Here is a 144,179-nt window from a genome sequence, read left to right as displayed (position 1 = left end):
GCATGATTATTCTCCTATGGTTCTGTCTCTTTGTTATTCAAATAGCTTTTCAAGCCTACAGCATTAAGCCTCACTCCATTCTTTAAAAAGTGAGGACTTTTTTTCTTCCATTTTGCAATGAAGGAGATAAAATGCAAAACGATTTTGACCTGAAGATCATCTGGACTCTGAAGCATAGCTAGTGCTCAAACACGGGCTCTCACTGCAGTGCTTTCCGTATGTAACTAAGGCCTCCCACAGATTAGACCAGCAAAGCAAGTTTGCAATCCTTTCATGTTAAGCTTCCCAAGGCACTTTCACTTTGGTAACCCAACAAAATTTGTCTGGGGCTTGATTTCATTAATCACAAGCAGCATGCAGTTCTGTTGTACCTTGTAAACAGTTATGACTCTCTTCCGCAGCTGTTTCAGGGGAGACAGGGTTGTGTACCAGAACGGCTTTGGTTTTCATTTTGTCAGTCTTGTTGGATAAAAGCTATGTTTTGCATCTCAGTACTACAGTTTTATGTAGGCAATGTGTACAACAATGTAATTTTACCTGGTACAGGAATTGCATACTTAAATTTTGGGTTATATTATGAAGAGGATTTAATGCTCGTTTTCATGAAGGACTAATTTTAAAGAGACTTTTTTCTAAGCAGTTCATAGATTTTGGCTTTATCTTTTTGATGTGTTCTGTACAAGAAAGGATCTGTTGATATAGTTAATTTCTTTCAACTGTAGCTAGACATTCACATATATCTTCTAAACAATATGAAGTAAAACCCAGTCAACCATGAAGAAAGGATATCTGTTTACAGTTTAAAATCTGTGCTATTACATATTTCAAACCCTCATTATTGGATTTATGGATAGTTTATCTTATTATTTAAATGTTTTATTTGTTTCTTTAATTCAAATCAATTAGTTTCTAATTTTCAGGGAAAGTTCAAACTTATTATATTTAAACTGAATGGGTTCATGAGGCTATTTCAGCCTCAAATATTTTGAACTATTTTAAATTCATTTATAGTTTTAGTGAAAAAACTAGGGAAATTTTTTAAATTTTTCTTTAAAGTAAGTTTTTTACGATTAAGTAACTTACTTTCAAATGAAAATGTACTTGTAAATTACATGTGCTGTAATATTACATCTCTTCTGAATATGATATATCCATCTGTACAGTTATCCCTGACTCACCAGAGCTGAATGGCAATTGAACACTGTTAATACCACGCAGTGAGTCACTAGCACCATTTCTTGCAACCCATACCTGTTTCTTCAGTAGGTCTGTATCTACCTACTGCTCTTCATGATCTGAAAGGACTGCATACAGAGGTGTTGCAGCAGATGCATGTTTTAGGTAGATGTGTTGAGAGTATATGCCTCCTTTCTTTCCAGTTTCCCTCTGGAGTTGTTTTGTCAATACTACTTCATACAAGATTAATTCCCGTCCATCTTATTTTTACTGTCCTAATGCTTTCCAATAGAATGCTTTGGGATAAATAGTACCCAGGTGAGCCTACAGACTCCATCTGCTTTCTTTGATAGTGAGTTTATGAGGAGAAGTTTATTCTGCCCTACCCTCCTCCCTTGCTCTTCGTCTTCAGACCCTGGTGTCAGCACCAGTGACACAGCCTCAATGTAGAACAGCAGAACTGGGAACCACAGTCTGCATAGAGCAGTGCATCCCTTTCTTAGAGAAACCCAATCTACATAATCTAACACACTCTGAAGTTTTATAAACTTTCACCTTCCTTCACAGTTTTCAAGATAAAATAAACTGTTTGAGTGCTTAATTGCAGCTGGATTGTACATCTTGTAACAGTCATCTGTCTTCTACAGCTTGCACACACTGGGGCAGCAAGCACAATCACAGAGCCTCAGCAAAACAAGGTATGTTTGTTGCAGATTCTAAATGTGGTACAATTTTTGTGCTGTATTATTTTGATTTTGTGCTATTATCTTTTCAATTAAGATATTGGTTTCTTTTGTTCATGGAGACAAAAGGAAAGAGAGCAAACACATAACAGGCAGTCCTTGGTTTGCAGTATTGAAATAAATGAAATACATTTCACTATCTTGACTGTATCAGTGCACTCAAGCTGGAAAAATGAACTGAAGAGGCCTCTGACCCAAAGTAATGGTATATAAAATGCCTCCTTCAATTATATTGAATATGAACCAACTGTATTTTTAAGAGGTTGTATTTCCTATGTCTGTATTCAGTCCTGTTTCTTCCCCCACATCTCTGTGCTGCCTTTCCTTGTTAATTCATTTAAACAGGGTTTCTTTCTGCTCAATTTGCATTCAAATGGCTGTCAGGGGAATTTATGGAAATAATATAAGTGCTTTTATCATTGTGTATTTAGTCACATGTGCTAATTTTCAAAAGATGAACTTGTCTAGCATCTTAGCAAAAGAAAGTGTAAGAGTCAAGCACCAGTTTTATGGCTACAAAGCCAACACCAGCGTACCAATTAATGATTTTTTTTTGCTCAGTTGATATATCTTTGTCTGTTGTGGCCCATCTTATCCATTGTCTGGCAGATATTTTCTGCTTCTTCCTCCCCTTGCAAAGGAGGTAGCAAAAAGCCCCTCTCTAGGTCCAGCACACAGTGGAATTTGTTTCTTCTTTGTCTTTAGCAGTGATACACAGATTTATTGAGTTTTGAAAATTTCACTTTGTGTGCTGTTTCTTTTCCTTAACTGGTGTTAGAGCGATAGTGGGGCACACCTCTTTCTCACAATTAGCAGGAACTCCACGGAGGCCACCATGAAACACCAGTAGTTACCTGAGTGTATTGATTCTCTGAAAGATGAATCTGCCCCTTCTTCTTCTCAGAGTTGCAATTAGCAGATTCCCCAACCCCCAGTGTATTTGGTAACATCTTCAGCAAATTCACAGCCAAGAAAAACTTAATTTTGACCAAATTGGCTTCTTTAAGACCCAAATAACTTTTCTTTTTGGCACTTGATGACAAATACTTCCTCCTCTGTTTTCCTGAAAATTGCAGTAATTACTGCAGAAAGAAACTTTCATAAAGCATGTAAGTTGTTCATGGAAACAGTTCGTAGCAGGAATGTGTTGGTTTTTCAGAAAAAATCAAGACTTTTTTTTTTAAGATTTTTTTTTAGATCTACTGTTAAGCTGTCTCAGTGGCAAATTATCCATTATATTTTCACATATTTTCTAAAAGAAAGGGAGAAATTGTGCTGAAATTTTTTTGTGTAAATGTGAAAATGTTACATTTCAAGGTTTTAAATCTAGTGAGTTTTAGATGATTTGTGTTGCTCTGCCCTTCTTATTTGGAAAGTATATAGCTATTACATAACACCAGAAAAAGGCCCAATTCATTATGTAAGTCCGAGGTTCTTATTTAAATATGAAATTCCTGAAATGGAGGAGGGTCAAAGGAGGAGTCACAGAATTTTTCAGCTCTTCAGCTCAAGAAAAGTAATGTCATGTCCAAGTATATTTAGTAAATGGTAATGTAAACCACAGACAAATAAAGAGAAGAGGAGAAACTAAATTCTCTGGCTTGAGCTGGGAATGTATTGAATGCTTAGAGCCAGAGAAAGAATAATTTAGATGGGAGTATTTCCCTGGATTCTGTACTACTAATAAATCATTGCTGGTCATGCAATTTTTAGTGGTCTCAGTAATGATTACATTTTGCATATGCTGGTCACACTTCAAACTTACATGTCCTTTGTTCTGCTCTCAATATTACTAATGCTTTGAATGCTCTCAGGTGCTGAGGAATTATATTTTTTGTATACAAAGAAAGATGTCTTTATCTACACACACTTATATATATATTCATACTCCACACCTCCGCTCCTAGGAAAATATTATTTATCATATAAGTTTATTCAGAATTGCCATCAGGAAATATTAACAGATTTTGTAAAATAGGTAGGAAAGTTAAAATTTAAATTAAATTCTATTTCTGAGCTTATTTTCCTTGTAGAGAAGAAAAGAAACAAAAAAACCATGCCTATCTACCTCAGATAGTGCGAAAATATGTTGCTTTGTGGTCATAAATGTTCATAAATGACTTAAAATTCTTTGGATAAAGGCAGCTATTAAAGATATTGCTATGTACAATATCTTTATCTTAAGGAATTGTGATTCTTTGGGATGTGAATGAGGGTAGAGAATATGCAAACCAGGGAAACAGCCTCTAGAGGTTGGTGCTGAGCCATAAGAGCACAAAAGTGACGGAAGAAGAAATGAGAATAGCTAATCTTTTTTTTTTTTTTTTTTTTTGAGGGAAGGAGTATTTATGCATCTTACAAGCCATTGCAAGAGCGTTCACTAATGCATGTATGAAAGTTTGTAAGGATTGTTGGGTCTGAAAAACTTTCTTACCAAAAAGGACAAAAATTGAAAATACTCAATACCTATCAGGTCAAGAATAAAAAAAGATAACCAACGTTCATTGGTGGGAAGTTTACAAAAGATCTTTGAACATCTGTGAAGGACACAGTACTTTCTGGAAGTCAGAGTTTTTCCTCCATTCCTGTGGAGCTCATGGAAGCTCATGCAAGGACAGCCCAGATCTGCAGATGAAAACCTTGGCACCAAAGAGTAAGAGCCTGCTGAGAGGAACAGTGAACCAGCAGTCAAACCCCAGCAGTGATGAAGAAAACTTTCTGCAGACTACAGGAGACTCTGCCAGGTGTGCTGCTACTAGGGAAGCCACTGGGTTGACTGGACCAAAGCCTGGAAGCAAGATTTGATTTGTTTGAAAATCCAACAAAATAAAATATCAAGGCAAATCTATTGCAAAGCTGTGGCTGACCTAGGTGTTGTCGAAGTACTGAGGAGCTATTACTTGATTTAAGCATTAGCAAAGCAAATCACAAATCAAAGCTGGGGGCAGGAGGAGTTGAGTTTGTCTTTTAAGCAACTCACTAATATGAGCTGGCAGAGTGACCTAGAGCTTCTTCAAGGTTGAAGATACGTAACAACAGAAAGAGCAACAGAGCTATTGACAATGGAAAATAGAAGATGGGTATTGTAAAAGTGCAGAATATTGTCTGTTTTCAAGCTGAATTGACTAGGTGCAAATCTATAAAGAACTGGAAGGTGGACAGGAAGTGACCTCTTAAGTTAAAAATGTGTGAGTATAGAGAAATTTCAATGCCTTTCATTGAAATGTCCAGTCTCTGGATTTCTACATTACAGATAAAACTGGACTGAAGATTACACCAGCCCACAATTATGCTGTTTGCACTGCTCCCCTGGTCATGTGGAGCAGCACTTAGGTCCTACACTAGGATTCAATTTTTTTACAAGTGTCATCCTGAAGTGTCAAGTTAAAATAAACTGAAAATAGTTGCTTGGATGAAGCTCAAAATGCTTCTCTTTATAGAAGAAAACCTCAGCTAGATCAAGTAATAAAGACAAGTGAAAGATATAACCTATTTGGGCCTCTCAGTGTTAACTTTCTACCATGACAACACCCTTTTCAGAAATACTGAACTATTTAGTGTCTCTGAAACATCTGGACTTTCTACTTGTTTCATAAGTCTCTAACAAAAAATATCTGCACATCATCCATCAATCCACAGCCACATTCTTTTTTCACCCTATCATGATTAGATTCTTTAGGAGGTTTTAGTTTGTTGTGGCGTTTTTTTTCCCTGATGCTTTTCTCCATGTTTTTCTTGGAAATCCTTGTATTATTAATGGGCTAAATATATGCTCACTTTGAACCATTAGAATTTAAAGTAATGGGCTTTAGTAGTTGTTATACAAACTAGGCAAATAGGGACTTCTGGGGACCTGGCCTCTTTCCTTAGCCACAACAGGCCCATTCTGGCAAAACTGAGACAGATCTCAATCACTGTTTGAAGAAAGTCCATCTCCTAGTGAGCAGTGTTTTGTCCAATTTTTTTGGTAGGAACATCCAGGTCAGTAGCACTATTGCTAGGGCTGTCCTAATATAAGTGAATTGAAATGCCTAAATATCCCCTCTCTAAATAAATAGATAGGTGTTTTCTATAGACCGAGATCTACACTGAACAGTTACTTCACGGAAAAAGAGCTGTGTGACCTCTGTGGGGAGTCCTTCTCAAAGAACTGCCCCTGTAGTGTAAGCAGTGTTTACCTGAGCTACATCTATTATGAAATTAAAGACTTATTACATACTCTATTGTGGAGGTGCAATTTTCCTTCCACTTTAAAAGTCAGTAAATGGATGGGGAATTCTGCCCCATCCACATGGGCTGGCACTGGGTTTCTTGTAGGAGGGCAGGCAGCCACCAGGTGACTTTAAGTGAAGGCTGAGCCCCTCTGGCCAGCACATATTCCTCCTGTTTACATTGATGAGTACTTTGCTTTTCTCCTCCACCTTTGCGCCAGTGTCCTTTTTCCACATTGCTTTTCAGCCAGATGAGTTCCCTGACCCAACCCAGTGTGCAACTGCATGTGTACAATCAGTGCAAGACACTCGTAAAATTAGTTATCTGTAAAACTGCTGAACTGAGACCAGGAGGGAAGTCAGGAACAGAGGAAGCTGGGCCGGGACCATTTGGGGCTGCCACGGCAAAGTTTCTGTTACGCTGAGCAGCCTCTCAGAGATGGATGGTTTGCTGCCAGGTAGTGCAAGGAGCCGGCTGATAGCAGAGCCTTGTGTGGGGATTGTTTCTTCTGTCAGGCTGCCAGTGGATACACAACAATTGCAATCTCCACCACTCCTCCCTGCCGCAAAGACTGTGGGAGTCAGTCATGTGGAGCTCAGCTATGAGACTGTTAGGAGGGATGATAACAATGCACAAACATCAGACTGTTGTAAATATTGAGGAGAAAAGGGATGGTTCAAGGATGTGTGTAATTAAGAATAATGGGTTGAAGAAAAATATCTTTTTATATATTGTGAGTATTTTTATATGACCTCTGCCTAGAACTCGGCAAACAAAACTAAGGAGGAATCACAGTCTCCTCAAACAATATTACAAAGTGAGACCTTGATCCTAAAAATAAATCAGTGTGTCAGACTTAAATTCATTAATTTCATTTGTCTGAATACCAGGCAAATCAGGAAAAAACAGTCTGAAGAGCAGACCCTGATTTCTGATCAGCCTGTGAAATAGTCCTGTAGTGGGAAATCGAGACATGTTTTGTGGAATCAAAAACCCTAGAAACCCTGCTGTGATCATCAGACATTTCATCTATTATCAGTAATAATCTTGATAATAAAAGTGGTCTGAAATACTGAGTAAGCCTAACAAAAGGAGTGAAGAATGTATGTAAAATTATTTTCTCTTCTGATCACCTTTTCTTCTAGGCAGGAAAAAAGATCAGAAAAAAGATCTGAACAAAACAGCTTTTTATCAAACAATTAATCTAAGGTGCCCTCTAAAAGCCCAGACCATGGGAGGAGAAGCAGGTAGCTCTCTCTGTCCACAAACTGGAATGTAAGAACCTGCCCTCTCCATGTGACATAGGTAGTAAGGAGGGGAGGTATAGTGAACCGGGGAGGGTAGAGGTGTCCTGGGTGCTGCTGACAAGCCCCAGTCAAACATCCAGCAGTTCTTAACCCATCATGTAGCACTCACCAGTCCAAAGCCAGTCCAGCATTTTAACCAGACATTTGCTTTGGCACCACATGCTTGGCATGAGGGACTGCACATGAAATCAGTGTATTTGCTGCTCCCCACATATGGTAACTCTGGGAGATGTGGGCAGAAGATGTAGAGGATGCAGGTGGGGGTAGAGGGTGTAGAAAAGAGCAGATGAGAATGGTGAGGAGGAGGGGGAAAAAGACAGCAGAGGAAAGATAAGAGCAGAGGAAGTATATCAGTGAGAAAACAGGAGGCAAGTGGACAGACTCGGCCTCTATTTTATCACAGTGCCTCTGCCTCTATTTTATCATCAATTCTTTCTGTGCCATGCTGCTGCTCCTGCGTGCCTTTGCCCAGAAAATTGCTGAACAGCCAGCTGAGTAGGCACTGTGCTTGAAATACAACAAGGCAGAGGCAGCTGCCCTTCCAGGCTCTGCTGGAAACTTGGAAAAAGGGAAAAGAAAAGAAATTGTGTTTTGCAAGACTTGACATTATTCCAAGTACTTGAGACAGAAAATAGGTAAATGTAATGGGGCTTTAATATCTTGCCCTTACCAATTAAAGTTATGCATTTGCCAGCAAAGCCATTACAGACCACCTTTCCAGGCACTTAGAACTTGGCTGTAGTCATATGTTCTGGGAGTATCAAATTTTCTCTAGTTAGGAAACAAAAAGTCATTGTGGGGCTGCTGAAACAGTGGAAGCTGGGATGGACAAAACATAAGCATCAGAGGGCAAAGATGGAAAGGTATGAGAACAAGAACAGTGTCTTCTCACAACACCTTTATGATATTGTATAGTAAGGATAAGAGACAAACATAGGACTCTAACAGGCAACTACCTTAAAATAATAAACTCTAGACGTTGCTGCAAGATTTAATTAAAGGTTGATATAAACAACCATGATTTTCACTGTCTTCTGAAGCTGGATAAGCACAGGCTTTGGCAGATTACCAGAAGAAACAGTCTCATCAGTGGGGATCCCAGAACTGCCTTACTTCTGCTCCTGGAAGATAAAACACCATGAACCATGAAGAAAAGTGAATAAAGCTGATTGTGAAAACTGTGCAGTGAGATAAAGCAGAAGAGGCACTTCATCACGTAGATAGATTTTAGATTACTCAGGGATTGCGAAAAGAATAATCAATACCTTTCATTACATTACAGAACTACTAGCAAAGTGTTGAGCAATGGGCTTCCTCCTGCCTTACTTAGATTAAGGATTTTTTGACCAAGGTTTATAAGTGAAATCGGGGAACTGATCCTTCCAGATGTGTTGAATATCAGATATTAGGCATAAGACCCATACACTTTATGCTGCCCTTCTTCTCCCTTCAGGTAGGGCTGCAGTTCACATGCTTTCACAGTACTGAAAAAAAAACTTCATTATAAAACCTGATGTTGAAGTCCAGCCTCTGACATGACACTGACTCCTACTCTGGGAAAGGTACTCTTGAGCAGTGGAAAGCTCTTTTCCCACTGGATAAGACAGAGTTTTCACAGAACATCTTAGAACCCTGAGATTGCAGCAGTTTGTCTTAGTTATCTCTGAAGTAAGAACGGGATCATCCCCAACTCATTCATATAATTTGATGTGCATCAGAACATTTCTGTCACACTGCTCGCACCACAAAATTTGAAATTTGTGCTGGTTCCACACTGCAGAAGGGATTATACTTCATGGAGCACAAAGCCTGTGTAATGTTATAGCATTAACGTGACAACACTCCAGAAAACTGGACCCAGCACTGTGAGTTTTCACTGTGTCAGCTCTGCAGTGTGTGTGATTTTTGAACCAGAAAGAGAAACATTGCAGCTGGCTCTGGCCGAACCATGTACTGATCTATCAGTAATATTAATCTAATGTGAAAAAGATACATGGGTCTAGTAAATATATATATGTTATATATATAAAATATAGATGCGGAATTAGAGTGGGGAGGAAAAGGAAGTTAATAAGCTAAGGATTTATAATTAAACAAAATATGATTCACTGTCAGTTTCAGTAAAATGGCCAGACTAATTAAATGTGTTACACTGTATCATCAATAATCCATTAGAAGACTGGCAATAGTTTATGTGCAGCAACGATTTGTTAAAATAGCTTCGTGTATTTCATAGTAATGGGATTTAAAATTTTGTTCAGAGGGGAAAACAAACAAACAACCCCTTTAGTTTTGAAGAACTTAAAAACATATGGTATAATCCATTGCACTGTCATGTGTTTGACTCCAATAAGAATCTGAAACAATGCCTCTAACTTGTGTTAATTGATCCAATTTGTCTTAATCCTGTTCCCCCAGGCTCAGGGCCCCTGTGCTCAGCAAGGCAATGGCTACATAATTTGGCATTTCATCAGGGTGCCACCAAATTCAGCATTCCCTCGTGGAATTCCCTATTTTGCTGCAGGCAGTTGCTCAACCTTTTGTTTTCTGTCCTCTGACTTGCCTCTTGCCTCCTCTCCTTTCCCCACAGGGAGGAGGTAATTGAATTACAAGGCATGCTCCCTCTTCTCCTCTGTGGAGTCAGGCAGCAGGGGGTTGGAAAGCAACCATCTGAGTGCTGCCTGCAACCAGGGAGCAGAGACCAAGCATATTGGATCACATGCTGGGCCTCGAAAGGAGCAGAGAAGCTATGGGACCTGGGCAAGGGCTCCTGAAACTGGCTGCAAGAGCCCTGCTTCACTCATGAGAAAGGAAGTTTAAGTTAGGTTTCCAAGACAACACTATGGGAGACCTGGAGTATAGGCTGGGGCGCTTTGAAAGCATGATAGAAAAAATCCCATCTTTGGGAGTTACCAGATGGTTTTGTGAAAAATCAAGTGTTGCCAAGTCCTGGTCATTTTACCTCTTTGCTCAAATCTTGACACAAAATATTGTATCTTAGGACAAATATATTTGGTGTCTTTATTTTTTTAAAATATCTACATAGATGTTTGCATGTAGAAACCTGGTAATTGTGTCAGAGCTCTCTTGTATGTATGGAAACAAGTGATATTTTGGCTTGTGTTGCAAAAACTTCAGGGCTGCTTGATGATGCACAACCTTTCTGCTTGAGCCTCCTCCTGACCCTTCCCAAGTTTTCACTCTTTTCTCTGACAGGCTCACACTTGCCCATCCTCCATCTTAGCAATTACACCAATGGGCCACAGCAAGCGTTTCCCCCCAGACCTTCAGTGGGACTGCCACACTCCAGCAAGCTGCTGGATCTCCTGCAAGATCTGTCAATCCCTTGCTCGGAAGACATGAGGTGTCACATTAGTGTCACCTTCTCTCCTGCTGAACAAGGGTCAAATGTGCCAAAAACTTTCCTTTTGTCCCTGGTTCCCTTACAGTGTTTGCCTTCTCTTACACAGGAAACATGAGTTCTAGAGGACACCACTTGGGATTTCCTCAGCTTCGGGTCCTATCTGAGACTCTGCTGTCCACCTGCATCTATATGATGCCATGTGTTGGCTTCAGTATGCATCCTTAGCTGTAGGTGTATCATTCTTTCTAGACTTCTAATGCTACCTTTCTTTTTTTTTTTTTTTTTTAATATATATATTAGGTAACAACACTTTGCTTTGTAACATTTTAAAACAGCTAACACGTTTTAAACTATTTAGTTGAAATAAATGTTGGAAAGTTTTATGAGGATGGAGCACAAGGAAAGAGAATACTTTGGGGCCATGAAAAATGTTGAGAGAATAGTAAAATGGTAAAATTTGCAAAGGGAAGGTTTTTCTTGTGGAATTTTTGCGCTGAAGCAATTTTGAGAAAAATTGTTATTGACAACATTGTCTTATCTTTGTGAGGCACCATGCTATGAGTAGGCCCATTGTCTTCATAACTACATAGTCCTATTAGGAAAAAAAATAGTTCTTGCACCACAATCACTTTGTCTCCTTCTAATCTTGCTATGACATAAGAAAATTGGAATTGGAAGGACAGGAGTGAATCGCGAAAGTCATCTCAGTTCTGCAGTTTCAAGCTCGGAATAATAGCAGAAGGTGTTTACAACAGTACAAATTTTACCTTTAGATTCATCAACCTTTAGGATTTTGAAATCAACTTTTAACAGATGCATTACAGTATAGAACTGTGGGGTGGAAAAAAATTAGGTTTGGGCGCTTTTTACAGTAAATAAGTAAACATCTATTGTCAGCATATTATGCATCTTCTGGGCAGTGGACTGAGGCTGTACAGGGGCTGTGAAGTGCATGTGGAGGCTCCTTTCCATTTGACAATACAATTCCAGACAATTCTGTTGCCCTTGGCGGTGTCACTGTGAAGTCTAACTCAGCCTTGGAAGTCTCTTGTTTTTCTGTAGCAGCATAAAAGTCTAAACAGATGTTTAGACTATGTTTTGTCTGCTCTTAAAACTTACCACCAGTGTTGTTCATCTAAGCATTCTTGGTTTGTGATGGCATTGTGATGTGAAACAGCAGAAGGAAAAAAACTTTCTCTTGTTTTGCACATGTGTTTCTGTGTCTATTTGCACACATCAGTGGCTATTCCCTGGATATTAACTCTCCTTATTAGATACTGTGTCTGGATCATGGTAGGAAGTAGGCTCAAACACTGCACCTCAATAACAGGAAAGGGGACTCCCAGGGAATGCAGTGGTGTATTGTGTTAGTGACCCATGATTTCAAGTACTTTGAACTAGGTTGCAAATCAAAGCATAGTTGCAATAAGTTGCACTAAGAATCTCTAGATAAGAAATTCCGTTTTGTGGCCAAATGTGACAACAAACTGTAGAGCTATTTTGTATAAATTGCCTAAGGTTTGGCTGCATCTGCTACTGTTACTTTGATAAAACTTTGGTATGATGTTAACAAATGATAAATTTTACAGAGAAAAGATATGCACATAATTGTCTAGTCCTAACCCTTAAAAAGAATAGAAACTCTTGCTTATTTTAGACTTTTACTTGTAAGATCTGTGTTCCATAAGCAGTTCTGCACACACTCACCTTCATTTCTGTCACATCTCATGAACTTAACTGTTGAAGTTATATGTGTGCGTAGAAACTGACTGATGCTCTTAAAAATATCAAGTTTAGCAAACAAAGCCAAATATAGTAAGATTTATTCTGACAAATAGGATATAAATCTGGCTGGCCTACATTAGCAGAAAGAATTTTGTTTAGGTGCCTTCAATAAAATTTAGCAAATGTCTTTAAAGTCCTGTGTATTTTTTTAACAATGCAAATGTCATCCCTCTTGGGGAGGGGGACGGAAAATGATGTGAATACCTTTTAGTTTCTAGGATGTCACGCTGCTTGTTTTTCACAATATTGGTGAAAGGTTCTAATAGCTTCTTTTTCATTACTGTTTCTTTGTTCATTCTTGAATCCATTTAAACTGAACATATACTTCATAAGGGATCCATTTTCTATAAATTATAACTATATTTTGTTGCTCTTTTTACCTTTCTATGAAGTTTGTTAGAAGTTTAATGCTGAGACATGTACGAAACAAACCTAAACTGGAGAATTAATCTGAACTTTAGGGTATCAATATAAGGAAACACATACTGATATGTTTTTTAAATATAAACATGTAATAATGCTTCATTTATGAAAACATAATCATTAGCTGAACAGAAAAAAATTAACAGTTGGAATTTATGAAGTTTTTAGTACTTCAGTTTTTTTCAAACAACTCTTAAAATTTTTAAAAATGGTTTAACTTATTTTGTAAAACATTGGCAGAAACTATACACTCACAGTGAGATAAGGATGTTAGCACTCCTATGCAGGTGAAACAGAAGCAATCAGAAAATAACAGTTGCTCATTTTAAAACAGTAAGGTGTCTGAGGATTCCCCTAATAAGGGAATGGTAGTAATAAATATAATAGCAGACTATAGTGATGGTTTCACTTTAGTGATTATCAGTCAGTTTATATTTTCTGTCTTCCTATGAAGGGCATAGAAATTAGTTGCATGAAAAAAAAAAAAAAAAAGTGAAATGGCTGCTGTTCCCCAAGCTTGGTATAAGTATTTGTGTAAAATTACATTTTCTTACTCTAAAGGGCCACTTAGATCTGAGGAAATATGTCATAAAAAACCCTGCATAGAACGGAGGTTTTTTTCCCCCCTGCAACTGAACAGACCTACATAATCGTTGAAGACACAGTCATCTCCTACTACCTGTATTTTAGGTGCCAGCTGAAATACAATGATTATGCTGATGTTTAATCTGGCATAGTACTCCTTACTTAAAAGGTGGTGTGACAAAGAGAACTTTTCAGACTTAACTGAGATTATTTTGTTTGAAAAGAAAAAAAGTAGAATTTTATACTAGGTACAGACTCTGTTAAATTGGCTCAGTGCAGCTATTTCAGACAACTGTCTGTTAAAAGGGAGAAGCTAATTTGTGTGGTAACAAAAGACACCTAAATTTTCAGATGCTTAAAAATTTCAAATGTTAAATTTCAGTTCACATACTGTCAGAGTTTTGCTTATGCTACTGACTGTAGACTTAAACAGCTATGTCAGCTTTGTGCTGTACCACTAATATAGCTCCAAATTAAGTTTCGCTAACAAAAAGGGAGAAACTCAGGTTTATAGCATAAGAATTAGTTTGGAACATGAAGTAAATTTTACAAACTATTGGAGGCTGCTTTTTTAATTTGCTACTATTTCTAGGTTGCTGTAAATGGTATGACATGGGTGAAAAACATAAAAACTTTACTTGAAATTCCAGAATTAGAAGAATCAAATGTCTTTTGCAGGACAGTCACCATCTAATGTCACTGCAGATGGAGCAAAAAAAAAACCTCTTTGGGTTTTAGTCTCCAATGCCCTCCTTTATATACTACAAGGGAGAATGCATCGTGTTCACTGAGTGGGAGATGTATTACACTTTTAAAGAGTACTTAAGGGTTTTTTTTCTGCTCCGCAGGGAAAGTATATAATGCATAAATTGTTAACTCTGCAGCAAATCTTCAACTTGCAAACAGAAATAATCACTCAGAAGAAAAAAATCAATGCAAGCATCCCACAGACAGTGAGGTGATATTAAATGACAATATTAGCTACAGATGTTTTCATTTGAGTATAAACATGTCCTAGGTTGATGGTAGCTCTAGGAAGCAGCTGAAAGAAAGTAAGGAATACTTTTCTCCTCACTTTTGGTGTTTAACGAGCACCCTGATCACATTGGGTTTCATTGGATGAGGCTACTAATTATTTTGTAGTCAGAAAGTTCTCTATAAAAGGCATAAGAGAGTAATTCAATGCAGTTTCCTTTTATCTGCCTTGCCAATTGATGTCTATACAGAGCAAGCAGGGCTCCCCAAACACATCAGTCTGTTTCAGATACACAAGATTAAGTAGCAAGTGACATTCAAGAGCAATCGGCCCACCCAGGAGGAGTGAAACCAGCGGAAAAGCTGTCAGATTCCGCCTTTTCTCCATTAATCTTGAAGCTTTTCAATGCTGCCAGGTCGCATCTCCATCAAACAAGCGGGGAAGAGTGTCAGGCTATTTTCTTTCGTCTTACCCTCCCCTCCCCATCGCCCCATTAACCCCTGCCATGCCAGGTATTTCTGGTTTGGGAGTAGCTCTTATGTTAACCCCCGTAAATGGGGCAGCACACAGAGCTGGATGGAGCCCAGTGTGGTCCTTGTTTTAGGTGCAGGCTGACATTTAGGTGGTTGGAGAAGGATATGGTAGGGGTTTCTTCCATGATGGAATTGTTCAGAATGCTTATTTGAGAAGGCAGAAAATAGCAGGTCTGCTTGTCTTCTATATAATGAAGTACTCTCTCACAGATTGGTCAGGTTTGGAGGTGAGCTGTATTTTCCGTAATGTAAATTAGAACGGGGAGGCATTTACTCTTTCCTTCATTTAAAGGTAAATTTTTGCCAATTGCAGTTGAGTTGGCTGCTTTACGCAAGATCCAAGATTTGACCATGGCACAGATATATATCTTATTCTTCCCTGAGTAGTTCCTATAGTGTGCTGGACACATTGTGTAGCTGTCACAGAGGAGACCTTCAGACTGGTGGCAACCTTCAGATTCTGAATCATGGAAGCAGAGGGTGGCTGAGTGACCTGAAAGTGGCACAGGTTGTGAAATGTTCATGTCAGGGATAAGTGACAATATATGTTGCAACATGAGCCAAGGGACTGTGTTCTTCTGATATGAGGGAATGGATCTGACTGGAAGGAAAAAGGCCTTTTTACTTGAGTTCCTAGCGATTGCATCCTAAGGATAATATTGGGGAACCCATGTTTTGAGAGGGAGATAATTATGGTGGAGGCAAAATCCTGATCTGAGAAACTAAATCTATGAGTGTAAATAATAGATGCAGCATGTAAAGGCAATGATCCATCTAGACTGTGTCTGACAGCAAATGTCTTGGGAAGGTTACATGAAACACATAGGCATCATATAATGATAGCTCCTTGCATTGTCTTCTAGTTTGCTGTAGCTTGTAGATAAGGAATTTCCCTATATTGAGGTGGTACCTCTCTCCCTCCACTTTCCGCTTTTTGTTATAATAATACAGTTGTAGAGTTCACTTTTCCATATTCTTCTCACTCAATAAGTCTCTTACATTTCTTTTCTAGAAGTGATACTTGAACACCTGACAATCACAGACATAGGGACAGTGGATTTATTTCTACTCTAAATCAGAGAGTGAGCATTATGGAGGAAGCGTGCCCTGACATAAATCACATACTAGTATTCCTTTTCTCATTTTCAAGCAGAATCAAAACCAAGCAGAAATGGTCAGGGGCTGCAAAATAAAATGATTTCAAGTTTGCAACACATCAGGTGAATGTCCCCAGGATGAGAGAGTCCCAGGAGGAGGCGGCAGCAATGGTCAATCTCCAAGGAATCGGAGAATTTTCTTGTATCCTAACCTGGTAGATGTGCCCTGAATATGTCTACCAGATCTCATTTTGAATGTTTGAGGGGAGACATAGTTCTTAGTAACTCACCTGTAAGCTATCTACCTCCCAAATGCTATCTACCTCCCAAACACTTTTTGTAATTCTCTGTGTTACGCCAGCAAAACGGAAAGAAAAGTGATAAGGTTTAGTTTACAAGGTTTTTCTTTTACAGTAATCTTAGAAAATTTTTTTTACTAATGCAATCTAGGTCACTCCATGCTTCTCCCTATTCTCTACTGTTATACCAGATGTATTTTATTTAAACATGCAAAAGCTGCATTATAAAATACATTCTTCAGTTTCTGTTTAATGCTACTGGTGAACCTGTTTCAATATATGTGGTTTCTTAGGCTATGTTTGTAGACAACAGGCCTTCATAATTTTTACAGAATTCTGTCTTTAATGGCTGGCTGTTTGTAGTTCATTCTGCTCCTGCTCTTAATCAGTCTCCTGCCTGAGTAGGCCAGTTGTTTCAACTGGTCATTCTTCCCATAAAGTCCAATACTGCCTGTGTGCTAGCCTCTATAAACTCAATTTTGTATTGAGACAATGCAATCTGCAGCAAATGGGCTATTCACATATCTAATGGTTATGACAAAAGAGTCAGGTTATTGGAAAAGTGGTTGTGTCATTATGAAATATGCATGCAGAAGGAAAAATAGTGTGTGATATAAAGAATAGTGAGTATGGGGAAACACCCAAAGGTGAGAAGGGCCTAAAAATGGTACTTGGAAAGTAACAGCTGTAATAGCACAGGCATAATGGGAGAAACACCATCACTATGATTTTGTTCAGATGGCACTGCATAAAGGAAAAACATGCTTCACAAAGCAATAAAACACTTCTGTGCTGGCTGCAAGAGCCAAATGCCCCCGTTCAGTATGACAGCAAAAGTGAGACCTGTCATTCCAGTGAAAGAAACAGACATGAAGAGCTCTGTCAGTCCAAGAGCACTGACAGGATTAAAGACTGAAGAAGGCGATTATCTGGCAAGTAAGATTTCACCTATTAAAATAATTAGTTTTAGGTAATGAAAATGTTGTATCTCGGAAGAGATAAAGACTTTAATACCTAACCAGTGTTAATCTATGAATGACTGGTTGGGACTGGACAGCATGTTGTACATTGCAGTGTGCTGTTGTTAGCGGGTGTGATCACACAGGCCTTTATGAACGATCATCACATCAAATGTGAGTCATTTCCCCTCTGTCATTGTGTTGAACATGCAGCACAACATATGGAGGTGCTGAGATAGTCACTAATGTACTTAGTGTTTACTATTCTTTGGTTTGTACTTAGCAGACAGAGCAGGGAAAAAAAGAGCTGAATAGACCACTTGAATAAGACACTCTTTCCTAATGCTCACGACTCACCCACATACCTGGCATTCACCAAGCCCACACAGCCAGTATGTCCCACTCCTAATTTTACACAATAGCTAGACATGAAGTTTTTCCATTATGTTCATCTACAATTCAATGACATTTATCTTTACTTACAACTACAACTACAGTAGCTGTCTGTTCTCCACAATGGATTACTGCCAATATACATAAATGAATGACCTTAAAATGTCTCCCTAAATATCTCTCTACAGTTTCTATTCCCATGCACAGTCTCTGCCATACTCCCCACCTTTCAAACTGCCTCCCCACACCAGACTGAAAAATAAACTGGTATCAGTTTCCTCACTCTAAACCAAAATTGTTCTCCCACCTTTCTTTTTCTTTCCATTTTCTACCTTCATTGCCTGTGTCCTTTTCTCACTCTTTTTTCCCCTGCCTGTTGCAGTATCTATTTATTTTTTGTTTTCCTGTCTGGTTCTGTGTTCCCAGTTAAGGGTAACAGATCTGTTTATAGTCCTTATGGTGTCTATACTCACATTATGTCACACCTTTCTATAGTCATAACTACTTTTGTACTGCTAATTGCTCTAGTCTTCTCTAATCTACATTTCGGTTCAGGCCTTACATCATATACCAAGAGGTTCAAGCTCCAATGCTTTTCTTTTCAGTCATTTGGGTTGTATTTCTCCACATCTTAATCTTTTTTCATAGGAGTAAATGAAACACAAAGTTTGGAACATTTTGTTTGTGCTTGCTAGGCTACGGTAATTAAGGCTACAAGACCTTCCTGACTAGCACCATTAAGTGGTGCTTCTGCATAATCCTATGGGATAGCAGTATATAACTAATTTTGGAATCAAGATTCTTTCTAAATTTCCATGCAATATCCTGCCTTAAAAAAGGCGGGGACACATACACACACCTTTGACATCATCTTCACATAACTGTTAAGAGTCCCACTGTTAACGTGCACGACCAAGTTCACCACTAAAACATGTCTTCAAGCGCTACATCTACACATCTTTTAAGTACCTCCAGAGATGGTGACTCTGCCACTACCCTGAGCAATGTGGCCCACTGCTTGAAAATCATTTCCAAGATGAAATTTTTACTAAATTTCCATCTAAACCTTCCCTGTCACAGCTTCAGGTCATTTCCTCTTGACCCATCACCTATTAATTGGGAGAAGAGACTGACCCCCACCTGGCTACAATGCTCTTTCAAATAGCTGTAGGGAGCAATAAGGTCTGCCCTGAGCCTCTTTTGCTCCAGGCAAAACATACCAGCTCCAGACCCTTCACCTGCTTAGTTGTCCTTCTCTGGACATGCTCCAGCACTTCAATGTCTTCTGGAGTGAAGGGCCCAAAACTGGACACAGCGTTCAAAGTGCGGCCTCACCAATGCAGAGGAGAGAGTGACGATCACTTCCCTGGTCCTGCTGGCCACACTAAAGCTGATGCAGACCAGGATACCACTGGTCTTCTTGGCCACCTGGCACTCTGCTGGCTTACGTTCAACTTCTGTTGACCAGCACCCCCAGGTCCTTTTCTACTAGGCAGCTTTACAGCCACTCTTCTCCCCAGTCTGTAGCACTGCCTGGGGCTGTTGAGACCCTTATGTTCCTCTATCCAGGAAGCTTATCTTCCTTGATAGAGTTCAGTGTTTCATAATGAAAACCAACTAGAAAAATTCCAAAGATAGTGAACAATAGTTCATTACATTACTGCCTCCATTTTACTTTCTTCAATTCCTCCCATTTCAATTCCTTCTTATTTAATCTTTCCATATATGCAGAGTTCAGACAGACATCTTAAAAAAAAAGTATTCAATCTAAAGCTACAATCTGTGATTAAGAAGACATTGTTTTAACCAAAACTATCTGTTGAAACCTGCACTATTTTTTCAGAAGCACAAAAAAGCTTGGAACGAGCTACATTACCACTTTATTCTCTGTCTTCCACTGTTTCCTAAAAGAAATTCCAATTATCAGCCTTCACTGGTCAACAGATTCAGAAATGTGTTTTCCTGATAAAGTGAAGTTATTATCTAATGTGTATGACTAAAATAATTGATGTTCTAAATAACTGCCAGCAATCAGTCCTTGGATCAGACCAACTTACAGATAAATAAGTGAAAATGATAGTAAGTTTAACATCTAATCTAGGTATTTATTAAATTCAACAATGTTTTCCTTGTAATTATCAGGAAAACTTAAGCAAACTTTTGGCAGAAGAAAATATTTAGAAATAAGCCAAGACCATTAATACTTATTTCTATTGGGGATCATTATGTTCTTGCAATGATTCTTAAGGCAACATGTTCCAAGAACATTTAATTTCTTGTTGAAAGCTCAAAGGAAGTTTGATTCCTGATTTTCACATGCACACAATATAAAGAAAGGGGATCTGAATTTTCTCTACAAACTGAAACAGAAAAATTAAAGTTATGAGTCTGCCTAGAAAAGGAATAAATTATACAGGTGCAGTGTGTTTCTCTGAAAGGCTTGCCTGTAATGCTTAAAGTTTGAAAAAACTTAGGATACTTTTTCATCTATGTGGCATGATGTTCCATAATGAATAACTCCTCCAGAGGAACTCTTACCTCTGCTTGGGCAGAAAATAACTCTGGGAAAGTGAGCGTATTTTTGCTGGAAAAATCTAGATCGACATCCAAACAGGTTCAGATTTTGAAGGCTAATATTAGACTATTTTGATCTACAGTGAAGTTTTTTGGGGAGTGGGGAATAGAGTGGTAGAGTTTCTTTTATCTTTATGAATCTTATGACCTTGTTACATGCATATATAAAAGTCAAATAAGACTGTTGTTTCAAAGACAAAGAAAGCTTTCTTTTTCAAAGACAGAAAAACACTTAAAAGACATCAGAAGATGCAATACTATGTCTAAAGACTTCTAAATTTCTCCAGTATATACTCAGTTAGACTTTAACATTCTTGTACCATTAGATTAAAAAAAAAAAAAAAAAAAGTGATTTTTTTTCATAAACTGTTTTACTCTGTGGGCTGGTAACACCTTTTTTCTTTCTTTTTTTTTTTTTTTAATTATATTTTACATATCTTAAAATTGTCTTAGACAATATAAAAAGGGTTGTATTTTCTGTTGTTCTACTGTAAAAGTGATGCAAACAGGACCTGCGGACCACAGAATGGACAAAGAGCAGCAGAGTTTGGCAGCTATCTAACACTGGGAGTCAAAACTGAAGTCTGGACTTGAAAATGGAGGTTTCTGTACAGGTATCCTTAACCACTTCATTTTATGTTTACATTTCTAACCCCTCCTCTTCTCCCAGTTTCAAAAGAGAGCTCGTGCAAAGTAATAAAATAAAGACAACTCACAGCTACAACCACTGGGGTTTCAGAGCAACTGCTATATATATTGCATTACAGGAGCCAGGAGCTACCGTAAAACTTCAATTTTCACACTGGATGTATTTTCTAATAGAAGAGTAAATTGACATTATTCTCTTGGTAAAATGGAATTCTCTGTGTCACTTTGTAGTGAAGACACAAGACATGTTCAAGAATCCATACAGGATTCTTATTCTACACACACAGTGAAAGACTTACTCAGAAATCATAACAGTTACATTACAGCAGTAATACAGTAGTAGAGTAGCTAATATGATAGACCCGAATTATATATCACATTTTTTTCAGAGTATGTCAAAGAAATATGCCTTTCTTTACCCATAAGTTTTTTGTTTTCTGAGCATTGTCCCTTCTCCTAAGTAACCATGCCTACTTTAATTGTTATTCACATATTGTGAGTCCAAAGACTAAGAGAATTTGTTGAGAATTTTTAACCACAGTTTGATTTATTTCTGAGAAACTGGATTTTAATACCAGAAAATTTTGCAGTATACTTGCAAGTCTGCATGTGTGTGTGTGTATCTATTTAAGGCAATGTAGGTTTTAAAAAAAACATATTGTGCAAAATAAGAATAACACAGATTATTCATTATACAGATAATATCACCAGGATGAGAATAATATGCTGCTATACACTGGGATGTGGAAAAATGTCCATTACCTTGTAACTTACTCTTTCTTATGCAAAGTGCTTATCTCTGCAAGCTCTGGGACAGCCACTGAGATGGCTATTGCACAGGTACACCAATCCACAGCAACTGGCTAAACAATTTATGCCTTAAAAAAACCCAAGTCTATGGAAATATGTTACAGGTTGCCTCAGTTCTTGCAGATCTCCATCAGGTTACAGCCTCCAACAATAAAGACTGAGTAAGGTTTATAAAACTTTGGTAGGAACAGTCTCTTAGGTAAGAGGTACCCTCTGTTCTGAGTTGCTACAGGAATTTTGCTCAGCCTATAGCCATTGATGAATTCATCCTCTTTGTGGGAATCCTCTTTTTTTGACACAGAACTTTTCGTAATCTTGTGCCAGGTACCTTACAACAATAAGGCTGACTGGTATGTAGATTCTTTCACTTAAAGAAGTAACTACATTCAGATTTGATCCTTGCCTGGTTAGTTTAAGATCAATCCACCTTTCCATGAGCTTCTGCCATGCCTCACGAGAAAGGCACAAGATACACCCTACAATGCAAAACACCAAGCGTAAAAGGACACAAGCAACAGGCAGTGCTCAGCTGAGTTAAACATCGCTCTTTTTATTTAGTGGCTCAGCATGATGGATTGAAAAGATGTGCCTTGCTCCTTGCCATGGAGAAGGCACTCATAGGGTCTGCTTCTTATTACAGTATTGTTCTATTTTTTCTGGTTTGGGCCTTCCTGAGAATTTATCATGGCTCACAATACCAACAATTAACTTTTTAATCACACATGACATGCATAAAGCTGGTACACTGTTTTGAAAGGCAGTGCTGTTTTGAGGGCTTAGACCAGATGCTTTCTGGGCAGATGATGTAAGAGCAATAGGATACACTGTGATGAATATGTTCCTTCTAGTCTACCAGTTCTAAATGCTCTTCAAGATATGTACAAAAACACAGCAGCAACTTCATCATTCAACAGTGAACAGGCAGTCATGGCCTATTCTGGTGATTTCATCTGTACAACTTTGTCTCACTTCTGGAACCCTTCAGTTTGCTCTTAATGACAACGGTAACTTTGGCAGTGCATTAAGGTTTGGTTAGCTAACACAGTATTTTTTATTCTTATCATCTTCTTATTTCCATTGTTTGTATGCTGCTATTTCATATGATAGACAAGGGTTGTTATTTCTGACAATTTAGATTATTAATCTCTCCAACAGCTCTTCCTGTGCTAGGAGCAGTAATTTCCTCTTCACTGGAACACCCTAAACAACAGCATTTTCTGGCAAAAAATAGCTACCACTTAAAAAAACCACCATCATATTTCTGTGTGTACTTACTTCATAATGCATTTATTTCTCATTGTTTTTCAAAGTGGTCAGTGTCAGTACCATGAAACTTTGAAACATGACTTTACTACCTTACATCTGCAATAAGCAACCATTTAATTTCTTGACACAATTTTGAAAACATGGACATACAGACTAAAAATGTTGCTAAAACCTCCCGATTGATAGGTAGTTTCCAAAATCACTTAAATACCAGAACAGAATGGATCATTTTGTGGCCACAGCCAAGTCTCAGCTCTTCACAGAATAGTTCAGATTGGAAAAGACCTTTAAGACTACTGAGTCCAAATGTTCACACACTTCCCTCTCCCCTTCTATAAGCTAGAAAATATATCTATGTGTATCTCATCTGGCATCTCCCTTCGTAAACAGCTATTTCAAGTCATTACATGGCAATGTATTTAAAGGACTTGTTCCTCAAAGCTGTAAAGTAAAGCAACTGTTTAACTAAAATGGCTATATGTACCACATCGTAACTTATCCTTTGAACTAACAAGTTCAAAGAATAAATTTTGTCACAGAACTTTGGAATTTCAAGCTAAAACTCATTCTGTTTGGCAATCTGACAAAACCTGAACTTTGCTTGAATTTGGATGAAAAATTTGACGAAAATTTACTTTGTTCATATACTTGTCTTCTTTTAGAAGCAACTGTTGTTTTTTCCTGTTGTGGAGGAAGCTGAAGTCCTCATCTGTTGAAAACCAGCAGTTTGATGATTTTACTGAGTTGTTAATAATAATTTCATTAAATCCTACAAATTCAATTATGGTGTTCTTCTTAGGTCAAAGGTTAAGTTGTAGTTTGTTTAGCTGAATGATTAAGGAAATATGCTTTCAAAGAAGGTTTACACTTTTTACAATTAACATATCTTTCTTCAGTCCTTAAATAAGGAACAGAACAGTAAACCTATCAAAGGAATATTTTAACACATTGCCTTTCCTAAACAATTTGAGCTTAGCAAATCAGCATTTGTTTCAACAGTTGCAATCCTGATACACATTGGCCACTGTCATATTGCAGTTTGCAGTCTTGATGAATAATTTCCTTTTCTCCTTCATCTATCTTATTTGTGACTACACACACATAATAATCAGATTGGCAAACTGGGCTGCAAATGGAAGGTAAATACTAGTAGGCCAGTCACCACCATGGGCACCATTGTTCTAATAAGAAAACAACTCCCGTTTATTATTTATTGACTACATTCAGTTGACATTCTCCTTGTTGTTTTGAAGCTTACAGAGAGTTTGTAGAGAGAGGTGACAACATTTTTAAGCCAACCGATGATAAAATTTTCTTTGAAAAAAAGGTAAAATCAATACAGAAAGAGAAAAAAGAGATTTACCCTCTGTGCTTTCAATGCTCTAAATGGTTTTCTGTTTTAAGGTCTATTTATGTATGTATTTACTTATTCTAGCTTAGATCCATGGATATGACTCACATATGGAAATAAAAATGCTAAATCCGAAAAATTTGAGGGCCATCAGAAAGCACTTAAAAACTAGTCAGTCAATTCCATGTTTGATTGCAACTTGTTAATGAGTTACAAATTATTTCCTTGAAAACAACAATAAAAATCAGAACAGTAGTTTATTTTTCCCAGGGTCTATCTGAAATTTTCAGTGTCTTCATTTGATAGACCGCACCAGTATTCTGGACTCCCCACTTCAGAATCTGACTTGCAAGTCACTGCCAAATTTACAACATTTTCTACATCTGGGAGAATTCTTAGGCTAAGATCTTTCATACTTATATTATCAAATGATGGTTGGGGTTAATTGCACTTTGTTGCAAACACATTTCTTCCATTTCCAGGGCATCATCAGCTCTAATGACAACAAACCAATTTCTATTCCCATTTTGAATAATATTTTGGCTTTGCATTTGATATGATTTATAGATGAAAGGAATTAAAGCAATGGCTACCAAAATGTTTTGGCAAATGACAAGCCACTGGCTTGAGAGGAGATTAAAGAAAGAGTTTGTGTGTTTACTTTGTAATCAAAGGCTAAAAAGCAATCTGATTAGGTATTTGAATTCAGAAAGCCAGTACCATGAGGGAATATTGGTTAATTCACAGAAGTGGAAAGGCATATGAATTGGTTATAAATAAAATCAGTCTGGAAATAAGAATGGAATTTCAGAAATGAACCATTCTGGAATGGTGTTTGAAATAAGGACCACAAGGAATAAAATGTTTCATGCTAATAACTCACAAGTGTTTAAGTGGGATTTGATGACAGGATAGAAATGATATCACTGTTGAAAGTTAAAACTGGTGATTTTTATCTTTGGGTGGTTAACTTCTTGTATCTGTAACAGAGGCTTGAAAGGAGGCTGCATTTCCATGTAGCTTTTTTGCACCATATTTTAAATACTTTAATCTTGCCAGCTGTTTACCTGCAGGGCTCAGATTTACATTTGCCCTCAGTGTATAATTTGGCTTTTGGGGAATGAAGGTAGACAGGGTTACTTTCCTTTGAAGCATCAGAAAATGGCCACAGAAAGTGATGGGATATTGGGGCAGAAAATACTAGTATTTTCATGATACTGCAAAAAACCTTACCTACTTCTCTTAAATTGTTGTAAGAGGACCTTGATTGTCAGATTTGTAGTCACAGAGATTCCTGTCCCCAAATTCAGTGTCTATTTTCATAACAGAGTTAACAGTCTTTTCTGGTTTCTGCCTTTGTACATGGGTTTAGGCAGTGTTTACTTTCTAGGAATCACTGGGTTGTTACTTTTCACAAATGTCCTATTGCTAAGGACATGGTTGGGACAATGATAGCATGTTTAATTTTTCCTATTTTATTCTCACATAGTACCCTCCATTACAAAGGGGTTTGTTTTTTGGTGCTTTTTGTCTTTATATTGAATCTGCAGTCAAAACAGGTATTTTTGTAGACAGTAGTGGAATATGTGATTTATTCCAGATCCCTCAAAGACCTATGTTTCTTAGTACTTAAGTTCACCAGTTGTTGAACTTCTGTGACTAACTGGAAAATGTTTGATGCCCTGAGGAACATTAAACACAGGGAACTGCTCCATATGTTCTTTACCTGAACATGTTGAGAATGTGCAGTTTGCAGTGGAGATGTGATTTTTTTTTTTTAAATGTAGGTAATCTATGCTCTTGTACTAAAATCTCCTAGACTCTTCTTCACTAGTTTGTCAGCTAGAAGAGTAAGTTCTAGCTTCCAGGGGTGCAGGAATGTAATAGTCACTTCATCTAGGTTTCCATTCTAACTCCATCATGCAGGCATGTTGGCAGCATAGCAAGATTTGTTCTTTGCAGAATGATGCTGAAGACATGCTGTTAGAGTCATGGCCTTCTATGCCAGATGCCATAAAAACCATCTCTACAACTCACCTATCATTACTTTTTGGTACCATTCTGAAAGCAGTGTAAGAGTTTGGACAACCTGCAATAGGGACCTTGCTCAGCTTTGTAAGATGTCAGTAACCACCTTCTATCCTTAGTCTTCACACTTGGGAGGCTACAGACCACTTCTTTTATTGCTTCCAGATGTATGAAGTCTACCTCTAGTTCTACGTTAGATTTCTGATGAGTAAGCCATTTTTTTGAGGAAGACCAGTAACTTCTACTAACGCAGCTCATTCTGTGTGTTTATCTGCACCTTGATGCTATCACGCACAAAGCAATGGGAAACTCTGTCTTCCCTTGAGCATAGGGAATTCCAGAGCTAAAAATACTTTGCAATATATTATGAAATTTCTGTTAAAGATACTGACTGACCAAAACAGATCTGTTATTCAAGAAAGGATCTGTCTTGAAAAACTCCCAGCTGTAGCTAACATGATACCCATTAACTGAGCAGAACTGAGCAGATATCCCTGAAAAGAAGAATCTATGTATCCTTATTTGTTACTGAGTGAGTAGTATATACTTGGAATTACAGCTCAGCTGTGGATGGAATGTGATGGGATGTAGAGAGAATACTCAGGGCTGGTTAACAGCATGCAGACATCGAACTAGTGGGATGCCCTCAGGGAAACATCTGAACATAAGCTTATTAGATTAAAGCCGCATTTCGATCTTTATTTAGCTGGATGGTAAGCATCTCTTCCTATCACAGGATTAGCATTTGTCAGGTACCAACAGTAAAATATATAAACACTCACTCAAAGCAGACCACGGTGTTTCTTCTCCTGTGACTGCTTTTTTATAACACCTATTTGAACAGTAAATCTTCACCTGTTGCACGTACGCCATAAATTCAGAGTCAGAATACTTAATCCCAAGAAATTAGATGGCCTTCATTGGAGTCCCAGATACTTCCTTCGCATATAAATTTGTTAAAAAACTTTATAATTGCAGAGTACTGTATATATGTATACAATACAATGAACAGTTAATTAGTGGAAATTGAAACAAGAGAGAAAAGGTATAATGTATTTTACTTTTGGACATAGCTTCATTGGCAGGAGTTAGTGTCTGAAGATTAAAGTACCCCTTTATCAAAATAAGCATACAACCCAGACTTGTCCCGCAGGGAGCAGCATTTCATAAATACATAAACAGGTGGAATAGTGAATACTCCAAAGATGGGAATATTTCCAAAAGAAGTTGCAGAAGCTTTTATGAAGTAAATCTTTATCAGACTAGGGAGAAGGTTCTCATATTGCTATCTGTTAATGTAAAGTATTTGAGTTAGCAATCCATATGGACACATTTTTGGGATAAATCTGCAGCACTGCTTGCAACATGGCTTGTTCTTTCACTCTTTCAACAAAGCCAGTCACCTCAATCAGGTTGGCAATGTCTTAGGAAGATGTAAGTCACTGTAAGTGACTTACTGGTCACTGGTTTGGGTTGGAAGGGACCTTAAAGATCATCTAGTTTCAACCCTGCTACTACATCTTTCATTAGACCAGGATGCTCAAAGTCCCATTCAGAACACCTCTAGGGATGGCTCACCTACTACCTCTCTAGGCAACCTGTTCCAGTGCCTCATTACCCTTACAGTAACTTCTGTAACTAACCTACCCCACCAGATTTAAGCCATTCCTCCTTGTCCTATCACTATATGCCCTTGTGAAAAGTCCCTCACCACCTCTCCTTTGGACTCTCTTTAGGTTCTGAAAGGCTGCTCTATGGTCTCCCCAAAGCCTTCTCTTCTCCAGACTGAACAGTCCCAACTCTCTCAGCCTGTCTTCATAGGAGAGACCAGGATTAAGATAAAGTGGACTTCTATCGGTTTTCAAGAAGAATAATTAAAAATCTCATAAAGTACTCTATATTCACACAAAAATAGTTTAAGAAACAAAATGAGTCAAAACCCAGTCCTTGTTCATCTCACCTATGATGCTAGAAACGAAGGCCTCAGTAATTGCACAGTACACGCACAGTAGTTTTTTGGAGTCTGTAAGAACCAGGCCGAATTGCTGCTAAGTACAAAGAAAACATGATACTTGCTCAGACTACCCAGGTCTCAGGGAAACAGCAGGAGAGGTTATTTGGATGAACATTAGATTGCAAATGTTTTTTTATCACCATCACTGCATGTGAAGGTTGTGAGAACAGCCTTACATACACTGCCACAGGATCGCTCCACCAGATATGCTAGAATGTTTTAGTTTCTGAACCAGGATGCCAGTCCAGAAATTCTTGCACATAACAAAGGTAAAATCTGGCTTCAAGAGAAATGGATGCACCCAATGTCACATGACTAAGTATTCTCAGACTCAGGGTTATTATTGCCCAGGGACTCTCTAAAATTGAAGCAAGTTTTACTGATTCCTGTTGATGCTCTGAAAGCCAGTTTTCAAATACTGTTCAGCAAGATGGTATTAGAAATTGGATTTCTTTTTCATTCTAAACCAAAATTTGGCAGAGAATTGTGAGGCAGCACATTCTGTTTGTGATTTGGCAAAGAAGATACTCTAAATTAATTAGAAATGGGTGGGGAAATATTATCCCTGAAGACCTGGAAATGAAACCTGGAACTTTGAAGTTCCTTGTAAAGAAAAACAGAAAAAGAGCAAGAGAAATAAACTAGAGCAAGTAACAGTCACATCAGCTACCTAGGAGAAATAAGATTCAGACTGGCTCCAAATCAGACACTTGGGCCTGGGCCATTCCTATGAGATGAGTATCCTATCATATCCAGAATCCTTGCTTCAGTCACTTCTTTGGAGCAGTCCTATTTTGTGCAGATAACTGCGTATTAGTTGGGTCAGCAAAAAAAGAGAGGAATTCCTTAGCCTAACAATCAGGGAATTCACCTAGGATATAGCAGCAGTACAGGGCACACCCTTATCCGCACTTTCTCACACCTTGTACTTTCCCTGCTACTGTCTACTTCCATGTAAGTTCCATGGTTTTGTCCTGAAATCATACTCAGGCTGCAAAATATTTCAAAACTAATGTTTACTTCAGCCAGAATTTTCCCACAAATCACAATGATTTCAGCAACTCAACATTTCTCAATACTACTTAATTTTTTTCTGAATATTTCCAAGCTGCCAAGATTCAGAGAACTTTTTAAGTTGCTGACAACTCCAGCAGCAGGGCTGTAATAGGTAAAAAAAAAAAAAAAAAATCCAAAGCCTAAAAATAAAACCTTTTTGAGTTAGCCTGCTACTAGATTAGTGATATGCCACAGATAAAAAGAGTTAAGCACCTAGACATGACTAGCAATTCTAATCACAGATAAGACAGTTGGCTACACGCTGCCATTTTATGCCCTCAGGAGATGGTAAAGGTCATTTAAGTGCACAGATGTGGGATGCTGAGCCTACTGGCCAAAAAAGAAATTCCAAACTCCAGAAAACGTAGCACCAGGATGGAGCACACATAACCACATCACTCAAAGACTGACTGTGAATCTTTAATGCAATGTCTATGGAAAAGAATAAAAGGCCCAACAGGCGCCAGTAAGAAATGGATTTCTGTTTCTGTGACACCATTTGTTTTATATTATGGATATTTGCATCTTAGGTTAACATTCCTCTGAGATAAGACCTCCTACCTGGTAACATTCATCCCCAGGCCAGGCCATGGATCTATGTCCCTGGCACCATACAACTGTTTCTGTCTGGAATCCAAAATACTTCCAAAAACCACATCACTTTGTGTTTAAGTTGTTTTTTTGTGTAAGAAAACTGGTCAGAAAAATTGTCCAGCAAGAGAAAAATTAATCATGAACCTGGAAAGAGACCCTGAGCACGTATGAAAGACCATATGGTAATGATCAAAGTTGAGGAAAAATAAAAAGCTGCTTTCCACCTGCAAAACAGAATTGTCTGAAGATAGTGAAATGGGAATGCTTTGAAGATAAGCCATCATGTAGTGTGGGAAAAGGAGGCAAGAAGTGAAACCTGGTATTGAGACAATTTCCTAAGGTGCACCCTGTGATTGGTGGGTGGCGGAGCCAGGTGCTTATTATTTTCTACCCTGTTCTAACATGTAAAAATCAGCAAAAGAAGTGGTAATTGTACTTGTTTCCTGCTTTTCCTCATAACCCACTTTCCCCTGTATAGAAAGCAGGCAGGCGGGAATCTAAAAATGATCTCAGCTCTTTCTTTCAAAATATTTCAGGTAGTAAAGTAAGTCATCTGTCCTTCCCAAAATGAAATTCCTGTATTATCTTCCATGGTCTTCTGTATCTCTTCAGGAAAATAAAGGTTTAATTTCAAACATACAGTCTGCAATTTCTCTCTCCTGTGCTTCTTAATGCAAAGATAGGCACTGATGTGAAGTGAGGATGCTATTTTTGAGGTCACATCAAGAGAACTGAGTATACCTAACTCCCTCCACTCCTCTGTTGCACTCATTGGTAGCATCTATGCCTCCTTCAGAATGCATATGGAATCTTGAAACATAGGCAGGACTTTGATACTGAACAAAACTATTAGTATGGAGGGGGAAAAAAAGGTTAAAAATAATTTCTTAGCAATTCTTTGTAACAGCAGTGGATGCTTTCGGCCATCATTTCCAAAGCAGGCAGGATAAAAACCTGAAGGAACTCGAGATAATACAGCAAAATAAAAATATGTATGTAATTCAATCTTAAGCTCTGCAAAGGAGTTTCAGATACAGAGATATAAACCCAAGAGTTTCATCATCACTCAGATGATATTTAATTCATCAGAAATTAATTACCTCTCAGACATGAAAAGTGGTATTGATGATTGAACTTCAGGTGTTTACAGTGATACCAGTTGTTTAACTCGTCTCTGTTTACAGGCATGAAAGAGGTTGTAAGAACATAAGGTGGTTATGGCAGCTGTGTCTAGTCCAGGTCCTGTTTCTGAAGGGGAGCAAATGCAGACAGCCGTCTACTTTTGTAGGGATGCCTGCTGAGTCGTGTTCCTTTGCTTATTCTGACAGCCTTCAGACATTTGTGCTTTAGGGAATTCTATGCTGAAGGTGACTGCTATGTAATAACCCTCAGAATATTTTTTCCTCCAATAACTTGTTTAGGTTCTGAGATATGCACTTTTAGCATTCATTCACATCACACCCATGGCAATAGACAAGGTATTTCTAAAGTTCCATGCATCTCACCTCTTCAGATTTCTACACCAGCTAAATTAATCAAAATCTACCAGCTACTAAAGGAACCCAGTGTAAGTGTGGATATCCCTATTGTGGACAGATGGGTAATTCTCACATCACCTCATTTTAAAACAGATAGTGTAAGATGCTGCCATTTGCACTTTTACTTCAAGTTACAGTGATGGGCTGCAGGAAAGTTGTTTCAGATGTACCATTATTTTTAAAATTTTGATTATATTCACAATGGCAGGTTTTGCTTTTTTATAGCCTAGTTTTTTAAAGTAATTTTGTTTAAATAATTTTAATTACATAGTTGCTACACCTTCACAAGTGTAGCCTGTGGAATCTACTGCGCATTCTCACTGCTGTGGTTCTGTACTCTCTGTTGAGGCAAACGTACCTTTTGCCCCAAAGTTCTGTTTTATGCATAACTGTAAAGAGCAGTTGCAAACTAAGAATCATGAAAGTGGAAATTAAAAATAACTTACTTAGTAGTTTATTTCACAATGTCTCTGTGAAGCTCCTTTGTTTGTTATGAGATTTTATGTCTGTTCCAGTAATTGGATACTTTATATATCTGATGGTTATACATTAGGGTGTTGACTGGTAATTTGCTATCAGTACCATAACAATAAATTGAAAATCTGTCTTGCCAGAAAGAGAAAAAATGCACCATCAGAAAGCTAAAACCTGAATGACCCGTGCAAGAGAGTAATGAATAAGATAGTGTGCAGTGTAAATGACACTGTAACTGCAGCATTTTCCCAGTTGTGTGTTACTCAGAAGTATTTTCTCAAGCATTGTGCAGACATTCCATGTGAACCAATAAGAGTGGTCAGGTGGGGGAAAGGGTAAGAAAGCAAAAAATAGATTTCATTTATAAGCAGCTTGTAATTTTGACAAAACACCTATCTGGCAACAACAGTGGACTGCATGTAAACAAAAGCAGTGAAGAATCCAAGAAAGTGACCAAAAAAGTGCTGTAATAAGCAGGGAATTTATTAGGGGCTGTTTGCAATAAGCAGTGTGTCCTGGTTTTAAATTTACAGTACTTCTCAGTTTGATGTTTTACTTCCCTTAGCTGGTTAAGGAAGAAAGCAACAATGACAAGCTTCCACTCAGTTAAAGTAATCATCTCAGTAGACTGACTACAACTTTGCATACATATTCCTGTAACAGACAACCAAGGCATGCCAAAAGACAACTGCTTTACTTGATAGACATGATAAGAATTTTCTCATCATCTCTACCTAACAACAGAGAAATTAAAATATCTTCCAGTATTTATAGGCACAATACCAGAATAAACAATTTTCTTCACTTCTTCTTAGTAACTTATTAAGAAAAATTTTAGTTATTTATCTAGTCAAGCCATTGTTTTACCACACATTTTAGGAGGTTAACTGTACACTTACCTTCATTAAAATATTTCTGAAGTCTTTAATAATAATTTTGAATCTGTGGAATTTAGTCACGAGTAGGAATCTGAGTATGATAACCTGTTTTATAAAAACTGATGATCACTGAAGATAATGATGGTCAGCAATAAATCTGCTTCAGCTTCAAGGTGGAAACTGTTTGTCATCATTTCTTCAATATAAATGATGTATTTAATTTTCAGAAAACATTAACAAAAAACAATGGCATGCAAGGTTGGAATGCCATACTGGCATATAGTACAAAGAGCAGCCATTCTGTGCCAGATCAGGATATCCACCTGAACAAACCCAGCTTTGGCAGTGGCTGAGAGTGACTGACAAAGAAAGAACATAAAATCAGGGATACTCCAAGGATACCCTTTCCCAGCTGTAAGCAGCCTTTAGCTCAGGGATTTTTCTAAAACAATACTATTTTATATTTAATGCAAACTTTAATTGTATGCATTTCTTGTGTTGAATTCGAGCTACTGCAAGTTAGTTTGGACAGTCAAAAAGTTGCCAATGAATTTCAAAATCTGCTGTGTGAAAATATACTGATTTGTTTTTAAGCTGCATTCTCACGAGTTTGCTGATCTGCCCTATTAAAAACAACTGAACAATTCCACACTATTCTCTGGATTGCTTATAATTTTAGAGACCACCCATACTAATCCTCAATTCTCTCTCCTCCACACTACAGATTTGTTGCTCAGTCTAAAGACACCTATGTCTTTAGGTGTGCTGTTGCCTTTCTATGTAACTTCATGAAGACACCTTTATCAAAACCCTCTGTAAATCCAAATGGACTACCTGAATATCTTCCTGTCCCCATAATCACCGACTTCTATAAAGAATGTGAAAATAAGTACCCTCTAAAATAGCCAAATTGATACACTGTTTTTATATCTTACCCATTCACAGTACTATTTATAGAGATCTTGGAGATGTGCAGAGGAACGACAGAAAACCCACTAAACCAAAAAATGAAAATCTGTCACCTCTTATTCAGATGAGAGGGTTTTAAGCAAAATGCTTATATCACAAATAAGTTATACAATTTCAAATTTTAATTCCTTCAGGACTCTCATAAGACTACTCTCTGACTTTTGTATTTATTCTAATCAACTTGTCCAAAAAGGTGTTAATTCACATTTTCTGTGCAGGAACAGGGACCCTTCTAAAATACGTAAATGCGTATTCTAAAATACGTAAAATACTGATTCTTCATATCCATGTTCATTGTGAAGAAAGGTCTTACATTTAACATACATTTAACAGAACAGAATTCTTTGCAAGGAACTTGGAGAAAAAGTATCAAGAAGCTGGAAGTGCAAATGTTGAGTAAACTGCAGTTTATTAGTAAGTTAAAATTTCACCAAAATGTTCTTGGTTTTACACAGAAATTATAATACGGGGAGTGGCCAACCTTTCAAAACTCAGGTATGAAAATTTTAAGTGGACAAGAGACACTACAAGAAAAAAACAGCATATGCCACATACCTTTTAGAGTTAATGGGAGTAAAAGTAGTACATATAGGAGGAAAAATATTATGGTGTTGCTTCTTTCTTAAAAGGAACTTGCACAAAGCCTTGACAGATATAATTCAAAACTCATTATACATGTAGCTGGCTGAGACAGCAACAACAGATAATAAGCCTTCTCAAAAAACTGGCGATTCTGTGATATTCTTCTGACTAATTTGCTAGAACTGGGAAGGGATTGTGACTAGCAGTGGACTTCTGCCTCCAGTACTTCACACAGTATACCTACAGAAGTTCAAGCATAAACTACTTCGCATCAGCCCATTTTTGCACAGGGCTTTCCATAGCAACTGAAACTACAAAATTTTAAAGAAAACATCTCAATTCTACGCAGCTCAATGCAGGAATGTAAATGTAACATCTATGGTACACTATTCTGCAATGCTGGTATGCAACTTTAATACTCTTTTGGTTGTTATTGCAATCTCAGGTGGAAAGACACCTGAGGTACAAGCAAATCCCACTGGGTAAAGAACATGTTGTGTTTATTTGGGAGCTTTACACTTTTTCTTTACCCAGTAATGATTTTGGTACAGATTTCAAATATTACGTCCATGAAAAGCCTGGATTAGTTGCAAACAGCACAACTACATCTACTACCAAGACGAATTTCTAACCTCACTCATCATAAATGACCAATTATGGCAGTTTACCTCTTGTGCCTTTTGTTTTGACACATTCGAGATTCAGGAGCAATTTTACCTGTCACAACACATTGCAGAGTAGATAGAAGCTGGAGTTCACCTAGAAAACATTCACTACTGAAGGTAATTAACTAAAGATGGTTAGATCATCTTTAAAATTTCAGTTCCCACCTACAGTTGTAATAATCTCGTAAACTACTGGAAGTGTAAAGAAGTTTAGGTTTTTAGATTTTTTTTTTAATCTCTAAAATATACTCCTGCTGCCACTGATTCTCTCCAAGCTCTTGCCCTCAATATCACTTCTAGGGTCTGAAGACTGTAGTGACAATAATTAACTCTTCCACTGTCACCACGGTCATCCTTAAGAAACAGTCCAACAGGATCGAAAAAAATCAAGTCCTAGGGAAATGATCAAAGGAAAAGAAGGTCTGGGCTCAAACACAACTTAAAGACTTCAAGGTGGCATGCATAATACAGAATCATAATGAACTTACACATTTAAAAAAACCCACATACATTAAAAAATTTCTTACTTAGAAAGCAATTTCATGTGTTAGGTGTCCAAAGATAATGTTAGGTATCTAACACTTCTCACTCATTTCCCTGGACTACATAATTTCAAAAACCAAGCTGTGTCTCTGCTGCATTAGATGTCTCTGGACTTCTCATTTTGACAATCTGATAAAGTTTGAAGACCATTAAATTACAATCTTGCTGCTCTTTACTTAGAAAAGACAGAAGACAAAAAAAAAAAAAGAATGGTTTTTCTTATTACTGTCTCCCTAGTACGATCAGTTTATTAAACTTAACTGGAATACATAAAGATGCAGTAGATTCTGGTCTGTTAAGATTCCAGTTTAGAATGCACTTGGGCCTTCCTGGAGAACTTCAGGCTCCACTGCACAACGCAACATTCAAAATTCAACAGAAGTTGAATTGGAGTAATAGTTCTTGTCTGTGATAGGAAAATAGCGACTTCATTCAATTGGTGGATTACACTGAAACTGGGTCAAAACCAATGGTTTAAATGAATATTAGCCAGCTTATAAGGTAGCTGGTTAAAAATAAAACAAGAATGTTATATATAATATAATAAAATCTGGGCAGCACAACAGAATTTTTTGCCTTCTTTTCATCAAAATTCAGTGCACAGCACCTTCACTGTTATTTAGGCCTATGTGGAAAGACATGTCTCAACTGTATCTTTGGTGACAGTAGCAATAAAACTCTCAGTTGCATAAGGAAAAAGGTGTTCCCTCCCCCAGTTTGTAACATATTTCACTGATCATGGGTCAATAGCAGTAATTTGTTAAGTGAATAAAGCAACAGCCACAGATATGTAACCAAGAATTCCCAATGTAACACTGTACTTTTAAAAAATTAATCATTTAATGTCATGTAAGACAAGCTGAGCTTAGAATATATACTTGATGTTAAGGCTCAGATGCTATCACCACATCTTCTGTTAAGCAACAGGAAACCTCAGTGCAGATAAACATGTAACTAGCAGTAAAAAAACCAGAACTATAATTATGTAATTAGTATATGCTGATACTGTGTGAGGCACCCTACACTATTCTGACTTCATTTGTGAATGTTTAACTGGCTTAGTTTCACTTTTCAAGAACATCACAGAGAAACAACTACAATCTCAATCTTTCGGACTAAACCTCCCCCCTATTGAAACAAAAATCCTGTGTTTTCTATTCCAGCCATGAATGATTCTGCAATGTTGACAGCATTAGTTTAAGCAGAAAGGAGATTATATTATATACATTTATACAGAATTATCCATCTTCTATACCCAACTTTTGTTCTTCAACTGACAAAATTGTTATGTACAGAGAGAAAAAACCCTCACTTCTCTTGAAAAAACTTGTAATATGTAAAGCTTATTAAACTTATTAAACTTCAAAAGTTTAAACAGGATAGTGGATATAGAATTACCATCAAAGATCAACCATAATCTCTAAAGTTGCAGCTGATTTCACACATTTCTTTTGACAGATTCCTAGTACAGCAATTTTTTAGAAGTATGAACACTCCAAATCTCCTCTATTTATAGGGAAGTTTGTAACAGGTTCAATTGGAGACATCAAAAACATTTTAAATAGACATCACAAGATGCATCTGTAGTTTAAAGGTCAAATTTATTAGGAGATTAAGAGATGTATTATACATGGACTATAAATATAGCACAGCTGACTTTATTCAGAGTCACACAGCCAATGCCAACCTATTTTGTAGACACTCTTGTTCTTTTGTTCCAAGAAAAGTTTGCACCATAAGACTTGGATTTAGGTTTTGGAACCTTCTTCTCTTCAACATCGTAACTCCAGCCTGGATGTTACAGGGGGAATGGCAGGAGGAGATAAGAAACAATGAGAATTAAAAATATTCTCAGCATATAATACAGAGCAAATGCGACTTAAAGCTTTTAACTTTAATATTTTTTTTCTCCACATAGACATCCACTAATCTATTCCTTTCTCCTTGGCAGCAGAGAATACTGAAATGCCATAAATGTGGCAAATGCCCACTCTCTCAGTTGATAAGACTTCACCATACTACAGTGAAATGCAAAAAACTTGACAGTCATCAGTGAAAAGCTCAACAGGGAACACAGACTGTCCTGCAAGTTCATGGTTCCACAACTCTATAGCATCACAGAAGCAATAAGGCTCTGTGTATGCTGGCACAGGAAATAAAAAAGATAAGAAAATGGACAACAAATAATATGCAGAAGATCAACCCCAAAGGCTCAGAGAGAATGGAGATCTTGGAAAGGTAGAAAAAAAAGAAGGGTGGGAAGACAAAAAAAACCCTGAAGAGTGAAGAAAAAACTTCAGCATTAGAAAGGAGTTTAATACTTAACATTTTTGTAAGAACATTAAAAAATTACGAATAAAAGAAAAAATGAAGTGATAGAAGACAAGTAAATTATGTGATAGTTAAGCAAGAGAAATGCTTAAAAATGTCAGAAAAGAGGAGGTGGAGACATTAGTGTTTATGTAAATCAAAATGCAAATTGGTTGCAGCCTCCAGGTGCCTGGAAAGTTGCCAGGGCAGCACTCAGTATTCCAAAGTTTGGTCTCTTTAGCTGCAATATTTCACTCAAAGCAGAGATACTTCAGTTGATGATAGAAGTGGTTAAATATGCAGTTTTAAGTGACACTCATAATATAGTACTTTTCTTCCTTCATTTTCAACTTTAAGTCCTAAAATGTTTATATATATCTGAATTCTTCTATGTAAGGTGATCACAGAAAACACTCAAGATACACCTAAACATCAAAATGTTCTGTAAGATACACAAGTTGTCATGTCACTGCCTCAATTTTGTATATTCACAAATGTTACACAAACATTTTCTTCCTGTTTATTAGTCTCAATCAGTGTTAATTTTCAGCTTAACTATTCTCCATAAGAAATACTGAAGACAGAATTTAAAAACATATTCTTTCCATCTGTGAGAACACTGGCTTTTGTCTCCTGTTCTCATTAAAAATATAAGCTTGAGTAAACAGCCAGAACTAGATCCAGAGACAGACTTCAGTATTGCAACATTCAGCATTATAACACCTACCACTGAGGCACTTGGCTGCTGGAATGGAATCTACAGCCCCAAGGTATTGCTTCATCTTTTTATATACTAGATGGAGAGGGGCCAAGTGCCTCTAGAAGAGATTCACAACTGCCAGCACAACAACTTGGACTGACACAGTTATCCAAAATGCATAAGAGTAGTTACATATAACTAATGATTCCAAGAGGCCACCATATGTGAGTAGGTTTCACACTCTGGAACAGACTCCTTCAGTCAGGCACCTTGAGTTGCTTGTGACCGAGTGCAGAGGTCACTTTTATAAAAATACCACAATGGTGGGGGAAGCTGTTCTTGCCCAGAACCCTGCCACACAAGCAGATTTCATCGTCTCTGGAAGAACACCCTCACCACTTGACTAAAGGTTATTGCGGAGTAGAAAAACTCTTAATCCTTGTTACTTAAGTTGTATGTTTTTAAACCACTGCCTCAGTGATGTCAGGACAAAAAAGAATTTAGGTCAACAGGCAGAACTTTTAATTTCATCCAGTTAAAAGTGTTACCTCCTTGCCTTGACCTTAGACCATCCTCAGCTGTAATTTTTGGACAGTGATCTCTGTTACTGTAACCAGTGCTGTTATTTCAACATCAGAAAATGTGACAGATGGGGCAGGCAGAAAGATAGCTTGCCTTATGCTCCTGAAGTTCTTAGGTGAGAAGGAACTTTTAAGTTTACCAATGTATCAAAAGAACATGCAATATCTTGAATTTGCAGAAATTAAACTTAGGGTTCTTACGGAAGTATCTTAAGCCAGTATCTACAGAGAAGTCCATTTCAATGATGGTAAAATTAGGAGTGCAAAATAAGTGAATATTGAACTACTAATATTAAAACCAAGTCACAACCTTGGTAGAGTTGGTAGAATTTTTTTATAGATTTCATACAAAATGGAGTAATTTCTAACTCAGTGAAGGCATAAACTTTCTATACTGAAAAAATGTATTTTACAATCTGAATTTAGAAAGGACAAAATATATCTACAAAGAGATGGCATAAGCAGCTCACTATATTATTTTTTCTCTTACAGGCTGAATTGCTCAAGAAGTAACATGAACAATATAGAAGGATAAATGAAGCAATACCAAATTCTCCCAAAATTCTTATTTGTTAATAAAAAATACAAAATACTAATAAAATTGCACTGTAATTTGTATATCCAATGCAAATATGATAATCCTATTAATTTCTTGGTGAATACAATTTATGTTTCAATAAAATTAAGACTATTAAGTCCCCACACCCCAAAATCCATTCAAAGAGGAACTGACAGATTAAATACTAGCCTTACTAGTGGATACTGCCTGTGGTACTATCATTCTGTGAGAAAATACAAGCCTAAATACCTAAAAAAGTTTACAAATACATTCGTTCTGATACATCATTAGCTTAAAAAATATTAAGCAACAGTGCTGGCTTTTCTACTCTCTTTTTCTCAAATATGAACAATCATCAAGTGCAAGTGTTTAGACTGTAGTGCTGGGAAGAGTTAGACGAAACATCTTCAACCTACAACTTCCACATGGGGAGCAGCAGAGGGGGTGTGCTAATCTTTCCTTGGTGACCAGCAACAGGACATGAAGAATAGAATGAAGCTGCATCTGGGGAAACTCAGACTCAACATCAGCAAAAGGTTATTCACTGAAACGGTGGTTGGTCACTGGAACAGGCTCCCCAGGAAAGTGACCAGGACACTAAGCCTGTCAGAGTTCAAGGCGCATCTGGACAATCCTCTTAGTCATATGGTTTACCTTTACATAGTCCTACGAGGAGCAGCATAATCCTGACGTGTTCCTTCTACAATAAGTCTACGCTACAACTCAGCCAAAACTGAAGCCCAACATGCTTAATTGGTAGTAATTTAATTTTAGTTTTTCTGATTATCAAACATTCACAAGGGTTCTGACAGTTTCCCTAAGAGGCTGGAACACCTTTCCAGAAAGTGGAATGCCTTCAGTACCCTTGGAAATATGCCCCCATTCCCGTTTCCCTCTTCCTCATGCAGAATACTAGTAGTCCACAAATCCTGTGGAATAGAAGACTAAGGTACTTTATCCTGTACTTTTTCTATTGCCAATACTTGGAGATCAAGACTGCCTACCGAAGGATGAATCCTTCATACCCACACATACAATACGTACCATTTTTTTCAGCAAAGGCAATGGCATCTTCTTTAGTAGCAAAAGTAAGAACCATGTTGGATAAAGGATCAGCTCTGTAAGAAATCAGGTAACAAATTTTAGGCATATTTGAAATAGAAAACGATTGTATCTGTACCTCAGATGTCAGTCAAATGCTGTATTGCACAACTCTCTGTAGTACACCACCTCACAAATCATTCAAAATACCTTTATTTTTAATTATTTTCAGCATCAACACTTACTTTCTGCAGAGTATCACTGCAGGAGTTTCACTCCTTTAGTCCGTTAAACTTCCCTTACAACTACTTCCAAAATTCATCAGGTTTTTTGTTAGACAAACATATCTAATGACTTTCTGTGGTTATAATAAGTGCTCTGACACAATATTTTTAATTTTAAAGCTCTTTGTGGAAGATCAGGAGGCTTAAGGTAATTCTGAATATTTCAAAGAGACCAAGAGTCAGTAGAGCAGCTAGTGGAAGAATAATCTCTAAGAAAAAAGAGGAAAATACTGAAGCAGCAATCAGAGACCGAAAAGTACATTAAAAAGTACTAAGAGTTCTGCTTTGGCTGAGTTCACATGACCTCCACAAATCATGTCAGTACAGCAAGCAGATCCCAAGCTCCCACCAAAAATGAAGTTCCAAAATGCAAACTGCTAGCTAACTAAATTCACAGTGGTTAATTTTAGAGGACCAACTATTCTTCATCTGCACTTTTGAAGGAATCAAACAGCAAAAAGCTTTTTGAAACAAATTAAAATCTCAATTAAAACACTAAAATGCCCTTTTTTGTTGCTATGAAAGCTCAGTTTAAAAACAATGACAAAGCATGGAAAAAAACAGGGGGTTCTAACTTTTAAAGAAATGAGAAAATGAAATACTAGTTGTCGCAACCCAAAGATTAGATAAAGCTTCCCTGAGACAACATGCCTATGAGCCTGGGAGACAACTAGGACGACAAGACCAAATTGCAACAAACTATTGCAGGACCTGCCTCTCAACTGTTCTCTCTTTGAAGCCAGAAGGATAAATGAAGAAAAAAAGCAACAAAAGATACACTGAACTCTCTACAATAAAGGACAAAGCCTGTGACTGGCGGAGTGGGAGGAGAAGAAGGGGGAATCTAGCTTGCAGCAAAGACAACAGTGTAATTTTGTCTGATGTTCACATGGAAAAATGGAGTTCACTATATATCCAATATATCCTCCAATAATAAAAAAAAAGGTAAAACAAAGCCAAAAAAATCAAAACAAAAACACCCCCCCCCCAAAAAAAACCAACAAAAAAACCCAAAACCCAACCTCCCCTCAAAACCTCACAACAAACAAACAAACATAATAAAGACAGAAATTATACTTTTGCAAGCCACCATGACAGGCTCTCTTAAAGACATTTAAAGATTTCTCTTTCAGAGGCAGTAAGGAAAACTAGGAACCAAGAATTTGTTCATGACATGATCACTGGAGAATCAAGTGGCCCAAGTATATTGCAAGACTGTGACAACTTTTGCTAATCATTACTCTCCTCCATGACTGGGTTTGGAAAAATCTTCTCAACACTACTATGTGGGAATAAAGAAGTTTTAAGTTTGAAGCGTAGCAAGGGACCAGTGCCTGTTCTGTAAAGTTGACTGCAAATTTGGCAAATCCTTCCAAGACAGAGGCTGTCCTGGAACTTCGATTTTTCAGAAATTATTTGTTCTCTTTTCATGTGAAATCATCTTTGATTCCATCTAAATACATTTCTGATTACTTCTATCCATATGAGCAAACTGGAGTTCATGATGTCTGGCATGATGTCCCCACAGTGTCAGCAGTAACAGTGCTGCACGATTTCCTATGCCTGCCCCGAGTTGTTCTATCAGGCATTAAAAATTGGGATGCCATATTTTGTTCTCTTATGAGATCTTGTGCAATGGATACCATGCACTTCCCATGTTTCTTTGTTTACATCTTTATATTAAAAGGTGTACTCAAGAACTAGGCATTCTTGTGACAAAACCTCCCAATTAAGGAAAAATGCCATGGGTCCATGCTTAGATCTACAACTGGACAATTTTCACTGAGAAAAGCCCCAGTATCCGAGAAACAACAAACACAACAAAAACCTCAAAGAAGATTGTAACATGACAGAAATATAGCAAAGATAGACAGGTAAATAAATATACAGTGTTTAGAGGAAAAACAGCTTTAATCTCTAGACCCTAAAGGGTTCTAATCCACTAATCCCATTACATTATTCAAAAGTAAATGGAAAAGTGTCTAAGAACTGCCATTTGCAGAAATTAAATCTCAAGAGAAAAAACTCTTCTTAGGTATTTCTGAGTGTTGAATGGAAACATCAGAGTTACCATTCACTAACTTGCCCACTAACAGTCTTTGCAAGAATGCCTTAAAAATGAGTGGATATAAACTAGTTTACAAAAGCTTTAACCTACTAGTGTCAATTCCCAATGGAGCACTTGCTTTTATCTACCTGGAGCTTACCTACACATAAGAAATTCCTTTCCCTACTCCAAAATAAAAATGCATGAGAGCCTCCTCAAATTTTTATGAGAAATCAACGTAACAGGAAGACTCGATTTCACACTTATTTTGATCTAATATTCATGGATACATTTATTTTACAAATAAAAAAAGAAAAAAATTCAGTGACTAGATTTAGAATGTTAAAAAATCTCAAAAAAAAATGGATCTTCAAGTTATTTCATATTTAAGGTGTTAAAGTTTTTCACAGAACTTTACATTCTTAGATCATAAGTGCTAATATGATCGCAGACAGGTTTTTTCAATACACAATGCATCCTTTTTGAAGTCTGAAAAACAATCTCTAGCGGTTGATCTTGGTTTATGTATAACAAGTAACTATTCTGAATATGCCTTAAACAAGATAGTGTAAAATCAAAATTACAATATTGTCAGAGGAACTGCTGGCACAGTCCTCACAGTTTACAGGAATTCTAACCACACTGTGAAATGTAGGTAGTGTATTTATACAAGGAAAAAAGAATTAAAAATTAGAAGCATCCAAGTCATACTTATGTCTCCAAATTACAGCACACTGAGCTAAGAGTAGTACTTTCCTGAATTTTTTGTGTCTTTCCAGAGTTTTTAATATTAATATTAGCAATATTTAAACAAAGTTTATTTTTTATTATACAGTTTATTTATTTAAACAAACAGTAAATTTTTAAACTGCTGGATTCGGTTTTTTTTCAAATTATTTATGACTCCTCATTTTAGATCTTCAGGATATTTATAAAACTTTGTAAAAAAAAAAATCCAGAAGTTAAGTTTTGTTATTTATGTTTAAAAGATGCAACTGAGAGCTGAGAATGATTTATTGCTTTAGGTAACTAATAATCTTCTGGCCCTGCTGATGCCACACAGCAACATCACCACAAATGCAACTGTTGAAATTTCTGGTCTTTAACACCTTTTTTAAACTCTTCCAGATGATGTTGTGAGCTAAAATTGGCTTTTAAACCTAACAGATCATTAATCATACAACAAAACAAACTCAACCACTTACTGTAAGTACTGTAAAAACATAATTAGCTTTACAGGTACAAAGAAGATTTCAAATTTGCATGACTAGTAAGAGTTGAATATAGAAGAAAAGTATTTTCAAATTCAGTAAGTACTCACGTAGATGCCCAGCCCATTAAAGGGTTCTCCCAGCGCTCCCTGTTATCAAATTCCATCTTCCATTTCTTTGTGTTGTTAAGTCCTGACTGCATTGCATTACGTGCTGGAACAAAAATGTGAACTTTCCTGGTTTTGATGTGCTCATCTGGAACACCAGTTAAAGCAGTGATATCCTAAGAAAAACATAATGGGACTTGTTAAAAAACTGTTTGCATAAGAGGCTTGTAAAATAGTATTCCTTATGCCTTTTACATAAAGTTATAAAAACTGAAAAAATTTGCAGAGAACATTATGAGTTCAGTCAAATAAAAGTGAAGACAACAGAATGTTAAGGCTGCTATCATCCTACTTCCCCTGGCTGAATTAGACTTTGCATAGATAAGTTACCTGAACCTGCTCATTTCCCAGCTACAAAACATCTAGTGCCGGAGGAGGGAACAGGACATTTCCCCACATCCTTCTCTGTCCACTGTAAGGTCAGGCCTGCTTCAACTTGCATCAGCTGAAGCAAATGCAGATATGTGTAAACTCTCATTTATTCCTTAAAGAAAATATTAGAGCACAAACTGAAACATCAACAAATTCCAAAATTTTACATTACCATTAGGAGTCTAAACTTCATATGAACAAGACTATTCACCAAAAAAATAGTCAGTCAAATATATGCTGCAGTATAAGTGCTTTTCCTTGGGCTTTAACTCTGTATATAATAAGAAATACCAGCATCCATGCTTACTTAAGAAGCTGTGCTTAGCATGAAGGAAGAGATAGACAGTAGTATCTTTGACACAACAGTCTATTGACTGAGACTGCAGAGCAGGTACTAGAATTCAGCTCTCTTATTTAGACAGTCGTTATTACAGAAAATTGACCCCCTCTTCATGTTTCAAGCTATGACTATCAGCTTTCGAGAGTCAGTTCTTCTGTTGATGATCATCAAGAGAGGAACATTTGATACTGATAACATTCTTCAGTATTTTTGTGAAGGACAAAAGGATTCAGGAGACTCCAACCTTCAAAGAAAAAAAAAAAGACTTGTAACATTGTATATAGGCAGTAATAGGATGCCTCCCTCCATTAAAGAGGCATGAGCCTTGTTGAGGGCCTCCAGAAATAAACCTAGCAAAGATAAAAATTGAAGCATCACAAAATCAGCCTAAAAATATTAACTGACTTTAACAAAGAATAAGATAGGGAAAAGCCTCACTTGAATTGCTGTGAAAAATTACCCTCAGCAGCATCTGATATAATTAAAGTGAACATTCTCGCTAAAAACTAAACAGTAATTATATAAAATTAACCTGTCAGTTCACACTAGCAAAGAGTGAAATCAAACATCAAATTCATCTCTAAGGAAGCTCAACTGCTCCTTTTCCTTACATACTTAAAAGGCCAGTGGGAGCTCCTCAGTCTCCCTCCCAGCCCTTCCCTCTCCTTCTCTCTCTCCAGGAACAAGTAGTAAACTGGTAAAAGTCCAGAAAAGTGCATCACAACTTTGGGCATATTGAACTCATCTTGGCAGTACTGCCATGACTTGAATGAAAAGGCAAACAAGTTCAAATAAAACACTGTGACTTTACATAACTGTACCTACACGCTTTATGGGATTTTGTTTTGTGGCAACCTTAAAAAACTTCTTGATGCAATCACAAGACCATCCTTTGAAATGTGGCAGTTCTCATTTTCCATTTTACATCAGAAAATAAATTTTGGGAGATCAGTCCCTCAAAGCTACAAAATGGAGCAAGTTTAAAGCATCTGACTTGTATTTGCAATTGGAATTGTAGGGGCAACAACCGAGTATGCATACAGGTTTTCCAGTTTCTGACATTTCTACCCAGACTACCACAAGGAACTGTCAAAATATCTTAATAATTCCTTTACAAATACTTTCATTAGAACCAAGTCATGCTTATTTTTAATCCAAGTCTAGCAGTGATACGAAAGAGAAGCACTACCAGCCACAGGAATGTTGCAACACATATACAAAATACTTTCTGATAGACTGGCATTTCTCACTGCTTAAGCTTAAACCACTGGTTTAAAAGGAAATTGCTTAAAGTTTTCTGATTTGAATTGACAAAGTTCTTTGCTTAACAAAAAGGGGGGTTTACCTGCAGTGAAGTTTGGTGGGGACTCAATGCTTCAGTTTGCCTATATATAGGAGTAGGCTAACATATTAACTTTTATTTCTGTATTTAACAAACGTGACTATTGAGAAAATGTAAAACTATTGACAAAATATTTCTTCTTCCCCTCTCAAACAATCTGCTACATGCAAAAATTCTGGGGTTAACAAATACTTTCAGATATGTAAACTTCAATATACCTCAAAATTACTTTTTTCTTAGCTGTTATTATTCTCAGCAACTTGAAAGACAACTATAAATTTCTTTATGCTTGAGATTTAGAGGTTTTTGAATTCTTCCGGAATGATCTAAACTACTAAAATAAGATACTCTGTTAAGTAACATTATGGACATATACAATCGCCTCTTTTGAAGCCTTCACACCAGAGAATCATAAAAGTACTACATATTAGTGAATACAGAACACAATCTAAAGAGAGGGTTAAAATCAGCAAATGCTATATTTATGAGGTAACCATAGTAAAGAAATGCCTAGACTTGTTCATCTGAATGAAACTAAAACCAAAATCCCAGACAAACCCTTCAAGCCATGTTTTTTCAGGCATTCAGTTGGCTCCAAATCAACGTTATTTCACTAATAATACAGGATTTGTCCCATAAAAATCTTTTCAAAATGAAAATTAAAACCTGCCTGCTTCCCAAAATTAAAATATCTATGTGGTGTTGCTAGCTCTCCATACTTAAGACTCATTATAGCTAGAGTTTCCATGCCTTCTGGGAATCTAGCAATCGTTTATTGATATATTCCCCTTTTTAAAAGCTGGCAATTGAACAGACAGTTGTTAGGACAATGAGTTTCTGGTTGCTGAAGCCCAAGTTGTCCTGACATAAAATCACTGGTTTTACTTGCTGTAGATACGTAAGGTACTGTAGCATAGCTGAGCTGTTGCCAAAGATATGGAATAAAAAGGCTTGGCATCTATCACATACTTGACACCTAAAGAGCACAGAAGCTCTAAAATTCCTATTCCCTGTAGGCGTACTCTTAGTCTAGACAAACTGATTTCTCACACTTTTAAAATGCATTACAACACTCTATTGTGATCATTTCATCCACACAGCTCCAGCTAGTGACAGAAGAACCTGTCCTTTAAGCGACATTTCAATGGGCTAAAGCTCCCGCTCCAAGATGCCATTAAAACAATATAATACTTGAAAAGAACTATGCTGCACTGGGTTGAACCCTTTACTGGGTCTTCAGTGCTTTGTTCTGAGTTCAAGTTCTCATTGAAACTACCTGTGAACCAACTTTCCAAAACAAAGATATTTTTGACAGATGTTTTTCACATTACTATCTTTTCTCTTTAAGTGTTCCTTAATGAATTTTGCTATATTAGCATATTAAGATACTAATGACGTGTTCAGCATTCAAAATTTTAAATATATTAGATGACAATATAAAAGACTTAAGATTTGAACTGTATTTTGCTTTACTAAAATTAACTTTGCTTTACTAAAAATTAATAACCCTGGTTCTCATTTTTAAAGCACGCTATCATATAAAAGGTGCATTCTGACATTCTGTTTTTCTTAATATATATAAATGCATATATATAAACTGGGCTTTATTTCAATTTTTTTTTTATAATTCAAGAAAATGTAAACACTTGTTTTGAGGCATTTTGTCTCTTCTTGGAATAATCTGAAAGGGACGAAACACTTTTTTTTTAAAACAGCAGAAATCACATAAAATTGCTTACAAATATAGGTGGGTTTGTGTTTATTATAACTTACACTATTTAAGAATATTTGTCATGGTGGAAAGCCTGCTAAAACTGGTCTGGGAAGGGTAATAAGAAATGATAAGTGTGCTACACAGCAGAGAGAAAAACTGATTCACAGAGGCAGTGTCAATGAAAGCACTATTCAGCATGAAGATGACTTTTAAAGGAAATGAGAATTTCCTTCTTTTAAGTACTCCACTAATAGCACAAATTCCAAAGGGGAAAAGAAATGGAACTCTCTAATTAATGGAAAAGAGACAAAATGATTGAAAGTATCTCTGAAAACAAGTGTTTTTGAATAGATGGGTCAGGTGTGCCTAAAGGTGTCATGTTTCTTCTATGGCATTTCTTTCACCACATAGGCAGAAACTGTACATAACCACTATTAACTATCTATAGTTTAGCATCCCCCCCCCCTTTTTTTTTTTTTTAATAAAGGAAACAGGGAACAAGCAATGGGAAGTTGATGTCAAAACACAGAAAAACCTCCCAGCAAGCTTCCAGCAACCACCCAGGATTTAGAGTCTTGCTAGCCGCTCTCTTTTCAATACCAGAATTTCACACATTTCAATGACCATTATGACTTCAAAGAATCAAATTTTCATCATTGTCCGTCATCTGCCGGTTGATTTGTATAAAGGAGTTCTTCTGCATGCATTCGAGACAAAGGGCTCCTTACTTTCGTGGCTATATATCAAATTTAAAAGTTCTGTATGTGACAGTTGTGTCTGTGGTAAATTAGGGTAACACTGAAGGACTGCAGCTGCTCTGCAGGAACCTCCTTTTTGGCATCATTTCACTTAAATAAAAACTGAATAATTAGCTTCTGCCTTTATTAAACCACAAAAATGCCACTGGCCTTAGCAATTACTTCCGGTTGCCCCACCTACTTAACCTCAATAGTTTTACACTTGTTAGAATGGAGGGAAAGTAGAAGTTTTCTGTACTTTACAGGAGTTTACAACAGCTTGCTCTCTTCCCCATCTCCAACATGTTTTACTAAGTGCATAAAGTTTTGCTATAAATTCATGTTGCAATTCACTTTATTTAGAAGTTGTTACATCAAAGCACAGAACATCTTGCATAATACCCACAAAATTGTTGCTGTGAAAAGAGTTTATTTAATGTGCTCAGCTGCTCAGACTGTAAGTCAGGATGAGAATATGTTTCTACATTTCAATACAGTATTTTTGAAGGAAATGTAAGAGAACAGAATCTCCTATGCAAATTGCAAGTAGAAAAATGGAGCAGAATGAACTAAATGTGGTCAGACAACATTTATCTAACAGCTACAGACAAACAAGGGGAAAAAGCATATTTGCCCTTAGGAGACTCTGTATAACACAGGATACAGTTTTCTTTTTGGTTTCACAATCATTCTGCATTATCACAGTAAACTCTGAATAACATGGTGTTATCCATAAACGTGTTCTCCCGTCTAATCATCCTGCAGAATGATTAATAAAGAAGTTGAAAAAAGTAGCAAAATAACCACACTTTTATAAGATTTTTTAATAACATTTTAAAGAGGAAACAGGATTTGATAATAATAAAGATTTTGTGAAAGCTTCCTTTTAAATAAAACATCTTTCCATAGGGTAAAAAAATAAAGAGAAACTCAAGATGAAAAGAAGTGGCTCTAACAGAAACAGAAGCTGTCACATTACTGGAATCAACCTAATTTGACTATAATACTTTCTAGATTGCTGACTGCCATTACGCAGAGGAAGTGTCAGCATCCAAAACAGTCCAACATTTTCAAGTGCTAGTAGCTTCAGCAAACTCTATTCATCAGTTTGTATATCATAGCTGAGGAGATACTACTCTAACAGACATGATGGATGAGCATTCACTGTGGTTGCAAAAACGCCTTGAGAACTTCCCTGTCATCCTGCTGCAGAGGTTCACTTTCCCAATATTTTACATGCCTAGTATTATTTCATGCTTGCTTCCATAAGATACTACACATATAATGGCACAACACATTCCACACAACACTAAACCAATGTCACTTGGATTTGTTCAGAGAAAACATACGAGCAAACAGGAATAAGAATTCGAATTCTAAAAATTCCAGTTGCTCTCTACAAACTGAAATGTGACTTCATACTAGTCAGTAGAAAACTTTCTCCTCAGCAGCCCTTTTTTCACATCTTTAAGATGCTTTAAAGTCTGCATTATATCCCCAAATTCTGTACTCACATTTTGTCTCATACAAAAGTCTTAGAAATATGGTATTTACAAAAGTGATTAATGGCAAGTTGTGGTAAAAGCTTCTGAGTTGTGTTTGTGTTAAACTACAACACAAAAATCTCAGATTTTGCACCTCTCACTACGCTGACAAGCCTCAAAACAAAGAGCCATTTTTCTTGACATACATGTAAAAAAATACCTATAATTTAGCCTGCACTCTGATAAGTAAATGATACTTTAGAAATTTAACAATATATCTAACAATATATCTAACAATAATAACAAAATACCTAAGTCCACTTTCACAACAAATAAATATTTCATGTTCAGTATAGTTTTTTCTGCCAAGAAGCAATCAAAAGCAACAAAAAATTATTATTTATTAATACTGTTTGGTTTTTTTTTTCCCTGTAATGGTATATCTTAGTAATGTCAATCTTGTCTAGGTAAATAACACAAAGTTAAAGAGAAGGGAAATCAAGTATATCAAGTATCTGGATTTACACTTTTCTTCTTATGACTGAAATTTAGGAAATCATTATTAAATGAAGGAAAGTTGGGGCAGTCAGGGGCAAAGAATATAAAAAAAAGATTGATGAAGTATAAAAGTAGATTGATGTTGCTACTAGTACTCATCAAGATACTTATGTGTAGTTGTGACATTCATCTAACTGAGGAAATGACAAACAGCATGCTTACCTTAAGGTGAGAAAAAAAGTCTGAATTGCAGCAATCTTGTAAACTACAGCAGATCTTGTAAACCACTTTTTCTTGTAACACAACAATATTTGGAGAAAGTATACTTTCTAGAACTCATCCAAAGCATATGTAAGCATATCTTTTGCTTGCACACACACAGTGGCTGGGTCTTTTTTGAGGCTTTTTAAAAATACAGTTTTCTATAGTGGACAACTTTCAAGCACTCAACAGAAACTCCACAATCCTCAGACTAAAGAATGTGCGAGAAAATCAGTTAGTTAAGAATAAGACTACAGCAACGTTTTTAGCCTATAAACTTTCAAATCAAAGAAGAGGCAGTTTTAGGTTTTTTTGCATTTAGAAAAACAAAGAGGATAACCAAACAACTGAAAAAAATATTACTTCTGTTAGAATAATTTACAGTTAAGGCAACACTTCACTGCTTTATTACCATAAGCAACTGTTCTTACAGATACTATTTCTTAGTTGGAAAACAAAACCATCAGAAAAGAGCTTTAAATGAAAACAGAAGTACTAGCAGGTAGAGCCTACCTAGAATAGACAATTTTGAACCAATTCCCCTGATTAGTTCAATTTTGTATACACTATTAAATAAACAGTACATTGTAGTTTAATGGTGGTGTATTTTTCAAACACAATTTCCTAATTTTTCAGTTCTGATATTTATACTATACTCCCAGCATAAGTTACAATAGCAAATGGCCTTGCAAAGCTAAACACGGTATTTCAGTAATACCTTGGTGAGTTATTCATTACTGATGACTCTTGAACTTACAGTCTATGAAATGTAGTTTTGATCACAGACACCCAGAGCCTTAACCAGCAGTTCAGAATGAGGTTTTCGTATCTTTAACAAAAGCCAAAATTCAGGCTGTTTTTGTGCACTGGGAATAATTTCTGTATTTTTGGTGTGTTTCTGATGCAATTTTAATGAAGTCCTTATTTTTAACATTCATTAAAAGTTATGTGTATTTACAACATAAACCATAAGCATATGACATCACTCTCTTCAACTACCTGAAGGGAAGTTGTAGCCAGGTGGGGGTTGGTCTCTTCTCCCAGGCAATCAACAACAGGACAAGGGGACATGGGCTCAAGCTCTGCCAGGGGAGGTTTAGGTTAGATGTTAGGAGGAAATTCTTTACAGAGAGGGTGATCAGGCATTGGAACGGCCTGCCCAGAGAGGTGGTGGATTCACCATCCCTGAAGGTTTTTAAAAAGAGATGGGACATGGCCCTTAGTGCCATGATATAGTAATTAGAGTTGGATCAGGGGTTGGACTTGATGATCTTGGAGGTCTTTTCCAACCCAATCTATTCTATGATTCTATGATTCTATGACTTGAGTACATTTTGTGAAGTTACTGTTTTTCGGGAATTCTGTCAAGAACAAGAAAATCAGAAGTTATGATCTGCTTTATGCCCATTTGAAAACCTTACAAAGCTTCCTCTAAAGTACCAATTAAGAAGATTTCCAAATAAGGCCCAGGTAGAGTTCCCAAATTTGAGTACTACTTGTTTCATAATCTTCAATCTTTGCAGGGAACGGGGTCCAATCGATGTTAAATATGTGGCTGAGGTGCAGTTTCTCAAAGCTCCCTTATCCACTCCACCTGCAAAACACCCAAGGGAGCAAACACTTGGAGCCTGGCAGTAAACTGGGACACTATGTACACCCAGGCAGTGGAATTTCTGCTGTGAAGCTGGAACACCTTGGCCAATTCCTCATCTAATCTGGATAGCAAATAAAGTCCGAGTTGCTGAGTATAAATTTGGATGTACAACAAAGTTTTAAAAATCGATAGCTTTGGTAAGATTTCCTGTGATGAAGTCATAAGACTGATTATCTCTACATTGTATGAAACATTAATTGTGAATTCAGCTTTAACTAGCTAACAATGTCTCTGGGCTGGCAGCTAGAGCAAAGAATACTAGTTTAAATTCCATTATCAAGCATTCTAGTGTTCTTTTCCTTTCACCTCACAACTTCCAAGTAATTAATTCCCAACTGAATGGTAGCTATGGAACAGCATTTAACTTTAAGGGTTAAAAATTAACAGACTTTTTAGGCTTTTGTTTATTAAAATAGGCATCCATCAAAGGTGAGGGTGAAAAAAAAAAGCAAAAAGCAGTGGTTTAAAGTGTAGCCTGACAATACTGTCACACTAGGGTATGGTCTGCTACTAAGAACAGTATCAAGAAATCCAACCAATGCCTGCCTTCATTGTCATGCATGTTCTCTATTCTTCACATGTCCTTTATAGAGAAAGTGATTGCTGTAACAAAACTATGCCCACACAGTTACAAGTGGTGTGAGACACAAGAGAGAAAAACAGAAGCAAATCCCCAATCAAGAAATGCAAATTTAGAGCAAAATTCCTGTTGGTGATTGCTTTTTAGAGGAAGAAAAGTTGCACTTAAACTACAAGGAAGTCAGACCTGTTAAAAGTTGTCCCTTACCCTATAACCTAATGCTTCTGTGTAATATGCATGCACTTTAAAGGTTGAAAGAAAGTGCTAAATAGTGTACATAATTTCCATACACAGCAGGTAGTGAAGCAAGAAAAGAACTGACACAGTTACCCTCATTAAAGAGATGCACAATAGAGAACTGTTATGCAGTGTTAGCATATTGAAGGTCTATGCATCAGGGATGTTGCGGCTATTAACAGCTTAAATGTTCACTGCATTTAGTTAATTAGCGCATATAGCTTTTAAGCCTTAAACGTGTTTTAGAAGGTTCTTTTCTAACAGGACCACACTGGTACTCCCTGGTGGGGATGGGAAGGGTTGATGGGGCTTTGACTGTTTTAACATTATCAATAAAACACACAGCTTAATACGATTGGACAACACCAGTTTCTTCACATTTATTTTTATGATTAGTTAAAATCGTTTCAAAAATGTCTCTCTAAAAATGCTGAATCATAACTAAAATGTGTTACTTCACAAACTGGTTTTAGCTTGCTCTATCTAGAAGTCCATTTCTGTAATTAATGCTTTGGCTTTTATATGTCTGGTCTTTAAGGTTATTTATAGGACAGAAATCATGGTCTTATACTTTCTAACACAAGAGAGAAATCCATCATAAATTAAATTCAGTAATTCAACTCGATACACTACACGTTTCCTTTCAGTTTCCTATTGCTGCGGGGAAAAAAATCAAAGGAGACTACAACACACAACTGTGTTTACTAAATGGTGATAGAAAAGTAAGAATTTGTATTAGAACCAGACATTACAGAAAAGATATTCAACTTCTGACTTAGAGAACCAGAATGAGTTGACCCAAAAATGCTTTCAAATACAGTCAACATACCAACAAAATGTGGTTCTAAGAAAATGCACTTAAATAAAAATACAGAAGACTGAAAAATAAAATACTAGTGCAAGCTACATGCTACTCAGTGAAAACTTTAAAATACATGATTTATACTGATGTTGGTCTACACAGAAAAATGGTTACTTATTTTTACATATGAGATTTATATGTGAATTTATGTACACATCTAGAAAATGAACTGGTAAGGAAAAACTATTAACTTCTTCAGAAATTTTAATCAGAATTAATATCCATAGTCTTAATTTTTTTAAAACATCTGCAACATAATTAAAATATACCACATTTGGTACATCTTATCAGCACTTTATAGAAATTCCTTATAGCTCAGCTTCTTCTCACTTTTAACTCAGTTTTCAGGCTAAGAGGTAATATGGTAAAAGTTATTTTCTCATCAAGTAGACCTTCTTCTTCACTAAATATAAGTCAATGGAGGTTATGGAGTGAGTAGAACTGAGTATGCCAGGAAGATACATAAGAGGCTAAGCACGTTCCCTACAGTTTATGCTTCACAACACAAGAACTAAATTGCGTATTAAAACTTGGGATCTGAACATCAGCTGCTCCCTCCATGGTCCCTGTGCCCGCTCAACACCGGTTAACTCTGCAAGTTTGAGAAAACAGACATGAAAGTAGCTCAAAGACACCTCACAAACATGCCATCAAGACCTTGAAAAGCATCTGATTCCATTTCATCACTGATGATCTGAGTACAGAGAGGAAGTACTGAAGAAGCACCAGGCTCTTTTGCAACACAACCAAGAAGGAAACAAGGAAAGCTCTTCCTTCCTGACTTGACAAAATGATTCAGCTAGAACTTCATAACTAGAAACAGCTTTCAAGTCTGTACACAGAACTTTGTTAGTTAGGTTATGATTTGTGGTTTAAATCTATAACTTAGATATATTATAGAAATGCAGAAAGACACATTTGAATGGATAGAAAAGTAAGCTCTCTACAGGGAACTGTGTATTCACTATTCCTGACAAGACTAAAAGAATTCATGTCATCTACAGAAATACATTGTAATATGGAATACTACCTTAGGTGCTCTAGAAAAGGTTCAGATAATGGTACCATTTCATGAGAACATAAAAAATACTATCTGGTCTTTAAAAAGCAAAACTGTTGAACTAAACAGCTTCAAAGAATGAAGTACTTCTTAGTCCTATTGTTTCCTTGACTGTATCAATGACTTTATTTTTTCTAGCAGATTAGAAACAAGGTTTGCATTTTTAGACCTACAAAACCAAAGAAGCATCTCCATGCTGAATAACTCTCTGGAATCCAGAAAAACTAAACACGGCACAATGATACTCCTTTAAGTTGTTCTGAGCAGTCATCACAGCAAGCTCTTAAAAACAATTATTCTTGGATAGAAAATTAAACACATTTGTAATTAAATGAAAAAAAAAAAATTGCCTGCATACCCTTCAAAGAGACATTCTTTGACCCAGTGCTCCAGATTGAAGCCTTGAAATTTTTGCACAAGAATGCTGCATGAAGGAAGCCCAGACAGAACAAACACTTCAGATGTTAGAAGGCTGCATAACCTCAATCACAGACACTTCTCCTTCCTATACCGAGCAGAGATAGCACTGCCATGCACCAAAAAAAGATTCTCAGACAAAGAAAACCAAATCCTTTACCCTAGCCTACAAAATAAACCTACAAAGGGATAAGAGGGTAATTGCTCTCTGGATACAACAATCACTTTATAGAAGGTTCACTTTATAGAAGGTTCTGGGCTACTGGCAAAATGTGCAGTTTTCTCAACTGAAAACCAGAATTATCTTCAGCTGAAATTTAGTAATATACCAATATTTATTACTCTTAGAAGACAGGTAAAGGTGTTGGCAATTTCTTTACTTGGACTGTCAGTTACAGAAAAAGTTTATCACGGGGAGCAACTTGTTGCCTGCAGACATTCTTACAGAAAGCTCTTTATCAGCCAACTGGGTTTTCTAAACCATCACAAGCTTCATCAAACTACAACTGCTTGTGATAACAAGTTGTAGCAAGTACTACAGCCTGAACTGAGCTAGGATATTCCAGTTGAAGAGGGATTTAATTGTCAAACAGCAAAATACAGTGAACTTGTGGTACTGAAAAATGTGTACATAATTTGATAAACTTTTGTGTACATAATTTGATAAAAGTATACCTGAGCTTGTAGTTTAACTAAGATCAAATGCAACGACCAGTCATAACTATGAAGAAGAAACTGTCAAATTATTTCAATTAAAAACAAAAAAATAAAATCATTGTTTAGAAATAAATATATGCTCTGGCAGACCAGTATGCAGACCATTTAAGAGGGAAAGATTATCACCATCTCCAGAATCATTAAAACCTTTAAATACTAAAGTTCACATTATCTGGTTGTTGAAGTTATCCAAGAAGGTTTTTTTCCTCTTCAAAACATTATTTCTTAATCTTCACCTGGGGGAAGGAGGAAAAGGTGTGTGCAGGATAAAACAAATAAATAAAGAACTTTTTAATAGATTATGTTTTGCAACAAAAAAGCAGTTTCACAAATAATTCACAAACTATTAGTGACCACAGTGTAAAGGCCTTTAAGTATTTAACTTTATGCAAGTCCACTCTTAAATCAGACACTTTGGTTAAAGTAAACGTATTTGTAAAAATACACAGTATTTTTACGTGCTACCAGTCTTCCCTTTTGAATACTCTACTTCTACTGAAATAATTAAATGAATTTTGAAATAATTCTAGAATGTGATTTTATACCTTAATCAGCCTGTAGTATCATTCAAACATCAGAGCAGTCAAACATCACAACTGCAGATGACCAAACGCAAAGACCACACTAATTGTTGCATATGGGGTAAAATTAAAAGCCATGACACACTGTATTAAATATTTTATAAATCAACAGCAAACGACTTTGTTTTCATCTTGAGTCACAAATACAGCACAGTTCAAATAAGCTGATCACCTGCTTACTTGACACAACTGCGATCCAAGAAAGTACTTCTCCAAACCACAGGCTTAATATATAAGGCCCCTTTGGTCAAAGCTAGAAACTGTTTCTCAAAACATATATGCCATGAAAAGGATGAAAAACAACCTTTTACAGACCTCATTTTACATAATGTCTTTATTAATTTGTATTCATTTTTCACTATTCTGAAGCAAAATGTAAGCCACTGATCCAACTTAGGAAAAAAAATAAATAAAAGGAAGACAACCCATAAGAGGGAAATTTGAGGCTAAGGGGAAGGAATGGGTAACTGTCTGAACCCACAAAAAGATTTCCATCCTGGTACCATGTACCTTCTGAATATGACAAGTCCCTATCACAGAGCTATACATATAAAGCACAGAAAAACTTTTAAGTTTCATTCTTCATCTAAAGAGGAACACTGTCCTGAGTTGAATCCTTCATGGTAGCCACTTGAATAAATACTGCAGCTAGACTGGATTAAACGAAGAAAAGATTCCATATTCTTTTACTCCATTAAGTTACTTTAGGAATGGCTTGAACTCACCCTCAAGTAATAACCCACAATGGGTTAACATCATTTTGAAAAACCAAAACACAGAACATCCTTATTATCTAACACAGTGGTAATGCTTGGAGATTTCTTGGCTGAGTAGTAGTTTCAATAAAACGAAATCTAGTAAGCCTGTCCTTAATAAATGCATACTTTGCCAAATGTTTCTCTTCACAGAGGCGCAAAAACAGCTCCTCTACACAGTCTTCAAATGCAATGTCACACTGTCTCACACATAATTTTATGACATTTTACCGCTTTTGTTTTCAGAATATAGTATACTATATACCCTCGGTTTTTACGGAAGCAACTTTAAAATGCATGTTAAAGTTTGATTTGCTGTGTCCCTTTGTTTCACAGCACTGTAGACTATCAGATTGAGATTTGAAGAAGTTTCATCATTCCAGACTATTTTTCACTTGTTTGTATATTTTACTTTGAGTTGCAGTATTATCACTGTTTATTATAGTAAAGTCTATGCTTCTTTAATCAAACAAAGATTATACAATTTCAGTAATTTCTAATCCTAGCCAAAATTGGGATTTGGATGGTGAACAAACTATGACTCAATTCTGAAAACACCAACTGATGTTTGGTAATACCGCAGTGTTCTAGAAAAAATGGCCTGGAATGCTTCCACAACTTTTTTGCTGAAAGGGTTCACATTCTGAGACTCCTATTAATACACTGTTACTCCTGGATTATCTAATAGTAAACACTTAAAACAGACACTAAATTCTACTTCTAGACAGCCAAGAGGAAGCTGTTGAGATTCTTGACTCAGATTTTAGAATAGTTATTAGAATCATAGAATCATTTAGGAAATAATTGGAAAGGTCCACGAGACCATTTAAGTCCAATTGTTAATCCAGCATTGCCAAATCCACCACTAAAACATGTCCTCGAATGTCACATCTACACATCTTCTACGCATCTCCACGGAGGCCAACTCAACCACTTCCCCAGGCAGCCTACTTTAATGCTTGCAAATATTTCCTGTGAAAAAATTTTTCCTAATATTGAAAGCATATCTTTTTGTCCTATCACTTGCCACTTGGGAGAACACCCCCACATGGATACAATCTCCTTTCACATACTGGAAGGGAATGATAAAGTCTGTCCTGAGCCTCATTTTCTCCAGGCTAAACATACTGAGTTCCCTCAGCCACTTCTTGTAACACTTGTGCTCCAAGACCCTTCACCAGCTCTGTTACCCTTCTCTGGACATCCTCCAGCTCCTTATTGTATTTCTTCCAGTGAGGTACCCAGAACTGGACATAGATTCAATGGATTCAAGGTTTGGCCTCATCTGTGCCAGTACAGGGGGACAATCACTGCCCTGGTCCTGCTGCGCTCACTATGGCTGTTCTAGTCAGGATGCCATTGGCCTTCTTGGCCACCTGGGCACACTGCTGGATCATGTTCAGCCACTGTCAAACAGCACTCGCCAAATCCTTTTCCAACAGGCAGCTTTCCAGCCACTCTGCCCCAAGCCTGCAGCACTGCCCCAGGTTGTTGTGATCCAAGGGCAGGACCCAGAACTAGGTCTTAAGGAAACTCATACCACTGGCCCCAGCCCACTGATCCAGCCTGTCCTGATGCCTCTGCAAAACCGTCCTACCCTCCAGAAGATAAACATTCCTGCTCAAATTGGTGGTGCCTCTGAACTGGTTGAGGGTGCACTCGATTCCCTTGCCCAGATCACCAATTAGGATATTAAACAGGGGTCTGATACTGAGCCCTGGGGAACACTACTTGTGATTGTCTGCCAGTTGGATTTAACTCCATTCACACTATTCTTTGGGCTTGGCCTTCAAGTCACACACTCTTTCAAGGAGTGAAAAGTACACCCATTCAGGCCACGAGCAGGCAGTTTTTCCAGGAGAAAGCTGTGGGAAAGCATTTACTAAAGTCCAGGTAGACAATATCAGGGCCTTTCCTTCATCTGCTATGTGCATTTACTTACATGCTTTGGCCTAGGTTGCTGCAGTATATGGCATCTACTGCTCATCTTGGACATCTTTGAAAAGTACGAACTGCTCATCCTCAAATGAAGGTTCAGATTTTCTGTGCCCAATTTGGTGTATACAAGTCATCTTCAGGGAGTTATGTAAAGTTTGTCTACGATCTAAAGGAAAATGGCCCTTTGCTGAGGTTCAGTAGTGAGACTGCTGAACCATTACTGAAAATGTAGCTAACACTACAGACCAAACAAAACAACTTCAGGACAGGTGACGAAATGTCAATAGCATCATTCCACTTAGCCTGTCATACTCATAATAAAGTCTGTCCCTAGATGTTCATATAAAGCTGCAAAAACTAATTCAGCACCGTTTCAACTGCACTTGATAGCACTGGTCTGGAATGCTTAAATCATTGTAGCAACTCCTATTTTATCTTGGCCTGGTACAGGATAAAAACATCTGTGAGATGACTACAATGGATCCTTAACCACAGTTCCACAACTCTTCTAGTGTCTCCCCAGTGACCAATTCCTATAACTGCTCTTGCAATAATTTTTGCTTTGAGCTACAGCATATATATTCTCAGTGGAATATTCTGCTTTAGCAATGCACAGGATAATTTCTGGCAGTAGTTCTAATTTTCAAACACTCTTTAAATATTGTTATCATTTAACCAACACAAAGGTCCTTTTATTGACAAATATTTGTGGATACCTTTCATTTGCAGACTGCAACAGGCACCAAAGTGCCCAACTCCAGCTAGACATTCAAAATGCAGCATTACCAGCACTGGTTGGGAAGCCTGCTTAAAGCACTCATGCTTAACTGGAAGACTTCAACAAACACTAGTGATGCACTCTACTCTCAATAACTGAAATAAACTGCAGGAATTAGGACAGTTCAAGCTTCCATTTCAGTCAAAACCACTTCAACTTTTTAATAATGATGGAAGCTATGTTATAACATACACATGAATAGTTAAATAATTTGGAACACTACCTGAGTGAGATCTGCTGCCGACAGCCTTTGCCCTCTATAGCCCAAATTTCCTAACGCAAGTAGGGTCTTGAAAGTCCACTTTTCACACAGTTATTTGTCCAGACTCTTGGAATACAACCTAATTGGTGGCCAGAGATTCAAAATGTCATGCAAGAATTGCATTTTCGTTGAGCTTTGTTCATTTTGTATGTTATTTTCTTCATATTTTACTGTTCATTAAAAGTTGTTTTATTCAGTATTCACTCAAAACAGCTGATAACTGGGACAAAGATATAATTTCGTGGATGTGTTCTATGCAAGCTGAGCACTTAATTCCTTTCCCATTCAAAAGTTTCCATTTTTTTCTAGTATGAAATGAATGTGGTCTAAACTACTGATTTTTCTGCTATTTCATTACAACTCATTTTTCTGTTGTTTTCAACACGCTCTAGGCTGCAGTAGGCAGGTGACCAAATACCACTTAATTATTCAGTGTCAGGATGCTCATCCACTTTCTATTTGCTTTTGCCAACACAAAGAGAACCCAATCAGACTCTAAGTAATTCAAAGGAATTCCTGTTGAACAAGGTCTAGCATATGCATGTACACATACAAACACAAAGTCTACAAAAGCACTGGAAATTCCACTACAACATGCAGTTAAAAGTTTTCAACAACCACAACGTTATTCTACCAGCCTTGTAAGCATCAAGTCACAGAAGAGTTCAGTTTCAAAGTAAGTTACAAGAAGAGCAAGGCAAACAAGGACAACCATATCCTACTTTCCACCTGTTCTTGCTCTGTCTTTCGATGTGCATATAAAACCACCTATAAGATGATGTCCAGCTTTAAAAAAATAAGTATATACATATGTAATAAATATATACATATGTACGACCAAGATGACAAATCCATCAAAATATGATTTAAGGATTTCTAACAATCAGTAACACGAACAAAGGGGTCTTCTGAAATTAAACATTAAGTATCAACTTCCAGAATATAGTTTAATTACAATATGCAAGGAAATGGTTTTGTTATGCTTTGCAACTTTAATTAAAGAAAATTTATGGAGTCCTTAAATTAGTTTTAATGGATTGTAATTAATCCTACCTAAAATTGGGAAATATACTGCAGCAACCTACAATAAGTTAAGATGGTACTCTGTTTTTCCATAAAGTTTAACAAACGTTTAAAGAACTTCTCCTAATCCTGAAAGAGTGGAAAACCGCATCAAACCCTTCTTTATTCTGGAATATTTTCCTTGCTAACAGGATATAATTTTTGCCAATTAACAGAACATGAATTATTGGTTACTTTATGACACTATGGAAACTACTCTAAAAATTTAAATAAATCTACAAATCAGTCTAATTTTCTTTTTGTTTCAGGTCCTACAATAATCAGGGAAAAAAGGTTTGTGCACTTAGAATGTGGACCTACATGCACAACATTGTAGGAAAATACTATTCAGTCTGACATTTAACCTAGTACTCGAAACAACTAAAGATAAAGTAACGGTTTATATAAATTATATATTTTAAAATAAAAATATTCAAAGGCTGTAATTATGAGATTGAAAAAAAATCACAACTATAATAAGACAGTCTTCAACTTGATGACAACATACAATGACAATAGAAAAAAGCACTTCACTTACATTCATTTACAATGACACTACGTCAAGTGAATAGTTGTATTTCAAATTAGTTTCACTTTAACTCAACTGGAAGCATAAACTCTCATAGCTGTAGATAGTACAACCCTATCTTTGGATAATGTACATTTAAACACAAAATGTAGAAGAGTATTTATTTCGTGTGTCCGTCTTTGTGCTGTTGTCATCACCTGAGGCCACGGTAGGGAAATGTGATACTGCAAATTCGGGCATTATAAAACCTTTATTTAGATAATTTTTTTTTTTTGCTGTTAAAGAACACTGCAACTAAAATTCATTTAGGAAAATGTAGGTCTGTTGAATCTTATTTACACAGTGACTCATGAACTCTGTACAAATTTCCTGATTTGCAACTAGATTAGCAAGATAGTCATGTCTGTCAGAATAAAGTACTAATTTTGTCCCTAATTTCTGAACCTAAAATTATACTGTTACTCTTAAATTCAGAAAGCTTATGAAATAACTTTTTATGTAGATTATTATTGTTACATCTATATACAAAACATAAAAGAAAAAAGTCCTAAAGAACTGTTAAAGTAGATGTGGGGTTGTTTTCCAGTAGCCTGTTAAACTTCAGCTGTCTCACCTTCTAGTTATTATTGCAAATATAGAATTTCTAATACAAATTCCAAATATTTCTTAGGTAGTTAACATAGCTTCAGGGATACAAAAAAGTACACACAATGTGAACTGCCTGGAACATACAACAGGAATATTTTTTTCCTGAAGATTCAAAAGTAATATGAAACCCAGTGAAAAGCATGCTTCTGCTGTGATACATTCCCCCCAGAAGTCTTACAAAAATTATACTATTGAATAATGTAAACATAAGTGTCAGGTTGCATCTAGAGTAACAGACCACACATTATGGAAGAACTTACAAGAAAAGATTGCCAAATTTCTGATCTGCTACTGATTAGCAGAAGAATGTTATGCATTTGTTTCTAGCTGTAATCTAACCTTCATGCATATTCAAAAGCTAGAGTGTATATTGCATAGTAACAATAATCTTCCATGATGTTTCCTTACACAGTATCTTCAGTAATATGGGTCCTAACGAAGAAAATTTTAGGAAGCTGGTAAATTCTGTGTAATTTCACTACACAGAAAATACATGCACAGTTCAAAAAGAATAAACTTGTTATTAATTACAGCTCACACTGGTCCTTGACTGAAATATAAAAATAATAAGTCAGGTACTCATCATTTCACATTGCTTAACACTTTGAATGCCATATTTTGATCACATACTTATGTTTTACTGAAGTTACCCTTTTAAAAATGTATGAGAGACTGTTGCTTTGTAGTTCACATTTATATGGCTTTCCTAGAAGAACGCAGAATACCATACTGAATGCCTATTGTGCAGAAATAACCCTGAAGGCTGTATCATAGTGGTATTCAGTAGAAAACCCTTACCAATTTTTCATCAACTGTGATGAGTTGCGTGTCTCGAGTTTGGTCCTGCGCCAGCCGCCATGTGGAAGTGCTCAGTGACCTGCGGTGCAAGACTTGAAGTTAAAAAATGATTCATGCAATGAGAAAATAGAGGCAGACAAATCTTACATAAACAAGTTACTTTAACAATATCCGTCTTGTAAAAAAAATTGAAGAGGGAGAGATGAGGGCACAAAAATCCTTTTTCTCCCCAATTAGTTCTGTCTGCTGAGTTTTTGGCAGACTCCCACTTAGCAGTTCACAACAGGCTGCACTTTATGTCAGCCTACAGGCTCTCTGTCACAGAGAGACTGCCAGTGGCAAGGACTGTACTGCTCTATATGAATGTACAGTAGCTGGTTTGTCACGAACAGACAGAAAAACACAAGGTTGCTGCAAGCATTCTGGAACTCTGATCCTGAAAATGATGGCATCAGAAGAAAAAAACCTCTACATCTATTTGTAATGCTAACGGTTCAATTCTACACTTTAACAGCAGAACATTACCAATTAAAATAAAAAAAACAAAACCAAACCAAAACAAAAAATGACTAAACAAACCCTAAGTTGATATTGTAAACATGATTTTCTGGTTTTGAGTGGGCAAAACTCACAACTATTTTGCTTACTTTCTAAATCAGTTTGGGTCAGCTTATTCATGTCCAAGAACTACAATTAATCTTCGTGCATAATTGCTAAATCCGTAAAGTACACATGGAAACACAGAACTCAATTCCACATCACTGAATTAACAAGAAAAATTTTACCTTAACTTGCATTATATCACTAACATCAGGGTTCAGCCCTCTGAGTACAAATCATCTTTTGGTAAAATAATGCCACAGCAGGTGAACCAAGCCAAGCAGCCTAATTCTCTGAGCTAATCATAGAATACCAGGTTGGAAGGGGACCTCAAAGACCATCTGTTCCAACCTTTCTTGGCAAAATCACAGTCTAGACAAGATGGCCCAGGACCCTCTCCAGCTGAATCTTTGAATTGTCCAACACTGGGGAACCTACCACTTCCCTAGGGAGACTGTTCTAATGGTTGACTGACTTACTACATTGTGAAAAATTTTCCTCTCGTGTCTAACCAAAATCTCCCCAGGAGTAACTTGTATCATTAACTCCCTTTCCATATAACTCCCTGTAAAAAGGGAGCCTACACCTTCTGTTTAACCACCTTATAAATACTGGAACATGGTGATAAGGTCTCCCTTATGCCTTCTCTTCTCAAAACTAAACAAACCCACTTCTCTCAGCCTTTCCTCAGACAGAAGGATTCCTGGTCCTTTGGTCAGCTTTGTGGCCCTGCTCTGGATCTTCCCTATCTAGCGTCTCCATACAGTACTCCAGCTGTAGCCTGACAAGTGCTGAAAAGAGTGGGATAATAACTTCTTCATCTCTGGTGGTAATACCCTCATTGATGACACCCTGCAATCAGTTGCCTTTCTTTGCTGGGTAGCAACTGATCACTCACACTGAGTTTGTTTTCCTCCTGGACACCCAGGTCCCTTTCCCTAGAGTTGCTCCCCAGTCACGCAGAATCCAGACTATGCTGCATTCCTGGGTTAGGATTTCCCAGGTTGCAAGGACAACAACTTGCCCTTTTGGAAGTTCATAAGGATCTTGTTGGCCCACTCTTCCAGCCTGTCCAGGTCTTCCTGCAAGGCGAGTCCCCTTTACAAAGTGTCTACTTCCCCACGCAGTTGGGTATCTTCAGCAAACTTTATCAGGGTACACTTGATCCCACCATACAGATCACTTATGACGATATCAAACAGTGCTGGGCCCAGTACTGATCCCTGGGGACATCACTTTTGACAGGTTGCCAGCATGAAAATGCCATCACTCTCTGGGTCCTACCTGTCAACCAGTTCCCCACCCACTGCATGGACCACTTTAGACTGTAACACACCAGTTTTTCTGGGAGGAGGCTGTGAGAAACCATACCAACACCCTTGGAGAAATCTAAGTAGACAATAGTGTGCTTCATTTTTAATTAAGGTCATTTTAAACAAGTGAGAAACCAAAATGCAAGCAGTAAGTCATCTATGCAACACAAGAATCTTATAAAACTAAGCAACTGGAACAAAGTTCAGTAATACTGAATCTATACCTTTAATGCAGATTATACTCTATTAAATTACCTTCCATCTGCCAACAACTTCAAAAATTCTCCAAAGCACAAAGTTTACAGAATCACCCAAAGTTTATAGAATCTGACACAGACAGACATATCTATTACTATTTAGAGTGACAAAATCTGTCTGGAAGATTAGTTTGTTTGAACAACCAGAAGTTTTCGAGTGTAAGGAAGGAAAACAATAAACATCAAAGGTAACTACTCCATTACCTCAAAAACCTCTGTACCAAAGAGCTTCTGGCTCAACAGAGCTACTATTTCTTAATTTGTGCAAGTAAAATAATACAGCATAAAAACAGAATAGAAAGATACCAGAGTTCTAGGATAAAAGCCTAATTCTTACGAAATAACACACCAAGAGAGAAGTTGTCCTAAGAGTAATGTTCTGAACAGCATTACACTTGTGTTCCAGTCCTAAGTAGCTGAAGACACAAAATGTCCAACCTTAAATAAGGCAAAAAAAATTGTAACAGGAAAATCAGTTTCTTCCCCACTTCAGTAGCTTTAGTATCAAAGTAGTATTCTGCAGGTATTCTGGACCTGGAAGTGATACAGTGTTCACTACACTACTTAATATATGTCAAAAGAAGGACACTGGATTATGCAATTTAATTAATCCCTTCTGTAAAGAAAAGTAATCTAAACTATGAATCAAGAAGTTCTCTGACCCTTGCTCTGTGAAGAGGTCTGATCAATATGTAAAGATTTGGGTACCCAAGGATTGTAATAAGGCTGACAATAATCATACTTTTTCTTGCAATATAAGTTCAATTTGGAACAAAATTCAATCTGAATATGGCTGAGTGGGGGTTGGTTGTTTTTTTTTTAAATTGGAAAAGCATGGATCAGCTTTCAGAAGTATAAATGCCATTCCCTACCAAAATTACTAATAATACTCAGTATTATGCCATTTGACATCGTGTACCTTTATAGTTAATAGGGAAGAGCAGAGTAAAACCCCCACGAGATTAAAGGTGGGCAGAAGTTCTTTCTGAGATGCCTCCACACTTTATACAGGAGGAGCTGACTTTTTTGCACAAGTTGTCTCTGTCAACTGGGGTAATTTGCATGGCATACCACCTTGCAGCTCCCCATGATGTTTTAGCTCTTCTTCAAAAGCATATGGACAGATTACTAACCTAAGTCATCTTCTACTCCTCTTCATCACTTTTCAAAGCCATTTCTCTTGACTACATGGTTCTGGAACATGCCCAATTGTTGCCAGAATTTGAAACCTTATACATTTCTTACATGTATTGCCTTCTGTCCATCCCTGGATTGCAGCGAGTTGGAAGGAACGTACTTTCTTTCAGAACTTCCTAACTGAAAAGTGATTGAAAACTGGCTTTTGGACTAGACCAGGAAAGTGAATCTTAAGTCAATGAAGGAGAGACCCCCATGTGAAAATACATTCAATACCAGTTTTGCTTTGAAGATAACAGGCTGATGATTCTTCCATTTGTTGCATCTCGCACAGGAAAGTAATCTGGAGCTTGGAAAATACCAGCAGCTCTGAAATACCATGTTAACTGAAATACTACTATTTGAAAGTCACTAGAAAGTGTTGCCTGATTCCCAGAATGTTTAATTTTCAACAGTCTTCATTTCAAGTTTGTCCCTAATGTCAAACACTTAAATGAAGGGAGAAGCAGGGAACTGACCTCTTTCACACAATCCTCTCTTCTCAAATTCCCACAATGGCAAGTATCATTTCATTGCTCAAGTTTCCCCTCAGAAATTGTACAACACCTATTCTACCTTCAAATTACATGAATATGCAATCTAAATCAATAAAGTACAACTAAATTTAAACCTTTTACTATTTTATTATTTAATTATGCTAATTTTTAAAGTTCACTTAAACTGTAATGTTGTATGACAAAATTTTGTCTTTACCATGAATCTGATCAGTTCAGCATGAACTCTACTTTTATACATGCAACGAAACCATATACTTTAATATTTCTGTGTTTGAATGTTAGAAATTTTAAAAAGGTTAAAGAAACTTTCTTCCACAGTGCACAGTTCTCTACAGCAGCATAAAAGAACTGAATATTGCATCTAGAATGAGTTACAGCTACCATTTGTTATTTTGGAGTCTCACAATAAATTTGAATGTCTTTTATGCATAGAGAAGACAGGAATAGAAATTTGGCAAAGGCTGCATTACCCAGTCTTCTTATTAAATACTTGTAAACTCTTACATCAGCTCAGTAACACGGAATGAATTAATGAGGACTACTAGTGAAAATGTGTATTTGTAGAGTTCAAAATTTTCTATAGGTATCATGTGTCCTGGAAAAACAAATGGCTGTGATCACCTAACCACGTCTTCCACAAGAAAAGTATACTCCCACCATCATCTGCTGTTCCAGCGAAGTCACAAAGGGGTTCCACATCTCTGCTATACAAATGAACAGGTTCTGAGAGAAGCCATTCGTAGTTCTCTGGCTCTGCAAGAGAACTACAATATCCATACCAGTATCAGGTCTCTCAACCATCTTTTCCCACTGTGGGATAAGGACATAGAGTTCCTTGTTGCAGGAAACCTACTTAGGTCTCCTCTTTCCTTCTTACACTAGAGGCCCCAGCTCTGCTGATGCTATTATCCAGTTCTGTAGAACAGGAGAAACCAAACAGTAAAAAAAATGGACAGCGGATGTCTTTTGTAATAAAGGATATTAAGACATCTGAGTAGAACATATAACGTGGTAGTTCTAGGTATCTGTATTCAACCTCTAAAATTCAACAAATTCAAACATCTTAAATATCTGCTAAATAACCCATGCTTAACCCCTACATGGTAAGAAGCTGCCATATAACACAGTATAAATTTCCCTTCCATGGAGAGCAATGCTGTGATCGGAATGTTACACAACACCCACATGTGAAAACTGGTATTTACCTGATATAACTCAGGTAGCTGGGACTTGATCCACTGCACAAAAACATCTCCTTAACCTCTTTATGCAACACATCTGACTGTTTGATCTATTAGCACCCCCTTTTGGTCAACTGTTGGAGATATGTTAAACCAGGTATCACAAAACAGGTGATCAGATCACAACATACAGGTGAAACAAAGTCTTGAAGGAAACCTCATGTGCCACATGAAAGATCAAGATAGTCATTAAAAAGTCTAAATGGTGTTTTAAGTATCCTGATACTGAATGACCAGGGCACCAGGTTCATAATTTCTATGAAACCAGCCTTTTTTTAACATTATCACATTTATAAGGAATAATGTAAGCTCCACAATGTATAGCCACTATAAAACCATTAAGTTCTAGACAAAAAGAAATAGAAACTACCAGCTCAACTTCCACAGCCTCCACCTTAGTCATACACTGTGATTAAAACCAAATCAGTATGGAGTTCTTGCACACAAAACAAAGGCATTAATGACTGCCTGTTATACAATGTAGAATATAGTACATATATAGAATATAGATCACAGTATTCAGCCCCAATATAATATATTTTTATAAAAACAGCTTGTATAGTAGAATTTGTGAGAGATGAATTCAAACACAATGGGATAACACTCCTTGGTATTAAATTCACTATCGTAATTCAAGTGATAATGACTTAACAGAGTCCACAGTATTTTACTCTTACCCAAATTCATTTACTAGTCTTATTACATCCCAGCAGAAGCAAAATATGGAATATAATGCCAAATACTGCCTGTGAAGACCATGTAGTTCTTTTTTGTAGTAGGAACCGCATGAGTAACTTTTGTAGTTGGAGAAAAAATAAGTTCCTCATTAATAAATACTTTCATACTACTGGCTAATCATACTTCTTCCTTTGCCTATAAAATGTTAAATTATAAGCATAGTAAATTATATTTCTGAATGGATAAAAGCAATACCATTTAAGCTAAACTACTGAAATTTCTGTATTAAGTGGTAAAAATGACCAAAATGGAAATACAAACATATAAACACTGCTTCTACTTGCTAAAAAGTTCATATGAAATATATTTTTTTTCCTTTTTCTCAGGTATGTATTTGAAAAACAGGGCAACAACTGACTACGCTTTTCTGTTAGGCACATCTTCTGAAAAGAAACAATGGTTATATAAATATACTGAATAAACACAAAAATAAGCATTTGACTTGTGGTTTGGAACTTACAGAGTGCATCTTCAAAGCTAAATGTTAAGCTCATCTGCCTTTATAAACATTAAACTACAGGCCTGTCAGTCTCACTTTAGTGCCTGGTAAAACTACAGAGAAGATTATTCTGAGAGTTATTGAAAAACACCTGAAAGGCAACATAGCCATCAGTCACAGCCACCACGTCTTCATGAGGGAACAGTCCTGCTTCTCAATTTCCTTCTATGGAACGTAACTATAGTTAACCAGTTGATTAAGAGAAGCCAGCTGATGTAATCTTTTTGCATCTCAGTAAAACTTTTGATACTCTCTCTGACAGGATCCTTCTGGACAAAATGTCCAACATACAGCTGGATAAACACATCATGTGGTGGGTAAGCAACTGGCTTGTGGATCAGGCACGGAAGGTAACAGTGAATGGGGTGACATCAGACTGGTGACCTGTTACTAGTGCAGTTCCACAGGGTTCCATCTTGGGCCTAGTGCTCTTCAACATCTTACTAAATGACTTGGATGCAGGACTGGATACTAAGCAAGTCTGACAATGATACTAAACTGGGAGCAGCTGCTGACTCCCTCAAAGACAGAGAGGCTGCACCAAGAGATCCTGACAAACAGAGAGATGGGCAATCACCAACCAAATGAAGTTTCACAAGGGCAAGTGCTGGATTCTGCACCTGGAAGGGGCAACCCTGGATGGGCAAACAGACTGAGGAAGGAGAGGCTGGAGAGTAGCACTGCAGAAAGGAAACTGGGGATCCTGGTCAATGAATATGAGTCAGCAGTGCCCTGGCAACAAGGAGAGCCAACCATGTCTGAGGGGACATCAGTGAAAGCATCTCCAGCCGGTCGAGGAAGGGGACTGTCCCGCTCTGCTCTTCACTGGGGTAGCCTCATCTTGAATATTGTGTGAGTTTTGGGCACCACAGTATAAAAGACATTAAGCTATTAGAGAGTGTCCAAGGGAGGGCAATGAGGATGATGAAGGGTCTGGAGGGGAAGCTGTATGAGGAGCAGCTGATTCAATCTGGAGGAGACTGAGGGCCGACCTCATTGCAGTCAACAACTTCCTCGGGAGAGGAAGAGGGGGGGTGGGTAGACACTGATCTCTTCTCCCTGGTGACCAGTGACAGGACCCAAGGGAATGGCCTCAAGTTGTGTCAGGGGAGGTTTAGACCACCCAGACCGGAACAAGCTCCCCAGGGAAGTGGTCACAGCACTAAGCCTGACAGAGTTCAAAAAGTGTTTGGACAATGCTCTCAGGCACATGGTGCAATTCTTAGGGTTGTCCAGTGCAGGGCCAGGAGCTGTATTCAGTTATCCTTGTGGGTCCAAGCCAGGATATCCTAGGATTCTTTGAAATTAGTTAAATTTTCAACTAGTAAATCCTTCATTATGTAGCAAACAATCAAATTTTAGTTATTTTAGATTCTACTTCAATTATCCCACAGTTGGGAAAATGCTACTGACCTATCAAACAGGGTATCAGCTGACTCACTGCACAACACAAAGATAGACATGTTCCTTCCAGAACTACCCCAGCACCAGAACACTGTAGCCATTTCAGGACTCCAGTTAAGCTCCCAGGACACAAGTCAGCTTTGTTAAGACATGACTTGATTTGCCCACCATCAGTTTTCCTCATTTAACCAGTTTTCTTGCAGTCAAGTAATAAGAAAGGTTAGGTTAGTAACAAGAGCGCACTATCCACAACTCAGATAGGGCCCATTTGAGCAGCCAGTCAACTGAGCAGACACCACTGAGCACACAACAAAGACGAGCCCTTCAGAAGGCTCCACATCAGGCAGACAGTAGACAAAGGCAGGCTTAACCTACTCCTGCAGAGTTATACAGGTGTCTCCACCATGCTTTTGAGTATAAGCATACACACAATGAAAACAGCTTGAGCTGAGGAACAGTTCATGCAAAAACTCACAGAGCTAGCTTGGGTTAAAGTCAGCACAGTGGCAAGTGACAGCTGCACATCCTGAAACAGTTCTGTGCAAGTCCCTAGCTAATATTAAAGCATTTCTCAATGTGCTTGGACACAAACTGAGTCATTATTTACAACTAAACATCTGGAAAAAGTCATGCCAGTGCTCCTAGACTCTCATATGCACATGACCCCAAGTATGCCAGTGGTCTCTGACAGATAACAGCAAACAGACTGGAAATGCTTTTGAGAGAGGAGTTTAAAATGTTAAGAATAAAATAACCCCAAATTATTTAAGTGGGTTTTTTGTAGAAATCATAAAACTCATTATGAAAGGTGATCTGATATACTACTTTTACAGCAATAGAATACATAATTTCTAAGCCATCCAACTGCTCTCAGGTGACAGGAGCTCTCAACTACTGCCATTTGTACAGTTGCTGATAAATCATTTCATTATATGCTACTCTCCTAAATAGAAGACCTAATTTTAGGAATTAACTTCAGATCACAACCTGAGAGCAGCAGGCTCCCGAGAACCAGAAGCCTCTTACAGGCAAGTCAGTTGGAAGACAAATAATGCTAGAAATGTTGCACAGCCCATATTTTTTTTTTTAATTTTACATTCTCTAGTTAAAAAGAAGAGAAAAAAATTATAAAAGGAATAAAGATAAAATACACAGGTGACACATTTGCTCTGTTTGTGCTTTCTAAATGTCAAACTCCCCACACATACACATTCAGGCATCCATATAACTTGACAAAACTAAAAAATGTGCTCTTTATAAAAAGAACAACAAAAGTCAAAGGGTTTAATTTCAAAACTGTGAGGAATGAAACTAATGTTCCACAACCCACCTCTGTCTTAGTTTGTGCATTTTGAAAAAGAGCCTTTGAATCATGTAAAATTAACAAAAAAAAGGGAGTAAAGATTCCTCTGTGTTTGCCAACTGATTTCTGGCATAGCATGGTCCTCCTGTATTTCCTCCCTGTACTTTCTTACTGATTTAGCCTTTTCATTTGACTGCACTTCCAAGCTTAATTAATTCTTATTCTAATACTACAAGGTCTGTAAAATATGGCATATATAAAAAGGTAACTTCTTTCTTATTTAATGCTTTCAAACATTTGAGCTGTAAACTACAGCACAAAAAAGAATCATGTAAAGTGTTTCTGGGAAACTACATCTTGGTTTATAAGGGTTCACAAAAGTCAAATAAACTATTTGGCTAGTAGGTTGCAGCTGTTGGGCAGCTACGACAAACTGTTTTTATGAAATATATATTAATTTATGATAGTAGTACAAGCCACTTAGAGACAGACAAATATTCACAAATGGAATGCGACATACAGAGGGTCACTTTTCAGAACTGTATGCTCTTGCCAGTTGTTCTGGATGAGAATGAGAAAATGTAGCTAATATTATTGTGTATGATTTTATTTGGCACTTGATTTGTGAACTTTGCCTCATCTCAGCCACCTTACTCTTCCTTTCCTTTCTGACATCAGCTTTTGTCCTCAATTCCCCTTTGAACTATTGTCATTCCGCAGTTATCATGTACCTTAGCTACTCTCCATTATGCCACACACCTTAATCACATCACTTGACCTGTCTGTCCACATCGTTCTTTTGCTGACATATTTCCAACTTCCTTTTCACACACCCGAGGGAAACAACCCCCATGATATTTCAATACATTTTTGACTACAGAGTTCCATGCAGAATATAATTTGAGTTTTCAAACGCTGTAATATTAACAGTCTGAAGACAAACTCTCTCAGATCACACACCACAATCCTAAAGGCACTAACTGGTGTTAATGGCCATGAGCAGCCTCACGCAGGACCTCATACAGCACCTCTGTGATCCCATCTGTGGCCCTCGAGTTCCATTCAAAAGCTCAGCTCTGGGTCTTCAGCCCTTGCCTAAGTGATAGCATTAGCACAGCCACCTCCAGGCCTGGCTCTGGCTCTTATCCTCCTTAGTAAGGGCACCGTCCTTGCTGTGGTCACCTTCAGCTCCCAGCTTGCCTTACCTGCAGGAGCAGGCAACCCTTGCTGCTCCCTGACACCTTGCTATATTAATTCCTATCAAATACAGATTTTTTTTCCCAGTGTATACAATATTGCAAGGTCCACTTGTTTTTCAGCCTCATTACTGTGCAACCTTTAAGCAAAGGACTTAATTTCTATGTAGTCTCTCTATAATGACTAATTTTAAATCTTTGTTTTAAAAACATACTAACTACACAGGTTGTGGTGGGTGCCAGTGTGGTTAAATATCTTCTACAATATACATCTGTTTTGAGATGAAAACAAGTAGTTGGCTGAAATGTAAGCAACCCATGTAAGTGTTTCCAACAGAAGTTTTAACAACAGTTATCACACCAACACTTTAAATTCTACTCTACATACAAGTGCAAGCTACAATGGCATTTACATGGCACCAGCTAAAAAAGAAAAAAGTCTGCATCTGCAGCCTTAAGACAACAATTTTTTAAATTTTTGAAGGACAAATTATTTTGTGTTACAAGAGTAATATAATGAAACCATCAAGTTCCATAAATTAAGTCTACTTTCAAAGAAACTTGAGTGCCCTGTTTTTCAATAATTATATGACTTTTCTTTCCATTTACCATTATTTTTTAATGTAAACACATCTTACCATCATTTTTGAGAACTCACCTTTGAGAATTAAAATAACCTCATTAGCTATACTATTTGTGTGCTCCCTTGTACTCTCACTTATACACTGATCCTCTCCTCCATTAGTACTATTCTGCTTTTCTTTTCATACTCTTACTATCTAAGCACCTGTTAGCTCTCTGAAAGGATACTACTAGTCTTAATATTACTCACCCTTTCCTAAAGTGGAATAAACCCTTAAGGCAACACTGGTGTTTCAAATGAAAACCTTATTCTTGAATTCCAGTTCAGACAACACCAATCAGATTATTTATCTCTCTCTGGTAGGCACAAACACCGACATATGACAAAACATCACTGCTGCAGAATTTTCCTTCCTGTAACTTACACAGCACACACAAATACTTCCCGAGTAGGTGACAGAACAATCAGAGCTACTGCATGAAGAGCTTTCTCGGCTTTTTCCTTTGAAGCTACTGAAAGATATAGAAAAAAATGAAACATTAAACAGCCATCCTCTGCAGCAAAACTTTAGTCTGGAATTCAATACAAATAGCATTGCTCACATTTAGTAGAAGATTACTTCAATAGACTTATTACAAATGACATTATCAGAAGTATTCACATATAGAATATAAATTCACAAAAAGCAGGTCTTCAAATATCTTATAAAAATACATGAAATCTGATTTTAAAAAAAATGAATAGGACCCATTTATGAAATCTTTCATGTTAATACTCCAGAAATAAGCAGCTGCAAGAATTGTTTGCCCACACACATTCTGAAGCTGCCTACAGTCTGTCTTACTGAGTCAAAAGTTAATTTACTTTTTCAACATCACCCATGGGTCAAGGGAAGATTCACACAGACACTACTGCAGCTAGAAAGTGGTAAAATGGTACATAAACACACTGTTACACTGCTAGGAGAGAACAACAACACTTTGAAAGTCAGACAGAAATAATGCCATTAATTTCTCAGGAAATATGGAAATATTGTAAAGAAGGTAATGTTAACAGTTCAGCTTGCCTCTTGCTAGCTTAGCAGCATCTTTTATGAGAAATAATAAAGGATTTGATCTTAAGACAGTTTGAAGGTATACTTTTTAACACACTCAGAATCAAATGCTTACAAAATAATTTTAAAAGCTTATCTAAACCCAGTGTATCATCATGAGGACAAAAACATGGGTAAAACATATGAAATGTTAAGCTCCTAAGGATTATACAAATTTACTGAAATTATTAGAATAAAAGAAGATTTTTTTCTTAAAAATTATCTGGGAGCAGGTTCATGCTTCCCTGCTACTAGACAAGCCTCTCAGCACTTCAGTCTCTTAAAACAGTAATTTTCATAAAATACAGATAGTAACAATGCTAATTGAGTCATAATGTTCAAACCTACACTAAGGCAAAATCAAGGTAATTTTTAAAATCCAGACAATAGTATTTTTTCACTATGAATTAAACCTGATGAACCGTATATATTAAACCTCCATCACTAAAGCAAATTTTACTATTTTGCTACCACGGATTTGAAATTCTATCAACAGCTGGCATTTGAATTCCCCTTCCCCACATATCCACTTGACATTTCACAATCTTACTATTAATTTATTTATTTGACAAAAAATGTGTTTCAACTCACTGTAAGAAGTTCTGCAAGTATTTCTCAAACTTCAAGATTTTAAATATCTGACATTAGGAAAAAGCAACATGAAAGCCTTTTCCATAAAGAATGTTTAGTGGACTGTTTTGAAAACAGAGTATAATTTTCAAACGCAGTATCAGAATCTATTTTAAATAGTTTAGTCCCTGAAGGAAAGTATTATGTCCTTCTGTTTTAGGATACTAGTGGCAACAAACTTCACCACAACCCTCCAAAGCTTTTTAGGGGTTTTGTTTTCTGTTTTGGTGCAGTTTTGGGGTTTTATTTGTATCTCCACTCCCCTTCAAATCTTCAAAGAAGAACAAAGACTATTAGGTTCTCAAATCAGTATATTTTTGAAAAAAATTGTTATCACATGTAATAATGCCTTTTAAAAGTATGCGAAACTTTAGGTAAGCAACTTACAGTTCTGAGCCCACAATGACCAGTTCCCACAGAGCTGGTCAGATGTTTTAGTGGAGAAGCCAGCCCATTGTTTATTCAGTAGTTATCTTTCAACAGAAATATACCTTAAACATCTGTCTGTCTCTGTTAAACCTTCACTTGCTGAAGAGACTGTAATTCCTCCCTCTTTGGGTTTCTAATCCCAGAAGTGAAGGAACTGAATGTAATTAAAATAAGGCACTCTAAGTTATATGTCCAGTAACTAACAGCAATTTAAGAAGCTTTATCAGGAACATTTTCCTGTCATGATGCCTGCTCCACTTACTTCTCTATAATTACATTAGAAAAATGGCCATCTCCAGAAAAATGCATCTCTTCCTTGCTCCCATTTTCAATCTTTGGCTGTCCCATCCTTTTTCCTTTCTGCCCCTTTTACTTGCACAACTTTCTACCTGTCCTCTTCAACTCAAGAGATCAATACTGAAGTACTTCAACTTTCACAAACATTACAGGAATCCCATACACCTTTAAGAACTAGAATGATCTTGATCTGAGCTCACTACTAAACTACATGATACATGCTATTTCACTTTTTCATTGTGACAGAATTCACATTGACAGCAACATCCTATTGCTCCCATGTTTCATTACATCCAACATTCCTGTTACTCCGTGGGGGCCTTCCAAAGCTTGCTCTTTCCATTTCAAAGGAATCAAGGAGCACTCCTATGCCTTACTTCCTATAATGCCAAACAGAGAAGGCAAAAGCAGCAAATCCAAGACACCATTCTAGTTCACCAGAGTCACTCTGACATTCTAATAAGGGTGAATATCCATGAACAACACAAAAGCCCAGAATAAGACATAAGAATATGTTGTCCTATTCCAACTATTCAAGTCATGGTGGATTAGCAACTTTTAAGATCCTACATAAAGGACTGCAAGAAGGCTCAAATCATCCTACTTGTCAGAAATATCCTCTTTTCTCCCCCAAAGTATGAAAAATTGATAGGGAAAGAGGGCCTTTATTCATAAGAGCCAGACATCAGGTTGTCATCAAAGGACCTGTGACTGCAACAGGTAACCAACTGATCCTGCTTTCAGCCACTGTGAACATGTAAGATTTAGCTCCTAGAGCCTCTCTTTACTACAAAAAAATTTTTGAACAGTGTGGACAGAGTCAAAGGGAAAGGATTTTAAATGAATTAAACACTTAGACATACAAAATACCTACTCCCAAACCACTGCTTGAGGGCTTCTACAAGATCAGACAAACACTCATTGCTGCCTGCAGCTTTGTTTTTCAAATTGATGCTCATTAAGTGTACAAACTGCAGTGGATTTCATCTTTTTCTCTGCTTGTCTACGTCCATTTGTCTCTCCACATCTTTCACCTTGAGCCTACTCCAACTCTCCATGCCAACACAATTTCATGTCTAAAAACACCCTGGAATTTCATTCCAGATTTCAGTTTACAGTTGTGCTATTGTGTTGTAAGATAGTGTGATTCACTGTAGCTTCTCTGATATGTATTAAAAACAAAACAGATATTCAAAATAAAATGGTAACATTCCAGCAAAATATGTATTTTAAAAGGTATTTTTCCTCTGTGAATAACCAAAGTGAAACTATCTATAAACACCACTTATACACAAAAGCAAGACTGCAAAAAACTTCCTCATCTGGTGCTATCTTCAAATTTTTTTCCAGGCACTTTATGCAGATGATATTTATCACTTGAAATTATTTTTTAACAAAGTTAAATTCTACAGAACTATGGTTTTTATTAATGAAAACTGAAACTTCTGATGTGTCTGAATCTGGCAACACCACACACACTCTCATATATTGTGTGGAGTAATGTAAGTAGGAGACACGCATTACAGGTAGATGAAATAATAAGTAGTACAACAAGTGCAACACACTACTTATTCCAAACTTGACAAAAATCTCACACCGCTTAGCACTAACACTCGCCAAATTGTGCTTCTATTAACCAGGTTCAGTGAGAGGTTTGTTCATCTTCATACAGGTCTCTGTATTATACAGATCAAGCTCTGAGAAGTCTACTAAGCCCTGTTTTAACGCATGCCTTGATAAGGACATGCAACAAAAACCTCAACATTATTTGAGGAAAGGAAAAAAAAAACCAAACCGAATGATAATACAAAAGAGGAAGTTGGTTATCTTGCAGTGTTTTTTCTTCAAACATTAATAAACACTGTCTCTACTTTTCTGGAAAGGACAAGATAAAAAAATTTAAATTTTTTCCATGTTTTATAAGTATTTTTGTTCCTTTTTTTTTTACTGCAGGGGTAGCTTGCTTAAATAAACAGTAACTGAAAACTGAGACTTATATGGCATTCCAGGTTTTCTCAGTTTCTTGAGCTCAGCTTCTTGAGTATGAATTGAATAACAGGCTTTGTAGTACACAAGTGTCCATAATTACTTGCTTTCATAACCTCAGGTATCCATTTATGATGACATTTGCCATTATACTCAGTCTTTAAACAGATTTACAAGAAGAAGGTAACACATTTTAGAGAACCATCTGAAAAGTGACACAAAAAATCCATTATCGTGAAATGTAGAGAGCACATGGCCAGGTATTACACCTGTACACACAAAATACTTTGTATTTAATTTGTAGAGTAAGATTCAATTGTGTGAGGTTGGGACATGTGAAACACTAAAAATTGGAAATGGGACTTAAAAACTGCCAAACTTTGAGGCATCTATTTGTACACTGAAATTTGTCTAGATTTATGATAAAATACGAGGGATTACATGCTCTTTAAGAAAGGTTATGGTACATAATAAAGGAAAACAAACCCAACAGTGGCTCTCAAGAAGCGATACAAAGTACAAAAGCAAGAGATGTGCTTTGTCCCATGCACTTCCATCCAATTTTATTACCTCACCGTGAGTACAGGAAGACATCTTAAATTTATAATGTAGAGCCCTAAATCCTTTTCTGTAGTTATGTACATTGATTCTCACTCCCAAGAAGGGAGACTACAGAGGCTGGTTAAGAATTCTTTTCATACAAAACAGTAAATGAGAAGAGGAAAGATGTAAGTTTCATACCTACTTATCATGAAAATAATTACTTTACAAAAATTATGCAATGACTGACAGCCTCAACCATTCCATCACAGTGTCAAAAATACCTTACTTTGAAATGTCTTTTTCTCGTTCCACAAAAAACTTTATTCTCCTCTTCCAACAAGCAATGACTGCAAAGCTGTGTAAAACTTTAAGTAAGAGAAACTCATAATGTTCTTCCCTCCTGCTTCTCCAAGAAACTGATTTATGATAAGGCCACTCTCCTATGCAGTGTGAAGCATAAGTTCTAGTGTCCCTCAGGCCTGGATTATCTTCAACATTCCTCTTGCTGAAAGCACTAAGGGACGCTAATTATTTTACTCCCTCTGTGGTAGGGAAGGAACCTAAGGAACCGTTTCAAAAAAGAAATCCCTACTTAAGAGTTCCTACCTCACATTCCCATGGTGTTCATACCCAACCCTGCTACACCCTACTATTTTTTCTGAAATAACTACTTCAATCACAGAGTGGTAAAACTTTAAAACAACCAAACAAACGGAATTATTTTTAACCTGAATCACTTGACTGACCCAATTTACCACATGGCACAGGCAACAGTTCTGTCAAAACCACAGTGGAGTAAAAGATGAGCAGACACAAGAAGTCAAACATGAACAGTACGTTCCTGCATTAGCACAGAGAATTCCAAAATTCATATTCACAGATTCCAAAGCATATTCAGGAGACTGAGAACTAACTTTCAGTGCCATAAAACAGGTGCCATTTAAAGAGAGAGGAGGTAGAAGGAATCAATGGGACAATGAGAGCACAAAAATGTGAAAAAATAATATGGCTATAATTCTTCTTTCTCTATGTGTGCATATAGCTTTCTTTGTGTTTATATATACACACACAGGTATGTATAAAGATGCCCACAGATTTTACAAAAAATTACTGAAACAAACTTTTATGTGTTTATATGTAGAGACCTGAGTAGCACTGAAAAACAAACCCTCCAAATCACAATAATGGCACTAAAACACATTATTTCTCGCTACCAGAAGGGAGTCTTACAGAAGCCTAAGTCCTGTAAGGTGCACAGCAGGAAACATATGCATGCATTTTCGACTGCAGGTTAGGTCATCTACTGGGCTTTTAACACACATCTCTGCATTAAAGAAATAAACCACAATGAGCTACAAAAAAATTATACAGCTATTTCCAGCATTACTTTTAGGAGATCAGTGAAGAAGCAGTTATGCTCCCCCATAAAAAGGTAACGTATTTGGGGGACGCGGTGAAGAGAAAAGACTGCAGGGTACAAAACAGGACAGTGGGGTGCAAATCTCGGGGAAGGGCTGCTGTAAAGGGGAGGCTCCTGGGCAGTGAAGCTGTGTCACCAGCCCTCGACCTCCAGGCGCCGCAAGGACACTGGGCGGGCGGTCACCGCGAGCCGGGCGGCAAGGACAGGCAAGGTCACTCAAGGGCAGACACGGACACGCAGGGCCAGACACGGACAGACACGGAGGAAGGCTCTGCCCCCCGCCCGCCCGGCCGCCCCCCGCCCGCGGCCTGGCCTTGCGCAGCCCCTCCGGCTGGCGCGGCCGCGGCGCAGCCCCAGGCCGGGGACGGGCTCCTCGAGCCCCCCCGGGCACCGGAGCGCCGCAGAGCTCCCGCGCAGGCGGCGGGGCGGCGGTGGTGCCGTTACCTGGGCGGCGGCGGGCGGGCCGCGGCCGCCCCGCGCCGGGCGAGGAGGCGCCTCAGGGCCGCTGACATTGAGAGAGACGCCGCCATGACGCTGAGCGCAGCCACTGCGAGACGGCGGCGCCGCAGGGACAAACCTCCTCCGCCCCGGCAGGAAACGCGAAGGCCGAGGCGTAAAGAGCGGTGGGAGGAGCAGGCAGGGAAGGGGACGGGATGAGGGACAGGGAGAGGTGGAGGGAGACCTGCGCGGAGGCAGGAAGGACAGGGGCTGCTGGTACGGAGGGCTGGCCTCGTACCCGGGAGGAGCCGTTGACGTGTTTGAGGCGCAGATCCCCCTTTTACTCAGCCACGCGTTTGTGTCAGAAACATTTTATGCTAGCTTTGGTTTGAAACCATCTTCTTTATGGGTACACACTGAAAGTGGGGAAATTTAGGTTAGATGATAGGAAGAAAGTCTTTCCTGTGAGCATGGTGACACACTGGAACAGGTTGCCCAGGGAAGTTGTGGATGCCCCAACCCTGGTGATGTTCAAGGCCAGGTTCCATAAAGCCTAGAGCAACCTGGTCTAATGGGAGGTGTCCCTGCCCATGGTAGGGAGGTTGGGACTAAACGATCTTTAGGATCCATTCCAACCTAATAACTAGTTCTGTTGTACTGTGATTCTCAATGGCAGAGGACAAGCCCGACGGCAGACAGGTGTCTGGGCTGGCTGGTGACCCCTGGGCACGGGTGTCCCCAGCGCCTGGAGACCTCCCGCCTGGGCACAGGATATGAGGGGGGCAGGTATTCCTGACCCTGTTCTTTCCCATTATTTTTTACAGACAAAATGGTGCACTCTGTAGAAAGACACGGAAGCATTGGTACATCGTCTTGCACCTGCTTTAAACATACTTCTTAGTCTCTAACATACAGTGGTGCTTTTAGGAGCTCTGTTCTGTTTTGAAAACAATTCCAGCCTTATTCCCTACATTCAAGCAAGGAAGGCTGGCAAGACCCCATGTCTCTTGGAGTTGTATTTTTAATACATTAACCATGAACAGAAAGTAAATAACAGCACTTATGCCCTGAAAAAATTACAGTGATGTGTACATTGTTGAAGAAGAGAGGTTACTATAAAACAAGAGGCAGGTATGACTATGTTCTGTGCCAAAAGCTCAAATGAAGTTTCCAAAAACACAGGTGTTAGTTACAGTAGGATCTGCAACATTGTGAAGTACTGAAAAGGTTTTGGTTCTGGGGATGAAAAAAGATGGTATCCTCAAAATTTTTCTAATTCTTTTTAATTTAAAAATCTGATGACATTTTGGAAAAAAAAAAAAAAAGCTTAGAGTTTCAGCTTCAATTTCACTGAAAAACTGAAAAGATATTTAGAAGTTTGTTAAAGAAAGGAAAAAAGTGGTGTCATTCCTACTGGAGGAAAACCCTGTTGGTTTTGACTAACTGTTTATGTGTTCCTCCAGGAGAAGCCAGTCTTGTGCTCAGTTTTGACAGAACGGTTTGACAGGGTCAGATACAAAATTCTGCACAAGCAAGTAAATTCAGTATTTTCATGCCCTAAATAAAGAAAGATGGAAAAATAGTTCTAATGGAATGCTAAACAAACTTTCAGCAAATGTCTTCGACAGTATCAAATCAACAGAGCATTGGTTTCCAATGAGAACAAAAAAGCAACAGCCTTGTATTATATAATTCTAGTGAAATGCCAGACCTAGACCCATTATTTCATATCTTTTTATTAGGCAACTGCAAGTCATCCTACTCAAACTTTCCACTCTAAAATGTGTAATTTTCTACGCTTTCTTCCCACTGAATATTTCTGAATTGTGGGAAAATGAAAGTGTATACTTGCTTTTCCCTTTCAAAACAACAACAATGCTGCAGAAAAAGAAGGAAAGTGAAAAATCTGTCTGGGCAGCATAATACAGAGAACCAATAATGACAGTGATTTATAAATTTGGTGAGTTTTACAGACAGGACTATTTAAAATTAATTTTTCAATCATTAGTGAATATGTTCAAAGTCAGATGTAGTAAGACAGACAACAGGAGTAATCTTGTAGCAACGATGAATTGAAACAGTTTACATGAGATTGGGGTGTCTTTTGTTAACTGTATGTGGCAAAATGCCCCCAACTTTTGAACTTATCTGTTTTGCCCAGAGAGTTTGAGAGAAACAGTTGAAAAACTGTTTCCCAAAGTTTTCTGTGATTTCTTTTTTCCAGCTCTTATTGATTATCAGATGCATGTTATCTGACACCAGAACTTCAGTCACATGCCGATAAGACATAGTGAGAATATCTGAATGGAATTCATTACTTTTTCTCTCTCATCTAAAATCTTCGTCCAGTGCATGAGTGATGACAGTATTCACACCACCTCATCTAATCCAAACTTTTCTCTTTTGTGGTGCTTTGGCTAGGAGAAATGTTCTGTCACTTCTGGAAGCAGAGGAACATTTTATAGCTGTTCATAGGCACCAGTGGTTTGGTGAAGCCATTGCCCTTGAGTGCTCCATTGTAAAGAAAGGTAAATTGTCTGTGTTTTTCTACTTTGTATCAACTGGCAGATTATCGTATCTCAGCTGAATATCTTTTGTGTAGATCCATCTTTGTATCTGTGTCTTCCACTGTCAGAGATGGTGTCAGTGGTTTGGGCTGCACATGAAGGCTCCTGTGCTTCACATGACCCAGTTCTTTGAACTTCTGCTCTCCCTGCTACCTCTTCTCTGCGCGGGGGAAGCACAGAGGTAGCCCATGGCAGCAGAAATTTGAAGATGCCACCTTATTAACTGAATCTGTCAAAGGAGGGTGCCAAATTCAGGATTTGCCTTTGGCAGCAGAGACAGGATGGTCCTGTGCTAGATCAGGGCTTATGGGCTCGAATATGTGCATAAGTGAATGTGCTGCTAATTGCTAGCACAGTCCCTGGAACCGTTTTGACCCTGTCCAATTAGCACCATCCCAAACAATGTCTGAGCACAGTCTGGGAACAAGCGTGGCCCTGAGACTGTTCCTAATAAGCCGTGTGGATGAGGCCATTCTGGGTTTTAGGTTGTTTTTTTGGAGTAGGGGAGAAGAGGAGAAAGAGTTTAGCTCCATGGATGTGAGCGGTGCCACGTAAGCTGAGCTGCATCAGGGGTACAAAGGGATCCTTAGACTGTTTGTTTGCTAATTTAAAAATAACCATAGCATTTGTTGATGAAGTATTATTGTATAGTAGTCACAAAATCATGAGAGACTATTACAAGACAAGTAACCATAGCTCTCCAGAGACAGCATTTGTGACAATTCCAAGCACACAGTTTACCGTGAAATTAATATGCACCAACAGTCCCTTGCAGTCTGGTGCCTGAGAAAGGGAGAGACATGAATTTTTCTGTCTCCCACTGCTTCCCCGAGTTTATAAGAAGACCTGTAAAATAATCCTGCATAGGCTGAATGTATACTATTTTATCTGATTGGCTTAAATTTGTGCAAAAGCATTCACCCATATAACACAACACCTTTTTTAATCATCATGTCTTAAAGGGTTAAGCTAATGAATTTGTGTGCACAGCAGTTTTAGAAAATGAAGTGTTAAATGCCGTGTTCCCCAAAATAATTCAATGCATTGATTTTTGAGGTGACTGCAGAAGTATCATTCTAAGTCAATACTTTCACAAAGGCTTAAACTTTTCATTCATAATTCTGGCTGCAAACTGATCTTCTGTCACTGATATACTGTGAAACACTGTCCCTCAAGACTGAAATAGTTCATGTGCCAACACTTATTGTGCTGTACAGTATGCTCACAGTTCCTATTGTCTCACTCTATGAGAAAGTTTATTAGCTTAACTATGCAGAGTTAGAGTCATTGTCTTTCTTCAGATATGTGAGAACTGGAGAAGAAAAATTAACCTTTTACTTTTTCCTGCAGGACTGAAGTTGCACAGCTTTACTCCATGCCCAAGCAAATCAATTCTGGTAGAAATAAATTCATAGTCTCAAATAAACTGCAGTTAGCAGTGAAAAGCAGAACTCTGGAGCTATTCCTTAATGTATTGTTGCTTTGAATTAGTTTGTTTTCTTCTGGGTGGCATAGAGGAACTATGTAGGAAACAATAGCATCACTCTCAATGATCTCAACAGTCTAATGCTGTGAAGAACTGGTAGAAAAAGGATACAACATACAAGAGAGCTGATTAAACTGACTATAGCTGCATGTAATTCCCAGTTCCATTTTGCTTGTTGGTTGCATTGATTTTACATACAGAACCTATAATTTCAGTATTGAATATCTCTCAGGTTCTGACTGTTCAGACATCTAAGCATGACAGCTTAACATACACTAATTCACATTAATTAACTCTCTTAGGACTAAAATTCATTTTTTAAAATACTATGTTTTAGTTTGAAAATTTTATTTTGAGAAGTTTATCTTTGTAAAGAGCTTCTTCTGTAAGTAGTGATTCTTTTGGCTTCATTCTGTCCAAAATAATTTATTTCACTGATTAAATATCAGCTGCACTTATGCTTGCAAGTTTTTTTTTTAGTATTTGCAGTGAGACAGAGACTACTCCTATGTAGTCCTTTGCAAACCTTACGATGCCTTAGGTGTCAGGGTAAATTTAATGGCAGAATTTGCCCCAAATATATGTTTCTGCATTAAAAGATAAGTTAGTGTAGGAACATGATGTTTTGGGATTTTAATATTTATTTACATTCTCTATATGGCAGGCAGGTTGGTAAGGTAGCTGAGGGTGTTCTCAAAGTCTGTTTGAATGCATATGAAATGTAAAGTGCAGTTCGAGCTGTCTGGATTTAATTTCCACCCCCAACCCCCCTTTGGTACGGGGGAAGAAAATAGCTCATACAGGAGAAAAAAATTAAAACCAGGCATAGCCAGCCCCATTGTAAGCTTCACATGCAATCAAACGCCCTCACAGGGAAACTCCCCTTCCTGGCTGCGTTACTGCCACTGGTGAAACACAATTTAAAAAAAAATAAATAAAAAAAAAAAATCACTTTTTATACTCACTGCTTTCAAGTTAGACATTGACATGTGAACCAAAATCTTCTTTTTAACTATTGCCCGGGAGGCCACCAAAGAATCCCAGCTGACCCCCTGCCATCAGAGTGAGTGATGGTCGGCTGCTGGTGTTGCAGCTCACTTCCCCCAGGCTGCCACCCTGAGAGATCCCACCATCTACCGTCGGTGTGAGTGACATTAGCCCACTGGGCTTTGAAAACACTTTTCAGGTCGGTCATTGCAGAGAGATAGCTTCCTTCACACACACCATCAGGGTGAGTGACGTCAGGCCACTGGGATTTAAAATACAGACCCTCAGGCTTGTTAAGCTGACACTGCTGAGAAAACTGCTTTTATTGTTGTACATCAGCAGGGACCTCTTTGTCTTTTTTTGCATTGTTTACTTAGAAGCCAGCCTCCCTGTTCCCCGACTCCCACCCCAGACAATTATTAACATCTGTAGGGTAATTTCTATGTCTTCTTTCTCTCTTTAAAAAAAAAAAAAAAAAAAAAAAAAAAAAACCCACAAAAAACAAACTGGAGGTAAAGCAGATTGTAGTCTTTGAATTTTTATAGCCATCTGCTTTCTCATATGATTTTTGAAAGATCCTAGGTTGTCTCTTAGAATAATAAGAGAAGAACAATTCTTAGAGCTTCTAGTCCTTTAAGCTGTCCAGGTCAGACAATCCTTGATTGATAATGATAGACATTCTTCTTTCTTAGCTTTTCCTGGGGTTCCTGGAAAATTAAGATTTCAGGAAATGTTTCCCTCCAGTGCTGACAGAGCAAGATTTCAGCTGGTCCTTGGCCTTACAGTTCATGCTGCAAAAAATAAAAGACTTCTCTGTCACCAAGCATTATAGAAGTCTATAACAGGCATTTTGCATAGTGTTTGAACCCTAAATTCAAATTATGAGATTTTATGAGCTTTGTGAAATAATGCATAGTAGTTAGGATAAAAAACCCCACCTAAACTAGTTAAAATGGAATAAAAGAATTTAAAATCACCATTCTGTAATATTGCTGGAAACACTATATATTATAGAATAGTATGTAGTGCAGTATAAGTACCAGTTTTCTGAACTCTGTTTTGTTTTCATTCAAAATTAAGAAATGTTTCTTGATATATAGCTGAAAAGTAGTGATTTATTTATATCTATGGAATATTTATTCTCCATAAGTGTACTATAGTTCTATATTCTATCTGGTTTTATATCTATTGAGATGCTATATATCCCATATATCTATAAGATTTACATTTATAGGTAAAGGGTCTTCATTCACTATAAAACAGGAGTCGTTGGCAAGCTAAAATAAACATACACATTTAAAAATTTATGAAAATAAATTCTGAGAACGGTTACTTGGTTAATTATTAGTTTATTTAAAGGTATAGAATAGTCTTGAAACCAACATTTTTGTCTGACTTTTAGCTTCTTTTCCTTGCTCTGTTCAATTTGAAGCTCTTCTCTCACTGATCTGAATTTCATTTGGATGCATAAACTCATTCTGTTGTCAGTTTTCATAAGAGGTAGCGTGCAGAGTACCACTGCTCTTTAAAAGAAATTTTATCACTTCAAATAGTCTCTTATCTTCAGCTTGCCTGTTTTTTGAATGGCATCAGCTAGAGATAGATACTGAATGACTTCAGTTTCACTGAAGGAAGAGGCGAAGAGGCTTCTTAATTTTTTTTTTTTTTTTTAGAGGTTAGAGGGAAATTATTGAAAATATGTAATAAAAATGTATTTTAATGAAGCAACAGTGCAATCCAGTAAAATATATTTGAAAAGAATTTGCTTTATGAAGCATTTGCTTATGAAAACTGAAATATAGAACACAAATATAATAACAGTGCAATGCTAGATCAAGCTGAGGTCCTTTCATGTTAGCATGAAAGTAGACCCTCACAGTTACCACTACAAGATGCTTCTGAGGATGCTGGAGGCAAAGATGACATTCAGTCTCCCACACTGAAGTTCTTATCTTAAATAATATCCTTGAACAATAAAGTTTTTCCTGCTCAAAAGAGTTCTTTCAGCGTTTGAATGAACTTGATAATATTCTGTGGTAGCAAAAACCAGAAGCTGGTTAGGTATTGTGCGGGATTTTTAAAACTATTGTCCTAAGTCTTGAATAAACCCCACCTCTCCTTTCTATAAAAAAGACTTTCAAGGCCAAATGCTTGTTTCCACACCATACAAACTGAAGTAAGGATTGGAGCCCTGATGTCTGCAGTTCAGAACCATAGACAAGGTTGGGGATCAAGCTGCTGTGCCATAAAATTTGCAAGACATTTTAAGGAGTGCTCTTTCTTTTTCTCCTGGCTGCAGCAATCTGTACATGATTTGCTCTTGTATGCCTTTTTTCTTGACCAGACTGAAGAAGGCACTCCTAACTTCTCAGGAGTTCATATGTGGCTCCAAGCATGCTGGTGTGCAGGGTCTCATGCTACCACCATATCCCAACCAGCTCCCCTGTCTAACGTTGTCTGGGAAAGGGCAATATGTATTCAGTGCTGTGCAGCTTCAAAATCCCCCTGACACGGAAATCTCCAGGTCAAAAGACTGACCATGCTATCTATACGTTGTGCTATGATAGATGCATTTGTCACATACCTATCACTGAAAATCGGTCTATTCAGAAATGAGAAATGGGCCTCAAATGTAATGGGTTTTTTAAATAAAAATAAAAAGATAGATTGCCTCCAGACATTTGTGCCTTTCTCATTGACTCACTTTTCATATTCACATTATCTTACATAACCATGTACATTATTTTGGATCTTCATTATAAAAAAAATTAAGTTTCCTCTTAAGTGCACAGCTTGAGAGTCTAAGATTCACAAGAGCTGCCAAAAAGTCTGCAGTATCAGTAACTGTCCATGTAGAAATGAAAGATATAGCAACTGGAATCTGAAATCAAGGGATTGCGAAAAGGAAGGCAACAACCCAGTTAGGTTATACTTGCTTCAGCTCTGAGTACTTTGTATAAAGAAATACAAGTTTTGTATCTGTCTACCTTATGCACTGGCATCCTGCATCTGGAAGAGACCACATGTATATTCCTGCACCTTCTGTATTTGGATGAAAGACATAAAAATCTTCTACTATAATGCAGTATGCCATATAGTACTTTACATTTTGATTGTGACCATCACTATGTTAACTGCACCAGGAATGTTAATTTTGGTGACACAATTAGTTTCTGCAAAAGGGGTTGTGATGCTAGGAAAAGAATATGATATCTGTAAAGCAGCTGTTGGAATTCCTTAAGGATTAATGATTCTGTTTCCATGGAAGTAAGTTAGCAAAATATATATTGGCAGAATATTTTCAAGAAATAATACTTAGAAAATGTCCAGAAAAAAAAAATCTGAGTGATTATAAGAGAATATGCCAAAGAAAGTGCTGATTTTACTCAGTACACTGCTGAAGGAGCAGTATACCCTCCTTAATATAACTCCCAGTCAGGTTATATGCTGTAGGAGTTTTATTTTTTTTTCATACAGCTTCTTGGCAATGGTAGCTTTACCTTCCCCACCACAATTTGATCAAATATACTGTTATTTTTATGAATTAAGGCATCTGATTTCTTATATTTCTTGCTTTTCTTGCCTAAGTGGCTTTGTGTAAAGTCTTTTTGACTGGTTAAATCACAGTGACATCAGTTTTTCATCATAATTTTTCCCCTTCCTGTGATACTATACCCTCTATAAAACTAATCAGAAAAAATGAATTTCTGAAAAAGATTGCCTACTTGCATAGATTTGTTCTAAAGACCTGAGCTGTTTTGTCACTAGTAGTGTACACAGTTAATTACAAGGTTATCATTCTGGTAGTCATGCTATTTCTATTGCATACCACATTTTGTCTTGACAAGTCCGAACAGCACTGTAAATTAGTTATTTCAGTAATTTGCATCACCTAATTAAATAAGATTAGGACTACAAATGCCACAAAATTTTTACTTAGAAGAAATAATTATGATCTTGATTTTGAAGAGTATAGCTTGATGTGTTACCAAGTCAAACACTACATCTTAGAGTGAAACGATAAATTTTTTGTAGGTCTGTTTAAACATCTGGCGAGAGTGGGATTTTGCGACTAAAAGGCTTGGCGTATTAGTATGCTTGCCACTAGCAACTAGTCAGTTTCAGAACAGGCTACTGTCATACTGAGGACCAGATGACATATCCAAAAGGAAAGTGGCAAAGCAAAAGTGACATCAATTCCCTGTCAAATGAAAATGAACTATTATTTTGCAATAAATATTTTAAATTAAAACAATTCCCTAAGTGTATAAATGTAATAGAAAAGAGTTTATGTAGTCCTTTTTTAATTTGGGGTCACTTTTTATTCCATTTTCTATGACCTTTTCTTGACTAAATTGTTGTGGGTTTAATTTAGTATCAGATTTGATTTTCACTGAAGACAGTTGTATTGCAACACAAGGAAAAACCACAGAAATAAATTCGTATTTCATCTGAAACAGAATCTTTTAGACACAAATAGGTCTTTTTCACCCCACAATTCAGTGTTCCTGGTGAGTTTAATTTTAACTAATAAAATAGCAAAGTCATTCATACTTTTGCCTTTTGACTCAGATATAAACATGTCAAGATTAAATTGAAGAGAATCTAGCTTATCCTTGTGTTGTGAAAGCATTACTCTTTCATACAAACAGCTGTCTGATCATTATTTTTTCTCTTCCTGATTAAAAGTGAACCAGTTAAGCATTTGGTAGATTAACTGGTTTGTGAAATTACGTCATCTTGGTCCTTTTCTAATTTTATGTATTTAATTATTATTCCTTTCCTTACCTTTCTTCCCACATTTTTTTCTGGCCTCTAAGCCTTACATTAGCAATTACCTTTCTTTGAGTATTTTTTTTTTTAAATTCATTTCAGATAGATTATCTCATTCCATGAAGAAAGCAGAAACAAGTTTAAATTAGAGCGATTTCATCAGAAATACTTGTGATTCCTGTTGTATCTGTGTATTCTTCATGTTAATTTTGAAAGTGTAATTGAAAAATCCCTTCTTTCAGGCTACTTTTCTCATATATTTTCCATTTTACACCATTGAAGTGCAGTGGAAAAGCAGACAGAAAAATAATACTGTGATTTAAGTTAATTTCCTCCCCCCAACTCATAAACAACAGGCTAAATACTACTATGTTTTCATATTTCTTTCTTTGTACTTTACTTGCCATGTGAGACAGTGGAGACCCGTCCTCTTTCTCATTTTCTATTTTCATCATAAGAAGTGAAGGGTAGTAATATTACAAGAGGGTAATAAATTCCCTGTACACACGTACATGCCAGTGATCACAGATATTGTGACTAAAATGACAGATACAATAAGTCTTCTTCAGAGTATTTTGTTAGTTCAGATTTAGGTCACAAAGTGTATTTTCCAGGCTGTCATTCTAACAGGAGCCAGTCTGATAACATAAATGTTGGTTTAGCTTTTTCAGAATATTGGTTTTGTAGCAGCATTGAATTAAGAGTTTTCAGAACTTTTGCAGTGTTCCTAGCAATCCATGTTAAGACATAAAACCTAATTTTTAAACAGTACTTTTCCTGCACAATTCCTCTGCCCATGTTTCCATGTGGTTTCATTTTAATGACTATGAATCCATACTTCTATTATTACTTGCCTCCTTTTACTGGAATTCACTGGAGGAAAGTGCTATTAGGGTTTTCCTCTTTGCAGAAGAGGATAGCTGTTCTGAAAAGAGAGCACAAGATGAAATAAAAGAGTACGTTTATGAACAAAATGGACATAATAATAAAGGTTTTCCAATGAATCTTTGTGGTCTAGAGAGGATCACTGGCGTTCTGGTTGAGAACAAAGGCTCTCACAAAATATATGAAGACATTAGCAACATTTTCTAGGATCATAAGTTTCTTCTTATGTCTCATATCTCTGATGAGTCTTAGAAATGGCAAAAGGATTTATTCACAAAGAGTATTTTTTTTAAGATCTGTAACGACTGTATAAGTAGTATCTGACAGATTCAGACAATTAAAAGGAAATTCTTTAGGTCCATGTTTAGGTACTCGATGTATTGCTAACTTCAAAAACAAATGCATTTTGAGGAGATTTTAATGCAAAAAACTTTGTAATGTTGACTCACACAAGTTTAAAACCCAGATCTAATTTTACTGTTGATGTTATATAGAGTCCTTCATGCATTCAGTTGAGATATTCATGGCCCTAAAGAAATTTGGAATGTTCTAATATACTTCACTGACTTGAGACCTTCAATTGCAATAAACTCTAAAAGCCACTTTCAAACAACTAGGAAAGAATTAAAAAAAAAAAAGTGTAACTTTTAGAAGAAGCTTTAAATAAAGCTTGTTATATTTTTCTTCTTGGATAAAAACAAATGCAAACTTTTGCAGTGACTTGAAATATCCCCTTAACTGAAAAACTTGAAATTTGCACTTCAGAAGACAACTAGAATCCTGAAGTAGAGTAAATGTAGAGAGGAATTTTCTCTTTTACTGGTTTTCTGTCTTTAAGAGCACAAGCAACAGTGTTGAAACTTGTTTTTAAATTTCAGTTTGTAGGGATATTTCTTGAAAAATGTCCAAGTTATGAAGTCTGTACAAAACATTCACAATTTCTGTTGTTTTGTAATAAGCAAAGTTTGATTTGCCAACAGGAAAATTATATATCCAGCAAAACTTCAGAATTTTCAACACTGATACTATTTTTTTTTAAATGTTACTGGCTTGCTACAAAAATAGGGCACTTTCAGGTAAGCCTATATAAATTACTTCGAATTTTGCATTGAATAATTATGACCTTCTTCTTCACCACATCCTTCAGTCTTTATGGTCTCCCTACACAGGCAAAGCCCATGTTTGCTTCCCATGTTTATTCTGGTATGACTGTTGTTTCATCAGGTTAAAAACTTTCTATCACAACCTGGATTTCTGTATTCAAATTCTTTTCATGAATGCTTTAAAGGTTTCGCAGTGATAGCTTCTCAACATGAAGAACTGGAACAAGAAAATGAATTTTAATAATAAGTTTTTGAATGCAGGTTATTGTGCTAGTAAATCATATTTCTAGAAATAATGGCGAGGTGTTTTGGCCTTTTTAACCAAGAAGATACAGGATCTGAAAGGGATCTTTAGCATACCCTGTCTCCTTCTATTTTAGGCAACATATAACCATCCATCTTAAGATAAGATGATCTGGGCTAATTTTGCACTATTGCTGCTCATGGAAATCTGTTTGAGAGCTTCGGTTCTCTTTCAATCCTGTCGTAGATTTGTGTTTGACTTGATGTTTGTTCATATCACACTGTTGTCTTGTATAATTTTTGATTGTTCCTCAGTCTGGAATCTCATTCTTTTTCTGTTGTAACTAGGGAATTAATCATTGTCATATAGTTCTTTCCAGATTATATCTGTGTCTTAATCTCTACTACTAGCTGGTATCCTAATGTTTGCTATCAACATGTGTGTACTTGTATTTTCTTTCAAGGTAAAGTTGAAAGATAAATTAAACAATATGTTTAAGAAACACTCTGGTGGGATACTTCATTTCTCAGGACTACTTGTGATTATCTAATTTTTCCTCTTTTTAGCCTTTTTTTTTTTTTTTTTTTTTTTTTTTCCTGCCTTATTATTCTTCCAGTAATCCCCACCACCTTCTAGTAGCATAACTAAGACTTTCCTTTATGGTGTCATAACATAATTTTTGCTGATGCCCAAGTGGATTATCTCTGTTTCATTTTTTTGTGTGAAAATATATTGAGTTTTTTAAAATAGATGCAATGCTATGTCTAAACAGAGGTTGTTTCATAGATATTAATCTTATCTATAGGGCAGCCTCATGGAACCTGAAGCTTTTCCTTCCAGGTCTTTAAGACCAAGAATTACAAGGTAGAGTTTTCCCAGAATGGCATTCATTTCTGCTGTTTGCTATGTCAACCAGCTGAAATACATATGTCAGAAACTAAAATTTGCTTACTAATGGAAAAATACAGCACTAGAATGTCTAAAACTGTAAATATCAGTAAAAGTTTAAATACTTTCATGTAAAAAGAAGCTCCAAACTCAGACTTTCTATGGAATGTTTTTATTGGAAGTTGATTCTAGCCTAGTCCAATTTTGTTCTTGTTTTTGTATTATTCATTCCCTTTTTGACAACTCACCAAGTCATGCTTTTATCTGGTATAGGTCATCCTCCTTTTTTTAGCAAAAGTAGGTGGAGAGGAGTCAGTAGAAAGAAATCACAAAAGGTCCTTTATATTTCCATATCATCCTACCTAAATATTTGTAGCATCCTGGGCACCTGATGTCCGTATCACCAGATCCTAATGATAGGTTTCCAGAATTAGAATACAATTACCGTGTAACCTGTCCAAAGATTACTTGAAGACCTCTTGCAAACTTCTACAGCAACTAAAATCCTATAGGTTTATGGATTATGACTGCAAAATACTACAAAAAATAGTCCCTGTTAAATAGCAGGGTAGTTATTGTAATCTTTCAGAACTTCCATCTATTTAGTCCCAAGTTTTATGTTTTTGGGTTTTTTTTGCATATGTGTTACATTTTATTTTGTTTAAAGGACATCATTTCTCGGGATGCATGTGATTTCACTGGTAAAGCACTAATTGACTATATCTTGTATGTACAAGCAGTCTAGATATCTTGATGGAAGTAGAGGTGATGTTAAAAAAGGCAACTGGCCCACAAATTCACATGTCAGCAGGAAAACAGAACAGTGTTTTCTATCTCTATGCATAGACCAAGTAAGTTAGATGAAAATTTAATTTTCAGATGATAACAAGACCATTTCTTGACAGATGTCTTTATTTGCAATTAGGTCTGATGGATTAATTACTGAATCTTAGCAGATCGCCCTGCTAAAATTAGCCTCAGAAGTGCAACAGTTGCTATTTTGTAGGTTTTTTGTGCCTTTCTCACTCCTTACCTTTAGGTTGCTAAAGTCTGGGTTTCACTTTTACCAAGGCTGATAGCCCACATCCTTTGCACTGGAAATCTATGTTAAAATCATAAAAGTACTGGTGGCTATCTGAGACTCTCAAACTGTTCTGCCCAAGACAAAATGCTCTTCCAATAAAAAAATTGGGAAAAAAATGGATATTCAGAAGAACACTGAACTTTGCACACACAAATACTGCTCTTAGAGTGGTAGGAGTATTACTGCACTGAGCTCCTGGGCTAACCAGGATGCTCAAATCAGGTGCAGATTTCTCCAGCTGGCATTGAAGTGAATACTCAGAAACTATAGTGTCACTTCCTTCAATTTTTTTTTTCCCCCCAGCGAATCAACTAGTACTGGCTAACTAAGCATGTAAAATCCTAATGGAGACAATGCAGTTATCATACTGCTCCAAAATATGAAGGTTATAGCCTTGACTGTGCTTAGTTACCTCCAGAAAACTAGAGCCCTTTTTCTCATGAGGCTGCTACAAGCAGGTATCTTTTAAATAATTCCCTGTGAAATCACCTTTCTGTAATTAAAAGGCACATAAGCATCTGTGATTTAACTGCTCTGATTTGCTTTGTAGGACTAGTAGTCCATCTAGCTATTTTAATATGACTTAATGTCATTAATTTTTTTTTCCTGTATTTTGCTAATGTATTTTGATATTTGCTTTAACCTTGAAAAAATTCTGTGGTCCTTTCTAAAACAGAGCTTCATGATTTGTTTTTTTTTCAGTAGGTTAGATAACTTGTTCTCATGCAGACAGATCAGTGACATAGAAGAAAGGAAATGTGAATTATCTGCCCACGTCCCACAGTTTAGATAACATCTCAGACTGAGCTGTGCACCTGGGATATTCCTAGTAATACCAAGAACCCACGAGGTGTGTGCAATAGCACTTAATTTCTTCTCATTCCTTACTTCGATCTACCTAGCTATGTTTGTGCAGACAGCAGCTCTTTAATTTAAGAATGAAAGAAATTATTCTATGCAATTTTTTACTGAGAGTGTCTTTGCTCTTGGAGTAACATGTTGATTCCATGCACCACTGAGACTGTATTATGTAGTTCTTACTCAGAATATCAAGACAGAATTGCTTAATAAGAGGAGCATAAGACAAGATGATTTGCATAGTCAGTTGAACTTCAGAGTTTGCATTTCTGAGCAGGAGAAAACGCCAAGATTCCATAAGGCAACTTATTCCAAATCTGGCATTTCTCCTGTTCAAAAACACAGATTGTGAAGTTCACTCCAGTTACTGAAATCAATCCATTTTTTTTCCAAGTATTTTAATAACATGTCCATTTTCTGTTATTAGTATCTTGCTTGTACACTATTTGCATATTAAGATATTAACTGAGTATATTCTTTTAAACTGCTGTCTCTCTTTCCTGATTCCCCAAGAAAAATCTCAGTGATATATTTAAAGGAGTAAGGAACATGGACAGGTTGATACATGCATGCCTTCACTAGAGAATTAAGATGAGTATCGTGCACAGCTCATTTGTGGCTTTGTCTTATGTCATTCCATCACTTGCAAGTTATACAAATAATTTCTAGAACCATATAAATAAAGTGTTTCACACAGACGTGGTGTAAACCTGACTTGAAGATTGTGTCTGTATTAATGAATAAAATGAACTAAGGATTATTCTTTGTTCCTGAAGCTACCTGGGATGGCAAGCCCATGTCCATATGGCTAGCTCTTTTGCCCTCCTGTCTAAATTCTTATTGGGGATGATCCTTGGCCTGTGCAAATCCTTGAAATACAACTTTGTATTGTGGAAGAGAGGTAACTGGCCTGAGCCAAAACTATGCCAGGAACCTGGATAACCATTTCATGCTACCCTCACACACCCATGCTGTGACTCTGCTAGCTTATCAGTACAGTGTTATCAGAAAAATTAATTGTATCCCTATCTGTCTTAGGTTACTATTCAGGATCCCTTTCTAGCTCTGTAGCTTAAGCCCCAGCCCAGCTCTCTGTACTGAACTCAGTAGCTTAGAAATACTTGTCTTCACAGAAGGGGTGGAAGGGCAAAAATCACCTCCTTCCCCAGCCTAGATTTACTTTTTGGCAACCATGCTGCTCTATAACCTGGGGAGAGGAAAAAATTACTGTAATGGTGGGTCTGGGAAACCTTCCTCATGAGCAACAGTTGTTACATGCCCTCTACTTTGTTGAACCACTTGTTCCCCTGTTGCAGGCTTTAAACAAAGGTATCAGCTCTGATCTGCAGGTTTTTTGAAATCCAAGGAAACTTTGAGTCTTCAGTGCACATTACAGTGTAACCAATCTGCCTGAGACAGGCAGCACATAAAGTGATTGTATGTGCAAGTAATGATGTTCATTTGCTTTCAATATCCAAATAGTTTGTGCAAGCATTTTCCCATAAGTTGTTGAAAAACTCACTTAAAATAATTTGCTTTTCATTAGAAAAGATTAAAATTTCACAGTGACAGACATATTCAACTCTTCTTCTTCTGGGGATCACATATGTCAAAATATTATGTGGGTTTTTTTCTTTTATTTACCATCATCAGAACAAGGACTCAGAACATAGAGTCTGGGCTTGATACATGCTATTGAATATTTTACAAGACTATAATAAAATATTATTTGATGTGTTCTTATATGATTTGCTACTGCAGTGAAAATCAGCCATTAAAACTTTATAAGCAGCTGTGGCTACTTGCTCCTGTGAAAAATCAAATTCTAAATGACAACCTGCTTTCTGTGGTTCTTCAGAAAATAGCGTGTTTAAGTCCTTAATACATTTCACTGACATGATTATGTTTGCTAGCAGCACAATTTTTCTTAATTTTTAACTCTTTTAACTCTTCTTCACACTATCTTTCCACAGATGTAGGTATGGTGACATTCTTGCTGAACGTGTGACTCTTTGATCACTGCCAGGAGGAAGATATACCTTTAAAACAAGTTTAAGCTAGAATTACCATTTCTAAATGAGGGGAGTGATTGCCCTGTGTGGGACTAGTAAAAAGAGATGTTCTTAAATGCGGATAAGACTCAAGTTTCATAGACACAGAATGGTTATGAATAAATAAAGTCCTCTCTGCTTGGCAGCAGCCTTGCTGACCCTTATGATTTTATCATGTTTTTCAGTAGTAATTTTTGTTTTGTTTGTTACAATCCTCAGGTTTTTGTATAACATTATTGCTTGGAAATTTGTGCTCCATAGTAGCCTATATTTCTAGTATTCATACTTGTGGAGAAAGGCTTGCAAGTGGTTTCACAATCCCCACTTCTAATACAGCAAATGGAAGGATTTGAAATGTGTAGTATTTTAAAATATGGTAAGCTTTATATTTTAATTTTAATTTTTTATAATAATGGCTTCTATAAATTTTATTTGCCTCAGTTGATTTGAAATGTTTGTATCTCATGTACCAAAATGTTCAGGCAAAAATTTTAAAAATGTGGTTTTAATAGGGTTGCGTACATTAGAAGAACATGTTTTTCAGATTCAAGGACTTCTACTCAAAACTGTAGTTGTTTTCTCTTTGGAAACTGATTACAGTAGGTACACTTGTCTCTTTCAGATATGTTTTGTGAATTAAAACTTGGAAGTTGAACTCTGTGCAGGGTACTGGTTATTAACATTCCAAGACAAGTACATTTGGAACAAATTTCATGATACCCCACAAGATACCCCACAATTTTGTTAAAATAAACAGTGTCCATGAGCCTCCTCAGATGTAGTATCAAGAAGGGGCTTTCTGCCTGTTTGTGACTGTACACGTCTGTTAATTCAGAGATCCAAATGTGAAATCCAGCACTCAGGGACACCAGGTGGATATCTGATACTCTCTGAGGAATCGGGGCTTCATAAACTATTCTGTGGATTATTCACAGCCATGCATTTTTGCCTGGTTGTGACATAAAAAATATGTATGAAATATTTGTATCAATAATAATCCTCGTATAAATCAATACAAATTACTAATAAATGAGAAACAGAGACATGTTGCTGCCAAAATCAGTTGTTAATGCCTCTTCACTTACTGAAATAGCATGCTGCATATCACAAATGTTCTATTACTAACTACAAAATATTCCTCTAGGTGAACATCAGGAATATTCTCCAGCTCTACTGTGAAAGCTGCAGTTATAGCACAGAATAATTTTAGATTGGAATAAATGTTCATAGAGCATGAGAAATAAGGAGATGCAACTCTTTAAGTTTACATTTAATGATTTTTCGGAAATACTTACATGACCTAGGAGCCTAAGGGCTCAATTCACTTGTCTACACATTGGGATCTTGTTCTATTTAAAACTTATTAATGTATCACAAACTTCCTTCTAGGGTGTAAGAAATTACACTGGAGCTGTGGAAATACTGTCTTATTTGGTTACAGCAGCTGGAGATCAACTATGGTGCCTGAAATGGCACTCAATGAATGTCTGCTAGTAACTAAACCTTCAACCCTCACAGTACAGGCTGAATTCAAGCTTGGATCTGTTCTTGAAGAAGGTATCTATCCCACTTCTTCTAAAGAATGGTGTCAGACTTCAGAGTAGCTCTTGCTTTCTATTCAGTATGCTTTCTCAACATAGCAACTCTTTCTTAGCCAAACATACTTTTTCCTTGACCAGAGATCATGCAGGTGTGAGGGACAACCCACAACTGCCCTGGTAACACTGCAGAATTTGACAAAACCCAAAAACCTGGCTCCATCTCACAATGATGACCTAGCAGTGTAATCACACTCCTGAAAAATGGCAGAAGTGTGTGATTTCTTCTGGGCAAGGATTGTGAGGGAAGTACTCTAATCTGTGGACTGTAGCTATCAATGGGTATTTTAAAGAAAATGGTGGGTATGGCCCTTAAGGACCTGATCTTTTCAAGATGTAGCACTCAAAATTCTGAACTTAATTCTCTAAAGTACCTGAGACCTTTACTTGAATCTGGCAATAAATCAGTCAGAAATGAGACTTAAGTCTCTGAGAAATATAGGCACTGTTAAAAACTTTTTCCCTCAGCAGTGATTAAACATACCATCCATGTAGGGGTCTCACCTAGTAGCACAACATCAGTGCTTCCCAAAGTTTTCCCTTAGCAATCCTACTTCCAGGGTCACAACCCCACTTTCATTTTCACTTCCAGGCTTTTGGGCCCCAAGTGGGGTCATGACCCTAACTTGGGAACTGCTCTATAACACATTGAAAAAATTAACATACCAGCCAGTAAATACATCAGCAAAACAAGCACATCCAGTCTGCACAAGACCCTGTGCTGTCTGCCATCCCTAGGGGCCTTGCGTATTAAACATGAGTTAAAAAAGTAGATACCACGTATCTACTTGCAAGTTCATGTAGTGCTTTGTGTATTTGTTACCATTGTCTTGTAGTCTTCTTTTGTACTATTTAGCTAAGTTTGGTGTTGACAAATATGTGCTAACACTTCTGAAAATATGGCCCTCTTCTTCTTGGTCATTCATATGTTGAAGGTGCTGCTTAGATTTATTATTTGCACATAATAGAGTTCACAGTTATTGTGTGTCAGAAACAAGATCTGGAGAGCCTACTGTTCCCACAGCTGGAGCAACACATACACATCTGCTAAAACTGCAGTGTAAATTGTATTGTCCTTAGCAATTAATCACTTGCACTGTATTCTATTGATTCTCCCCCTCCTTAACTCCTACTGGTCTTTACCTTCTTCTCTTTTCTTCTTCTTCTTCTGTCTTCTGTTCTCCTTTTCTTATGAGTCTCCCACTTCATTTTTTAACATCTTCTCTGGAAATGTTGAGTTTGGATGTGGAGATGCTGCCACAAAAGTATCTACTTCTCTTGCAGAACGTTCTACCACTAGATTTCAAAGAGTTTTGCAAAGGCTGTGAAAGCACACAGGTTATGAAATCTTAATATCTGCATTTTACAGTGGAGAGATTATAACACAATTTCTCTTACTCACAGTCACCAAAAAGTCAGTGGCAGAGAAAAACATGAATCTCCCATTTCATGTGTCCTATGGTGGACTCCAAGCAACAGGGTTAGCACAAAATATACCAGTAGATGGCACTTCAGCGTTCATAGCATTGCTTATACACCTGAGGATGTGATACAAGTGGTCTTCTTGTGTGTAGCTCTTCACATATGACTTTTAGCATAATTTTGTTTCTTTTTGATCTGCTGCTCTTTTTCCTGGTGGATTTACTTTACCCTCCTCTTTTTTCGTTTACCTTGTTGTGGCACTTTTCTGTTGTTTCTTCATTTCTGTCAAACTTTCATTTGTTATGTCTCATTTGGAAAAGAAAGGAAAAAAGAGAATAAAAATAAAACTAATAAAGGGAAAATCCCTCACTATTCTTTTTTTTTTTTTTTGGAAAGGACTTATTTACATCCTGACTAGTTCATTACTCTGGAGAACTGGGGTGTTGTTGAGCGAGAGCAGTAAAATTTACTCCCAAATGTTCTAAAGCCCCACCATGTACTTTTTTTCAGTGTGAGGTTAATAGCTGTTTACCAACTTGCAGTGTATCTATGAAACTGTATGTCCTATGCCCTTAGCTCTGTACACCTTTGCTGTACACAGGCTGACGCTAAACAATTCAGCTTCTGGCCTTTCTTCCTGATAGGAAGTGAGGGTTTCGTTTGGGTTTCTACTGTGTGCCCTGGCTGGATTTCGCCCTGTCAGCTCATGTGGTTCTTCTTACTACATTGCTGACAATGGCAAGTGCCTTTCAGTTAAGGCTGAGGTTCCACCAGAGCCTGTAAGTGGAGAATGCTAGGGAGATTAATAAATGAATTGTCACAGCTTCCAGGCATGCTGGGTTGAGAAGTGCAACCCTCGGCTTTGCAGGCTGTGTAAATTTGGAGCTCCAGGTCTGTAACTTTGTAGAGATAGACTCAGTGTCTTTTTGGTTTCTCATAAAATGAATGAAAATGAATTACTTTAAAATTGAAGTCCAAATGTGGAAATACTAACATTTGCATATCTTTAACATCAAGCATTTTAGGCTTTTTGCAGTTTTGGTGGAGTCACCATTTGAAACAAGGATTTGAATTGCTCTGAGTAAACCATCTGTATGTGGGAAAAGATTATGGGAAACATCCCTGAAGGGCTTTTATTTTTCCAAGTGGCTTGTCTTGCTTTTTTTTTTTTTCTTTCCTTGCTGTCTTGACCAATCTAGCTGGTACTAGTTATTGTCTATTTGAAAATCATTGTCAGTCCTTAAAAAAAAAAAAAAAAATTCAAGTCTGAACAATACGATTGTTTTAAACTGAATTTTAACTGCTTCATTCTTTCATTTTATTTACTTGTTCTCACTTAAAAATAGAGACAGAAACTGCTGCTCATTTTCTTGCATTTTATCTACAATACATTCTGCTTGGCACAGAATGAATATTCTAGTGAATAGGTGCTGCACTGCTTGAATAGCAAAAGGTTTCACTAAACTCAATGGGAAAATAGCATTTATGGTAAATTTTAGGATCACAGAAGGATCATATAAAGGAAAGACATATTAAAGAAGGAACATTCTGTATTCCTATTGACAATTACATCCAACAGCTGTGGTGATACAGTTGTTCCTTCAATATTTCTTGAGGGAATTGTTTCTTTTTAACTGGACATTAATTTCTGATTTTGGAGTCTGTAAGACTTAAAGGTAGTTGGGCATACCTTTTGATAGTATCATAGGATAATTCAGCTTCTAAGGGTTGTCGGGACATCACCTGTTGGATTGTGCTCATGTGGAAAAAAAGGTTTCCCTTAAACCCAGTGTGAACTTCTCTTGTTTGAGCTTGTGCAGGTAGTCCCTTGTCCAGCTACCAAGTGCTGCTATGGAGAGCCTGGCTCTGTTTACACAAAGAACAGCTGATCTGAGGTGTTTCCAAAGCTGCCTCTTCTTCAGGCAGTAGCAACTCCATCCCTCAATTGCCTCTTGCAGTCCCTGAGATTCTGCTGGGCTCACTTGTCAGTGCCACCTTTGTCTCCATTGACCAATGATTTGCATAACTTCCTATCTGGTTTATCTATGTATTTTGCCCTATGACCTCTTTTAGCAATACTTCTAATCCAGAAATCAAACCAAAGCACATTTTAGTATGGCCATTCACCAACATCATCCGTGTAGTTCCTCAAAATAGTTCTACAATATGAACATCATTGAAAATTAAAATGACAGATACATTACATGAAGCTCAGCAGACAATGCCAGGAACATTATTATCTGAGTAAGAGCATTTCAAATTGTTAAAGAATCTTGGAAAATTTATTAAAACTGTTCTTCTTGTGTAAAACTGATTTTGCATATAACCATGCTATACTGGGTAAGAATGATTTTTTAAAAAAATACTGCCTTTGCTGTAGACCTATAACATGCTATGAAAATTAGCAATTATTGCTAATTAATTTTTTAATATTTTGAAATTTTGAAATATTTAATTTTTGATTTTTTAATATTTCAAAAATATTTTTAAACAGGTGACTAAAATTTAGTTCTTGAATGTGAATGCTGTGGTTTCATTTTGAGAAGTTCTGGGTATCTGATGACCTCACTGAAGTACTGGCAGTTTCAGATACTGTTACTGAGTGGCAGTGGTGGAAATTATGGGACCTTTACACATTCAAATCTACACTTCAGCACCTTGGTAAACTCATTATCCTGTAGCATCTGGGACACCTGACCATCTGTTATCAAAGTTCATAGTTCCTTCTCACTTTTCTGACACATTAGTATTTTTCAATCCCATTGTGAAGTTGAACAAATCCATTCAAAGATTAAGAGATCAAAAGAATGTGCCTATAAATTACAGGCAAACGAGCCTGAGCACTCTTCTGTGCTAAATGTTATGGCTTGCACCTTTTTTCATGTTATATTTCTCCACTGTGTGATAATTTCATTGGCCACACTGTTAAGTTATGAAAGAATGTGAATCATACAGATGATCCCAAATGACTGTAAGCAAAAAACAGCAACTAGGATCTATTACATATTTATGTCTATCAGGAAAAAAAAAAATTAAATAGTTAACTTGTGCAAACTATTTTTCATATACTACCTGCCAAATTCATGCTGCCATAATGGATCAGGCAGGCTTTGGAATTACAGGAATATCAAACAAAAAATGTAATTGCCTTATCTTCAGAGAGTTAATTTAAATGCTTCATAATTTAAAATCTGATACCTTGTGAATGCCTTGGTTTATGTACAAAAGCTGTGCTTCACCAGAAAGCATGGAATCCTAGCTCTTCAAAGGGATAAGATACAGATGTTTCTGTGCTGGTGATTCATTGTATAGTAAAATGTCACTGCCCAGAGAACAACACCACATACTGGAATTTAATTTCACCTGATTCCCATTTGGAGGGAAAGAAAGAAAGAAATATTTTAACGTAAAAAAAAAAAAAGAGAGCGAAAAAGAAAGAAATTACAGCTGTTTGAAATTCGCTGAGAGGCTCAGAATGTAGCTTTAGTTGAGGTGTGTTAGCAGGCAGAAGGGGCAAGCAAAGAGGTAAAACTTATAAAAGAGGTCCATGATACTGTATTTAAGTCTGTCATAAGAAAACAGCTCTAAGGAATGCCTTTGAGTGTGATCAGAATTGTGTATACTCGTTTGCTTGTGTTGAGCAGACAAATACATTTGGGAACCAGGGTTTTAGAGGCAATACTCTTATTGTTCAGATGCCTCAAGCTGAGTGTCTTAGAATTATGCTGATTTTACTTTAGTGCCAGAATATGGGCTTCTGTTTTCAAACATACACACTCCACTCCATGTTACTTGGCCTGCATTTTGAATGGAGTTCACAGACCTGGGATTCAGTACCACAGTCTGCTCCATGGTGAGTCAGGAGTTTCAGAAATGTGATTTCCAGCAAGGGGAATAGATATACCAGACATTAGAAAATACTGAAGATAAAGGTGTTTCCGAAAATGTATTTCTTTTCTGCTTTTAGGAACTTGGGCACAAGGTTTCAGAGCTTCTTATACCTTCTTGTACTTAGACATCCAGACGTCTTTGTTTCTTCATTTAAACAGCATCGAGGGCAGCCTCTGCGTTAAGAGAGGAAACAGAACAAAAGATAACAAAACACACACACACACACACAAACCCAAAACCCAAAACAAAACAAAATAAAACAAAATAAAAACCAAGAGGTAGAAAAAATTAATTCAGCACATTTTTTAGACTGAGGGAATTAAATTCATATTTCCACTTCCCAGGAAGTTCCCCATGTACAAGACTAGAAGAGAGGATGAAAAAAGTAAAGGTTCTCACTCTTGCTATAACTATGACTCAATGTAGAAAAATATGTGTGATTTGTAATCTTGATTTAAGCAGAGTGTTAAACATGATTTCATAGCTCAAGGATGGAGGCACTTACCTACTGAGGGAAGGAGGAGGGGAAGCAACCTGGATTCTGGCCCCTGCTTCAAGCACTATTTATGTATGTTACTCAATTACAAATGCAAAATGTGTAGGCAGCCCCTGGGGCAATAACCCAGGACTTCCTCTTCAAAAGGAGCACCTATTAGGGTTGCAAATTATCCTCTCTCAATGAATCTTGCTTCCTGTCCAATACAGAAGTATGGTTTCAGCAGGCATGACAGACATTTCTCCAGCCTGAGATTCACCTTGAGTTGGTGCTGGATGCACTCTTGGGAGATGTGGGAAAGATCTCCTCAGAAAGAGACTGGCAGTGAACCTGTATCTCCCACTTCAAGGGCAAGTGCCTTATCTACAAGTATGATGCTATGTAAAATGTTGGCAGTTGTGCATCTACAACCTCTGGACATGTTTCTGGGAGAAAGTCTCTCGGGCTGTTCTTCATGATGAGGCTTCATGATGTATGTTAGGCATCCTCAGAAGATACTTCATGAAGCCTCTCAGGAGATGCCACACCTGCACATCACAAGCAGTCTTTGGTGCAAGATAGGTTTCAAGATTTTCAGCTGTATAGAAATAGCAATGGTAATGAGAGATGCAGTATCAGAACTTAGAAAATTTTATCAGCAAAAACATGGTGTAGATTTTTGTGACCATTTAGAGTACATGTATGTACTGGTGTAAATATACCTTCCTGGACTATTTGTTCCTTTTTTGAATTTATTTCCCCAAGTTATTTTGTCAACCAGCAGCAAGACTGGAAATTAGCAAATTAGAACCCAGAAATCCTGCTATGCTACAGTCTCTCTGTAAAACATGTAAATATATTTACAATTAAACCCAGTATTTTAATGTTTTTGTTTTGTTGAAAATTAAGTAGCTGGCACCTAACTGAACTTAAGAAAAATCTTCTCTGATAGTCGCCATATCTATGAAACATGTTGTTTCTATGTCATTGTCATGTATTAGTTCCTTGAGAGACTTTCCAATAGATTCTTTTTTTCATACCTTTGTTCTCCTGGCCCCCATTCTCTTTTATTCTGGGTTCTGTTCCCTCAGACCAAAGTCCTGCTCCTTTGCTCCTCTCATCATGGTCTTTCTTCCAAAGAGACTACTTGTCTAAATGACAGAACAAGAGGATGAAGGGCAAAATATTTTGCTATTATTTTGAATACAATATTATAAATGCATCCTTGTATTTTTTATATATTCAGAGATAAATAAATTATGCTTACTTTGGATAATCTTAACAACCTATAACAAGTTAGAGTTTCCTATATAGTGGGAAATATGCAGAAGACTATAGCAGGAGGATCCTTTAAATATGATTTTTTATTTAAACTAAAAGGGTAAATCAGCTATTCTCAGAGCTCAACTCAATAAAGGACTTAAAATATTGAATAAAGTGCTTAAGTATTTTTTTAAGTTTTATGTAATATGATAGAGAATTTTTTTTAAGTGGGGCCTTATTTGTGAGAACAGCATGATCCAGGTAGCATAAAACAGGATTTTGATCCCTGCTATACTTATGTTGGTTACCTCTCCTCAGTTCACTGTATTAGTAGGCAGTCTTAAATATACCTAAATATAGGTTGACCAAAAAGAAGAATGTCTGAATTAAACTTCCTTTTGGGAGCAAAATAATTTCTAAGTGATAGTGTGCTCTTAGATGGCTTGTTGATTTGTTTTTTGGTTTGCGGGTTTTTTGGGGGTTTTTGGGGTTTTTTTGGTTGGTTGGTTGGTTTGTCTTTTCTGCATCTTGAATTTGGGCAAGTAGACACTGTTTTGCTTTTTCTATTGGTCATCTAAATGGACCTAAAGTATAGCAAAAATTCAAATGCATATTCAAAACCTCCTAGACATATGAAAGTAAAAAAGGACCAAGAAATGTGTGTGTGGTCAACGCACTGGAAGGAGAGGATGCCATCCAGAGGGACCTTGACAGGCTGGAGAGATGGGCCAATGCAAACCTCATGAGGTTCTACAAAGCAAAGTGTGGGGTCCTACACCTGGGTCAGGGCAATCCTGGGCACTCCTACAGGCTGGGGGGAGAAGTGATTGAGAGCGGCCCTGTGGAGAAGGACTTGGAGGTGATGGTTGATGAAAATTTAACGAGCTGGCAATATGTGCTCACAGCCCAGAAACCCAGTGAAATCCTGGGCTGCATCAAAAGCAGCATGGTAGGTAATTTTACCCCTCTGTTCTGCTCTTCTGAGACCCCACCTGGAGTGCTGCATCCAGCTCTGGTGACTCCAAGATGAGAAGGACATGGAACTGTTGGAGCAAAGCCGGAAGAGGGCCAATGTAAGTGGACTGGAGCACTCCCCTACTAAGACAGGCTGAGAAAGTTGAGGCTGTTAATCTTGGAGAAGGGAAGGTTGTGTGGAGACCTCATTGCACCTTCTAGTATCTGAAGGGGGCCTACCGGAAAGCCAAAGAGGGACTCAAAATGAGGAACTATAGTGATAGGATAAGGAGTAATGGGTACGAACTGAAATAGGGGAAATTTATGTTAAATATATGGAAGAAACTCTTTACTGTAAGGGTGGTGAGGCATGAGAAGGTGTTGCCCCGAACAAGCTGTGCATACCCTACCTCTGGAACTGTTCAAGACCAAGCTGGATAAGGCTCTGAGCAACCTGGTCGAATGAAACATGCTCCTCCCCATGGCAGGGGGATTGGAACAAGATAATCTTTATGGTTCCTTCCAAATCAACTCATTCTATGATTCTATGAAATGATAGACTTTTTATGTGGAGGATTGAGAGAACAAAAATGGCAAATCTCTTCTACTCTTTCATTGTTCTTAGACTTAAATAGTAGTGAACTGGAGACATTGCTTCTATCTGAAAAAAGGGTTTCTTATATCAGTGTGAGCCAAGGGCTTTTACCTTAACTCTCATTGCATGGTGCACAAGACTCTGGAGGACAGAACCCTTTGGAATGAAAGACTGAGGACTGCATGTAGGGAAAATTCCACTTTTTATTTTTTTCACTCATCATTTATTTACAAATACACATTATAACTTTTATATACATTGCACATTTACATGGTAGAAAAGTACAAAACTATATATTTAAATGAATTTATATTTAACTCGCCATGTTTGAAAATATAAAATTGCATCAGAAAAAAAGTATTATGAAAAGCAAGAAACTTGAACTGATAAAGCTTTGATATAACTTTTAGCAACACACCGGTTGGGAAAAGAAAACTTTGAAAGTGGTAATGCAAGACCATATTAAAGGAAACACCTGATAAAACACTTATGCGTGTTACAAAAAAAAACACCCAAAACAAAAAACAAACAAACAAAACCACCAATAAAAATAAAATAAAACCCTTATTACAGTTATCCCCATAGCTGTTATCAACTTTCATAATCCAAGATCTTCGGATATGGAATTTGTATAAACTCTCAATACATTGAGATCACTTCAGCACATGTGATCAGAAGCAGAGAAAAATTAAGGGGAAGAAGTTTCCTTAAAATTCGCCCCACTGCACCCTGAAAGTATACTTAAGTCAGTTACAATGCCTTTTGGTCAGTCAAGATTCCTTGTAAACAAAAACACAGGGATCTTTAATGTACAGAACCGGCAAGAAGAAAATCCAATAAATAAACATAACAGAAACTGACATGCAAGTTTGTTAAAGTGGAATTTAACATCAGTAAAACAAAGAGATGAGATCACATGGGTAGGCTCTAAGGAATAGTTATAGTTTACAAGAAAAAGAAAAGCTTTACTTTACAAGCAGGAGACCTCACAATAAATAACACTGCTCTTCCCGTAACGAATAAATTTCTTCAAAAAACAAGGTGTACAGTCAACCAGACATTTTATGTATAAATTATAAAACATGACACAGTATAAATAAATGTCTACGAGACTCAACTATATGTATACTTTTTTTTTTTTCTCCCCAAAATAAATAAGCATACACTTATTTACAGTATGGACATTGATTTTGTGCCCAATGGCTGTTTCAATAGTGATGGAGGTTTTACCACTCTAGAATGGAAGATATAGGAAAGCTGTAGTCCTGGTCTTCATCTTCCTCTTCATCTTCTGGGTCTTCATTAATGGCTAGATGGGGGAATACAGGGGAGCTGTTGTTTAAATAAGGACAACAACAGCGCAGAAGCAGCTCAGTGCATGTTTTCAAAGCCCTCTGAACAGCCATAATACAGCGTTGCATTTTATGCGACTTGTAGTGAGATGCTCTTTGGCATCTGCTGTTATGAAATAAGGGTTTTTATACGTAATCTATGAAGTCATAACTGCAGAAAGTTCTGAAGAATCAATGGCTCAGGTTTTATTGGCAGATTCCTGAAAACAAATACAGAGCGCTCAGGTGTTCTAGGTTTAATTGCTTTGTGTCCTTCATTCAGAGTTAGAAGAGGCAACTGTGCTAAACCAGATGCCCCTGCGCTACCTTTAAGCTTGTTCTTTTGGACCGAGTTAAGAGTTTATCCGGATGTTAATAAAGCAATCAGCAAAGCACACGAGAGCAGACAAAGTATGAAAAAGTCACTAGAATTACAATCCTCGGGCAACACCTTTCTGATAGAATGGCTTGTCCTTGGAACATCCCCAAAACTCCAACTTGAAGGCCAGCTCGTTGTTGGAGATCTATTGCATTTTATCAGCAACAAGTGTGTGCGTGATAGATAGATACTTATACTCTACTGTACCTTGAATCAATAAATCAAGCTTTCTTATGTTTAAAGGTGTAAGTCTTCATTACCTAGGTATCGCCTTCAGAAGCTTTAAGTGTCTGCGTAGTTAAAAATCTCACTTACAGTTGCAAGATCCAGAGTGCTTTACTTCTAGAAGCACACCCATTGAGCAGGCTGCCTCTTTCATGGCACACTCGCTTGGGTAAGTTGTGTTATCACTGGCACAGACTGCCTCTTCTGACTTGCTTTCGGGGCAGAGCTCATCGCAGAGAGCACACCGACCTCTACCAACCTTAAAATCCCACAGGCATTTCTTCCCAGCAGTGCACTGAATGTCTTCACAGGATTTTGCTTCTAAAAATACACACAGGATACTAGGGGTAAGTGAAAAGACAAAGCAAAAAAAAAAAAAAAAAAGCAATGACAAGCAACCCCAGAAACCTCCTTTTCCCTGTGAACTGTGAAGAAACAAAGCTCAGATGTAGTACATGTGATGATACTTGCTGATTTTGCTCAAGCAAGTATTCCCTTGGACAACATTACCTGTCTATATGTGGGGGAGGAAAGACAGCTGTGCCAGCAAAGTTTGGCCCTGGGAATACAGAATTACATTTGCCTATCGTACATGACTTTCCTCCTCCATTTGATGTCAGTGGATATTCAGCTCCCCAAATTAGAGGTAAATTTAGGATTTGTCAACGGGTCCAGCATTTCTAAATCTACTATTTTTTAACTAACCCGCAGAGAATAGTTGTCTACAGGATTTGAAAGGGAATTCACCTCAACCTATGCCAATTAAAAGCAACCTGAGACTTCTCCGAATTACCCCAGCAGTTTTGGGGAGTAGAGGCTGCCCTGCAGGTGCTTCATTGTAACACACTGCACTCTCAGCCATTTCTGGAAATCACAACACAGAATGTCAGGGTGTGCAGAGATTATTTTCCTATCTTCACCCACCAACTGTCTCTATACACCATAATTATTTCTAAAGAGGAAAAAGTGATCAGATGTTTCCAATTAAGTTAACATAATCTTTGCCAAGACCACTTCAAGACAATTGTTTCCAGGAATTCAGACCCACTGGATATTGAGACCTTGTTATACTGTAACCATGTTATCTATTTCACAGCAGCTGCTTCTCACTTGGATACTAATGTCAGCACCCATAACATAGCAGGACATTGCCATCTTTTCCAGGACAAAATTCAACCCTGTCTCTCCTCTTCCTAGAGGGTAGTACTAACCCAGATTGCTGGAAGTCTTTCTTCCTCACCAGCACTAACTACAATCATCCAATTGTGCACACTGAATACTCTGAAAAAGGTAGTTGAGGAAGTTCCCCCCATCCTTACCCTCCTACCAAAATACGTACTGATGCATTTTCCTTCGTAGGCTAATCCAATGGATCTACCCAGCAAGCAGGTGGCTTTCCTCAGGTGGCAGGCACTGGCGTAAGTTATGCCGTCATTCCCACAGAGATACTGTTCAGGGGAGGTAGGCTCTGGACAAATTCGATTACATGTAACGCAGTAGGCATTGTTGGTTTGGTCAACCACACACGTGGAGCTGCCTGGGCACAAAACATCCCTGCAGGTCTCTGAAATACAGTCAGAAACACACAATGATTAGTAAAAGATACCATACTCCCAATGAGGAGTAAATAGGTGACACAATGAAACACATGATCACATGAAAGTCTTTAGCAGCTCTCATTTAAGGACCACTGGAGGAAGCCTTCCCATCTCAGGGTAGCTGGCGGGACACAAATGCTGATAGACTATGGGAACTCTCAATTCATTACATCCTTGTGTGGTCTAATTACTATCTCCTAACCTTTGGAACATCACTCTGGTTCCTGTGAGGAGGTACATGCAACATCTCTTCCTCCCTACACTCAGACACACACCCTTTGGCACTTGAGGGAGATTGGATTAGATATGCAAACCTACTTTTGCATTTGCCCTGATACTGGACTTCAAGTTCGGGCTGTTCTTTACATCTGGCTTTGAGAAGGGCACACTCGTTCCTGTAGGTTTTCCCATCTAAGCCACACACGGGGCCCTTCCAAGTGATATTAGAGCAATCCGGAGCACAAACACACCGAGGTTTGTTCTTCTTATTCATTTTACATTTCTTCCCGGGTCCGCAGTCCACATTCTCGCATGTTTCTGATGGAAGGAAAGAGGCACCACTTTAGTACCTAGCATGCAGAACAGACCTGGTGTCAAAACTGCTTAAAGGAAAAAAAGACACCGTGAACCCAGAGGACAGAGAGAGAACACCTTTCCCCACCCCCATCCAGAAAACACCACTCGAGCTAAATCCCCCCCTCCAGTGAGGGCATGGGGAAGAAGTCACTCCTCTGCTCCTCTCGATATGCAGGGCCGACGGGCAGAAATGGGAATCCCCTCCCCGATCCCGAGTCTGGTACGAGACGGACCTTAAAGCCCCACGGAGGAAGGAAGCGAGAGGACCGCAGTGCACCCCTCCCCTCCGGAGCAGTTCTCTCCCCGCTCCTCCTCCCCACAGCTCAGCCCCTGCCTGAGCCACTCCTCAGCTCGGAGCAGCTCGCCAGCACCCCCTCACCTTTGCACGGGATGCAGTTTGGGGCTCCCCCATTAAAAATCATCCACTTAAAAAGCGTGTTGTCGTTGACGTCCTCCGCCGTCCAGGACGTGGTCAGGCGGCCGCTCTTGCAGCACTCCTCCTTGCTGAGGTCGGTTTTGTAGAGGACCTGGCAGCGCCCGTTCCGCGCCTGCCGGAGCCAGCAGTTCCCAGCTGCGGGGCGGGGGGCGGGAGGGACACCCAGACGGATCAGTGGCTGCCACCAGTGACCCAGACACAGCACGTGCGCCTTGCCGTGACTTTTACTAGACTGTTTCCTTTTATTTGTCCGGTTCATAACCCGCAGCTACTACGGCCCATTTGGAAGCGCAGTTTAAAAAGCAAACAAACAGATGATCCCTCCCTCCCCAAGAAAACCACCAAACAACCAAACAAAAAAAATCCCCCAAACCCACAAAAGAGCAAATAAACAAAAAAATACCCCCAACACAAAAAAACCCACCCCAGAACCCTAAGCAAAACAAAACAAACTAAAAGAAAGAAAAGACCCAACCAAAACAGGACGAGACAGTTTTCCGAGGTATTTATTCCATATGTAGAGCAGAAGGAGCACTGTCGACACGTGACAGAGGCTTGAAAAGGATGTGCATTTAAAAGGGAATAAAAAGAAAATCGCGCTTGCAAATTCCTTCCTCCTCCCCCTGCCCTCTCCTCCTCACCGCGGCTGCACGGCAGCATTGTTTTAGTGCCGCACAGTTTCAAGTCCCAGCCCATTTTGCAATCTGCACGAATTGGGAACATTTGCTGTTAGAGAAGTCTTTCGAAATCTCCACATTCTACTGCTTCTATTAACAAATGTCTTTCCTTCACTAAAATAAGTCAGCAGAGTTCCAAAAAAAAAAAAAAAAAAAAAAGTGAGCAAAGTACATAAAATACAAGGACACTCTGAGTAGGAGGTCCATACAGAGTTTTAAAAATCGATCAAGCTGGAAAAGTTATAAGTGCCACCTCTCCTGCAAGCATTTTAGAGGAAAGTACACTGTTCTTACAGGGGATAGAGTGGGTTTTGTTGGGGTTATTTTTTTCTTTTTCTCCCCCCCCCCCCCAGTATCCCTGTTATTTGTGGAGTCAAGCCAAGAATATTAGCCCAAGCAACTCCCTCTTTTTAGCTGGAGCATTTTGGTTGGGATGAGTCTCTCGTGAATAGCCAATGTGACTCCTCCAGCAACTCAATACCAATTGATTCTGCTGCTAATCTAGCCAGGGCTCGATCCTGTCTCCTTACTCCGATGGGAATGTACCGCAGCGAGGGGTCAGGATCGACCAGCCGAGATGTCGCTGGGCGCGGGGGAGGACTCCCCCTCGCTAAAAATCATCGAACAAACAACGCCCTTAAAAAAAAATTGTTTTAGAGTTGCCTACATTAGATTAACTTATGCTCTATGTCGATAGGGGGAGAGATAAAAAATAAAAGGAAAACACTATAAAACAACAACGGCAAGACATCCAGGTTGTGGCTGGAACAGTCAAGATAAGTGGAAAAGCCCCAAAACTAAAAATCGATATTCTCTTGTGTCGAAAGAGGGCTCTTAAGAGTTGTCAGTATCAGTTTCGGGTTTGTTTTGTTCGCACGGTGAAGAAAAAAACAAACCACCAACTTATTAAAGCACTCTCTTCAGTGCAGGAGAATTTACAACGCTAATATTTATTCAGACACACACACACACACACACACACACACACACACACAAAGTAGGGAGGAGGAGAAAATCCCAATATTAAAGGAATGTCAGTAAAATGACCACTTATTGGTTTCTAAAAACGTCAGCTGTAATCGTGGGGTTCTCCATCACCACCTCTCCTTCAGTCAGTCCGTCAGACGAGATAAAAATCTGAGCTAAATTACCAGCAAACTTTGAGCAGTCATTCGGAAGCCGAGACTGGAAAAGTTCCCTCGCGATGCTGCTCTTCATTCATACTGTATAATAAGAATAAATACCAAGAAACATCCTATCTGTCCTCTGTGCCTGTGTAGAGCAATGCGAACATCCGATCAAAAAGGGATCTAAATGACACCTCTGCACCTCGGTATAAAGCAATCACATGCCCACAGTTAACTTCTGTTCTGTTGGACCTTGGAGAGAGGCGTTTAACACCGCGAGCAAACTAAACCGTGCCCGAAAGAGAGAAAACAGTAGTAATAATAAAGAAACGTATCTGCTAATAAACAATCTGGTCTTACCCTCCACTGTGTGATCTTCCATGAAGTGGCACAGAAACATCAGAAATAAGAGCATGCCCGAGTGGATTCTCTGATTTAACATCCTCAGTATAGCAGCGAGTGAGCGAGAAGCAGAGAGAGCGTGAGGGGGAGTAGAGAGAGGGAGCGAGCACTAGCCAGCCTGCTTATGATCGCTCTATTGAATGAACGTCAGGCTCTGAATGCAGTCTCTCTTTAAATCTATACGGGGGTCCTAGCTGTCTGCGGTGGGCGGTCTCCTAATGTGTGTGTGTGTCTGCTCGGGGGTGGGGAGATTTAAAAAGTTCAGTGTGAATCAGGTGACATTTTCCACCTTCTGGAAACCCTCTCCAATTATCCGCTCTAGGTGCACGAACACACAGGCGCGCACCCGCGCAGCCCCGCGCCGCGGAGTCGCCGGCGGGGAGAGCGCCAGCGCCGAGAGGAGCTGGAGACACACGGGGGGTCGCGGCCGCCCAAGGGGGGCCCCTGGTTCCCCCTCGACGGACCGGGGCTGTTACCGGGGCGCGGAGCGGCTCCTGCCCTCCCTGAGTGGGCTCCGCGGGCGCGGAGTGCCCGTGGAGGATCCATCCCGCTCTCTGAGCGTCCGGCGGGAGGAAGGCGTTTGGCGGACGGACAGCTCGCTCGGCCCAAAGAAACCTTAAACTCCGACCGACCAACTCCAAACCTGAAAAAACCCCACACCAAACCAAACCCCCCCAAAACAAACAAACAACAACAACAACCCCCTCCCCCCCCAACAAAAGCAAAAGACAGAACCGACTAAAAGTTTAATACCTAGGGCCGTGCCCGACTGACAGGGTTTGCACTGGGAGCGCCCGGGAGGACGAGATGGGAACGGGGGCGACGTAGGCGGTCTCCTTTCAGAATCAGAAAAGATTGCAACATCGATAATGAACTTCTAGGGCACTAGTTTATTAAGCACAGTCTGGCATTATTCTCTCCTTAGAAAAGTTGGCGGTCTCTCATTTATAACATTTTTTGGCACCGCTGAATGAAACTGAGTAGGCGATATTTCCTTTTATACAAAACGATTACTTAACGGAAAATGGTATTGTTTATTCAAAAGCTGCCTTTTAAATTTCGATTCTTTCGCTTTTCTGAGCCACCAAAGCACAACAGACTGCGAAGTATGCAGACAGGAATGCCCGGACAGTGCCGGGTCAGGGGCCGGTGCACCGCCGCCGCCCGCGTCCTCCGCCCGGCCCTCCCCACAACCCTCCTCCCCGCTCCAGCCCCCCACCCCTCTCCCGACCACCCCCTCCCCACAACTGCAAATAACTCAGTGATAACAGATTTTTTTCCACCAACTGCAGGAGATAGTGCTAATCTTTTAATAAAAGATCCCATTACAATGGGATCTGTCTGGACAGACTATAATAGATCCAGAAATACAGCCGTGCTAATATTAGAAGACAGTTGTTTGGGTGCCTCAGGCCGGGCCCTGGTCCCGCTTTGAAAGTGGGCATGAATCACAATGTCCCTCCGTACCACCTGCGGTCACACGCATTAAGCAGCAGACTGGTAAATGATTGACCTCGCTGCATATTTTTTTTTTTTTGTTATTATTATTATGATCCTGGTCCTGAGCATCGCCAGGGCATTTTGAGCACTTCAGAAGCTCCAGGACTCCACATCCTTTTTAATCTCTTCCCAAATTGGTGCCACTCTCCCCTGCCCCCCGCCTCTCCCCGCCGGCTGCCGGGGCCGCGCTCATGCGGGAGCGCGGAGTGCCCTCTAACGGCGGCGGCGCTCACGCCGCGCCGGGCGCCCCGGAGCCCCGCACGCTGCCCCCGCCGGGAACGGATCCCAGGAGCAAGACCGAGCACCCGACCCGCACCGGCTGCACGGCTCGGCCGAGTGGGGTGGTTCATCCTGCTGGGCTCGGGGCTCGCCGAGGCGGGGCTGCGGGGGCCTCCCCGCCTTCGTCGCCCCCTCCCGGGCGCCCGTCTCGCGGTCCCGTCACGACCGGCCCCGCGGAGCTCCGGGCACGGCCGCTGAAAGCCTGAGACAGCGTCGGGGCCGAGGGGTGTCCCCGGGGATGTCCCGGGGGCCACCCGGGGGGATCCCCTTGACAGAACGGGGCGAGCAGGCGGCTGTTCCCCTGTGGGTGCCGGGAGTCGGGCTCCGGGGTCAAACTCACCTTCCCCTGCTCAGTTTGTGTATGTTTTTTAGTAATTGGCCAATACGGTGTTTATCCTGATAGTGTTTTCAATTATAGAGAGTCGTTTTCAGGCCATGTTCCTGGAAATGAAGCGCTGGACGGGTCGATAAGGTTTGCACATGTGCTTCATGCGTGCATCATCAGATCAATATGATTGCACTGGTATGGAGATTTGTATCACACCTGTTCTCTGGCATCACATAAAAACAGCTGCTGTTTCTTTTGTTATTTTCCTTTTTTTGTTTGTTTGGTTTTTTTAAAATGCTGAATATTGGTTGTGTGAGTAAGAACATGTCAAGGATATACTGTATATCAGAAATGCTTTCTATTTTCTCACTGTGTGTCTCCCTTTAAGAATCCCTCCATCCCTTTCTGCTTTGTCAACAATCATATTTAAATTACCAAAAAAAAAAAAGGTTTGATCTGTAATGAATTGTCAAGGTAACGTACAATAAGAGTGTTGGTTTTGGTCTGACAGGTTTTAAAACTTCTTACTGCCGAGAAGTGTATGCATTTTAATATAGGGTTTTGGATGTGAATCCAATCTTTGCTGCTGGCCTTAATCTTAGAATAATAAAGCATTTAAAAAAGACCTGCTAATACTAACATCTCAAACTTTCAGAAAATTGAGATTTGGCTCTCAATTTACATAAAATATATTTCTGTGTTCTATGTCCTGCTTCTAATATAGCTATAGCTACATCAGACTCCATAATCCAAAATATTAAGTGACTGGCTTCTGAAGAAAATGGCAACAAAATACTGAGAAAGAAGAAAAATAATCTACAAGTGTAACCTTGTGTTAACATATGCTATTAACACACACACACATACATGCACATATATATATGTACATACACACACATACATACATACACCTATGGGGAATATTTATTTTGTGATAAGTCAGTATTCACTGTACTAGTATAATTTATTTCCTTTTATTCCTTTCCCCTCACTGTGCTGCCTCTTAACAGAAGAGAGGTTTCTCTTATCAAGAATAGACCAGCTCAGAACCCTCTCTTTAATAGGGAGCATACCTGCAATGAAGTTTTTCAAGGATGTGGATAGGACTCCAGGCTGATTCCAAATATGATTTGGCTGATTCCAAAACTAATTCTTTGGAAGGGATCTGGATTTTGAAGAAAGGAAAATGTGAGGGCCTATCCTGGCAAATACCTAATCTAACATTCAAGGGAGCAGAAAGACTCGAACACCCTCCTGTGGTCCTGGATGTATGTATGCATCATCCCATGCCGTTTCTCACAAAACTGACCTCTACCACACAGCACAAACTCAAATAAAGGTAGAACGTCCTCTTCTGGTAGAAGAGAAGACTTGTTAGCTTCCTTTGTTGCCATCTAATTATCACAAGAAGAATGGCCTGTTCTTGGAAAACTGTGCTTTTACAAAGGTTTCCCTCATTTGCCACTCAGATATCAGATGTAAGGACTTTTCTGAGTACCATTGCATTGTTCCATTTGGAAAACTCCCCCTCCATCCCTCTCCTTTTTCTTTTTTTTTTTTTTTTTAAGTGTAGGGCAACATAATTCTTCAACAACTTTTCCTGTAGAAATTTCATGTGCTGTTTCTCAGCATAAAGCATAAAAAAATTGTATTACAAAAGTTCACTTCTTAATTTGACCAAGACTTTTCCATGAAAAACAAGCAAACTAATTCCCGATAAAACTAAGCTCTAAAATATATTAGCAGAATTCTAATATTAGGCAGTGGGTATGTGTGCTATTACATGAAGTTATTCCTACACATCAGTGAGACTATTAAACATTAAACTTGCATTGTATGCTATTGGTGAGTGTTGCACTTATTATATGAGCATATGTATGTTGAATTGTTGTTTTTTTTTCTTTAAGTTGACCTAAAAGGTGGTCTGTCTTCACGCAGTGGGCAATGGATTGAATACAGAGGTAGTAGGGCTCTTACCTAACCATTACCACTGGTAAAACTGTTCATTCTGGTTCACACTGAAGAAGGATCATGTAGACAGGTGGCATTCATGTTTTAGGTCAGATAAAATTGATATATATGTGATCTTAGTGAAACTGACCCTTTCCTATCTTTTATTGGTGATTCAGGGTGTAACAACAGAACTGTGTATCTCTCTACAGTTTGGTAGATATTTTCCTCTTTCTGTAGGTCCAAATAGGACAAACTGTCTTATATACTCCAAAGACATTTTCTTCTCTTGCGTTGGCAGTACCGCAAACCAGCACTGGGCAAGTCGTCTTATTCACTACCCATTGCAAACAGGATGTGATGTGGCAAGAACAGGTTTAATGTGTGAGTGGAATGAAAACAAGTTGTTAAACAAGTTACTAAAGCTTTCCAGGTTATTGAAAACTTGGACAAAAGTACAAAATTTTAGTAGAAAATGGGATTGGAAAAAACTGTAAGGAAACTATTAAAAACATTAACTATCTCAGGACTTGTAAAGAAAAATTATAAAGGAGTCTACTGATCTATTGCTTTACTGATTTGTTGCTCAGACGCTTCTCTGTATAGTTTCAGAGTATACAAAACAACTAGAAATGTGCAACACACTATGGAATTTCTAGGGCAGAGAAAGTCTTTTCACTTTGTTGGGACAGTGTTTTCAGCAGCAACAGGAATTCTGACATAGATTCTAAATGAATTTTTTAAAACTTAGAAAAAAGAAAATGTAATTATTGTGAGAAAATGTAAGTATTGTGAGAAACCTGCTCTAAACAGCACTTAGGATGCTACTACTGTAAAGAAACACCAGAAAGACAGCACCACCAGCTCCAAACAACGCATTTCCACATAAAGGCTTAAGAAGTGGTATAGTGAGAGGGAGTACGGAGAGTGCAAAGCTGTCAGATAGAGCTGCCCCTGGAACGTCATTTCAACCTTTGGCTGTCGTAAGTCATGTGCTAAGTGCAGGATGGCTCTTGTCCAGCTTCCTGATGGGCAAACTGCATTTTCTACTTCTGCAACTCTGCCAAGTGAAGCTATGTCATTCTTGGTGACAAAACTTCAATTTTTTAAGTTATAATTATAGATGAGGAGCATGGTGTTTTAGGAATTGAGGGATTATGTGTGGGTTTTGTACTTTTAAGGTCTGGAACATTTTGTGTGGCAGACTTCAAGAGACATGTCAGTTGGCAGTCAGTTGCAGCTGAACCAGGACTGGAGACTAAACCAAAGATAAAGTGAGGACAGACGTAGTATGTGGATAACTACTGTGAAAATTCACTTAATTTTTGCCATTACTTTATTTTTCTTCTTGTTAGTTTAATTCTATTAATGTGGAAGGCATATCTGATTCATTGGAAGTGTGGAGTCACATAACTTTTAAATCCAAAAAAGGCTATGTTTGAGCATGTGTCCTGGATTGGAGCTGAAATGAAATAAAAATCACTGTTAAGCATGATATTCTTAGCCAACTGTAACAAGCTGAATACAACAGGGCGAAAAGGGTAACAAATGTACAGTTTCTAGCTAAATGCATGTATTTGGTGATGTACTGGATCTTGTTTCTGGACTGAGAGAGTAGGTGCTTGAGTGCATCAAAATTACAACCTTGTTAGGGACAGATCATTAACTTCGTATTGTCTTTATTGCCCATCAAGGAAGAGGATCAGCTTTAATGGTTTACTTTCAGACATTAATGGAACCAAATGAATTGTAGACTGCTGTTCAGCCACTGCAAGCTTATTGGGACATTATCAAAATTGTCCTACATGGTACATGTTGGTAAACTCCAAATGCTTCAAATGTCACCTTCTAGTACTGTGTTACACAAGTCGGCAAGGAAAGAAAAGAACTAGACAGAGCCTTCACAAAAATAATGATCCAAATGAGACTAACTGTGACAAAGAATTTTAGAGAAGTTAAGGTCATACCTATTATGGAAGCAAAGAAAAGCGTCTTTCCCAGTTGTGATGAGATGCTTTATTTTTATGAGCAGAAAAGGAGTGCATGTCAGGATCTGGTACAGAATCACCATGTATCACATCTCTTCACAGGTTATCAAAATGTTCAGTCCATTAAAAAGCACATTTTTACTGATATCCAGACTGCCAGTTCTTATAGTACAGTACTCTTCCTCCCTGGATGTCTGGGAAAAGAGGTGATAGTTCATCTTCTGTACACCAGATAGCAATTTCAGTCACAGGTTTGCAGGGCATGGGTTTGAGCTTCTGCTTTCTTGTCTCTGCCCTGACCCTTACCGCTTCTCATGATCAACCTAATCCACTTTGGTTTCCTCCGGTCATCAGAGTGGGAGTGATGTCTGTAGGGCCTTCGACTCTGAGAACTTGCTCATCTTTAATAATGTCATTGTACAAGACTGTTGTTGGAGCAGGAAGAGTAAGCATGGAGATCACCTCCATCTCAGGTGAGTAGGTTTGAGAAGTACAGGCAGGAAAAAGGCTTTAGCCATTTTCCCAGACTGTGTACCTATCCTATGGGACTGGCTGCTGCTCCAGAAGTGTGTGGCAATACATCTGTTAGCCTTGTACAGATAACTGGGGTATGCTTGGACTTTGCAAATGACATTAAATGTCTTTATTTAGGCAACTGAAGCATGCTTAGAACAATGTGCCCAAAGGCATATGGATAGCCCGTGTAACAGCAGGGAGAAACACCAAATCTTAACTAGATCTGTCTCCACTGGCCATCCTTTCTTGCTGCTGTGTTACTTTTTCTCATTTATGCATGCAAAAATCCTTGAATCGGCCCCATGTTTTAAAATGAGAAATTATAAAGAAAAGTTGATTATTAAAAGAAAAATTGTTTCATTCATACCTCATAAAATCCAGACATGCAGGATTTTGTCTATATTAGATTGCTGCCTTTTATTTATGTCCTTTCTTCTTTTGAAGATGGAAGAATTATGAGGTTTGCTTATGAAGTTTGTGCCACTTTCCTTCCTTACACAGAGTGGAAGGTGACAGTGGTTTGGCCCAGAGTCCAAGTTTCTAGCATCATAGTTCCACCCTAATTGCACAATCTTAAAAGTTCTTATTTCCAAGACTAAACTCAGTTTGTTTCTAGTCCCTCATCACACTCCAGGATACATTGACTGTATTAAAGGATTCTTAGCAACAAACTGACAGTAAAGGAGGTTTTGAGCAGTGATTGAAAATCTGAAAACATATTAGTTTAAAACAATGTTCACAATGTTTAAAACCATGTTTAAAACAATGTTCAAGCTGACTTATAACTATGAAGAATTCATAAAATAAGAGAGACCTCTTGAGGACTAAGGATGAATTCCAATAACTGTGTTCTTCTTAGATGTCTTTGATGTATGTGTAGCTTACCGATGAGTAAAATAAAAGAAAAACAGAGTAAAGGAAAGCATTTCTGAAAAGACCTAATGAAAACTGATTTCACATCCATTAGGTGGAAACTAAGTACATTCATAGCCAAGTGAGTGCTTTACCCACAAAATTTTGAAGCATGCTGTAAGCAAGGTGCTACCAGTAAAACACAAATTCTTAGAAGAATTCATTCTGAAGTACCTCAAAGATGAAAACATAACAAATCTACACAGTGAGAGAGTAGTTTAAGCATCAGACTCTTTATGCTGTTTGGCTCAAACCGCAATATCCCAAAATTCAATAGTGCAAGTAAAGTAATTGACTCTATTGAGGAAAATGACAGCATACCAACAATGCAATTTGCAATGTCTGGAACTACTTAAAAATGAAATAAAAATCCTATTTTTATGCTGTCTTATTTAAAGATGCACATAATTTTTAAGATCTTCTTTAAGCATCCTAAAAACTTTGTTAGCACCTGCTCTTCATTTTTACCCTGCAGCAGGACAGTTGCAGGTAATTCTTGTCTTATCCTGGGATATTCTAATAAGAGGGCAGTATGAGAGTGTTGATTCTATTAATCTTAATAAGAAAGCTAAACCCAAGAAAATATGCAAAATGTACTTGGAACTTTTCAGATTTAATTCTGGTGTTTTTTTGTTTTTTTTTTTTCCCCCACAGAAAACGGAGGACTAATCCTGGGCACTTTTCAAACCCAAAGTAAAGTAACAACTTGGCACATAGATGAATATTAACAGATAAAAGTATGTCTGGATGTGGGGAGAGAGGCTAGATAGCAGGGATTTATTTGCAATTACCTTTTTTTTCTTTATTGTTTCAATATTTTGCTTACAGTGCTAGGATGTTTGTGATTCAATTACACCAATGTTCTTTGAAATGCAGAAACAAGATTATCTACCAATCTTATCTCTCTTTTTGTTCAGATATGGCATACATGTATAGGTGATGCCTATTATTAGAGCAGGACCGGTCACTTTCTCAGCTACATGGCTATTATGCATTTCCTGATATTTAAGTTACACTCTTCTGCAATAATTCTTTTTTTAATGTGTAGATATGCTTTATCTTATATGGTTCTTTTGTTTGTGGAGAAGAGACATCATTTAGCACCTTCTTTTGTTGTAACATTGTAAGATCAAACAATAAGGTTTCCTTATTCCATAGGCAGCATATTCAGCCTGAGAAAGATTTGTAGGGAGAACTTTGGAGGCTCAGAGACACAGACAGAGGAAAGCGCAACATCAAGGGGTTTTATGTTCTTAAATGGCTCTTGCAAGAAAAACTAGTAGTATAAAGTAGAGGCCCTGTATTTGAACAAAGACAATTAGCACTGCACTGAGGCAAAGCACACCTCCCCGCCTGTTACTCCTGCCGCTTAGGCTTGTCCTTTCGGCATAACCCTCTAGTGGATCTGAATGGGATTTCAGTATCATATGGAAATGTCTCCAGTGTTGTCCGAATGCCGTGGCACCAGGATGCTGCCCCAAGATCATTCTGAGAGCATCTGAGCTCTGACACTCTGAAAGGCTGTTCAGAAAGACAGATTTTTAATATGCAGCAGTCCAGAAGGGCACGTTTGCTGTGTTCCTTGAGGACTGTTCCCACCAAGCTCATGGGAATCCCACGAACTGAGGTCTATGAGATGTGCTGCCCTGTCCAATGTCCTGCCTCTGCCCAGCTAACTCATGCCACATTGAGGATTACAGGTGAATTCTCTAATTTCCCTCATGAACTCTCACCAGCTTCACTGTTGGTTTCTGAGATTTGGTGGCCATTTTCCTTTTGTAGAGACAACAGAAAATAGCAAACTTATATTAACTGAATTCCTTGTAAAGTAAGTAAATAATAACCACCTTCAGAGATCCCAAGAAGAATGAAAAATGGATATGCTAGAGAGTTTTTTTAGGGAGATGGGTGGAGAGGCGTCTTCATGACAATTCAGATTGTCAGTAGCTACTTCCTTCATTACCTTTAAGGAAGCTGAAATTTGTTGTACACAGGTCAGTTGCTTTCAGGAAATAATTGTTACCACTGACTGGGTATATTTGCTACTGGCAGATTAAAGGGATTATTCATCCCATGAGAAATAGCTGGGAACCAAAGAAATGGGTTTCATTTCTTCCAGGCCCCAGACAGTTAAGTATTTTGCAAGGAAACCTCCAGATATCCACTGCTAAGCAATCAGGTGTTGGATATAAATGGACTAACAGTGTGTACATAATGTTACTTTGCAAAGAAGACAGATGGTTTGGGGGTTAAAATAGAACATAACAGTTGGAAAATCCCTACTGGTCTTTATTGTGTCATTCTAAGAAACTAATTTGATTTTTTTTTTTTGTTCTGGGCCACTGTAAATTTACGATAATGATAATAAACCTGCATGTTGTAATGTTAGTGTAATTATGAATGAAATATTTAGTCCTGGGCTATTTTGAAGCACTGCTGTCAAATACAGAATAACTGCAGGTAAAATGCAGTCACTGGCTCTGGGATTGTCTATCTGATAACCTGGATGATGCACCTGTGCACTGCATTGGTGGTGGAAAGGGAGCCTGCCACTGGGGAGGGGAGGAACACTCTTCTCTTTGACATTATACCATCCCCCCTGTCACATCTTAATGCCATGGAGTCTGATGGGTGAGCTGAAAGACTGCACAAACAACTTTTGCCTTGTGTTTTCCTCAGCTACTTGCCAACAGTGGGACAGAGGGGAAAGTAAGAAGTAAGGGTATCTGTGTAGGTGAAAGTTCAAATCAAGTAAGTGGAGGCATGGAGTACCTTTTCTTTTTGGCCCTGAAGTCAAGATATACTGTAACTGTACAAGCATCTGCATCTCTGCTACTGATACTTTTATTCTTGAACAGGTCAGTGCTAGCACCAGCTCTTTTCTGTCCCAAGTCACTGATGTTCACAGCTCTTTTCCATCTCCCCTGGGATACTCATTCCAGGGTTGTTCAGGGCTTTGCCTCTCGCTCTAACTTAAGTCAGTATTTTTAGATTTCAAGGAATCCTTGTAAAGTAGCCACGCAATTTTTTTTATCATTCAGAGATGTAGAATGACAGACTTGGAGTACCTATGCTGTCATCTGTAGAGGTGTAACAGTGAAGATTCTGCCATATGTAGCCCATTTTGGTCAATGAACAGACTTTACAGATGCAATGCACAGCCGGGCCTGACAGTTAAAATTAACATTTCAGCATGACCTAACCACCTATATATTTCATTAAGCAGAACTTGTAAAGGGCCTTGTGGAAGCACCCTCTGCTGATTCCCATTAAAACTGTAAATACTGTAGAAACTTTCTGCTCTTGGTTCTGTGTTGAAATGGGCTCAGTGCTAAATGTTAAGCTTCCAGCTTAGATCCAGATTTGAATGGAAATGAGTTGTTTATGTTGCTCTTTAATTTATGGAGTGCTTTTCTTTCCTGTGCAAGTTAGTGGAGAAAAACTACCACAACCTGAACTTCTCTGTGCTTTCCAAACCATCCTATATCATCTACAGGATCATTCCTGATACTTTTAATAATGACTCTTCATGATATTTATAAACATCCTAGAAGATTCCATTTCCTGATTGCTTACATGATAATTATCCAAAACCAAAACCCCTAGGACTAGTACGGGGCCAACACGTAGTATGCCAGTTGAATATACTACAGTCAAAAAGCAATGACTCATTTACAGATCTGTTCTTCACACTCATTTATAAAATAAAGGAAAAAAACTTGTCAAGGAAATAGTGGCTGAATGTATTTTCATAATCCATTTTATGTAGAGCAACATGGAATACATTAAACCCAGAAACAGTGAAGGGGGCAGGATATTTTCCTGTACTGAATAATATTTGAAAAGAACCAGAGTATCCTACTACATTATCAGATTTCTTTTTATGTATGAACAACTCTGCTTCATCTTACAAGATTTAGTCTGAAGAGCTCAAGAGAGGGACATGCATTGTGCTTCAAAGTTAATGAGAACTCTTAAGTAGTGGTAAGAACCACTTCAAAATGCTGAAGAATAATTTTAAGGAGTAGGTAAAACATGACTGTCTTTCTAAGGTTAGTTGTATAAATAAAGTTTGTGGGAGTATTCATCTGAGTAGAGTGAGAAATATTTGACCCATGATCTTACATATCAAATATCTTTATGTATTATTAACAATCTATAAAGCTGGACATAAAAATATGACTTGTTAATGCCAAACTTATGTCATGTGGAACAGGAAGAGAAAGAACAGAGTCTTTCCTATATGGTTTGACAAGACTTTTTCAATAAACTTGTAAGTGGCCCATGGCCATAGGTGCAGATTATAAATTAACTTGGAGGCAGGTGTTTCCGTGGCTGCAGGGAAACTAGTGCCAACATGTATTCACAGACTGTGTCCACAATATCCTCACTAAAAGGACGTGCCAGTGCTTGCAACAGACAGCAAATGGAAGCAAACTTATAATGTTGGAATAAATTTTCTATCCACTAAAACTAGAACTTGAACCATAAATACTATAGCTGGAAGATTATATTTGATCTCTGCTCCCATTAAGATTCTTTCTCAGGTGTTTTGCTTCTAATAGTTCTGTTTCAATATGTAAAAACATAAAAGGCAGTGATTTTTTTCCACTCTCTTTTATTTGTTCCTTCCTGTCTCTCATACACACAAGATAAAGGTTAAAAGAAAGAAAAAAATTCAGTTTTTTATCTGGGACACAAAAATTATGATGCTGAGTGGGCTGGTGACTGAGTGCAGTAGAATATCTCTGACTGAGATCAGCTCCAGCAAAAGCTTCTAAAAAGGATCAAAAAACCCCAGAGCAGACAAATACAGAATAATGTGACCACAGAGAAGATTCTCCATTTAGGTAGTCAGTCAGTGGTCAGCTTTGTGTCTGAATTATGTATCCATTCTCTCACAGAGCAGGGGGCTGTCTGCCATAAGTTAACTGCAGTAGTTTTGACTTGTCACAGAGTCTATTCCTTTTGAATCCTCCTAAATTCTTTGCCTGGGTTTTTACCTTGTAGTAATGAGTTTAACACTTACATAAGCAGATCTTTTCATCACTCCTGAAAATAACTTCTATTTTGATGGAAAATAAATTAGAAACATGTAATCTAGGACCACAGCCATTTAGATTCTTTTATCTCAGATCGTTTCCAGTATTGAATTCTCCAGAAAGGAGTGTGGAGAAAGCTATAATGTATAGCACAAAATGTTCAGAGCATTAGTTGGAAACATTTGGTGCTTTGTGCTTTGGTGATGCTTGTTTGTCACTGTGAGCCATGTGCCAAGGCAGAGTGGTAGTGGTGGAGTGAGGGAGCTGGGGGATCTTCAGCCCCACTTTCTGCACCAGCAGTCAGGGACTGCAGTGTCCCAAGAGCTCCAATGGCAAGGGAAAAAGGTCCCTTCCAAAGAGTGTTTTCCTCCTTGCCAGCCTGTGTTTGTGTGGGGGTGGTGTCTGAAGGGGGCAGGAGGCTGGGCTGTAGAGCTGGGTGACACACCTGTGGGAGGGCAGCTTGCTCACAGATCTGTTACTCTCCTGAGCAAGCAGAAGCTGCTGCCCAAAGATACATGAGCCACTGAAATGCCACACTTGGTGCTATGTTATAGGAGTATTTTCTTTTAAATTTAATTGTCTCCTTGTTGTTTTATGGGGACAAAGGGTAAATAAGATTATTTTTGTTTGTTATGAAATTGCCTAGTGACCATCTGTGGGCCTCATTATGGCAGCCATGGTTCAAATTTAGAGTAATAGGCATCTCCTAATTCTCATATCGCAACATCTAAATAGACCAGACAGATGAAGTGTAAGAAAAGTGGCAGAAAATGCAAGCAAAATAGTAGTATTCAATTTACACCTTTCATATTATTTTATTTTATAGTATATCCTTGCACTGTGGCTGCTGGTTTTATTTATTTCCAAGCTAAATTGTCCAAACATTTTAAGATTATAGAATCCTTATGGCAATAATATTCTTATTAGCTGTCTCCAGTCACTTTCTATTTCTGTTAAATGCTTGGTTAGGTGGAGTAATCAGAACAGATCATAATATTCAGTATTACGGCATACCATATGATTTGCATAACAGCATTCAAATATTTTCAGTACTATTTGTTTTTACTTGCGGACCAAGGCAGTTGGAACAGATGTTTCCCCTGAGCTGGACACAATGACATCTAGCTGTTTTTCTTGAGTGTATAAGCAATATAGAAGTGGTTCAAATTATGTTTGCCGTTGTATATTGCTTCCTGAATTGGTGTAGTAATATTATTTATTATCTGCTCGTGGTCTGCCAAAAACCCTCATGTTTTTCACAGTAGGCTATGTTGATGGGGTTGGTGGAAGACTTTTCCTCTCTAAGACTGTGCCTTTTTATGAATATCTTACTATTATTATTATCTACTATTTAAGTAGATATTATTATTATATGCAATATTTATTACTAAATTATTATTAAAGCTTCCTTTGCTTTATTTTTGACCATGGAGAAGTTTCCAATAGCAGGGAATGGCTGTAGAGAGACAAGACTTGGGAGGTTGTGTAATTACTACATACTCCTCATATTTTATAAGACAAGCTTATCTACAGACTGCCATTGTGCATGAGCTGAACACTTAGGCTTGTTAACTGACTTCTGCTGCTTCCCTTTCCCTTTCCTGGAGCTCTGCCTATAGGACAGTCAGCCACACTTTCTGTGATGACTGCTAAGGATGACTTTCTTCTGACCCTTTTTAAACAGACATTTGGGGTAGTATAAATATAAATATAAATAATTTAAGACTCAAGCCAGCAGTTCCTAAAGCTAAAGCAACCTTAGCATTGTGTTTGCAAAACAACAATGAAGCCAAGCACATTCAGTCTTGAAGCTTTTGTCACAACTTACAGATGTGATTTACCCCCCCGCCCTGAACAGTGTGTAAAAAATTGATAGCTCATATGTACTTGTGGAAGAGTTGTATCTGCACAGATCAGGAATACACTTTCCCAAGCAGTGTAGCTTGGATAGCATTTGTTGTCACAGTATTTGTACTTCTAATTTTTCTGAGAGTAATTTTGTTTGTGGAAAGGGTTTATCAAGAAAATGAGTATTGTTGTGGTGTGTCTTATGCTTTATTTTCAAGTAACAGAGTCACCAGCTAACTTCTGCACCTGCATATACCCTTTATTTTATGTTTTGAGGCATGAAAAGGAACAATGCTGCAGTGTCCAATATTGAGATGCATGGGGCTGGCTTCAAGGCAGTACAGACCTGTATGAAATGAGAAAGTCTGAGGGCTTTGTGAACTTTTATAGAGGATCAGAAGAAAGCTGTTTGGCACAGGTGTTTCTGTAATTGTGATACATTGGAAAATTTCAGCATGTTCAAGGGCACTTATGCTGTGGCTACAGCTGTTCTAACTCATACTGCATGGATGATGTGGTGTTTTAGTGCTAGCACACTTGATTGTGTAATATAAAACAAGTAGGAAAGGAAATATTAGTTAAACCAAGGTGGTGCTCTTTTTTTTTTGTTGTTTTCTTTCCTTCTCTTTTCCCCCCCTCTTCTTTTTGTTCTATGAATTTTTGTCTCTTCCCATAGAAAATTCAGAGGCAAAAACTGTGTCATGACAAAGAGACTGGGGTGGAGAATGGCCAGATATCTTCCAACACATCTACTTCTCCCTGCTGGTCTTGTTCATGTGCCACTTGGTTTCCCTGGGCTAGGCAGGATAAAGCAGAAATGTGGAGTGATAGACCAAGGTGAGGGTTTGAGTCTCTCCCACAGCACTGAAGTGTGGCAGTATAAGTTATTCTTTTGCTTCCTGACTTGCAGTTTGTTTCCATGCTTTTAAAGGAAAAGGAGTGACTAAAAGTGAAACAAGTGAACTATAAGGTGATTGGATTACACAGAACTAATTTCAAATCTATTGAGGTTTACTGTGTGCATCTGGTGATCTGAATTAATTTCAAAACAGGCAGTGATATTAACATTGCTGTTATCTGACCTTTTTATATAGGGCAACTGGTTTATTTCAGATGGATAATATGGTCTTTGCCTACAGGACAGTCCAGTAGGCAAGACTCTCCTGTAGAGTCCAGTCTGTGCTGGAAAAGATATTTATGCAGTCTGTACTCTGAGCATTCTGTCTACTGGTGCTGGGTTGGGTGCTGGCTCAGGAAAACCTCTCTGAGTGGCCAGTCTGATCCTCTACCTAGTTGACTTCCCTGGAAGATAGTAGGTTATTCCACAGTGTATGTATCCTAAATGAGGTTGTGCATCTGTACTTACTTACGTATTTCCACAGCTTGAGAGAAATTTAACAGTGGGTGGTAGAATTTATTCCTAGTAGGTCTACAAACAGTGAAGCTACTGAAATACACTTTCTCAGTGAGCAGTATTTTGTGGTTAGATTCCCAAGTGTCTAATAATTTGGAAACTCATGCTGTAACTTTTCCAGGGACACTGATCTGAGTTTTTTTCTCGCTCTGGCTATCTGTTTTCAGGAAGCTCATAAAAACATAACATCTCTGAAAGTAACTCTGCTTTGCCATGTGAGTTAATTTAACTGGAGAATGGCTTCAAAAGCTTTGAACGATGGCCAGAGATGGTGAGAGAAACATACACAAATCCATATGCACATGCACAGACATATACCTACACAGAATGCTGTGTATGTAATATATACCATAGCCAGGCTAGTAAATCTAATTTTTGGTAGAAAAAGAGACCAAAATATAAAAAGGGAATGAGGAACAAAGCTGATGAAACTAATGGTGGAAATTCTGTAACAGAAGCAAAAACTTGAGTTTGTTCTGATTTTCCTGATGTTTATGTTTTGTTTTTTAATTAATCTTGGTGAATCCATAATAATTTCAGTGTCATTCATTGCCTTATTCACAGTGGTATAAGTGAACAGTCAATCAGACCTAGCTGGATGAATGGAACGTACTTTGGTAAGGGATTCTGATGTGACATACAGGAAGGGTACCTTTTGGGTAGTTTTAATATAAAATTCACAATCATTCTGGAGGCCTAACCTTTTGCAGGAACTGTGGTGGAGTGGTGCCAATTTATGCGGGACACCAAGCAAAAGAGCATTAGCTTACCAGTTCTAACATTCACACTACTTGTTCATACTTTTCATTTTTCCTAGAGTGATTCTTGACAGACTTCATACAATGGTTGGATTAATATCATGTGGCTTTTATTTTAAAAGTCAGACTTTTAGTATGCATTAGTTGGATAATCTCCTGAAGGAGAGGAACAGGAAGAGGGCAGTCCTTTTAGTGATGATTTCAGGATGGAACAAACTGCACTTTGGAGGTACTTTTGTAGGCAGCCTAGTCTAGTAGCTTAAACTAGATGCAGTGTATTTGAAGTGATAATATGGGATAAAATGAATATTTCCTACCACCTTAGTCACATGGACTATGTCAAAAAGTTCTTCCCCTTAGATTGCTGCATCTCAGACGCTTTGCAAATTCTTACTGCTTACAAAGAACCTACTGATTATCATGTGCTTGGAGATTTTATTCCTTCTCACAGATTTGCAAAGTGCTCATGATGGAAGAATTCCTGTTATTGGTGTTCTTTTGGATAGGAAAAGGTTCATGCTGCTAGCATGTTCTTGTCATGTATCTACGCTGTACCTTCAGTGATCAAGCTTCACGAGATATTCATGGTATCCCAGTGTTTAGATCTAGAGTTCTGTCACATGTTGTTGTGGGTATGAATGGCTGCATGGTAAATTTTTTCCTGAAGAAGAGTTCTGAAATGCGGAAACTCTGAAAGACTGGTTTTTGTCACAGTATTCTCTGTCCTTTAAACAATGTTCCTCATTAGATGGCTCCATAAATCTTAGAGAAGGGTGATAATATCTTACTACTGCACACAGAAGGTAACATCCATCTTCCATTTTTGTCTCATGACTCATCCCATTTGTATGTGCAGTTTCAGTGTGGTTAGAGGGTGACAAATATAAAATTGGACTTTTTCTAAAATTGTAGTGAGGTTTTTTGGTTATTTAAATCAGAAAGAATGATATTGTGTTTATTTAATAGGCATTCCTTTTATCAAATTTCCTGTATTTTCTACTAAAAAATCATCACAGGTAAAATTGTAACACCACTTATACATAACTTACAGTAACTTAAGGAAAGTTAACAATAATAGCATATCACTTTTTAAGCCTGTAAAAAACACAGCAGACTGGTAGTCTTACCACTGATGATAAACTGAACTTTTCCATTTCTAGTACTACACCAATAAAAAGGAAGAGTTAAAGACCAGCAGTTCTATATGGGTTGAATATTTTACTCTTTCCCAGACTGGAAAGGTGTTATTTTCTGCTCTTATACCTTTAGCAGACAGGTATATAAAAAGGCTACCTCTAACTATGAACTTATGGTTGGTTCACACATCTGTTCATTTAACTGTACTGTACTGTTGTCCTGCAGCTGTCTTCAGGGCATTACATTAAAGCAAAATCAGTCCTGTAAAACCAAGGTACTCTGTTTGCTTATTTCCTCTCTCTGAATTTTTCTCAGTCCTGTATCTGTCTTCTAGACATATTCATTTATTTAAGTTCAGTCGAAGCTGAACCTTATTGTCAGATATTTGTGTGCACTCCATAATAAAAATACCCTGGTATATTTTACATCCAGGTGAAATTAGCATTTTATTTAGTCCAATAAAGTTATGTATCATCTTGTCTATAATAATATTTTCCTAAAAAAGAGAAAGAAAAAAAGAAGAAAAAAATTCTGAAATTGAACTTCATATCTTATCAGACAGTGGAATCAATGGTAACTGGTCTGTAAGTGGGTTCGTGACGATTTGGAGATCTACGTTGTAAGATACCAATCTAGTAAACAGTTACAATAGTACTAAGATATTTGCCCATGGGCTTTTAAAAGAGATGCAAATGTGTCTGACCTTTCTGTCTCCTCTTGTATGACCTGACACACAAGGAATACTCTAGAAAAATCAATGAACATTAGTAAAATCAGAGAGCAGAAATCTGACCTCAGAGATGATAAGCATGTTATGAATGCTTTGATAGAAAGGCAGAGAGGCAGATAGAGTTCACATATAAAGAGTTTCATGGAAGGAAAACGGAAAAATTGAAAAGAGAATCAGAAAAGGCAATTAAACTAGGAAGAAATGTTGTCAGCACTGACACAGAATCGGGAGAGAAGGCAGAAGGAAAGAAGCTATATGTTTGGGGAATTGAAGGCATGTAAAATCCTGATGCTGCATGTTAAATGTTCAAATGAGACTGTGAACCGTGAGCTGAGTGTAAGATAGAGCTTGGATTATCTGGAGTCCTTTTAATTACGGCCTAGGTGGGAGATGTTGGCCACTATTTGCCAGTGGTGTGTAACCAAATAGGATGAAATGAAGGAAGATAGGAATGAGGAAATTCTGATGATGATGTGATTTTGCAATTGGAAAGAGTGATTTTTTTTTTCTTCAGGTGAACTATTGATAAAAAACAAAGCTTAAAAGACAATTACTGTTTGGAAGCAATTGGAGAAAGAGGAGATGAAGATATTATAGTACAAAAAGCCATATGATTGGAGAGTGAGTGATGTAATATTACGAACATCTTATTCAGCCATGAAAGAACAGAGGTGAATAGAGACCTAAAAAGAACAAGGCACGTCTGAAGACAATGTTTCTAAAAGAATAGTGAAGAGAGAAATTACTATGATGCTTTACCCTTACAACAGAAAATACTGCAGTAAATGTTTATGGTGTGAGCTGGTGTCTAAGGAGGAACACTGTGAGGCCACCAATTTCCTTCCATATACAAATTCATCTTCTTTCAAGCTGCTGGGTCTCAAGTTGTGCTCAGAAGTCAAGATTTGTCTTGCCTAAGGTAGGAAGTATTTGTGACAATGCCAAAGACAGGTTCTAAGTCTGGGATCTTACATTTTCTCCTATCAAACTAAATGGAGATTACACTTAATGTCAATGGTTTCAGGCCAAAGTCTCAATTCTGCATGGAAGATGCAAGGACAAAACTTGAGATTGTGCACCTGCCTGTCATTTATGGACAAGATTTGGGATCATACGTGTCATACTTTAAGGGAGATCTGGATGTTTAGAAGTGTCTTGTAGTGTAATTTTACTATAATAATTGAGTTACATACTTTGCTGTTGCAAATTTTGAATCTGTGGTTAATTAGAAAAACTAAAATGTCACTTCCCAAGACTGTAAAGGCTAGAAAATATTTTAAATTGAAACTGGTAGGAAATAAAGGGGAGAAGCAGGGAGAAAACATGGAGAAATAATTCACAGAGGGGTAAGAAATCAACTACCATCCATACAGCCACAAAAACGAAATCTGTCTATTGCAGATTACTAGGGTCCTGCATTATTGTTGAAGGAAAGGAAGAATAACTCTAATATTACAGAAACACATTTGTTTTCACATATTTAATTAGATTTTGTAGAAATGGAAAAATAATTTGTTTTTATGGAACTACTATCAGTCTGTAACCCAAAACTTCTTTCAATATTTAAATGCTTTAATATAAACCATTCACACTGGACTAAGTAAAAAAATATGTCCAAAATGGAAATAATCCAGATAATATGGTCTGCTTTCTTTTACAAGCCTCAAATAGCTTCCATTTTGCTAACAGTTTTATATCTGTATAAATGCAGGTAGGAAATGTTTGTAACATAAAGATGTATGGTGACTTTTTACATTACTGAATGGGTTGTAAGCCAGCAGTGTGTTAGGCCCACTATACCTCAGTTTGACTGACTGTGGTGTTAATTTCTTTGTAGTCATCTGAGAGTTACAGAAAAGCATCTCCTGAAAGCCATCAAGGATTATTTTATCATCAGACCAATTGGATCTCATCTGGACTGCTTGTCATCAGCTCACTGCAATCATTTATGGTATTGTCACAAGCACAGGCAACCTTCTCTGAGGTTTGACCTTTAGCTAATTGTGTAGGATTCCCTGTCAATCTAGTAGAGTATTGTAAGAGTGCTAATCTGAATGCATAAGCAAATAGAGATTTGTGTTGAGGGGGACATCAAAAGTTAAGGGAATGCTAGACACAATTTTGCAAAGCTTCAAAATGGAATATCTCAAATCATAGGTTGATTTTTTAAAAAAAATTAATTAATTCATCCCACACAGCATTGTCTTGTACTGAACATAGTTCCACAGAAACACATGATACTGCTTGTAGGGGAAATTGAAAGTGCTGTAGAGCTGGCTGGTGGAAACTGTGGAATCACCCATACATCATCTGATAAAGCCTTTGAATTGTGTTTTACAGCTCTTGTGGGGGACACAATCATATTTAAATCCACAACCTGCATGTGGATTCACATTGAAAAGCATACCTGGAGTCCTGAGTATCTTGTTTCATGTTGCAGAAAGAAGACTTCCTTCTATGAGCACAAACAGTATTTTTGTATTTCAAATCACATATCTGACTTCCTGATCAGAAATGGTGGACCTACCAAATGAATAGCTGAAATAGGCACTTTTTATTTATGAGTGAAGCTATTGTCTACTTGTCATCCATTCCCTAGGCACTATTAAGATTATCTTCGCAAAAAGTCAATAGTCTAAACCTGAGGCATTGTTCTGAGATTGTAGGAGCCAATGATTCTCCATACTGTAAACCATTACATTATATAAGGAACTCTACATGAAAACTCCATGTTTTTAGATAGGAAACCAAAGGAAATGTTTGGGTACATGAGGAGAAAAAGATGTTAAAAAAAAAAATCTTCGTAGAAAGAACATTCTGATGGCAACCTTGACTGATTCTGTAGTCTCAGGTAGTGGTCACTATCAGAAAGGCTCTGCACCAAGTGTGGCTTGGCCTAGGAGGACTATGGTAGTAGTTACAAGTTCCAAAAGAATGGGAAGGCTGTCTAATCCAGGTCAAGGACTGTGACAAGTGCTTCCTAGTGATGTTAAATAGCTCTGGGACCTTACTGAGTTCAGATATTAGTACTAACTTCCATCTTTCTCCTTTCTTCTTCAAACACTTTATTTCCCCCCAAACCCGAATGAATCTAATGACAAATTTTAAACAACCTTCTTTGTGGTCTGTTCCCAACCTACTTTAAAGGTGAAGAAAGGGTAACTTCCTCATTTATCTGATTGGAACAGAATGTGTGGGAGGAACAGACAAGCTGGGAGGATATAGGTTATATTCTACCCAACAGTGTTATTAAAATCAGCTTGGAGACAAAAACTCCTCTACAGGAAACAATTTGCTACATATTTACCCTTTCTGCTTGTTTAACTTACAGTTGCAAAATCTTCTCAAAACTTCAGTAAAAAATTTCTATTATAAATAATGTAATCTCTAAATAATGATTTTATGAAATTACTGTGATTGAAATATGCCAATTGTTTAGGGAAATCTGTTTGGACCCACCTTCTGTCTTTAAATTTCAATGATTTTCTGCAACATGTTTCTTTAACTGCTGTATTATCTTCAGAAGTTTTTGTTTTTCCTTGTCTATATTTTCAGTGAGGGAGGGCAGGAAGTCAGAAATGATTCATACCATTTTGGGATGTGCTGCTTTTCCTGACAGTGTATGATTACAAAGCTGGGCCCACTTGTTAGCAAGAATATCACAGAGGATGTTTTCAGCTCCATTCTCTTATTAATCACTTAGTTCTTGTAAATAATCTGCGCTAGTACATCCTTAATACGTCATATGCACTCTAATGAATAGAGTGCAGCAGAGGCAGTTCAGCTTTGAGAAATGTAGCCCAGAAATTTTTATATGTATTTTCTCATAATTGTGGCTCTTTTTGTTTCCATTCTATTTAATTTGTCTGAGGCAATAATTTTGAATTTTAGAGCCTTAAATCCAAACACTTATTTTTTGTAGCTATTTTAAAATATATTTCCACCTCCAAAATAAGGGCTTATTCAGAGAAGCAGGCTTTTAAAAGCCAGGAGAAATGTATAAAAAGAAAACTATTAAACAATGTGTGTCTGGGTTTCCATTGATATTTATACTGCAATTAGAGAAAATGTTGGTATTTTAATGAGTTTTTTTCCATCCATTTGCTTCTTCAGCTTGATTTTTCCAGTAAGGATGTAAATTCTGCAATTATGACATCACATTTTTTGCATGGAATTTAATGTGCTATCACAAACATACTGTTATGATTATATGACAATTTCAAATCAGATGATAAAATACATTCCAAGTGAGAAAATGTGCTCTTTAAGTGAAGAATATATAAATGGGAGAAATAAATCACTCTGCTTAAGTGGTGAACAACAGTGTGATGTTACACAGACACAGAATGAGACATTTTTTTAACTTCACAGAGCTCCCAACCTGATGTAGAGGCATTATAGACGAGACTTGTAATATACCTGTCAGAGATGTAGACTTGAACCAGTTGTGAGACTGACAGTTTTTGTAGGTGTGTTGGAAGAAGGGGTTGGCAAAAAATTGACAAAAGAGATTTTGGAGAGCCACTGGACTTAGAGTTCCTCTATTCACTTCAAGAATAGATAAGCTAAGAAAAAACAGGGTGAGTTCATGTTTATGAAGACAAAGCTGCTCCATCAGCATGAGCGAGGAAATGGACCATGGAATGTTCTTCTAGGGAGTTGGAGAATGCAGCAAAGCTGTTGGAGGAGTCTGGGTAGGGCAGAAAGCACAGAGGGAGACTCAGGGGATATTAGTGCAGGGGTGTAACCACAGTTCTGTTATGCAAATTTTGAAGAGCTGACTGCACGCTGGCACAGAAGGGATAGTGAGGAATTCAAGGGATGAGTACTGTTTTCTTGAATAGTGAGAATAGGAAACGAGTCTGTGCAAATGAGAACTAAGAGAAAGAGGCTAAGATAAAAGATCATGTTGGTGTAATAAAATAATAATGGCCAGTCTTCACGAGCGAAGATCCGGGGAAGGTCTTTACACCTTCCATGAATGACTAAGGCACAAGTAAGGCTTTTCGTGACAGAAATGAGAAACAAAGGATAAATGCTAGATGAACACAAAAGAAAAAACATAGGATTTTTCCAGGAGTTTGATTATGAAGAGGATTCAGGTAGACACACAGAGAACATGAAACCTCTCATCCAGGTACAAATGGAGCTACAAAGCTATAAACTTACTGAAGGCTTGGAATCCTGTCTGGGAATCCAAGAGAGATGAAAAATACTGAGAAGTATGGAAGCAGTGGATGGAAAATAAAGACAGGCTGCATTTAGATGATAACCAGGAAATAATCAGGGAGATATCATTGTGGCAGTGGAGAGAAATGGAAATGCTGGAAAACTAAGGAAGGAGTTGCCTGAATATCTGGAAGAGGAGCTGTGGATCCAGCCGCTCTCCCATGGATAGAGCCTTATGTCTGTGCCATTTTCTACCCTGTGCTTTTAGTGTTGTACTGTTGTCCTGCAATTCCCTTGGGTAACAGTTCTGAATTAACAAGTTAAAAATCTGCTGAATATTGACACAGTTGGAAATAGAAGTGGCAGGACAGTATTGTACATTTACATTGCACATACATTACATGCTCATACAGATGCCAGGGAATGGGTTCTTTCTTCCTTCCTTTTCATAAGTAGGTTTACAAACTTGGCTTCCTTCTCTGTGGCAGAGATTTTCCGCCTTGATCCTAGGCAACTTTTATTAGTGCAGAATGATGAAAATATTTGCTAATAGTTTTTATGCAGACAACAAAGAAATATGTAGCCATTTTGCATGAATAACATGTACCCCTTTTACTTGGATTTGCACTAAGATAAGTGGTTCCTAAGACCAGTGGATTACTATTATCCTTTAAAAGTAAGGGGGCTGAGGTTTTAGACTCAGATGCAAGAGTTAGCAGTTCTTGTTGGTTAAACCTCCCGTTGGCAGGCAAGAAGGGTTTAACTTCTATTCTTAGGATCACAGTCTAATGTTTGGGTTAAAACTATGCTTGCATGAGGGAATTGTTGAGATAAGTTCTGGTTTTAGGATGAGTAGTAGGGTAGGTAAGATGTGGAGAGTCATTAATAAATGTTCTTGGGTAATTGAACTCCTGATTAAAACCTCTGACTTGGTTCAGAACATACAGCCCCCTTTACAGTGTCAGCCTTTCCCTGGATTCATATGGTAGTGGCACAGCCACAGATATACAGGGACAGCTTCTTACTGCTATGAGCTATTGATTCAACAACTTTAGCTACACAGCTGTACCAAGTCAAAACAGGAAAGAATCAGATCTGTCATAACTATTCCTTTATGGATTTCTGTAGTGGGACACTGCATGCTGCCTCCAACTAGGAGCTCTTGTTGTGGTTCTGTACAGACAGTGCTCAGTTCTTATAATGCAACCTCAAAGAGTTATCCTGAAAACTCAGTGGACAAGATGCAGAAAACTAACTCGCTTGTCCTTTCCCCCCAGAGATGGTAATACATGAAAAAGATTTGTGTGCTTTATCAATAACAAAATGCAAACATAAAATTTTGCAGGGCTACTGAGATACCTCTGTATTGCCTTTTTATTTTTATTTTTTCTAAAAAGCATTCATTATACTTGGTCTTATGTTAGTAACACATTCAAATGCTGGCACAAATTATTAATTCCTTTGGTGTTTTTGTAACAATGTTAACCATGATGAATTAATTTGGTACCAATATCGATGTCATAAGTACTTTATCAGATTTCCAACTCAATTCATGACTAATTACCTTTTACCATTATTTTAAGGAGTTACCCAGATGTGCTTATGATAGAATTAAGGTAAACAATGACTGATGGTCAGACGTTATGATTACAGCAACTCTACACAATTTGACAAAACCTCATATGGCTTTCAATATAAAGCACCTGCCAAGCCACATGTGCACCAGATTTCTCAAATTCCTTGTCACTCATTAATACAGATGTAGAACATATTTTAAAAGTCAATGTGTAGAATGGAGATTTTTTTTCAAAAAGCAGGTAAGTTTCCTCTTCAAAACCCACAAACCCTGTAACAGAAATTTAAGCGACACTTATTTACCGGTTGAAATACTGTTGTCACACATTCTACAGTTTTTTCCACCCATGTCAGTACACCACCTCAACACAGAAATAGCATGCCTAAAAATCTATGTTCACAAAATGTTACAATTTAGGTTTGAAAAAGGCCTTTTACCTCAAACTATCCAACTTCTTGCCTTTGCCAAGTTATTTCCTACTTTAAACTAAGTGGGGTTTAGTAGGGTTATTTCACTCCAGTTTTGAAAATCTCCAAGAAGCCTAACCACTTGCCCAGGGGAACTATTCCAAAACCTAATATGTCAAAATGTCAGTACATAATTCAACCTAATTACTGCATATTTGGTGTTTACATCTTTGGATATTTGAAGACTTTTACCGTGGTTGTTCTTTTTATTATTTCTGCAGACTAGTGGGTGGGAATTTTAATAAATTAGTTAATAAATATTGGAGTACTGTGTTTACAAACTATCTGAGGAACATCTGATGCCTTTCACTAACTACATATTTGGGTTCAGTGGTGAAAGAAGGTGGGGGGTGGAGAGGGAAGAATACCAGGGGGTGGAATGACTGGTTTGCTACATTTGAAGGAGTATATCCAGCTCGTCTAAGAGTGAAGGGAAGAAAAAGCTTCTTTGTTTACCTTGGCCTTTGGTCCTGGATTTCAAAGGTGCAGGAAGTGTACACATTGCAGACTGTCTAACTTGAAAGGACTGAACAAAACACATTGAGAAACCTGGCCAGCATTCTCATTTTGTGCTGTCCTGCAACTTCCATTGCAAGGAGTCAGGCACGGAGAATTAAGTAGTTTTAAAAAATAAATTTAAGAAATAAATGTGAGATAAGAAAAAGTTTCTCTTGCTAATAATGAGTATGGTCCTGATCAATAGCCAGTGGGATTTCATGGGGATCCAGAACTACATTTGCATTTTACTATGTACCATGTACTATGCATGTACTATTTCTGCTGAGAAATTTAGAGTTATATAATTTCTTCTTCCTAAATTCTTTAGATGCCTATTTTATCCATGCTCAGAATTCCTGTAAAGCACCTTTCCCCTTTGACTGTGTCTTGTATAGAACTACAGAATCAAATAATTTCTAGGGATAATGTTGGGCAAGTGTACAGGGTGGTGGCTACTGGGTGTGAGTACTAAAAATGAAACTGATATTTACTCCAGTGCTCTATTTTATTCTTTCAGGAATATCTAAGGTTCATGTAGCACTCATATGTAAATGTTGGTTGGGCTTATGTGCTTTAATGCTTTAGAAAATTGTTTGTCTGCACTTTTAAAGTCTAAAAAAGAATTAGAAAAATAAATCACAACTTAATTAAAATTACTAGGAGGGATTTTTTGTATATTAATATGTTTCAACTTCTTTCTCTTATCATGTATTTTTTTTCTTTTTGTCAGTGTTTACATGGGTGAAGGTTAAATGAAATAAGCATATCCCACAGGATACAAGATTGTTCTGACATTCTTACTTCATGTATCCTTTCCCATTGATGTGCTCCAGCATTTAAGACTGTATTGAATGAAGCAGATAAATATTCAAGAAGACTTAAGTGGTCCATAAATTAATTTTTAATATTTTAACTTTTAAATGTAATAATTTAGATTTTTGGATGTAAAAATGCTGTGAATACTTTTAAAATGCAGCATTTTTCAAATTATAGTGTTACAATACTATGGGAAGGCAGTTGTAGTTCAACTTGCCTATGCCACTTTCAAGAACAGTCTGTTTCCAAAACTATTTCTAAACAATGCAACAGCAAATTACCCTCAAAGGCAAACTTCTATAGGCAGATTGGAAATTAACTGGACTGTCTCTTTTATAAGAAGTTTTGTGACCTAGAAAGAACTTTGCCGTGAAAAAACCCAACCAAATGTCCTGAAAACCAAAATCCTGCTCCACTCTAAATGCTGGTAGTAAGGAATTGAGAGTTTACTTTTTCTTTACTATGTCTTTCATTCAATATAAAAATATAAAGAAATGTTGTGATGAGATTTGTCAATGCTATTCCTTTGGGACTTAATGCTCCTCTCATAGCCTTGCATATTTTACTTCTATGTAGCCACTGCTTGAGACTTTTACCTGAGCAACCTTGAAGGGAATTTGTCTGTTTGCTTTCAGTGACTTTGTAAACAGAACATTGAATTTTGCATCTTGTATTCATCATTGGAGTTTGATTGTGGTCTTCTTGCTCCTTTCTTGGGTATTTCTGCGGGTAAGTTTAGAGTCTATCCTTGTGCTGAACTGTGAAAATATGGTATGAGGTCTAGAATTGTGCCTGCTCCTGGTTGTTCACCTGTAGTTCCCCCATCTCCTCTTGATCCTGATGTCCACTTGGCCTATTGACTTCTGAGGAATTGTAGTTCCTGGATATGCAATACTTGAAGGACTAATGGGATCTGGCTATATACTTGCTGCTGCTCTTCTGGGCAAGATTACACAAACCTAATACTTATTCAGCTTGGGTTTTTACACTGCTTCCAGTGCCCCAGGGGAACAGGCCAGGTGGCCTGGTTTTATAGTTACTCTACGTGACCTTGTATCTCTCTTCTCAGTAATTTTCTTAGTCTGCCCCTACTTCGTAATAAGGAAATGTTGTAAATTTTTTTAAAATTAGAGATTATACGTTTCTGAACAATACAAATGGTCCTCATGCCATTTTTCCACTCCAGCAGTTTCCACTGCAGCTGCTCCTTAGCTTGTAACCAGTGTTTGGAAGGGTTAGGGTATGTTCTGTGCTCTGATGTAATCTGGTGCTAATAAACCACCAAGGAATGGGATGTGCTGGGGCTTGCCCCACTCCTCATGTTTTTAAAAGCTAGCCAGCTGC

At 37.8% G+C, this 144,179-nt stretch overlaps 2 protein-coding genes across 3 annotated transcripts; both read right to left on the bottom strand.

The window, feature by feature from the left end:
• Positions 1 to 37,426: 37,426 nt before the first annotated feature.
• NDUFS4 (NADH:ubiquinone oxidoreductase subunit S4) lies at positions 37,427 to 82,193 on the bottom strand. The gene is made up of 5 exons (XM_050328589.1): positions 82,039 to 82,193; positions 64,369 to 64,447; positions 44,686 to 44,858; positions 41,037 to 41,110; positions 37,427 to 37,633 (listed from the first exon to the last, which is right to left on the bottom strand). The coding sequence occupies exons 1-5, from the start codon at positions 82,122 to 82,124 to the stop codon at positions 37,530 to 37,532; spliced, it is 516 nt and encodes a 171-aa protein (XP_050184546.1). The 5' UTR covers positions 82,125 to 82,193; the 3' UTR covers positions 37,427 to 37,529.
• Positions 82,194 to 109,339: 27,146 nt separating this feature from the next.
• FST (follistatin) lies at positions 109,340 to 116,128 on the bottom strand. 2 transcript variants are annotated; one of them, XM_050328579.1, is made up of 6 exons: positions 115,866 to 116,128; positions 113,645 to 113,836; positions 113,008 to 113,226; positions 112,431 to 112,655; positions 111,182 to 111,412; positions 109,340 to 110,465 (listed from the first exon to the last, which is right to left on the bottom strand). In XM_050328579.1, exons 1-6 carry the CDS (start codon positions 115,945 to 115,947, stop codon positions 110,383 to 110,385), a joined length of 1,032 nt encoding a protein of 343 aa, XP_050184536.1. In that variant the 5' UTR covers positions 115,948 to 116,128; the 3' UTR covers positions 109,340 to 110,382. The 2 variants fall into 2 exon arrangements, with proteins under 2 accessions (XP_050184536.1, XP_050184535.1); XM_050328578.1 differs by having other exon boundaries at positions 113,645 to 116,019.
• Between the last annotated feature and the right edge of the window lie 28,051 nt (positions 116,129 to 144,179).

Source organism: Myiozetetes cayanensis, unplaced genomic scaffold (assembly GCF_022539395.1).
Source record: "Myiozetetes cayanensis isolate MyiCay16 unplaced genomic scaffold, myiCay2020 scf4, whole genome shotgun sequence".
NCBI classification, from domain to species: Eukaryota; Metazoa; Chordata; class Aves; order Passeriformes; family Tyrannidae; genus Myiozetetes; species Myiozetetes cayanensis.
This window is presented reverse-complemented; position numbering and strand designations above follow the sequence as displayed.

Coding starts and splice junctions, on each gene's coding strand:
- FST (XM_050328578.1), bottom strand. CDS start 113,960: ATGAACCGGACAAATAAAAGGAAACAGTCTAGTAAAAGTCACGGCAAG. Junction 113,227..113,644: donor AAACTGCATCCCGTGCAAAG/GTGAGGGGGTGC, acceptor TCCTTCCATCAG/AAACATGCGAGAATGTGGAC. Junction 111,413..112,430: donor CTACGAAGGAAAATGCATCA/GTACGTATTTTG, acceptor GTGTATTTTTAG/AAGCAAAATCCTGTGAAGAC.
- NDUFS4 (XM_050328589.1), bottom strand. CDS start 82,124: ATGGCGGCGTCTCTCTCAATGTCAGCGGCCCTGAGGCGCCTCCTCGCC. Junction 64,448..82,038: donor GCCCGCCCGCCGCCGCCCAG/GTAACGGCACCA, acceptor CTTGCACCGCAG/GTCACTGAGCACTTCCACAT. Junction 37,634..41,036: donor TGCCTTTGCTGAAAAAAATG/GTACGTATTGTA, acceptor TGTAACATCCAG/GCTGGAGTTACGATGTTGAA.